General features: G+C 46.3%; 5 protein-coding genes and 1 long non-coding RNA gene across 8 annotated transcripts; 1 reads left to right on the forward strand and 5 right to left on the reverse strand.

Moving 5' to 3' along the window:
• Positions 1–3743: 3743 nt before the first annotated feature.
• On the reverse strand, positions 3744–8180 carry LOC138121101 (thyrotropin-releasing hormone receptor-like). The gene is made up of 2 exons (XM_069034314.1): positions 7398–8180; positions 3744–4311 (listed from the first exon to the last, which is right to left on the reverse strand). The coding sequence occupies exons 1-2, from the start codon at positions 8178–8180 to the stop codon at positions 3931–3933; spliced, it is 1164 nt and encodes a 387-aa protein (XP_068890415.1). The 3' UTR covers positions 3744–3930.
• Positions 8181–18262: 10082 nt separating this feature from the next.
• OCSTAMP (osteoclast stimulatory transmembrane protein) lies at positions 18263–21850 on the reverse strand. The gene is made up of 3 exons (XM_069034152.1): positions 21668–21850; positions 19753–20791; positions 18263–18777 (listed from the first exon to the last, which is right to left on the reverse strand). Exons 1-3 carry the CDS (start codon positions 21709–21711, stop codon positions 18409–18411), a joined length of 1452 nt encoding a protein of 483 aa, XP_068890253.1. The 5' UTR covers positions 21712–21850; the 3' UTR covers positions 18263–18408.
• A 4751-nt stretch (positions 21851–26601) lies between these two features.
• SLC13A3 (solute carrier family 13 member 3) lies at positions 26602–52944 on the reverse strand. Of its 2 annotated transcripts, none has more exons than XM_069034037.1 (13): positions 52828–52944; positions 43354–43619; positions 42857–43020; positions 38307–38373; positions 37400–37585; positions 36384–36509; positions 33964–34059; positions 32161–32265; positions 31078–31175; positions 29735–29847; positions 29275–29436; positions 28801–28938; positions 26602–28225 (listed from the first exon to the last, which is right to left on the reverse strand). In XM_069034037.1, exons 1-13 carry the CDS (start codon positions 52936–52938, stop codon positions 28040–28042), a joined length of 1818 nt encoding a protein of 605 aa, XP_068890138.1. In that variant the 5' UTR covers positions 52939–52944; the 3' UTR covers positions 26602–28039. The 2 variants fall into 2 exon arrangements, with proteins under 2 accessions (XP_068890138.1, XP_068890139.1); XM_069034038.1 differs by having other exon boundaries at positions 52892–52939.
• Positions 52945–58661: 5717 nt separating this feature from the next.
• On the reverse strand, positions 58662–60910 carry TP53RK (TP53 regulating kinase). The gene is given in 4 exon segments (XM_069034411.1): positions 58662–59768; positions 60287–60837; positions 60839–60855; positions 60857–60910. Coding segments are annotated over 4 exon segments (1101 nt in total). The 3' UTR covers positions 58662–59289.
• A 5488-nt stretch (positions 60911–66398) lies between these two features.
• SLC2A10 (solute carrier family 2 member 10) lies at positions 66399–72366 on the forward strand. The gene is made up of 5 exons (XM_069033958.1): positions 66399–66436; positions 68111–69487; positions 70520–70642; positions 71188–71323; positions 71964–72366. The coding sequence occupies exons 1-5, from the start codon at positions 66433–66435 to the stop codon at positions 72058–72060; spliced, it is 1737 nt and encodes a 578-aa protein (XP_068890059.1). The 5' UTR covers positions 66399–66432; the 3' UTR covers positions 72061–72366.
• A 9929-nt stretch (positions 72367–82295) lies between these two features.
• LOC138121167 (uncharacterized) lies at positions 82296–118124 on the reverse strand. 2 transcript variants are annotated; one of them, XR_011156119.1, is made up of 4 exons: positions 118020–118124; positions 84380–84465; positions 83540–83787; positions 82296–83016 (listed from the first exon to the last, which is right to left on the reverse strand). It is a non-coding gene; the product is annotated as an uncharacterized lncRNA (long non-coding RNA). The 2 variants fall into 2 exon arrangements; XR_011156120.1 differs by lacking the exon at positions 118020–118124 and adding an exon at positions 87051–87103.
• Between the last annotated feature and the right edge of the window lie 24497 nt (positions 118125–142621).

A 142621-nucleotide genomic window follows, 5' to 3' on the forward strand; every position in this document is an offset into this window, starting at 1 on the left:
AGTAAATGTGAGTGATTACATTGATATTGCTGTAGGACTATCCCCAGATTTTATTACCAGCTCTTTAATTGTGATCTGCTTGAACTAATTAGTTCAAAGAAGCAGCTGGGCCAGACCAGATTGAAAAAGGGCTGCATCCAATTCTTTCCTTAATGTGTGGTCCACCATTTTTTGTGGCTCTTAAAAATTTGAACAATTGCTCAGCATCCACTTTGGTGATCTGAATATTACTCATTTAAAGGTACCACTATTTTATCACAGTAACAAGGTCTGGTACCACAGAGCAGAAGCCTGTTCTGGTTGCAGGGAGGTGCTGGGTGCCCTCATGGTATTTTAATCCCTTTTTTTAGGGATTAAAATTAATACTTTAGCTGGTATTTTGTGGGTTACTCTGTAATGTGGCCCCAGGGGCAGGCTGGCTTTCAGAGTGCTGGCCAGTATCATAAGGGAGAGGCTCTCCCAAAAAACCACCTGCATGGCCACTCTCCTCTGACACAGGCATAGATGCCCTATTTCCCCAAATTTCCCACCACCCAAATCTAGAGACAAAGTAAGCAGACAATCTTATTGGGGCTTTAATTACAGATTTTGATAAATTACTTAAACTCATGTGTTTTGCCTGAGTAAATAACCCTTGCTGAGGTCCCATCCATGCCCTGCATAGAGGCAGTTACTGTGTGGCCTCTATCACTGGGACCAGCCAAATTCAGGTAAACGTGCTGGATGTGGTGTCTCCTAAACTGAAACTCCCCGAGGAATGCCAGAACTTCAGCCAGCCTGTGGTTCTTCAGGCCCAGAGACTTCACTCACCACTCTCCCATCAGCTCTTCCCCAAGCCTCTGCCTCCCCCATCCCCCCCTCTGCTCTACTCACAAATTCTTCCCGTCACTCCAGTGCTCTGCAGAACTGCCAGATCCCTCCTCTCCTGCCAGGGGACTTACTTGTTTGTAATTGAAGAAACCAGATGGTGTTTTACCAGGTTAACAACCCCTGAAAGGTCAGAGGTTAGAAATAATGAGCTTTAATTAGGAGAGTAACAGGTTAGATCATGTTGAGTTGCACTTCAATGCAATAAATTACTTAGGAGCAATAGATTCTTTATTTGTTGGCATGTTTATAAACTCACAGCCCACACTCATGCTGTTGAGACAAATAAATGCTGAGGGTAAAATACAGCTTGAGACTTTACAAGCAGGGTGGGATGTTGCAAGGTACAATGTAATGCAGGCTGAAGCTTCAAGAGAGCTCTCTGATTTCTTATAAGGAACTAAGGTTTTTATTCAGACCCTGAATATCCAAAGGAAGTGATGAGTTATTTCTTTAAATTCCTTTCTGCTAGTGATTTATTCCTAGCACATGAAGCTGCCTGTCCTCTCAACCAGCATCTCCTTAGCAAGCTGAGTGCTGACCTTCTGCCTCCACTTCCACCTAAAAGTCTCTCAGTTCCTCCTAAGTGTCAGAACACATGCAGGGGGAAGGAGCAGGAACTCATTCCTCATCTACAGAGTTTAACGCTCTGGTGCATTTGTTGGAGATCTCGTGGTTCCAGGAGAATTTATCTGCCCATTACTTCTCAAAAAATAGTGAAGGGTCATGCAGTACTTGGCAGCTGAGAGTAGAAATGGGAGAAGACATTCAATTTTAATTGAATCGCACGTATGTTGAACAAATATTTCAGAACTATCAGCTGTTGGCCTGAGGCTGAATTTGATTAAGAGAATAGTGCTTTTAGGGTGTCTGTGTCTGGGGGGAGAAGCACAGAGGGGAAGAGTGAAGATAGAAAATGTGATGATGAGGTGGAAAACATCCTGCTGGAGATGCTTCAGAATTAAGCTGCTCCTTGTGTTCGCAGACATCGAGGCCATCTGTCAAACTGCACATCCCATGCCTGAGAAATGCCTTGGGTCGGGCTGCAGGTGGGTTTCCAAGCTCCAGCAGTAAATCCTCTTCCCACATGCAGCTCTCTGTGCTCGTAGCTTCAGGGTGAAGGGCTGGAGGACACAGGGTAGCCCATCCCCAGAAAGGTGCTGCCTGTGCTCAAGGCCCCAGGGAGGCACCAGGAGTCACCCAGGGATCCCCTTCCCCCTCCTCCACCTTACACTGATCCTTACTGCTCTGTTTGTCTGATGTTTTTATCAATGGCTTGTTCTGAGCTGCTAAGCAAAATCCTGTTCTAAGGGGAAAAAGAAGTCTGTACTATAAAAAAAGATTGTTACAAGCAAATCTTCACGTTATCAAAAACACCTCCATTTTCTTCAAGGAGTAAATCCCAAATCTCTGTGCAGAACTTTTTTAACAACAATATATATGAACTCTGTTCCTAAATTAATGATCTACACAAAACAGTGCAAAAATAGCATGAATCCTTAAATTCCAAATGCATTATGTTTAAAATAATTGCAAAAAAGCCAATATTCTCTTCCCTCATCTTATAGCTATTTTTGGGACAACAGAGATGGTTTAATAACATGCAATATAATAATCATACATGCACAACCTCCCTAAACACAACAAAATAGGTCCTGGACAGTTCCAACACATTGAGGGGACTTGAGGTCTTGTCCTGACTCACCCAGCAAAGTGATTTCCTGTAGATGCAGAATGGTTAATTAACACCTTGTGCTCATAAAAATATCACACACATATTTTCCCAAGCTCTTTTTTCTGAGCTCTTTTAACATTATGGTTTGGTGAAAGCCAGTGTTGACTAGTGAGGCTGCACTGGCTGTTCAAGTAATACTTCACAGTCACTTGAGGTTTACGGGTGGCAGACACTTGTTTTATTTGGCAATAGCCCTAGGGTTTGGCTCATGTGTAATCCTCTTGATTTTACTCATAGTCCAGATAGTCTCTTGCAAGTCTGGGACAAGTGTCCTTGGACGGGTCTCCTGGGTGCTGCAGGGTATGAATATCTACTTTGCTCACAAGATGACAGCAGCAATAAATATTTGTGTCACTAATCACAAAACACTTAATGGACTTCACAAGTTATTCCCAGGAAATAAGAGAATTCCTTCACCTGCCGTTGAAATGCAACTGTAGCTGGGGCAGAGAGCAACACTGCTTTATGGTACATGACTACACCACCCTGGGGCTTACAGGACAAGAGTACAGTTTCCAGCTGAAGCAACCAGAGGGATTTGGACAGGAAAGGTAAAGTTATCCAAAAGAAACTCAGACCACAATGTTGGAAGTACTTCTGTTACATTAGGAAACATTCACTTACTAGTTTTTTCATTATTAGTTTGCTCCTTGTAGCAAATCCAACTAGTCTGGACCTTGGGTTTCTGTGCTACCAGCAATGTTTCCAGAGACATGACATGAGGTTCGTGACACCCAAATTTGGTTAATCCTGATGTAGGAGTCTCCCCCCAGAGTCCATTTACAGCCAATGGCCTCACATCTTGGAGGTATTCATCTCCTCTGTAGGGATGTGCATTCCTCGCAGGAATGTGTTGAGATGAGAGGAGACATGTGGAAGTGCCTAATTGTCCCCACTAATTTCAAAAGGACTCCAGAGGAGCAGCTTCCATGGGGTGTCTGTGTTACACGCATGTCAGTTTAGGTGGGAGAGACTCACTCTAAAAAGAGATATAATTTTTCCTTGAATGCCCTTCTGTTCCTGGGATTCCTTTCAATGCTTTGGCCCAGCTCAGCACTTGCATGTAACACAAAACAGGGTTGCACTGTTATATTTAACAAGAGATGCTTTAGAGATGCTAAATATTGACATGTGCCTAATGCTTCACCAAACAAGAATAAATTAGCGTTAAGGACAAGCAAATTAATTGGCCTATAACGGTATGTTTTGTTAAATGCCCTGAAGAAGTATTGAATGACACTTGTTGCAATGCCAAAGCAATTCCTCTTGGCACTCTCCCAGCACAGTGTGTACACTGCATAGCTCCCACTGCCTGCATTGTTTCAGGCTCACAGGATTTGTTTGTTCTTCTTTGCAGGTGCAGGGAGCCTGCTCAGATCCTCCTGTTTGGTGAGGTTGTGGTCAGAGCTGTCATGGGAACAGTCCTTCACAGCGCTGTAGTACACCGGGGTGGTGGATGGGGCAGGGTGCTCAGCACTCTTCTCCTGGCACTTGTATAACTTCCTAAAGGCAGCCCTGAACTTCTGTGACATGAGGTTGTAGATGATGGGGTTGATGGCACTGTTCAGGTAGATGCACAGGCGGCAGAAGAGGAGGAACCAGGTGTTCAGGTACGGAGGGTCCACGAAGGAGTTCACCACCACCAGCGTGCGGTAAGGCAGCCACAGCACGGCAAAGAGGGCCACCACGACAGCCAGCATCTTGGTCACCTTGATGGTGGGGAGATGCAAAAAGAGAAATAGCCAGATGGTGCTAAATGTCCAGCAGAATTTCCCACCTGGAGAAGTGGTACAGACAGCTAGCTTCTCTCTCTAAGCATTTAAAAGAAACACCCAAGCTATTTCAGCTATTTCTTGCTGAAACCATTTTAATCAGGAAATCATTTTGCATAAATAAAACCTGAAATTTTAGGTTTTCATCTATTACTGAAGATCCTTTAAAACTCTTTAGAAAAAGTATTCACCATCCTGGAAATGGGCTGGGATAACCATGGGAATTTCTGTACCAGAAAGCAAATTTGAAAATTGTACATAAAAGTAAATGAATAAGGAAAATACTTGTCTAAAGGTGGAGACCTCGGTCTTAGGGTTGTCATGGGATATACCTCATCTCCTTCCCTAGGGTTTCCTGGTTTCCTACACCACCTATATTGTTCCAGGGAATAGGCTCCTGGTACAGAGCAACCCTGGGAGCAGAGGAGACTGTCAGGAATCCTATACTACTTGTGCTGATATAGGGGTTACTTAGCTACTGGCCATGGGTTACTTTAATTTTTGGCACACTAGGGAGGTACTACATAAACATATTGGGAACAAAAAGAAGCTGAGAACTCAGTGCCCTCAACTCAACATAAGCTTGTTCAGGAAATTGGGGTTTTGCACTGAAACACCAGTCATCCTAATAATTTCAACAGCAATTTCTGGTAAGTGGCAATCCTCCTCCAACAAATACTAATAAAATACACATGTCCCCAAGGAGGAAAGTATGACTAAACACTGATGCCACATGCATATCTAGGCAGTGGTGTTTCAAAAGTCAGAAGGGGAGTTGTGCAATAATCCAGTTCTTAATATGGATATAAGCACTGAGATCACATTTAGTGTCTCTCAGCTTTTCTTGGAGTGCTTTTTTTACTTCATCAAAAGAAACGATGCCTTCCTGCAATGCCGTGAGTAGAAACCGGGGGTCATTGGTAGTGGCAACAAAAGTTTCCCTGGGACTATTACCAAGCTGAGGCCAAAATAGAAGGGGTTTGCTGTGTGTGGTTTAATGGAAACGTGAGGGCACTTCCAAAAATAAGATCTTGCAGTGATACAGTGAGTGCTGGGTGAAGCTTGTTTGCTGCCACAGTTTGTTGCCTTTTGGGAAAGATATGAGAGAATGTACAAGTGGTGTCTCACAAAGCTGTGTCCAGCCTCTGTCCCTGTCCGGGAAGCACAGATGCTTCATCCCAGCCAGTATCCTCCCTCCTTGTTCCTGCACCATCATCCTGAGTTGTACATCCTTTTTTGAGGAATCCCACTCCCTCTAGTGGTCCCTCTCTGGGAGATGAAATACGGACTTGGAGGTGTTTGTAGAAGCGGTAAGTGCAGCAAAGCTCACACCTTGTGATGTCCTGCTCTGGACTTCGGTGCTTTTAGAAGCACCGGTGAGAAAACAGCAGCATCTTCACACCCCAAAAGCAGTGCAGTTCTGGGGCTGTGTAGGAGCACAGCCACAGAAAAACTCCCCCATCCATCCAGGCAAGGGAGAAAAATGGGCACCTGTGAGATAGCCCCTTGAGGACCGTCCCAGGAAACTCTGGACATGGGGCCTGGAAGAGCCAGTTCCCCTATAAAGAGAGGAAAGGGGAGGAATGCTGATGTCAGTGCCTGTACTCTGGTCAGAGAGACCTCCAGAGCTACACACAGCCACCAACTGGAAGCCCTGGAAAACTGCTTTACAGTTTAAAAACTTAGTGCCATCTTTATTCCTTATGATGCCAGCACTGTGATGTCAGGCCGTTCACGGGAAGTCTTTGCATGCTAAGATATTTTGGGAGGTAGTGACAATCTCGAGTAAACTCCTGGTGTAACAGTAAAGAGTGCACAAGGTGTTTCCAGGAGCTGGAATGCCCATCATCCTGCCCCAACAGCCACTTGTCCTAATGATGCTGGAGCACCCTGTGCCACTCCACAGCACAGCACTGCAGGGGGAGAGGCACAGCCCCCCCAGCCCCTCCAGCAGCTGCCCTAGAAGGAGAGATCCATGGACCAGTAGAGAGCTCTCGCTGCCGAACACCCTGCCCAAGGCTCTGGCAGCAGCCAGTGGCCATGGGAGAGCAGGCAAATGGTTTGGAAGAAGCCAGCACTTGCTTTAAACCTTTCAGTGCTAGAGAAAAAGGGAGGAAAAGTTGAACTGGAAAGATTTAGAAGTTAATGAAGAAATACACGTTCTCTGCGCTGTTTGCTTCCCCTCTGTGACCCTGACTTGTCTCTCCTGGGGAACGGACGTTCCTGTGCAAGACAGGCAACAAGATACTGAACTGGAAACATGAGGACTTTAGGGCAGGCTGAAGTCTACTTTGGGCTATCTGGAAATCACAACAGTGATGTCAAGCACTCAAGCCAAACTCCCAGGTTCAGCCCTTTCCTTAAAATAGCATCTGCCTATTCAGAATGGGACTGTCCCATGTCTAGATACTGACCTGTCCAAAGAGATGGGACACGAGGCCGTGGTTGTCCATGTGAACAGAGGAGGACAAGCAATGAGGACGGAAGGAGGTGGGAGGAGGAGGTGGGAGATAGCAGGCAGCTGAGAGACACAGGAATCACTGAAATGCAGACACGCCACTGTGACACCGAGGTGACTGCCTCAGCTGCAGGGACTGGGGGGCTGCAGCCAGGGCTGTGCTCTGGGGGAAGACAGCTTTCCCTTCTCTCTGCTCCCTTAAATCTGAGTTCACCTGCACGGGACACTGTCTGAGAGGTGAGCATAACATGAGCCAGCCCTGTCCTCCTCGGGGAGGCAATCAGTAATTAATTAGCCAGCAAAGTACCTGCACTCCTGCCTCTCCCCGGCTGAAGCCCTGTCCTGCTCTACCAAGCCCAACCAAAGCAGGGAGAGCCCATCTGTGCTGCCGGACCCCAGCTGGGCTTGAGGGGTTTCTTTGCAGCAAACCAACACTCCCCACTTCCTCCACAAAGGGAAGGAAAGTAATGTGGCACCTCGCCCCCTGCCAGAATGCCCCTCAAAGCCCTGAGCCCCTGGCAGTGCTGCCTGCAGCCCGGCGTGCCCAGCACAGGGGAGCCCCTACCTGCTTGCGGGAGCTCAAGGTGCCCCTGCTGCCCCGGCAGGAGAGCTTGAGGGAGCTGCCCTGGTGCATGGAGCCCAGGAAGGAATGCTGCGGGGTGCCGGGCAGTGGGCTCACGAAGAGGATGTGGGCAATGAGGCCGTAGAGGACAGTTGCCAGCCCCAGTGGGATGACGTAAAAGACAGCAAAATCCAAGAAGTAAATGGGCATGTAAAGGCTTCTGGAGACCCGGTAGCCACAGATGACCTGCGCCCCATCCAAGAAGGTGACCTGGGTCGTGTCCACCAGGAAGAACCACATGAGGCAATAGAGGGAGGTGAAGAGCCACAGCGAGGCGATGATGCGCTTGGCGCGGGACACGGTGCACAGGAGCTGTGCCTTGATGGCGTGGCAGATGGCGATGTACCGCTCCACCGTGAAGGCGGCGATGGACCAGGCGGAGATGTTGATGCCCAGGTACTGCAAGTAGGTGATGCAGAGGCAGCCGGCGTAGCCGTACACCCAAGAAGCCACCACTTCGGAGATGTTGGGCAGCCCGGCCGCCAGCAGCACGATGAGGTCGGCCACGGCCAGGCTCACCAGGTAGCAGTTGGTGGGGGTCACCATGTGCTTGGTGCGTAGCACCACTAGCACCACCATGGCGTTGCCCGCGATGCCCACGCCGCAGATGAGCAGCACCAGCAGGATGGTGACCACCTGCAGCTCCAGGGGCTGCCGGGGCATCCTGCCCAGGCTCTGGTTGCCGCTGCCCAGCGCGGCTCCCGGGCTGGCCGAGCCGTTCTCCATCGTGCCCGCAGCCAGCGGCGGAGCCCCGCGCACCCTGCGGCAGCAGCGGGGAGCCGGGGCTGCCCCCGAGCCCCCTCCCCGCCTTCCCGCCCACCCCGGCTCCTCCCTCCCCTTTTTTTCCACGATTCGCCCCAAGTCTTGCAGCCGCCCGGCTCCTTGCACCCCTCTCCCCTGCAAACTCTCCTCCTGGAGGGGCAGGGAGCGGCCAGGATCCCCCCCCCGTCCCCGGGACCCTCCAGGAGCTCCTGTGAACCACCCGGGACTGCCTAGAACCCCCAGGCTCCCGGGGCCCTCCAGGACTTCCCTTAGCCGCCTCGGGAACCCCCAGGACTCCCCCAGGACAGCCCACAGGGCTACCTCGATCCCCGGGACCCCGCATCGCCCCTCGCCGGCATCCCCCGCCTGCGTCCGCCGGGTCCTAGCGCACCGCTGAGCCGGACGGGGAGGAGGAGGAGGAAGAGGAGGAGGAAGGAGACCAGGCAGGGGATGGGGGGTGCAGGTGAGAGACCCCGGGGTGGGAGGCGCAGAGGCTGAAAGTACCCCAGCAGTGAGTGGGTCCGCTCTGGCACCCCGGACTGTGGGTGCCCAGTGTCCCCAGCCGAGCCACAGGCTTCACTGCTCCCCCGGGGCAAGGAGAGATAGCTGAGGATGAGGAGTCCTTTATTCCTCGTGCTCAGGAGGATGGGAGCAGTGCGATGCCAGTGAGATCCACAGCCTTTCCTGTTTCCCTTGCGCTGGAGCAGAGGAATGCCTTCCCTGAACACGGGGTAGTGACCACCTCGTGCTGTCTCTCCTGTAGCCATCCCTGTCCCAAACAAGCACAGGGTCACTCCTTAGGGAGAAGTTTTACCCGGTCCTGGACTGGGAGAGCCCAAATCTTTCCAGCAATGAGGCTGGGATATCTGGTATCTCCCTGATGGTCAGGTTGGGAGATCCAGTGTCTCCCTGGTGGTCAGCAGTAGCCACAATTTGCTGCCAGCTCCATGCTTGCTCCTGATGTCTCTGCAATCTGTCAGAAAATGCATCTTCAAATTGAAAGAGCAATTGTGCTAAGGGCCCCCTAACCGTGGAGTGGAGAAAAGGACAAGGTGAGAGCTCTCTTTTTTATTAGATCAGATTTCAATTCAGGGTAGAGGTGTCCTGTTAATCCCAGACACTGAGGTTCATATCCAAAATGTGAAGGATCATTCTGATGCTGGGTAATTCAAGTCCAGCGTTTCACAGGCAAATTTCTAAGCCTGGGCTTCACAAACCTGGGTGGATAAAATGCATTTTTCCTCAGCTCAAGAAGCAGCACTCTGTCCCCAGGCTTTGACTTGCTGTGGCAAATAGTATTTTCCTCTTTGCTCTGGGAAACCTGAAGATGTCCTTTGGCAGATGACAATCCATGCAGCTTTTCACTACTTCCCATGACATTTCATTCACCTTTGGGTCAGTTTTAAAGGATAATTATTCTCTTCTTCTCTTTCCATTTGGTTTCCTCAGGGGTCCCCTGGCAGCCTTCATGAGGTTCTCTGTATTCTGCTCAGCCTCACACCCCTGCCCTCTATGGCCCCAGGTTTGGGAGGCATGGCAGGTCCTGTCCCTTACTGCACTTTTGGGAGAAGGACTGGGAGTGTGGGCATGGATGTTTGCTCACATAATCCAAGGGGTTGTGTATTTTGGTGCTCTGGAATGACTCTAACACAGACACAGTTCCAGCACTTCATCCCACTGCTGCTGTCTCACAGTGATAGTGGGAGTCCTCAGGACATGGACTGTGTCATGGAACCGTGTGTGGGAGAGGAGAAGGGACAAACCTGGCACAAATGTCCTGAGGGGGAAGCTGGGGTTCATTTCCTTCCTCAAACCCATTCCAGGAATTGGCTTTGTGGGATCAGGAAACAAAACCAAGACAAACTCCTGCAGACACTGGAAAAAGCTTTTGTTTTGGTTCAAACCTGGAACATTGTGCAGGATAATTGCAGGTAATTATTTCCTTGCCTGCTTTGCTCTGTGGTGCTGACGATCCAGCAGTTATTAGTGCAGATAACAACAGTGTTAAATCACCCTGCTGAAGCAGCTCCTCCTGCCAGTCCCTGAGCTGGTCTGTGTCCATCACCAGCCTGGGGCTGGCCTGGGGGGGAATGTGTGTCTGCCCAATGCACTCACTGGGGGATTTTGTTGTCAAAATTGTGAGGTTTGCTGTGATGACTAGTTAATATTCCCTTTACAGATTCCTTCAGTAACTGTGATGTTCAGGATGTGACTGAGGTGTGTATTTAAGAGGCTACACAGCTTGACACTTACATAAAATATTTTCTTCCAGCTTGACTTAAATCTAAATGTTTAGATGACCAAAGACATTGATTTTTTTTAAACTAACATTCCATGTTTTGTTCTTTTAACACACTTCAGCATTTCCTTCTCTGCTGGTGTCACCTGGCACTGCCATCCCCTGTGAATACCTGCCACCACCCACTGCCTGAAACATGAGGAACGAGAGGTCTTCATTTTCCTGAGGTCCCCAAATGGGAATGGCCACGTCCCTGGGTGCTGGCAGGGCTGTTTTTGGAAAGGGGTGTCTGTGCAGCCCCGTGGTCAGGTGAGCAGCACTGTGCCCGGGCTGGGTGCCCAGGCTGTTCAACACTGCCTTCAGATGTCCTTCCTGCAGCTCATCCCTCTCAGCCTCACTGGGCACCTCCCTTAGTCCTATGAACAGAGAAGAACTCTGAGGCTTCTCATATTTAATAAACAATGCTAAAAGAAAGTGATCGTCTTACCTAAACCTGTGAAAAACTCCTTTCCATTCCCTGGGGCTTCATAGCCTACATATGTTAAACCCATAAAACTTCTGCTGTTAGAGCTGGGGCACAGAGGCTGCCTCCATGTGGTGCCAGTGAATGTGGAGAAGTGGAAGTACAGAAACCACAAGTGGTTCTGAGAGACTGGTTGCAGGGTTTAGGGCCCTAGGCAATGGCCCAGTTATTGCAAGTGACGGTGGGGAAGTGATTCCCACTTCTGCACTCCTACAGCTCGGCAGGGACCAGGCAGGAAGGTGCTGGTGGCTCTGCTAAGCAGCCTGAGGGCTGACAAGTGCCAGTAGACACAAGGTATGAGTGAGTCTGACAGAAGCAGCAGTTACTGCTTGATCAGAAAGACAGAGAGAAGTTCTGTCAAAATCACCTTCACGTGTTTCAGAGTCACAGCCAAGAAGTAAATTGCTTTGGGGCTTTCTGGGTTAATGCCCTCAGAGATCAAGCAAAAAATGCAGCTATCAACTAATTAAACAGATGCAAAATCGACCTGGGTTTGTGCTTCATGAACACAAAAATGTAAAAAAAAACCCTGGTGGTTTTCTACTGATTTCTGTGAACATCCCTAGAGGGACCAGCTCATGGACCTGGGTTGCATCACATCTGTGGCAAAGATGTGGAAAGGAGCAGCATTAAGGAAAACCTTGAAGACTGAAGGAATGGAAAACAATTAAGAGGAAGGCAGTGATGTAGATTTCTGTGGGTGAAACCATTTCAGGGTTGAAGACAAGAATATCTCCAGGCTCTTCCCTCGGGGAACAGGACAGGCAGCATTTCCTGTGGGGCAGTGGGTGTCTGAGGGAGCTGGTGGTGCCAGGCTTAAGGAGCTCCATCCTCTTATTGTAACATCGAGCCCGGGGCAACGCTGTCACAGGGAAATGATGCTTCCCCATGCTCATATGAGGACAGGAATGGTTTGTTAATTCCAGGTTCAGGAGCACAGGCAGCTCTGTGGTTCCTCTCAGGATCCTCTCTTCCTTGTCTCGCTGGCAGGGTTTCCTCCTGGTTTTTGGATACCTTCCATTCTGGTTTGTATAATTTCTTTTAAAGATCTGTTGCTGTTAAATCTCTGATGCACAGTGTCTTGAAAAATGCCTTCACAAAGGCGCTGGTGATTTTTCTTCAGCTAATAACTGTAATTTGAGCTTTTAAAGGAAGTGAAGTGAGGCCACTTTCATAAACAGGAAAATTATTCCTTCTCCCTTGCTCAGCTTCCTTGCTGTGTTCACAACCTGAGACCTCAAGGAAAAAGCCTCTCACCACCCCAAAATTATCAAACAGGTGAAAACAGATATTGCAGATGAGCTGCTTGGCCAGGGCCAACCATTCACGAGCCTCTCATTTCTCAGTATAGTTTATTTGTGAACTGTTCCTACTAACATTTTAATGGGTACGTCCTTCAGACTCTGCTCCAGGTAGCTCCTGGAAGGGTTAAGCAGCCTGAACAATAAAAAAAATCATAATAATCTGAAGCAACATGCACTGGGCTGATTTGAAAAGTGAATGAACCAAACCACTGGGGATTTATCCAGCTCTGCAGAGAATACCAGCAGGGGAACGGATGCTCTGTGCAGGTCTTGGGCTGCTCTCACTCTTAGCTGCAGGCATTTGGTTTGAGTGAGGCCAGGAGTGCATGTGACACAGTGTATTTTACAGGGCCTGTGAAAACATTGTCATCCTGAGTGCCAGCGGATTCCCCCACCCAGCAGTGCTGCTCTGGGCTGGCTGTGGCAGCCTGGAAGTGCCATGGGAGAATGGGCCCAAAGTGTTCCTTCCCAAAGTCCCTTCCCCTCCCACTGAACCCAGCGTCCATGGATGGCATCACCTGTGCACCCCATGGCCCCTGCAGGGCTTGGGCATTGGCCACAGCATCAGGTCAGGGTTCACAGCTCTTGCTGTGAACTAATAAACACTGCCACCTGCTCCAGTGTGCCAAATCCTCCAGGAATTCTGCCTGGATGAGTAAAAGGACAGAGAAGCAGGTGGAAGCATTGGCTTTCAGGGCAGCACAAAGAAATGGAAGCACTGGGGGTGTCAGTCTTTCCTGACTCTTGTAGTCTGTAAGAGGAAGCTGTGGTTTGGGCAACCAAAGCTGAGCCTTTGCCAGAACCAGCAAGGCTTGGAGCTGTGCTGTGAAAAATGACACATCTTCTGATGTGCCTTTTGGGCACCATCTGTGACACATCCTACCTAAATCACCCATCCCAGTGCTCATCTCGAGGACAGCATGAAGGGTAGGATGTGCCTGGAGGTGGGACGAGATAGGCAGTTCCCAGAACAATAATCAGGGTGGGTGCAGTGCTGGAGGGGCATCCTGGGGGGATAATAGCCATGGTAATGCTAAGGGGAGATAAAAGCTCTTCATGCAATATTATGAAAGAATAAAACTCTGGCAGAACAATTAGACTGTAATTACGGGTTATTTCATATTCTTTGACATCTAAATGTCAACAGCACAACTCTGTAACAACAAGCACTTGGTAAAGCACACACTGCACACCTGATGAGCACAGCCCTGGGAGAGCACAGCAGCCTCCAGCTCTGCTCCTGTTCCCCTTCCATGAAGGCAGAGCCATGACATGCATCAGGGAGGAAACAATGAGCCCACCCTCACTTGCTATCCAGGTCTGGGGCTCATACCATGACTGGATGTCACACCAAGCAGGTGTGACAAAATGGGTGACAGAATGCTCCGAGTCCTTAGTCAGCACTGATGCAAACACCCAGGAAACACTGGGAATGGTGTCTGTAAAGTTCTTCATCACTGAACTCCATCACTGCACCCTACACAGCTGTCTAGGGCATAAAAGGACAGAAAAATGCCTGACTAAAGCTGACCTCTCTGGTCCTGCTGTCACAGATCTTCCCCCCAAATAAATATATGTCTCTGATCCCTCTGCCTTCATTTCTCAGAGCTGCTCTGGTTAGTCCGAAAGAACAGATGGTGAAATTGCAGCAGCTCTTGCTGCTCAGGAGCCTCCACCCAATTTGTGGTTTTAAATATTTTTGCAGTCTTTCCTGCGTGCACTGTTCATTGCAGTGTCCAGACAGAGGGCAAATCTCTCCCTGCTCTTAGAGGAATTTGTTCTAATGCCAGAAAAAGCTCCTTCCTCCCATCAGCCACCATACCTCTCACAGAGTCCAGGACCACACATGCATCACCAGCTGCTCCTGAGAGAACAAAACTCACATGGTTTTAGGCATCTATTTTTAGGAAAGGTCTAGATGGGACCAAAGTTCGTCCCTCCCTCCCTCACTGTGGTCGTGAACCTGGCATTGTTGATGCCCTGGCAGTGCAGAGCAGGAAGCATTGGGCACATGGAACAATTTCTTGCCTCTCCTGGTAAAAGGAAAAGGTGATTCATCCCATCCCAGCCACAGCCTCGGCTTGACTTGCTGCTTCCTATAATTCAGAGAGTTCCCACTTTATTGTCTGAACAGCACAATTCCTAATGCAAAAAAGGAAGTTTTCAGCCTTTCAACTTGGCTGTTTCAGTTTCTCTACCTATTTAAAGGGAAAACCTCCCATCCAAGCCATGGATCACCCCTGACTAGTCAGACTGCTGGCCTTTCTATTTTAAATGTCTTGGGAAATAAATCCCCAGAACTGAACTCTCTCCCTTCTCAGATATGAAAGCATCTCTCCAGCTGCTTCCAGGTAGGATGAGGAATTACAGAATGTTCTATTGGAATAGCATCTAGGTAAGAAATGTGTGAAATCCTGGTACTTTTTCATGTTAAGTTAGTGTGTTGAAAACATCTCTTCTGGCAATTTAATATTTTTCTCATCAGCAAAGAAATACAGAACTGCTTCTGCCTCAGTCCTTGGGAAGGGCTGTGAAGGGATGGAGATTAACTGACTCCATTTCCTCAGCATCTCCTCAACGTACCAATGTTATCCTGGGAAGCCCTGGAGTTGCTGAAGTCACACATCTCAGGGCTTCTCTGACTACCCAAAGAGTGAGAATCAGTGACGTGCTCAGAGTTCAGGAAATCAGGGGACCAAGAAATGTGCCGGGAGGATTGGCTTCTGTACCCACATTCCAGCTTTTAGTAGCCTTTTGGGATAACCAGTGTTGCTTCTACCTCATTTCCACTGTTTGTGTTGCAGGCTGAAGGCCTGTTACAACTAATCTGGAAATTATCTACTGCAAAATGTGAGGCATTGAGTTCAGAGTGAAACCCTGACACAACCTACATTTGAAAGAGCCAGGACTTGGGAAAATCTCACTATGAATTATATGCACAATGCTATGAAGTAGCTTTTTTGTTTTTATTTATGTCCATTAATATTTCCTTTTCTAAAATTTGGTGCATGAAAGTGTCTCTTCTACATTGCAATTACAGCACAAATACTATAGATAGGATAAATGCAATTAAAAATGAAATCTGCAAATACTATAGATAGGATAAAAGCAGTAAAAATGGAGGGTGCTTAAAAATCAGGAAATACTTCTGGAGAGAGGTTTTTGTTTGCTTTTCTGTCTGCTCTGGTAGATGCAGATTTGTGGCCATGAATGAGATCTTTCCTAGAGATGGTCTGAGCTGGATTATTTACACTTGCACCTCAGAATATTAAGGCCATTCATTCTTGCCTGTCAGCCAGCCATAAGCAGGAACTTAGCATATATTTTACCTAATATACCTGAGGCTGAGGAAATGGAGTCAGTTCACCTCCATCCCTTCACTAAAATACACCACAAAATTCCAAGGGAATCGGGGGCTTCAGGGCAGAACTTGTCCTGTGTGTGTCTTTCTGTCCCCTGGGTTTGTTGCACTGGTGGAGGAAAAAGCAACCCATGGGCCTTTCTCTCTTGTGATTAAATTTTTTCTCTAGATAAATAAGAAGCTTCAAACCTCAAGAAGTGCAAACGAGAAACCCGGCCGGCAGATCTGTCTGGCCCACCCTGTGTGTCCTGCCAGGCCAACAGCTCTGCATGTGGTGCCAGCTCCTGGGAAAAATGGCAGCTGTGGATACAGATCCAGGGCAGCATCTCCACTGGTGGCAGCTGAAGCAGATTTGAGCGAGTGACAGGCCCCTGGCAGCAGGGTCACGGCATCAGGGGCTGGCATTGGCCCCAAAGAGCAACAGCAAGGAAGTTTGGTGCCTATCACCAAATGCTCCCCAGCCCCCTTGGGGCACCTTGGCCCTGCCTCTGCCTCATTGCTCACAAACCTCTGACCCTGAACTTCCAATTTCACAAACAGCCAAAGCCAGAAGCCAGATGTGGTGAAACACTTCCCTGCAGTCAGGGACAGCAAATGAGTGAATAAGCAGGAGCAGCACTGCCCAGCAGGAATTTTCCCCATGGAGGAGGTGGATGCTCAGGACCTGGGTGACAGTGACGGGACAAAGCCTTGTGCCCCATTTCCTCCAGCCTATGGGATGGGAGGGATGTGCTGAGTGAAAACAAAGGCAACGAGAGCCCCAATGAGCAGGAGCGAGGGTGTGAGTATGGAGGGACTCTGAGGGATGAAAATCCCTCAGCAAATAACGAGACTTGTACATTGGTCCTACTTAATAAAAACTATGTGAATAAATTAACGTTTCTTGCTGGTTAATCTGTTCAGCATTTCTCTGTTGCACCATTAAGCAATCCCTGGGAAGGCAGCTCACCCCTCCAGTGGGCAATACAGCTCTATAATGGTAATATTTTCTGTTTTGTCACACCTTTATTTGACTGAAGAACAACGCCTCTCAGGAGAGCAGAGCAATTTCCAGCAGCTCTGCCTCCTGCCAGTTCCCCTGGCAGTCTGGGAAAAGCATGACAGCCCAATTTGGCACCAGGGACAACATGGCTGATGGCAAAAAAAGATAAGTCTTCCTGAGGAAAAACTCCTTTTCATGTTCTTGTTGGAAGACAACAGGCTCCTCAGATGGTTTGTGTCTGAAGGGCTTCTCTCTTCTCCTCCCAGCTATTTGAACTCACAGTTCCAGATAATTTTGGCTACTCAGTGGAAATCTTTTTGCTTTCACCCAAACAGTAGAGCACAGGGCATCTTCTACAGAAACACCATGACAAAGCCCCCAGTTGCTGTAGAGGCATAAAGGTGCTTGGATTAATCATCAGAACAGCAGGGCATTAAGAAATCTGGGGAGATGAATTCACCAGGGTTTTGTCAGATAGATGCTTAAAAAATATAATCCAAACATACTTGTTTCAAGTACCTCAGAAGATGAGAAAATTCGGTGCATCTGGCAGCAGCTACCACTTAATTTCTGTCATTTAATCTCATTGAGGTGCATTATGTCAAATAATTACCTTAGTGAAGGCTTTAATGGAAGAAGGGAGGAAAATAATAGAGATGCTTCAAAGAAATGAAGCTGTGAAGTTGCTTAGTTTTTAACCTGGCAGGGATTTATCTCCCCCTCCTCCGGCTCCTGCCCTTGCAGAGGTGCCCAATCTGCCTCTGTCAAAAATAACACATTTCAGATGCTGCCCAAGTGATGGATTTGTTCATTCGGATACAATAATATAGTTTCTGAGTTTGAAACAACCCAACATTTAAAACCATGAAGTCCAGGCATTAATCCAGCACTGCCAAGGCACCCTTGAACCATGTCCCCAGGCGCCACATCTATGTGTCTTTTAAATCCCTCCAGGGATGGTGACCCTCCCACTGCCCTGGGCAGCCTGTGCCAGTGCTTGATAGACCTTGAAGGAATTTTTCCTGATATCCAATCCAAACCTCTCCTGGCACAACTTGAGACTATTTCCTCTCATCCTATCACTTCTTACTTGGGAAAAGAGATCGACACCTAGTTTGACCTTTATTGACTGTTCTCATTCTCTTCTGAGGTCCTTCAGCTATTTTATTTATATTTTATTTTCAACAGCCTTTTTGAAGAGATTTTGTTAAGTCTTCGTGTGCTGATTTTCACTACCACCCATGCCCAGGATGTGCCTCTCATGGTCATACTGGTCTTGAATTCACTTCAGCAGGTTGAAGTGACCCTTCCTTTGGTGAATAAACTATCCTCTAAATTTATGTGGTCTACCCAGGTTTCTGTGCATGAAACCTGAAAGAAAAACTAATTGAAAATTAAATTAACCAAGTCAAATGAGTTTCCTTTTTTGTTGCCTGAAGGGATAACTTAAGAAAGAAAGAAGTGTATACTTCTTCCAGCACAGATGTGGTGAGCTGGAAATGAGCTCCTCCCTGACCCCGACTCCCATGCATTTCCCAGTTAACCTTGCTTAATGCTGCAGATATGTCCCAAGTCATATGAGCCATCTCCCACCATTCCTGCAACAGCTGACTCCAGACTTTCTAGATATTAAAAAAAAAAAAAAAAAGGAAATGTAGCCCATTTTTCTCAAATTTATGCAAAAATATGACATTTCAACTTTTCCCCCAGGCTCTGAACACTTAGAGACTCTAACTCTGGAAAATTAAATGTGTGATCCTGTGGCAGAGCCTGTGCTGTGGTGTCAGACATCCCCCTGATTTCCAAAAGCACCCTTCACACAGTTGTGCTCCTTCCTGTGCCTCCTGGAGAGTTTCCTGTAGAGGTAAAGCACTCGCTCCTCCTCCCAGCTCTGGAAGAAGGAGGCTGCGATTTTCCGGCACAGGCGGCGAGCGTAGGTTTCCAGGAACACGGTGGCGTAGAGGATGCAGAAGAGCAGCCCTATAACCAGCAGCACAGAGGGGTTGGGAGGCGTGGGGGGGCTGATCCTGCAGTGGGCAGAGCTGAAGATCAGATGATGGTGGTAGGTCCCGTTGAAGTCCCTGAGAAGGATGCCCTCAGAAGGATACCCCCCCAAAACTTGGAATAGAAAGGGCATGATGCCTATTTCAACCTGTTATAAGGAGAGTTAATAGGTAAGTGGGGTATGAAGAAACCAAAATCAACTGTTTACTACAGAAACATTAGCCTGGGGGTGTGGAATCACTGTTACAGCATTAAGAGAAGGACACTGAAGAGCGTGAACACTTCAGGCTGAGTAACAGTGTGATGTGCAGGCACTGAGTACTGGGCATGGTGAGACCCAGTCCCATCTGATATCTTCATCCACTGTTACAGAGATGGTAACAGGCATTCACTGTATGGGATTTATGGTGGAAGACATCATCTAGACCATGGTATTAGTGGCTGAATATCTGAATATTAGAGGCTTTTTTTAAGACCTGATTATTTTCCTATAAATCCATCATAAGCAGGTATCTGCTCTAAGGATCCTAGGGCTGGGGAGAGACGCAGGCTCTGTGGCAGAAGAGGGAAGCTAAAACACCAAGCCCAAGAATACTGAAATAGAACCTGGGGAGGTTTGTGAAGAGGATTGCAGAGAGTGACAACAAAGGCAGCAAGCAGGGATTTCTACTGAAGATGTGCAATAAGATGAGGAGACATCCTCGGTGTTCATCAGCTGCCCCCTTCCTTTTGGACTTGCCTTCACCCTACAGTGGGGGGACAGTGTCCAAGGGACTCCCATCCTCCACCTTGCTTAGGGAAGGGACCTGGAGACACGGGAACACCTGACTGCCTGGTGCTAGCAGCGTCTTTGCAGCATGAGGCACTATTTGCTCCCCTCCAAGCTCCCAAGGAGCTGTAATTTGGAGTGTGTCTGCTGCTATTTGATGCACTGGGAGGAGCAACTGAGGTTGTGCCACTGCCTCCTTCCCCAAAGCTTGTTGCTCATCCAGCTGGCTGCTGGGGAGGGAAGTCAGGATTGTGTAAATAAGGGTACAAAACCTGCAATCCCCACCACCAACTCCCTGAAGTGACACAGAGTGGGGTCCCCACACATGGCAGGACAGGACAGCCCAGCACTCACCTTGTATCTGATGTTGAGAGTGATGGGCACCGCAGAGAACTGAGCTGCCCTTCTCACCGCCGTGTCTGCCATGCTGAATGCAAAGTGGTCCATGGCCACAACCACCAACATCAGCATCAGGGCCACGGTGACCAGCATGGCCTGCATGAGGCACAGCACCACTTCTTCCCAGGACAGCTTCAAGCCTGTTGGTCGGATGAGTTTTTTGGATGAGCCCACCAGCAGATGAGCTGCTTTTCTGTCCACAGCTAAACGCTCCAGCTTCTTGGTGATGTAAAAATTGTCAAAGCGGAGGTTGGTGAGATAATTTTTCAAATACCAGGTAGACTCAAAACAGAGATAGAGCATGAAGAAACCAGCAGCCAGTCTGTTGGCTACTCGTATTGAATCTTTGACCAGTACCTCAACAGACAAGAACTCTCTGTTAATTTTCTCACCAGCAAGGTGCATTTTTTGGTAAATCAAGGAGCTGTTCTGAAGCAATGAAAAGCGAAAATGTCCATTCATAGGCTTATAAGTGGAATGAACGGTTTCTTGGACTGCATCCCCAAACTCCCAGGAAACTTTCTCTAGCAGGGCAGTTGAGTTCAGAAGACTGTCAGAGGAGTTCTTGCAGATGCACTTAATAAGCTGCAGTATGGTTTTAATGTTGTTTATGATGTTGGGTGTTATGTTCACCACTGCGATCATGATGCAGGTTGAGAAGAGAAGCTTCCGGCCCTGTTTGGTGCCTAACGTGGGCATGATCATGCTGAAGACACAACGGGCAGGATGCACCAAAAGGAGGGTCAGGAGAAGGAGCAGACTGAAGGAGATGGCCATGGCAACGGAGAGGTGCCAGGAGTATTCCAGGGAAGCAAACATCCAGTTGTAAAAGAGGCCTCCTATCACTGCTGTAATGCAGGAACACTGCAGAAACAAGGTCCACAGCTCTCTGCCATCTGCTGGGACAGGTTTGGAGTAAATCCACCACAGGTCTGCCATAGTTCTGTGCACCTTTGGGAACAGAAAGTCTTCACAGTAGACACGGGCTCTCATCCTGGAAAAAGAACAAGTACGTGGGTGTTAGGAGAGGAAGGTCATAAAGACTAATTAGGGGGCTTTCTGGAGATGGTCACTTACAGGGCTTTACAATATCCTCCTCTGAGTGCCTCTGGTCTCACCTCTACTTCCCTGCTAACTACCCTGAGCAGCTGGGGCTGAGATCTCCCCTAGAAGCAGCAGGACAGGGAAGTTCAAGGCATTTATTGAAAAATAAATACTAAGTATGATGCAACTGCTCCTCTATTAATGCAAGCACAGGAGAGCATTGTGTTATTTTATAAAAACCATAATAGAGTCATTCTGAGGGGTCAACTCATTGGCAGTGGCTGAGGCTTTGGTGCTTATTTAGAGGATGTTGGAGGGAGAAAGAGGAGGCTGGTGGCTTTTGTGGAATTGTTAGACCAGCTCTGTATTTAAAAGGTGTTACATGGACAAGAGGCAGTTGAGTGGTGCTCTCCCTGCCTCTTAAGAGGAGGCCAAACACAAACCTACATGTTTAAGGGTGACAAACAGAGAACACAGTTTCACTGAAGCTGCAGTGCCAGAGGAAATCTCCAAGGGCAAGAATTTGGCCACTACAGACAGGATGAATGTCCCATAAATCTATTTAAATGTCTAATGGAAACAAACATTTGGGAAAGAATATAATTTCTCAGGCCTCACATCTGGAGTGACTCTCCGGAAACCAGAAAACCTGGAGGGGAGAAGAGCCTGTCCCCAGGATTAAACTCAGCCAGGCAATCCCTTTCTCCCACCTGACAGCAGCCTCAGCTATCCTTTGGCACAGTTTTGACTAGCAAAGGAGGTTTTCTGTGGAAAAGCCATACAACAGCTATCAAGACAGAGAGGGATTAAAGCTTACTCTACGTACCCAGTGGCAGTGAGGTGCCCCAGACTTGCCCAAAAACTCTTCATGTTCCAGTGCCTTATTGCTCTGAGAGAGGATCCTGGATGTGGCTGTTAGGAGAAGCAGGCAAGGAAACCAAAGCAGCACCAGAGAGCCAGGGCTCAAAAACCAAGATGTTTTAAGGCAATTCAGATCAGCAACACTGGCAATCCCTGAAGTGTGCAAAACCTGGTGAGTGAAGCCCGGGGAATAACAGCACTACAGAACAGTGCCAGGATGCACAGCACTGCTCAGGCTTTGCACTTCTTCTGGTCTTACTGTTATTGCAGAGAAGGCTTAATTTAATGACACATAGCTGAAAAAAAAATGAGTCAATGACATGTGGGCTGATGAAGATGGAACAAGGATCATACAGAGACTGCAGTGTCATCATTCCTTGTGGGGAAATCAGATGACTCCTCACACTGCCCACCAGCAAGCAGCGGGCAGGGTTGCATCTCTCTCAGAGTGAAAGGGACCTTTTCTTCTTTCAGACATCAGTCATGGCACAAAGGACACAGCAGGATCCAGCAAACCAGTTGGTAACTACTCATCTGTTCTGGCAGGCTGCTGGTCCCTGCTGAAACTGTGTGCAGGGCTCACAAACGGCTTCAAGGCTCATCTCACAGTCTAGCAGAGGAAGAGGAAGTTTCAAACGTGAACCTTTCTGAATTCCCTGCCAATCCACTGCAGAGAAAACCCAGCCACAGTCAGGATTCCCAAACTGTTGAGAAGCTCCCAGATGTACAGGCCAGGATGTGCAGTCCCCAAAGGGATCAGCTTGCTTGGCCCCCAGGATGTGCCCAGCACAGAGCTCCAGCCACCAGACCTGCTCACCAGGAGATGAGGACCGACCACGATGTTTGCTCCTCAGTTATGAGCTCAGGGGTTACAGGAGCCTTCCCTGGCTCCCACCAAACCTGTGCCTTGGCCAGATGCTCTCATGCTAAGCCAACATTTGTGGGCAAGGGTGACACAACTCACCCAGCTGCCACTGAGCCCATCCCTTATGGGCTGTCCCAAGCCGAGCCCTCCCGCCAGCTGGGAACCGCCGGGCCCCCGGGATGTTCTCATGCTCCCCTGGGTGGGAAAGGGCAAAGGGCTGGAGGTCAGCCCTGTCCCGGCCACCCCTGGGGACAAAGCACGTGGGGCTCTGCCCTCCAGAGAGAGGTGGGAGAGCAGCACCTTCCCCAGGGGACACGGCTGGAGCCCACGGCAGTGGCAGGCATTGGAGGACAAGGAATGACGAGCACAACAGCAGAGCAAACGTCGGCCTGCTTCCTCTGCCCTTCCTGCAGACACCAGGTCCCTTGTGCCCTTGCTGCTCCACTCAACAACTCCGCTTTGTAGCTGGGGGTTTTGTTTTTCCTGTGTGGCTGGTGGAGCAAAGCTTTCCTCCTGGTGCCCCGGAGCTCAGAGGCCGGATGAGAAACTCTGACTGGCTCCAGCCGGGAAGAGGCACCAGCCAGGCGGGCAGGAAAGAAAGTGCTGTTTGTTTGGAGCATCCATAGCAATTGCTTGCACAGGCCATGAATTAGGTCTTGAATTCAATGTGCACACTATAAGGGACTAACCCAAAAGACCCATAGTGGGATCCTGCAAGGCTCATCAGCTTCTTCTACAACTAAACTCCTTTCTCGCTCTACTTCAGAGTGAACTGATCTTAGCATCAGCCCCTGGGACCCCTTCCAGGCTACACAGGCAGCTTTCTGGGGCAGAAAAAAAAAAAATAGCAATAGGCTATAAAGAAAAAAACCTCTCAAGTCCACAACATTGCGGTGTTTTCTGAGTCTGCTACATCATCTGGCAAAGGCACCTGAGCTCTGTGGGGACACTGAGCAGTAACTCTGGCAGCACCAAGAAGTGTTTGTTTGCAGTCAGATTTTTTCTTCTGGCTCAACTCAAAACTGTTCTCTGCTGGCTGGACCTAGAGCAAGGGCATAAATCTGGGGTAACTTCGATTTTATACCATGAACTACCTGTAAATGAGCTAGAAACATAAATGCCTAACCTTCGCCAGAACACAATGAACAAGTTTTCTTTGCCAAAAAAAAACCCCAACAAACAAAACACAGCAGCAAAAAACTCCAATACCAGTGTGTGTGTTCCTAGGGATACCTGGAGAACAGCAGGTGAAGGCTGGGAGCAGGAAAGGGGCAGGATTGCGACACGGGAAAGGCAGGACCACGCATCACAACGAAGCAACTGTGACATCTTGTGGTCACACTCTGCTCAAGGACCCTGAGGTCTGACTCATCTTGGTTCTGAAAAAGAAATACTCTGTGGTTGGGAGAATCTAAGAAAAACTGATGAAGATAAGGAGGAATACTATGTCCTCCCAGGATGCTCCAAGGTGCCTTTTACGAACCCTGTTTCATTTCCAGATGGTATAAAGGGCATTTGCTTTCTTGACAAGCTCCAGTCTCTGTAGAGCTCAAGCTCTATAAAATTTTCTAACATCACCAATTTTGACTTTTTAGCACTACAAGAGGAAACTGAGCCCCACATGTCTGTGAGCAGCTTGCTGGAACTATGAGGCAGCAGAGGATTCCATTGGCATCATTGCCAGGAAGCAGAGCCTGGCTTTACCTGGACTAGGGATGAGGACTGAGCTTGTACCCACCAGCACAGAGGTTTTAAACTCAGTTCTGATTGCAGACTGCAGTGTTTGGGGTGGGCCTGTGCCAAGACACCTGCAAGTTCAACCTGTGCTGACAGCGCAACCTTGTCATGGCGACACTGTGCCCCAGGTAGAGGGTGGGGTAAATTAACCATACAGTCTAAGAAAATGACTGGAGAAAGAAGATGAATGAAGGGCTAAAATAGAATGATGTAAGTCTGAAGATAATTCTCCATGGCAGTATCATCAGCACCTGTGGATCACGTTATTCTGCCCATTCGAGGAATTGAGGGTGTGGGAAAGATTAACCAATTAGGGGCGGCTGTTTGCTTGTTAAAATCACATTCAAATGAACAACTTGCAGTAACACAGAGCCAGATCATGTCTTCTTAGGTTACTACTATAGAAATATAGGGAAATCCCAGCAATATCCTTTCAGCGACTGATGAGGGATAAATGGGATAAGGGAACCAAGGCTATCTAACCTGTAATAGCTGAAGTCCCTATCATGCTGCACTTTCATTTGTTTCAGGAATCTTTCCCTGTCTCTCCTGAAATTCCAGCATTGCTGCTGAGTGCAAACTGACGAGCACAGCTCTGGAATCACTCTCTGCTGTAAGGACTCACAGAGCAGCTCCTCCGTGTGAACAGTTTGTAAAGCAACACGAATGCTTCTGGGATAAAAGACAAGGACAAAATGCTTTCCTACTGTAAATAAACCAAAATTATTTTCCTCCAAGTGTCTCAGGAGAACATATGGATGTTGGTCCAGGAGTGGATGGGGAACATCAAAGGAGTAAAGCAGAGATATTCTGGATGTTGAATTTCAATGCGTGAGTGGCATTTCCTGTTAATTAAAATTCACAAGGAGGCTGCTAATGTGAATGGCTTTTGTGATGGTTGTTGGATTTTTACATTCCTAGAGAAATGGTGCATAGGCAAGCAAAGTTCCTTTAAAATAACACAGTCAAAGTTATAGAAGGTCACTACAGAACTTGAAATACCCTTTCCTGGGAATTTTCATATCTCTACATGTATCACAGACCCTTCAAGACTAATGGGGTTGACTTGCTATTAAAAGCTGCTTTTGGCAAATCTTAGCACTAGCAGCAGCAAATTGAATCAGAAATTATTCATGCAGGCCTGTTCACCTTTGAACCCCAGAAATACTAAATCTTAAAATCTCTGTTTAAAAAAAATAATTAAAACTCAAGTATGCCAGACAATGCTTTCATAGATGCCTGGGTATAAAGAGCAGAATTAGGTAATGCTGCTGTCCTCATGCCTTAAATCAGATCCTCTGAGGATCCCTGGGAACCACAGGGGCTGCTGGCAGAGCTGGCAAACAGGTCTTGGACTAAAGAAGTTTAGGATCCACGTGCTTCTTACACCTTTCCCAGGTGTGCCAAGGCCTCCTTGTGGACCTTGGGTAAGTCACTGGTCCCCTCTCTGCCTCAGTTTCTCACATTAGCCCAGAGATCACAAACCTGCCCTAGCTGCATTTGTGGAACGCTTCCTGATCCCTGGATAGACAGTGCCAAGGCATGCCAGGACCCTCGAAGTGATTTTTGGAGACTTCTACACAAACTCTGTGGTCTCAGCTCTGCTTTCAAGCCCAAGGAAAACCATTCTGGATTCAGTCACTGAGGATGCACCAAGTCAGAGCTGAGACCATAAACAAACCTGTGACCCCAACATCTGTGTTGGAGCTGGACTGGATGTTACCCTTCGGAACTGGATGATCCCAAAGCCCTTGCTGCCTGTCCTCCAGGCTGCAGGGGCAGAGGCAGCTCTGTCCCAGTGGCTGACGAGGATCCCCTGCAGCAGCAGCAGCAGCAGCAGCAGCAGCAGCAGCGGCTCAGGGCAGTGGGACCGCGGGGCTCCTTCCTGCGGCGCCTGCGGGCATAGCCTGTTCCCTGTTCCCTGGCCCGGGACAGCAATCCCGTGCTGTTCACGGACAGCCGGCTGAAAAAGCAAACTGCAGGAAGCAATTTTCCCTCCCCATTCAGCCCATCTTTGCTAAAACATGATGAGGAGCATCCGAGCAGAACGACAGCACCCAAACCCAGCACAGCCAAGCAGAACAGGGATTTGGGGTATGCTCAAAGGCTCTTGAGCAGAGCAGCCTAGAGATGCTGGGCCAGCGGTTTTCCCGTTGCTCCGCTGCTTAACAGGACTGCACTGCCCTCCTGCTCCTCCTGGGGAGCCACGGCCAAATCAGGGATGAAGCTGGAGCAGGAGGAGGCTCGGGCTTTGCTTTTCTCCCCTCAGTCTACAGAGCAAACAGGACCATGTGACGTGCTAACCAACATGCTTTATTTTAAGTTTTCCACAATCATTAAGGATTTTGTTTGAACATTAAGGATTTTTTTTTTTTTAACTTAATTGATCAAAGTTCCACATTCAACTGGTTTTGGCGATTTTGGTTCAACCCCCTTGAGTCCCCACCTGCCACATGACCCCAGGGTAACCCCCATAGGGTAACCCCAGCAGCTGTGGCAGGTGAAAATCTCCCTGCCAGCCCTCCCACCTGGCCCTGGGGGTTATCAGCAGCACAGGAGCAGGGGGGATGCACTGGATCCCTACCCCAGGCCAGTTCATCTTGTCAGCTCCACCAGTTTACATTATCAGAGAAACCTGTCCCAGAACAGGGATTCAGTCACTCACCTTCCATAAAACAAGAATCAGATCCTTTATCATTCAATCAACTATTTCTGTGACTGATGATTTAAGTTTAATACCTTAGATCCTTACATAAAATAAAAATAATCGGATAAAATGGTGATTAAAATCACAGTCAATTTGCAATGCTTTCATTGAAAGTACCCAAGCGATCTGATTTTAAAAGGCGTTAAGAATCAAAGCCTATTTTTAAGAAATGTCAATAATATTCCAATGCAACTTGTCCACTGACCTGTGACTCAGCGGGTCATTTGTGAGTGAGTCAATCCCACAAACTTAAGACTGGCCACAGTTACCAACGGTGAGACACCACCGATGTCCAAAGTTATGTCAGAAATTAATTTGGTCCCAAACCCCATCCCTGTACTCAGTGCAAAGAACCAGGCAGCAATTGCTGTGCCAGGTTTTCAAAACACTGAACATGTTTGGAAACAAACTGTGGCCTTCCAGTTTCCAAAGCATGGAGCAATGCACCGAGTCCTACCAACACATCTCCTGAGTCATCCCTTCACGCACCAACCTGAAGAAAGTCTTCATCCTCCATGAGAGAATTACTCATGAGATGGCAATGAGACCCCATCCTCACACCCTGCCAGAAGCACCCGGCCACGCCGCCTCCTCCCCGGACAGATTCTGATACACTCACTCACATTGGGTTGCACATAAATAATCCAGTTGCCTCCACCCTGTTCCCAGGGCTGGTCTCCAAAACGAGGTAGGGTATCAGAAGCTAGAGCAGCAAGGCTCGCCAGCTCTCATGGGGGGACAGGCATCTACCCAAAGATGCTCCATGCTTACAGGTTGTCCAGTTAACAACCACCTATGACAGAAGGACTCTGGGAGAGTTGGATTTGTACCTGCAGAAGGTGGGGAAAGATCTCCAGAGAAAATAACAAATAGATGTTGTGACACTGACCAGGATTTCTAAAAATAAAATTAAACCAGAAGGTCCCACACAGTGTGAGTGGCCACGTGGCTTCTCCTCCTGTGCAAACTCTGACGATTCCAGTGCCCAAGTCCTAAGTGAGTGAGTCCTTCCCCAGGGGTGGCTTTGTTCATATTTTATTTAGTGCACTTAAAGTGACATTTTCTACAGCTGTCACAAATGAGGTGGCATTTTCTGCATGGATGTTGGCCCATGCAGGGAAGGTCCCCAGCTGGAAGATGCTCTTGGCCCATGTGTTCATAGCCAAGCTAAGAAGCAGAACTCCCATAAGATTCATGAGCAACCCAGTTCTTGCCTACAAAAGAAATACAAAGACAGCTGTTGAGTTTAGACTGGACATCTACAGCATGTGAAGCATGAAGCTATTTGAACGCAAACATTATAAAAATTGAAGGCTTAGTTGCTGTTAATATTAGCAACATCTTAAGCAGGCTTAAAGCCACAAAGGCCACTCTGCAGCTGCTTACCAAGCTTTGATCCATCAAAAACTTTAACATCTGTTTAGCCTCAGGAATGTGAGCAGGAACTGGGACTAAGCCTAATTTTACTCACAAGCTGTATTTTACTGAGCTGGGGAACATTTCCTGCATCCAGAAACCTATGAAAGTTGAGCTGCTGAGACTAGAGGAATAGGAATAGGAGCTGGGCGATGCTGAGCACATTCAAGACCACTTTTGTCACCATTTGCAGCCATGATGGCTCCAAATTTCAGCTTCATAAGAGCTCCTTCCATCCTGTGCTTTCAAACACTGTTGATACTTCTGTCTTCTCACTTTACTACATACTGAAGTACTAACAATGCAGAAAAATCCATTCTATAAACACTCAGGCTGACTGTTTTCATTATTTTATGTGTCTAAAGGAACTTACCATATCCTTGACCATCAAATGTCCAGAGGAAAACGCAATTGAGTTGGGAGGTGTTGAGACTGGCAACATGAATGCATAGGAGCATCCTATAGTTCCTGGTATCATTAAATAGAGGGGATTTACTTTCAGACGAATGGCCTGGAAAACCAGAAAGGAACAGGAATTGCACCTTGGGGATTCGAGCTGCCAACAGATGGATCAAAGGATGCAAATAGCCAGTGGAGTGTGCAGAGCCCTATCCCATACTCTGTGATAAACAATCACATATCTCACAACAAAGTCTGAAGGATTACTATCCTTCAGTGTCCACATTATGCTACAGGGCTTGTTGCTCCCAAGGGTTTTGAGGAGCCCAGGAGCAGGAGAACTGCCCAGGGCCTGTCCCAGCACAAACCCAAGACAAACCTGCCCACCCAAGCGGCAGAGCAAGAAAGGGGCAGAGGACAAGCTGGTCTTGCCATGGGATGACCTTACCAGCTCTGCCAAGACAGGCAGAAAGATGATAATAGTGGCTGTGTTGCTGGCAAACTCCGTGAACAAGGCGATGACAACCGTGATGAGGATGACGGCCACGGGTGGTGGCACACCCTCCAAGGGATGCAGACGGCCTCCTATCCACACAGACAAGCCAGACTCCTGCAGAAGGGGAGAGCAAAAACAGGAGTTGTCCTCCTGCATCCCTGCAGGGAAACTAATCCTCTCCTAGAACTTGTCCTCAGGATGTCTCACAGCAAGCAGCTTGCAAGGAGTTGTAACCTCCTCAGTTGTCTGCCGTGTATTGTTGTCACTTGGAGTTGAGAAATATGTCCTTTGAGTGTGATGACTCCATTGATACAAGTTTTCCAAAGCCAAATGAGAACACCAAGTGACACCCTGATAAAATCCAACCCTGCTGGGCAGGATGATGCCACATGGCATCTGCTGTGGGCCTCACCTCACAGCCCTTGGCCATGGCAAAGCCTCCTCCAAGCAGCAGGATGATGTTCCAGGGCACCGTCTCTTGGGCCTTCCTCCAAGTCAGCAAGGGCTGGGTCTCTGTGTTTGGTGCTAGAAACAGAGCAGAGGCCTGTGTCAAACACCCACCTAAAGAGGAGCATCGGTCATCACCTGACAGAATGATACCATGAGTCTGACAGCAGTGCTGAAGCCCACTGTCCATGAGTTGCTGATCAAACACACACATGGAGTGTCTTGAGTTAGCCAGTTAAAGGAACATTTAACTTAGTATCTGATGTCCAAAAAAAACCCCAATTCTAGCATAAAGTTTTCTTTGAGGCTTTCTTGATTTAAAATTTATTATCAGGTTAATTTTCTCTCTGTAACAGACATAAACATTGTCTTCAACAGATGGGGGTCCATGGAAGGAGGAAATTTTCTGCCACTTGTATTATAAAGATGTTATTAATTTTCCAGTTGTCATTCAACAGCCAGTAAGTTTTATAGCAGAGAGCTCATCTCCTCTAAAAGCCATTTCTTAATACAGGATAAAGTGAGCTCTGTTGTATGGAAAGATGCACTAATGGGACTGAAAGTTTCTGTTGAAAAAGGGCACATATTTTATCCACAGGAGGCCTGATTAAACATCTTCCTGTGTATGGACAACACAACAAATGTGCATGACTCAGAGCAGCTGGTATTTTGTTCCCACAGACCCCAGGCAATGCTCCATCATCCACAAAGGGCTTTCATCAGCTACTTGTCCACATTAAGATCATCTCTTATTCCAAGCAGCTTATGAATTAAAATTTGTATTTCATTTCTACTCAGGAGGGCCGGTCCACGACTTCAAAACCTGCTGGGGAGTTTGGGCTTTAGGAGTTCAAATTCTAAATTATTCTAGAATGTGAGGAAGAGCACCTATATCTGAGAATGGACAACTAGCCCAGCTCTGCCCTCTCAGAGGTCCATGCTCCCCTCGAAGGACAGAAGCTGTTGGGGAGTCAGACACCAAACCTCTGTTCCACATTCAGGTCTGCTGTGGTAAGTGAACACCCATTTCAGGTCACTTCACCCCACCATAGCATCAACCCTGACAGCTACATGAGCAACTGAGTCATTCCTGCCATCAGCAGCAGGGCAGTGACTGCTCAGCCTCTGCTGGTACTTCAGAAAAGAAGCCTCTCTAGGATCAAATGGCACCTTTAAGGCACACTGCTCCCCACAGCCAGCACTGCTGCTGCAGGTCCAAGGGGGGATAGCTGTGGCTCTTGCTCCATGCCTGCCCTGCCAGGACACAGGCAAGCACAGAGTCCCTGCCTGGAGGGGTCTGCCACTCACCTTTCAAGTCAAACCACCACCTGAAGGAAGGTTTTTGTGAAGGGAAGAAGAACAGTATAATCACAATGGTGATTCCTGTAACTGCGTCTGAGATAAACCTGTCCAAAAGCAGCAGAAACACTTGTAAGAAGCACAAGCCTGTAGAATTACAAACTTTATGAAAACAGGGATTTACCAAAGAAGATTACAAGTTTCCATCAGGTCTGAACAATGCTTGTTGTTCACAGTTCTTTTTTTTTAACTTCCTGTTGAGCTACATTTCTACGATGGCCTGTGAACCCCCCAGAAAAGCTGCCCTGCAAAAGTAAAAACCAAGATCTAATCCCCTCCACAGTGATGCTCTGGCTGTTTTGATTGCAGAGTCGTGAAGACAAGTTTCCTCAGCCTATTGCAAGGAGGAAGAGAGACAGAGCCCAAAACATCTTATTTATATGAGCTCTTTGCAAAATGCTCAAACTCTCTGGTGAAAGGCAGGCTCCATCCAGTAAAAAGCTTAAGCATGTGTTAGATTTAAGGAGTTATTAACTGATGAGGGAAAAGTCCATAAGTACTTCCCTATATTAAGGAATAATTTATTAAACTAGGGGTTTATTTGAAAAAAACCCACAAAACGATGAAGGTCTCTTCCTTTAAAAAATAACAACACCCTCTCTGAGTTTTAGCATTCCCTAGCTGCTGTATCTATTCATCTTCACAAGGTATGGCTGTCACAGGGGACATAAACTTGGCAAACAGGCAGGATAACATTTGGAAACAGCTCCTGCCATCTCTCTTCAGTCTTCAGACCTCCAGTGAAATCGGTGGATTGCCTAAAGAACTCAGTATTTCACTGTAAATATACTTATAAACAGCATTTCCAACATTAAATCCTAGGGGTGGCCTCAAACATCCCAACTTCCCATTAGCTTCATGCACCTCCTCTTGGAGACGGAAAAAAACAAAGTTGGTTCTGCTACTTGATGCTCAGTTTAATTTATTCCAGGAAACCTGAGTAACAGTGTTAAGCAACAAAATCAGAAACTCAGGAATCTCAGCTTGGAAATGTTATTGCAAAATGGCACAGTGGAATGGAAAGAATCTTACCCTGGTGCAAACAAGCTTGCCCAACCTGGAATGAATTTGGGATCCCTGGAGAACAGCATGATTGCAAACATGCAGAAGAAGAAGAAAATTGCCTGCTCTGCAAACCTGAAATGAAAAGAAATGAGATTAAAATGCTGATGGGCTAAAGGGGTGGATCCAAGCTAGGACAAGTATCCAGCTCCTGCTGCAGCATCTCGGCTGAGAAGTGAGGATGATTTTCTAAAAACAACTACAGTGAAACATTGGAACAGATTATTGCAAATACTGGTGTTTGCCAGCAATTCTCTCTTATTGGAAGACATTAAGGAGAGGCAAGATGGAGACCAGGAATGTCACAACATCTGCACACAAGGTTGACCCTCTGGGTGTGGCAGAGAGGAAGGGCCAAGCAGCTCCCCATGGTCTTTCCTCTTCCCATGTCCCTCCAGGATGCCAGCCAGGGATGGTGTCACTGCAGCTCAAGCAGTACAAAAGGATGACTGAGATTCAAATCATACATGAGACAGCAGGAACAAATTCCTCCAAGGTCAAAATCTAAACACTGTCCCTTAGACACATGACAAACAGCAGGGTAAAAGGCAATATTCACCAAGTATCTAGGGCAGTTAAGATTTAACCAAGATGATGCCTCAAAATGCTATTTAAAATCTCTCTGAGCACAAGCAGGGGCATATAAGCCCTTGGGAAGAGGCTGCTTGAGCTGATTTTTAGTTATGGGGTTGCTAATCAAATTGGTTGAGCTCAGCTTAATGGACTTTCCCACTCCTAGATCTCAAAGTGGGACTTTGATTCTTTCAGAGACATTTTGCAGGCTGCTTGATAATGTACTGAATGGAACAAATAAACCAATTTCTTTCATTTACAGCACAGGCACAGAGAGCTGTCTTTGAAGAACCACTCCATGTTCCACACAACAGAAATAATTACAATGTCAATAGCACGACACAAACATCGCTGGATATTCACAGCATTGCCCTGAGTATGAAAATATTATTTTACAGATGGGGAAACACAGACCATTTAAGGATAAAACCTACAGTTTCAACAGCCTTCAACAACCTTGGCTGCCCAGAATATCAGTGTATGTATCCAATCCAGGGTTGGATTTCTAGAGATACTCAGCTTTTCCTGTTTCCCCCCTTTTTTGGCATCTCTCAGAAGTCTAAAACTCATGTTTCTTTCTGCTGCTTACTCCAAAATATAATCCCCATCATTGCAGTTTTTACCAGATTTTACTTTCCTTGCTTGACTAACATAGTTGAAGGAATTATTCAGAAAAAAAGAATGTATTCCATGGCATGGATCTGACTTCTTTCTATATACTTTCTCTGAGCTTTAAGATTTCTTAAAGTATATCCACAATCCATATGATTCATATCCATAATATGATTTGCCAGCCTTCTCAGCAAATTCCTCCTGCCTTGCAGGACAGGTATGCACAAACCTCTGAAATCCAGCCTGTGTTGGTTAGCACCTAACACACACAGGACTGGGTTTGTTCCTGGAGTAGAAAAATCATAAAGAGTAATTAAACAACCCAGCATGAATTCCCTCTATAAGAGGAATGTTGTTCTTCAGAAGATTTGAGTGCAAGCTGCTATTTGCAATTATTCACACTAGCGACGGTGAGGAGGCTGGAGCAGGCAAAAAGCAAAGTTCAGCAGGTTACAAACAGACTGAGTGGAAATATAGGTATCATCTTCTTTTAAAAACTCCATTCCCCCCAGTCCTCCACTCCTAAAACAGGATATTTGCAAACACACTTAATTTCTTTCTCATTTCCATCCCAACTTTACAACTCACTTTGTTGGACCCAGTTTCTGATAGTCCTCCTTTATCACCTCCTTGGCTCGGGCTTCTGCATCCACTCTTATATTTGACTTTTTTGTTTTCCAGCCCCTGCCAAGAAACACAATTACATTCTTACATGCCTCTGACCCAAGTGACACATAGGAAATACTGCATTTTCTACTGCAGCACATGCAGGACTCAGTGTCCTTCTCCAGCACCTGCTCTGCAAGGTTCAAAGAGCTGAACATTTCTGGCAGCTCAGTTTGTGTTATCTTCAGATTATGAAGACTAACAACGAAAATCTCAGCTGATATAAAGGTAATAGGCCTTATTTATACTATATATATATTATATACCCTTTGTCTATGCATTCATACAAAGGAGACCCTGCAGAGGTGAGGAAGTTTCCTCTTATTTATATTCTGAACTGTTTCCTCCAGCATGGGCTGTGATTGCCAAATGAAAGTCCCAACATTGCAGGATCTCCTTGTCTTCCTTCCAAGCAAGTTACCTACTTGGGCAGAACGACTAGGAAATAGGGTGACACAGAAAATGAATATGTCCCTTCATTTTTCAAGTCACTTGTAATTTCCTGGGTGATCCCAGGATGCTGCTGAGGATCAACAAAAATGTGAGGAATTTCTAAGTGGCCGGGAATGTTAATGTGCTCCTGGCTAAGCCTCTTAGCCCGGCTGCACTGACTGCACACACAGTTTGCTCCTTTGTAGCATGTGCATACAAATGATATATTCATATCTAGCACTTCATCTCCCACCACATCCCGTGACACTGAACCTGGTTTCTAACACTGCCTGTGACCTTGTTTAAACCTACAACCCCAAATTTCTGTATCAGAGGCATCAGCCCATCCCCGTGGTGCCTGCCCTTCCTTAACACATTTATTGTTTCAAAGGGATGTGTTGGCTGAATGTTCTATATGGCTGAATGGTTGATCATTCAGAAGCTCCTGCACTTCAGGCTCCTGGCCCTTTAATTTCTTAATTTTTGGGAGGTGTTATTAACAGCAGCCTCAGCTCAGCCAGCCCATACCTCAGCCTTCTGCTGTGTTTTGGATTCAAGCAAAGCCGAAATGTCTGCCTGCCTGTGCCCAGCTACAGACACCAAGGACCTGCCCACAGAGAAAGTTCAGCCACTATCCCCAAGCAGTTACAGCCCAAGCATCCCAACAGGCTCCTGTGGAGCCTTGGCTGTACTTGCAGAGCTTTGCAGTGCCTCTTCCACGCACCTCCCCATGGGGAATTCTGGTATCCGCGCTGGCCCAGCTATCCCAATACAGCCGGGCTTTGTGCTGGCGGCGACGAGCCAAACCAAACACAGAGCATCACGTTCCCTGAGCACCAGAAGGACCCTGCCTTTCACCGGGGGCTTTGGCCTCTTCCCTCACCTGAGGGGCTGGGGCTGTGCCGGCCGGATGCCGGGGCCGTGCCCAGCCCTCACCATGGGACACGGGAATTCAGGTTGGGCTCCACACGAGCCCTGGCACACGGCACACGGCGGTGGGAGCCGGCCAAGCATCACACGGCAGCACGCAGAGCCTCCTGAGAAGCTCCACCAGCAAGTTAAGGACAAGCCTTTGGCATTTTCTGCATTAAAACTTTCCCATTGATTCCCCCCCCCCCCCCCCCCCTCCCATGTCTGAGACAGTGTAAATATTTGGACACCTGTTCCCTTTTCCCCCCTCTCTCCCCATTTGCATTTTAAAGTCAAAACAACAATTAAAGACTCTTCTAAATATTACAAATTCTGTAGGGTCCCTGGAGGAAGCAAGACTCTGTTACTATCACTTGTGAGAGTGTGGAGGGGGAAAAAAGGCTCCACATGAGCAGCAGAGCAATGCTGCAATCGCTTTAGGTTGTGCACACTAAGGGGTTGCAAGATTTACCGGAAAAACATGTTATTCTCAGTTACAGATTAACACGTTGTTGTAAAATTAAGCCCTGTTGTGAAGTAATCTGTTCCAAACCCAGGTTTTTGCCCCAAGAAGAAATCCTGTCTCTTTTATGGGGAACTAAGATTTTGTCATGATCTTCAAAGCTAGATCTTGCTTTTTCCTTCTGTCATTAAAAATCTCCCATTTTCCCTCCAGAGGCCAAGGTCAGGCAGTAAAACAACCTTTAAAAATGATACATTTAACTGAATGAATAGAATACATACTCTGTACACATATTTCAGTTGGATAAAGTATATGTAACTATGAGATATCTTTAAAACCTTCCTATTGTACATCAGCTTTTTAAAAACAGATGACTTGTTATGGGATGGGCATGCTATAGTTAGTTATAAATTCCCCCACCTTCCAGGAGATGATCCTGGGTGGTATCAGTAGATTTAGGATGAGAATCATGATGAATATGTATTTCACAATGCTAATATAACCAGAGTACATATATGTGTAGTGAATATCAACATACCTCAGGTTAATTCCTCCATACAGGATGGAGATCCATAGCCATCCCATGAGAAGAAAAATCAGCATTAAAGGAAATGCAAACATAAACCAAGAACCAAAGTTCACCACATCACATTCTGGAAAATAACTAAGCAAATGGGAAAAATCAAGTTAATGCAAGATGGGAAAGCAACCCTCCCATCCACGGGTAAACAAGCATCTGAAATCAGCAGTGAGATATCCCACAAACCTGCCCCTGCGCATTTAAAAACTATCACTGTGTGTGCCTTAGGAGTTATCTGGGACACAAGGAAATGTGAGGAGCGTTGTGTTGGGACAACCACCAGGACATCCTGCCACCCCCATCTCACCCAGCCCAGCTGTGCAAGCCTGCAAGGAAAGATCTGGAAATCCCTCTCCAGATGGGCAATGCCTTTGTACAAAGATATTCCCGAACACCCAGGATTAAATCCTGCTACAGAAACTGCTGGAGAGTCTGGACATGAACCTTGCAGGGATGCTGCAGTGCCCAGGACAGGCGGTATGTACTTCTTGTAGAGGTCAGCAAAGGTAAGAAACACCTGGGGGCACCTGGGCTGGCACAAATCTCTGCTCCTATGCACATAGGAGGAATCTTTTATGACTAAGAAAACAGGCCAGAAGTAGTGGGTTCATTATTTTTCTTTCTCCCATACAGCAGTAGCTGTAATTGCTCACAAAGCACTACACAGTCTGCTTCACCAGAACAGTTACCAGGTTAACTGTAGGCGTGGAGTCAAGTCCCATTAAATTCAGTGGGATTAAAAGCATCAGTGAGGTGAAGCACACATGCTCCAGTTTGGCTGACAGCCTGCCTGGCTATGCTGGAAACCTGCTTATTAAGTCTAAGGCTGGTGCACTCCCTGCTTTCATTTCCCAAAACGTTCTGGAAGGGCATGAATTTTCCAAACTCAGCACAGAAAGGGATTTCCTACAGGGATGAAGAACATGTCTCTGTCTTGCAGGATTTACAAGGCTCCCCAGGAGAGCCTCCCATACCTCTTCAGCTGTCCCAGAAGGATGAGGTTTGGTGCAGTTCCTGTCAGCGTTGCTGTACCTCCGATGCTGGCTGCGTATGGGATTGAGATAAGGAACCCTTTCCATATGTTTGTTTTGTATTCCTCCTCCTTCTTTAAGTCTGAGAGAGCATCACTGGAAATCTCCTTCTCCTCCGCCAGATCTTTGCTTTAAAATAGTCCAAAAGAGAATCCGGTGAAAGCCCTGGTTTAAATACAGCGCAACCACTTCAGAGCCTTGACAGAAGGAAAATTCCCAGTTTTTAGAAATCCAAGCTACCAGTGTGCTCAAGGACACCTTAGCAGCTCAGTGCTGCAGAGGGGTCTGCTTGGTGAAGTGCCACACAGGACTGTCAGCCTTGCAGAGGACAGAGCACCCTCAGACCCATCCATAGGATCTGAGTGCCTTGCCCAGCCCCTCAGCAGCTTGTAACCCTGAGCATAAAGTCCACAGGACTGCCAAAAGGAAAAAGAACTAAAATTTGATAGATTTGAGGAAAGAAACATCTGTTCCTATGTTCCTGAAAAGATGCTTCCTTCCCATCCTTATTATCAAAGCAGGACCATTGCCAGTGTGTAAATCCTGGGGGGTTTTACATCATTGGCTTCACACATTTGATGTTCCTGGGAAAACCAAGGCACAAATCCCCAGCAGGAGACACCTCTGGCTATGATTTTAGAGTGGCTGAAAAAAACTTCTGTAATGATTTGAACATGCAGAGGGATGCTGGGCACACAGAGGAGGGTTTTTATCATCAGGCTGCTAGTGACCGGGATGTTCGGTATAATCGAAACATTGCAATGATTGAATTTCAAATTCCTAACACTTGGTCTAGCTCAGGGGATAATTCTCTCTCAACTCTCTTATACAAACTTTATAGTTAACTTACTCCTCAGTACTTGCCAGAAACTGCATCTCAGTTGGTACAGTGTAAAGTTTATTCTGCTGAAAAGATGCTGAAAAAGAAAGATGAGGACTTTAAAACAGTTCAAAGCATCTAGAAAATTCTCCTTGAACCAAACAGAGGGACAGAAGAAACAGCTACCATTTTAGAAGAGGGGCTGTGCAAATGAAGGGTGAGCTCACACCAAGGGGATGGGGTGAGGAGCACCTGGCAGGGATGAACAAGCCCACCTCCTCCTGCCACAGCTCCAGCCCCACCACAGCACCCAGCTTCTCCTCCAACACCCAGGCACTTGGTCCCTTTACTGCTTTTGCCACAGGCTGGGCTTTGGGATCCTCTAACACAGCCAAGAGTTCCAGGGCATCCCTTACCAAGTAATGGGTTTGGGGTGGGGTTTTTCTAGGGGAGGATTGACCATAAGTCATTCTTCGGAAAAAACACTGTTGGGCCTGGTTGTATCTGTAAGGCAGGTTCCCCAAGGCACAGCAGGAGAACTTCCTGTCACTGAGCTACATTCCCATTTTACACCCTGCAGACATCTAGAGCAGTCACCATAAAGCTGTAATTCCTTCTTTAAAGGCAAGAGTGAGACACATTTGGGGATTAGGTTTTGTACCAGGTCCTCCAAAAGCCACCCTGACAGCACGAACCATTCCAAGCCCATCATCCTCTCCACAAATGACAGACCCTGCAGGCTGAGGAGCCAGTCCCAGTAAACTGGGAGCTGCACACCCCTTAACCACACCAACCCACAGGAGCACTCAGAAATCAAAAGATGGAAATGCAATACAACCACTCTGTTACCAGACCTGACATTAAGGCTCGTGGCATTTGTGGCCATGGCTTGACCTCCCGAGGTTGGGAGATGTGCTATCAAACCCCATTTCCCATGTTCCTGGCAGGACTCGAGCACTTGTGGGATTTTTTCCACCTTCGGCACAGGTAGTCCTTCCCCACCACCACTGGCTCTGCTGCCTTTCCTTGTGCTCTCTGTGTGCTTTTGGGTCCAGAGGTTTGTGTGCCTGCACTTCCCTGGGCTCTGGAGACAGCTATATACAGAACCCAATTCCTGCCACTCAAGCAGTCCCCAAATTTCCTTGTACCCCTTCTTAGCCCAAAACCTGATCCCCTTCCACCCACAATGACCTAGAGATCTAAAGCATGAAGAGAAGCCAGCAGTCAAAGTCTCTGGACTCACTCACGGTGCTTGTTCCAGCTCAGTGAACCAGGGATTTTTGCAATGTCATGTTTTACACATCGTTAATTTACTGAATTGGAGTTAATTGGCTTGGACACACACATGCTGAGCTTTCATCCCAACCTTGCCACAACGAAAGGGTGTAATTAGAAGGATGAACATCAACCCATGGTTGACTGTTGATCCCTCAATGGATTTAGCCCAAAGGCTCTTACAATGCTGTCCCACTCAAGCCCAGTCCTGGCTATGCAAAGACATTTCATTTTACCTCAACATTGTTCAATTTTTTTCCCTGCTAAGCTCAGACTACAATCCCATCTAGGCAGGACCATCTGTGATTTATCTTTCAAGGAAGGATTGCAAAGGTAACCATGCAAAGGAAAGTGAGGCATACTGCAGAGCTTTTCCTATGAAACTTGTAAAAAAGGAATTGAAAATTATTACATGTCCGTAAGTCAGAAAAGGCCAAAGATAACAGAGTTTGGACCCAGCTGTACACACCTCTCACAGGGCAGTATGAGGATCCATTTCACCAAAATACCTCACATACCTTAGAGGCAGAAATGCTTTTCATAGATAATTTTTGCTTTAATGACATTTTTACTGTTTCTGAAAGGTTGAGAAGACCTGAATAGGACTATTTCTACCTACTGAGGGATGCAGGCAGCAGTGCTGTGGCCACACCCTCCAGCACAGCCTGGGGTTAGGCAGTCAAACCAGGCAGCAGTGTCCAAAAATGCACATGTCCCACCTGCTCCTTTAGAGACATTATTTCCAGGTCTGTGACTCAGAGTTACACCTCAAGCACTGACTGCAGTTTATCTTGAATTTGCAGAATATTCTCTATGAAGGAAAAAAAAGAATGGAAACATTTTCTTGTGATTTTTACCTGGAGATATTTAAGGTGCTCAGAGAAATGAAATATTGCCAATGATGGGTTAGTGGGCAGAAGCAGGAGAGAGGTCAGGCTCACCAGCACAGCAGCTTCCAGCTTGTCACACACCTATTGCTGAAGATGTCAGACAGAATTGCAGGGAATCTATAATCCACCTCCAAAAGGAAAATTCTGGAAGCTGAAAACTGTCTGTTGGTGTTAAATTTATAACCCTGCTTTGATCCACCAGAACCAGCTGGAACTTCAGCTCCCCAACCTCACTACTGCTCTCTTGCACCAGAAGCCAAGAGTGTCAAAATGAACAAATGATTACACCCAGTTTTAGCTGTCAATGACACAAGAATGTAAATATTTGCTGATCTATAACATGCTGCCCACGTGGTTGGGCATGGACATAAATGATTGAGTGTCTGAGATTCTCTCATCAGGAAAAAAGTGTCACCAACCCATCAGAGATCACTTAAATTCTGGCACTGTGTGTGTAAGCAAAGCCCTACACAAAACTGGTTTCACACACTTGTTGAGATTTTTTTCTGTAAATCAAGTGCTTTGAAACATCACATATTCTTTATTATATTTTATATTATTATCTTTAACCACTCCGATATTTTTTAGCCTCATGGACTCTACTACATTGTTATGAAACCAAGTCAATTTGCAAACTGATCTTATCACATGCCACTGTACGAGTTTTCTTCCACATACAGCTCCCTTCACAAATAAATCTTTTTGGAGCACAGATCACAATTCAAATAGATTATAAACATTTAATAAACTATTAAATGAATATACCTTCTTCCCATCTGTACATCTCCACTCCTAAGTGTAACATCAGATTAATCACTTTTGACTGACTTCAGGTTTAGGGCTTCTTTCAAGGAACTCAGCTTAGCTCATCCATTCAGAAAGATTACAGAAAAGCATGAGTCCACCTTGGGACACTAAATTTCAAATAAAAAGTCTACATGAAAACACACATTTTGATGTACAGAATGTTGTACATTTTACAGGTGATTCCTCCTTCACTTGTATTTATGACTTCTAAAAGCCTCTATCTCAAAAAAAAACAAACCAACATCATCACGCCATCACATGATATTTGCAAAGCATCACTTTATTCATTCTTCTACCTGCATGCCCCTCCCTTCCCTTTTCTGGTTTCTCTCACCACTGCAAGTGTTGTGAGTCAAGGAGTTAATTCCGTGCTTAACAGTGTCTAGGACAAGGGGGGAATCTTCCTTTTATGTGTTCCCAAATTCTACTGTATTTACAGCCACAACTACACAGTCAGTTTCAGAGGCTGGGGTCAAGAAGGTTAAAAGCAGACTGACAAAACACAGAACAGGAAATTATAGCAAGGAAATCTGTGGGATTGATTTTAATAGATGTGAACAGTCAAAAATTCATAAAGCAAATGTGATAAAGCAACTTGGAGTGAAAATATCTCATGATTGTTAAACATTAATGATGAATGATTAATTATATCTTTATTAGAGTGTGCACATGTTTGAGTCTTCTTCTGGGGACTCCTTTATCTTAGGACTCAAGGGGAACCAAAAAGCCATTGCTTTTAAATCACAGGCAGATGAATTACTAATTAGTACAAGAAGAAGCAGCAGAAGAAGAAGCTGTGACTACTGCTCCAGCTATCAGCAATAGCTACGAAGGGGATGTCAGGACATCATTTCTGGTTTGCTGTTTCTCATCACTGTCTGCCAGAAGCCCAAAGTTCTGGTAAATGACTCGTGAAGAGAAGGCTGGAGGAAGGCCTTACCTGGCCACATACCCCTGACCTGTCCTCAACCTGCTCAAGAACAACACCAAACAGCAGCATCAAGATGGAAAAAAAAATCACAAAGCACTTCATAGATAGATATTTAACCTGCCAGCTTTCCCTTGAGTCCTTGCCTTCTCCCCCAGCTCAGGCTCCAGTTCCATGGGTGAACAAACAGGAAAACAAGAGGAGAACACACATGTCCCAAGAGCACAACAGCTCTGTGTGCCACAGGGAGGGACCCACCCTGCACCATCCCATAGCACTCATCATCTGCCCCTTCTACAGCCCTCCCTGGCTCCAGCTGTCCCCCAGCAATGCATCCCTACAATTCCCACCACCACTGTGCCACAGAGCTGGGCTTTAACCTGTGCCAGCAGCAGGTTTATGGAGCAGCTTGGCTGGGCATTGCCGCTTTTTGGTTTTCCAGGCCACTCATAAGCATTGCCTCCTGCATGACATGAGAAAGGGGCAGGATAAAAGGGAGTTTTCTGCCAATATTCTTCCACCATGGGAATAAAATGTGCAGTAAAGTGGGATCAGTCCTGAGATTGAGCTGCAAGCTCAGGAATGTGGTATTTGTGCCAGTGAAGTTGATAAAACGGGGAGATTTGAGAGCAGCAGGGCAGACCTCAGCTGGCTTGTACTACTTGCCCTGTCTCAATTACCTTGGTTTTCTTCATTTTCCCTGTTCATATCCTTAGATGTATCTTTTTCCCCAAAGAGGCTTTTTAAAATTGCATTTGCAATTGGAAGCATCATAGCAGTGGAGGCAGTATTACTTAACCACATGGACAGGAAAGACGTTGTCAACATCATCCCTAAGATTAGTCTGAAAGAGAGAAAAAATGAAAAGCTGAATTTCTTCAGTTTGGCAAGTTCTCTGACACATTAGGAGGCTCATGTGCAGAGATAACAAAACCAATACCCAAAAGGATTTCTATGACTCTCCTGAAACTGGATGGAGCACAAGTATGGGGCTGAACCAAACGATTCTCCCTGTGCTCCACTAGCCCAGGGGCAAAGGCAGACAGCTGAACAAACACAATAAGCTGGAGAAAAGGAGGTGTGGACACCCCCCACTGTAGGAGCAGCACAGCAGAGCCACTTCCCAAGCACCTGCAGCTCACAACCCCCATGGAGCACTCCCTGCTCCCATAGTCACCTGGCTGGCTGGACTCCCACCAACATGAGCACCCGGAGTGCAATCCTGCGGTGTAAATTCCACTCCTCAATGGCCGAGGCCATGATTAAACCACTGAGGAAGAGGAAATTGGTGTCTAAAAAGTATTGTGGGCAAACTTTGTTAGATGGGAGGATCCCCAGGAAGGGAAAGAGGACGATGGGCAGCAGAGCTGTCACAGCCAAGGGCAGTGCCTCCGTGCACCAGTACAGGGCCATCAGCAGGATCACATAGAGACATCTTCCTTCCTGCAAAAGGAGGAGAGGAAAAGTGAGACTTGGCATTACAGAGACGTCTTGTCACCTGGAGACACTTAGACAAGCAAAATGTTCCATTTACTCCCTTAAGGACACAGTATTTCTCCCAAATAGTTTCCATCAAGTACAACATCTTCCCCCTCTACATTGTGTAAGGGGTTCAGGACTGATATGAGACCACAGCAAAACCAAAACCCTCTGTGATTGCCTGAGCTTCCCACATACTGCAGGCTCACAGGCATCAACCAATGAACCTTTGGAGAGCAGGAACTGTCCCACAATGTTGAATTAGGGCTGGCATTGCTGCTAATATCCTCAGGTGTCCCAGTATCTGACCCATTTAATGTTTGTGCTTTCCCTTCAACTTCCACAGGCCATGCTCTGCATGGCTATGGAAAAACAGCCTTGGGAGATGGATGTTCCACACATTTGCAATAGCCAGCATGCAGAAAAGCTTCTTTTCTTGAATCAGAGTCTCCCAAGAGATTTGTGAGAACCCATTCCATGGCAACCCATCCCAGCCCCTACGGAAATCAGTAAATCAAGCACCCCGGTGTCACACCACTTCCTGCGGGCAGGAATCGCCCGGCATCACCCCAGCCTTGGCCAAGGCTGGCAGAAACCCAGTGCTCCCACACTGCAGTGTGAATTCATCCATCCACCCAGGAGGCACAAACTAGACCAAAGCCATTTGTCACGACAGGCATGGCCAAAATAAGGAGCAGTGGAAGGCAGTCAGGAGAGCGGCCCCAAGCCCAGGATGGGAGAGCCCTGGGGGAGCCCAGCACAGAGCTGGGCTCGGTCACGGCAGGGCTGAACAGGGATACTGTCAGCGAGCACAGGGCAGAGTGCCCACAGCACTATAAATAACTGCTGAGAATCACTTGGAAGCCACAGAACTATTTATTTTATCACTTTTCCAGCTTGTTGAGCGCGTTGAATTGCTACTCAAAGGCACCTCTGTCCTTCTGCTGGGACCTTCCTCCCCTGTACCAAGTCTGAGCTTCTGAGAGGGAGATGATGGCTCTGCTCCCTGCCAAGGTTAGGAACAGTGTGAGCTAGGGACTGTGGGGAGCTCCATTTTGGGGATAATGTGGTCTCAGCCACAGCATTTGAGGGTTCAGCCAGGTACCAGAGCAGGTACAGTACAACCACCACCTGCCTGTTAACCTATGAACAATTTGCTGCAGGCCTGGGCTGAATGAGGTCAAAACAAATATGGATTTATTGTTCACTACATCTGCAAGTGAGGGTTTGAAAGGTGGAAAAAATGACAGAATTTCTGATTTGCTTTTAGCACCCAGGCTTTGCATTCACAAGTGGTTCTGCTAGCAAGGTCCCAGCACCTCAGTGTACACAGAAACATGAACACACCAGAACTGAGTATAACTGGATTTTTTTTTCATACATTAATTGTAGCGGTGTCAATGCTTCATATGAAGTGCCCAAGATCTGGATTTAAAGATCACTTTCAGACCTGATTTTAGATGCCAATAAGATGACATGAGAGTGTGTGAAGTAAAACCCTCAGGCTCAGCTCAGCCCTGGCACCTGGCAGCTCTCATGGGCTCCCTGTGCTTCACTTCCCCCAAACCAGCGGGACCAGAGCAGCAAACCTGGCAGTGCTAAACTTTACAAAAATAAAGAATCACGTTTTAAAGTGTTTGCCACTAGATTATTGATTTAATTCCTGTGCCAACTGACAATTCCTCTTTGCTATGGTTCTTTTTATATGCCAGAGAAATAGCTTTGCTCTCATTAAGATCTTTTTCATTTGATTTCCAAAGGCCATATGGATAATTCTTTTCTCCCACTGGAAAAATATTCTTCAGTTTCCTTCAAAGAAAGTTGCACCAAAGTCAACTTCAAAATAACGACATTTTGGCTCTTACAGGAGTAGAGCAACTGAAAATATTTAAAAATGAGTGAAGGCTTTAATTGACTTTATGAAATAGAAGATGTACAATTTAGAAAACTAATTATAAGTAATGGGTATTTATTCTCCAGTGTATGGCAAATGTTCTGGAAAACATTGAAATGAGACACAGCATCAATCTAATAACTCCTCTTCACTGCCAGATCAAAAGCCAAGGGGTAAAACTGAAACAGGGTAGAAAGAACTGCTGTGTGAAAGGCTCCCCTGAATTTTAAAACCTATATGGATCAACAAAAAACCACTTGAAGAAAGCTGTAGTGCTGTTTATCCAATTTATTCTATCCTAAAAGAGGACAAATTGCAGCTATATTGAAAAGATTTTTGAGATAGGACCATCATTGAACAAAAAAGGAACAAGACCACTCCAGAATAACTTTGATTTCAACCAAGCATTCCCCAGAATGAAAAAAAAAAGTCATCAATAAAATGGAACCAAACTCTGCATGAAATTGAAAGTTTCTTGATTTTAAGCTATTTTGTGAATGTTAATTAATTAATGTCCCCAGTGTCTAGTATGTTTGGCTAGTACACAAACAACAAATGCTAACAAATGTCAGTAGAATGGTCCTTGAGGGATTTGGCCACAGGTGCCACTGGACAGGCTGAGCTCAGTGTGGCACCATCACCTCCACATGATCTTTATCCGTCCATGCCTTGGCTGCATCCTTGTCAAGACTCCTACTTCTCGTACCTCCCTGCAGCTTTGTATTTATATTTTTCAACAGAATTCTATCAAAGTTAATGGGGGAAAATGGTGGCACATATGAACTTTAAAATGGATCTTGTGATCAGGTTAATTTTATAACCATTTAATGATTTCCAAGGAAGCAGCTTGCAGGTCTGGACTGCAGCAGCTCTTCTTCCTGTTGCTCAAGAGCCTTGGGTTCGACCTCTGCCCCTCCAGACACAGATCTTGTCTTTGCTACACTGAAAGCACCGGGGATTTTCCACACTGGGGGACCTGCTGAGCTATGGCAGAGGAAGCCAAGCCACGAGGTAGTCGTCCATGGGCAGGAGACCTGGTGGTCTCCAGGAAGGGCAGATGAGGTGCCCCGGGGGAAGGAGGCTCTGGCAGGGAATGTGGGTCAGGTAAGGCGAGCTGGCTCACCCAGGCGTAGCACTGAGACACAAGCCACCAGTCCTCACTGCCAGCCTGAAAGGGACACCAGGACCTTCAGCTGGAGCCAGTGTCCCCAGCTTCCACCAGGCAGATTCAGCACTCAAAGCAGCCCTACCTTGGCACTGCCAAACTTTGGGTTTTCTCCATCAGCCTCTGAATGCTGCATGGTCATCACAGCCCCATCAGCCCCACACAGGCTCCACCACCCTATAACCAGGTAAAAGAGTGGCAGACAGGGCTCCTCCAGGACCTTGATCCCAATACCCCGAGAGATTTTGGCTGAATTGGAGTTTTTCAAGCCCTTTTATCCCTCTGCTATCACAAAGAAACATCCTACCTGTGATTTACAGAACTACTTGGAGAAAAAAAACAAACACTGAGTGTTCTCATGTCACAGCTGTAACTGTGCTACCAGCCACACTGCACTCACTGCCTGTTCTCCAGCAGGATGGAGATGTGAATCTGATTTCTACTAACCCAGCTCCTGAAAGCATTATGTAATCTGGACATAACCCAAGCCCTGTTTACCAGCCTTCCTGCCAGTGGAGTCGTTTTGCTCCCGCTGGCTATTTGCGGAGTGGCTAGAAAGGGGCCAGTAACACAGGGCCACAAAGCTGCAAGAGCTTCAGGGAATCTGTTTTCCTCTGCTAAAATGACATAAAGCTTATTAAACACTTTTATTTAACTTCTTGAAGTATTTTGTAGTTGGTGAAAAAACAACAACAACAAAAGTCTCTGTTTTAAAATGAGACAGCTGAAGCTCAGATAAAGTGGCAAATTGAATGTGTGGCAAAAAGTCACCAACTCCACAAAGAGCAGCCTGGTAGACTCTTCACTGCTCTTGTCAACTTTCACATGTCCCATACACACAAATATAACATTAACCACCTTGGCTGTGGGTAGCCAGTCCAGCAGCTGTATTGAGCTAATTACATATTATGATCTCCCCCCTTTTGGGTTTTTTTTAAATACTTCCCAAGGGGGCCCACAGAGCAGCCTGACCTGTGGTCAGCACCCCGGTGATCTCCATCTTTACTAGGGCTTGTAGAAATACACTCAGTTTACTGGTACACAATAAACTCCTCAGGCAGCTCTTGCAAAATTATCATATGGAAGTTGCTTAAATGTATAGATTTTAAAGTAGCCAGGGTTGGATGTATGAAATTTTAAATTTCCTTTTAGTTACTGTCACAGTAAAAATATTTATTATCAGTCAACTTCTTATGCTGTAGGATTGCACTATCAGAATTTTGCTCAGTATAGAACAAAAATGGTTCACTGAATGTGGCTTTTTCTGCATTGTCCATCCGGCAACAGATTACCACAGGCTGGGTTTCTTTGATGAACATTTGTGTTCATCACCCTCAACACCCTGACCAGGGATTTCTTCCTCAATTCTTGAGCATCTCTTTTCATGGAACCACAGAAATGTAGTCGCTTGGAAAAGACCTTTACAATCATTGAATCAACCATTGCAAACAGAGGCAGGAATCAGGCAGACATGTTTTACATGCAGTCATATTTTCCAATTAAGATTGACTCGTGTCCACTTCCCTTTCCCCCAGCCCAATTACTGGATGCTTTCACATCCTCCCTGTGCCAGCCTGCTCTTTGCCAGGCTTGCCCTCTCTCTGGACTGAAGCTCACAGAGGATGTGGTAAAATGTAGTCACTGCACTTTCAGTTATCACTGTCTTTCCCCACTGAATTTATTCCTCTTATCTTCTAACTGACCATTGCTTCCAGTTTTGTGAAACTGGCCTTCCCAAAGCACCACTGGCAAACATGGCAGAGATGGACTTTGTGTATGAAATGTATAGTCAGGCTACAATCGCTCACTTCTCCTGCCAGGCTGCTCTCTAGACTGCTCCCTACCTGTCCATGCTCCTGCTATGCTCTCCAGCCAGGATCCAGCTCCCCTCCAGCTTGCAGGACACCCCACTCCCATCCCCACTTGCATCACCCCTCTGCCCACACAGACGCCCTTCATGCTCTTTGCTTTCCAGTGCAAGCAATGTAATTTTTCTTCTGGAAGATCTTAACGTCTCCTTGTTCTAACCAGGAGGACCCATTACATCCAAGTTAATTTTAAATTGCTCTATGGCCACTGAGGAAGTCAAGTCTGTTTTCTGAAGGCACTGGGCCCTATTTGCCTGCTCAGAGCTCCTTTTAGCAGATTTGGCTGCCTCAGCTGTTACCAAGCCAAGAGGCTGTAGACATTGAGTTCATTAGAAGCTGTTGGAACGAGCTCTTTGCACAGCTCATTAAAAGTGCCCCCGTGCCCCTTCCAGCAGAACAGTTCCTCCAGCCCCTCCTGCCCTGCCCCAGCTCTTTGCAATCATTCACAGCCCTCTGAGCAGGGGGGTCGCAGGCATTTCCACTCATGAGACAAATATTCAGCCATTTCAGCAGCGACCAGAGCGTGAGGTGACACACAGACCTTTGTGCAGGGAACTGGCTCCTGGGAAGTGGCTCCACACAGAGCGTTTCCTTCTGCTGCCTGATGTGATGGACACAAACCACTGTTCCAGTCACAGCTTGGGGAGCTCACCCTGAGGTCTCAGCAAACGCACCCACAAAGCAGAAATTTCATTTCTCTATGTAAGAGAAAGGAGGTTGTAGACAAAGCCACTTACACAAGCCTCCCTCTCCACACCCTACAGAGGCCATCAATTAAAAACAAGGGAAATTAACGTAACAGCAGCAGCGCCAGCCCTGTCACCACCCCTCTGTGAAGGGACTCCCATAGGGATCTGGAGAAAAACCACTGCAGGGTGACAGCTGGCAGGAGCTTTAATCACAGCTTGAAGATGTGGATGCTGGAGTCCATCACCAGTAAGCAAGAGCAGACCTGATGGATGATTTTTCTCAAAGGATTTTGTTTCCAGGGGGATATCACTTGGGCGCAGGTTTCACTGGAAAAACCCCCTGCACCCACATCACAGGGTACCACTCAGAAAGGACGTACTAATCGAAGAAGCCATCTCCTGTTGTGTTCTATCAGCTTTAAGTCAAGATTTCTTGGTCTCCAGATCCAAGCGAAATGCTGCCCTTGAAGCCAAACCTGAGGTGGCTTTTTATGGTGGCAATCCCTTGGGAGATAAAAATTGCTGAGCATCCCAGTAGGGAGAAGGTAAATGGTGACACGATTTGGGAACAGATTTTAGCATCGGCAGAGCAGGAAAGTACTGCAGAAGTGTCTGTAAGACACATTCTTGCAAGGGAAGGTTCATCCTGACACCAGCAGAGGCTGAGCCTCACTGCTTTTCATCTCCTACCAGTTTCTGTTACACCCTGCCAGGCAGCATTCCGACCATCCCAGCAGGAGTACAGGCTTCTCCAACTTGTCCAACACCCCCATGTTTCAGATGCTCAAGTACTCAGCAGCATCACGGTTGTTACAGTGACTGCACATCACACAGGAGCTCCTCCTGCCCCAGCCTGCTTGTCCTGGATGCCCTGTCTGGGACAGACTCCCAGTAACGCCAGCAGCAGCCCAGTCAGTTGAGTTCTTGCTGAACACCTGCAGCAGCTTTCACAACCTGGCTGCCCAGGGGAGCACAAGGCTGGACCTGAGCCCCAAGTCAGGACAGACCGCCTGACTCGGGCGGTGCAGCTGAGGCCATGCCTTTGCCATCACGCGCCAGGACAACTTCCACACTCTGCCACCCCGATCCCCTGCCTGCTGACCCCCCGCCTGTTCCTCCTCCTTGCTGTTTCCACACTGTGGTTAAAAGCGTAACCTGCTCCTTCCTCTCCCACAGCCCCTCGCGGCTCAGGCAGCGGACAGGGGGTCAGGCAAGCTCCAGACGTCAGAACTTAATCCCCTGTTGATGCAACAGCAAGTTTCTTTTCTTGTTGAACAAGTGAGAGAGTTTAGTGTTGAAACCTCAGATGAATCATTGACCCCTGAACATGAACAGATACAACTGCGTACAGGAGTTAACAGCTACAGGTTCCCCCCCCATGCCAAACCCTGGGAGAACTTGGGGAAGCTGCAGTTGGACTTGCCTGAAAGGTTGCACTGATTAACACCCCTGTGAGCACCCAGGTTTTGACAGGCACCAGCACAGGTACCAGCCAGTGTCACTGTTACCACCTGTGATGCTTTAGAGCCCATGGAGAATGAACAGAGCCCCAAGGCGAGCAGCAGAGCAGCCAGCTCTGCTAGGGTCTCCTTCCTTTACCACAGCTGTATCCCTGCTTTGCCACTCGCTCAGCTGCAAACATTTCCACTTTCCCAACACCATTTTTCTTTAATAAAACAGCGTTGATCAGACCAGCCTGTTCATGAGGTCCTCCATGGACTGCACCCTGGAGCGGGCTACCAGCTCACTGGAGGAGCTCAGTGGGTGTGAGCAGCACCATTACACCACAGACACATTTTTTTATTTCTGTACACATACAGAAATCCCTTTCCTGAACATCCAAATCCTTGTACAGCCTGTGTGACACTATATACTTCTACCAGTACAGAGAGCATCTAGATCAAAGCCCTTCCCACAGCGCTGGGTTCATCTGTGATTTATTCTCACAATTAACTCCTGCACGGTCCAGACACGAGCTTGCACTTAGCGTACAGTGCATCTCCTCACTCTCTAATCCTAGCTCACAATTTTACCAAGTGCCAAAGACAAACAAGATGCCATTAAATACACTTGAAGTCATTTGTTCAGCTATTGAAAATGAATGTAGGGATGTAACTATTCACTTACAAATCCGTGAGGGAATTTAGTACCTGTTGTGCAATGTGTTTTCTGCTCCTTGAGGCAGACATTTAACACAGTCCTATTCATAACTCAGCCAATAACATAAAACAGAGAAAAAAAGTGATATTAAATCCAGAGAAATTTCTCTTTTAATGTATGGTGTCACTAAATAAAGCAATGGTTAATCGATATTATTTTTTAATTTCACTGGTGTATTTTGTATCTCAAACGAGAAGGTTTCACCTGACAAGCACTGTACAGGCAGAACTAAGTGCCAACTTTGTGTCCTTACAGCACCTAAACTATTCTATATTCACTACATATTGATCATTACTTCTTTTCCGATGTAAACAAAGTCATTCTCAAGTGGATCTGAGTCAGAACATGAGGGTGAAATCCTGCTAGCACTGAAGTCAATCATGCAAAATTCCACAGTGACTTCACTACCCCATGGACTTCCACCCAAGGCTCAGAGGTTCCTGGTGCACAAGAGCTGTGTACAAACAAAATCCTCCAGCCTCCAAAGCCTTGCCACAGATTGCTTTATGTGCAGATCACACATGCTAAAGCACAAACCCTAAGAGGAGACCAGTTCTTCCACATTTACAAAACACCACTTATCTTACTCACAGAGCCTTTTCAGGTAGGGCACCAAAGGTTCCCCTGAGAGTCACCCAGAGCGGTGTGGGTGGCACTCAGGTCTCCCTGACACCCCCAGCCCTGCAGCACGAACAGCGGGACAGCTCTGCAGGTCCCTGTCCCACTGCCGGCACCACTACCCGCTGCCACTCCCATCGCTAAGGGGATGGGCCAGCGGTGCCAAGCAGACTCTCAGCACCAGGCACTAACCTTCTACCCCAGCTCTGCAAGCCCCCCGCTGGGTGATGCTGGTCTTGCCTCAGTTTCCCCAGATGCCATTTGGGCACTACCGATAAAAACTACAGGGCACTTGGGTACCAGCAAGAGGCACTAATTATTGCCACTGAGCTTGAGATGATGCTGAACCATACGACCCTCCCACCTCCCAAAGTCCATATAAGAAACATTAAACACAGTTCACGTTATCTATCCTTTCTTCCCCCTATAAACCTGACTTGGACGCAGGATGCCCCCTCCACTCGCACTTTAAGTTGCTGCGAAAGGGTGAGGAGCTGTGGCATCCCACACTCTTCGCTATCCCCTCCCTCCACGGTCAAACCCTGGCAGGCAGCAGGGTGACCCTCCCGAGAGCCAAATACTGCGGGTGCTGAGGCGAGCGGTGGCACGGAGCACCCGGTCCGTGTCCCCAGGGCTGAGCCCCACTTCCCAGGGTGTAACGCCGCTCCATACACCTGGTCCGCGTCCCGAGTCAGCGTCCCCAGTTTGTGCTCCCGGTCCGTGCCCCGCAGCGGGTGTTGCCAGCCCGCAGTGCCCACCCGGGGTTCGTGCGCGGTACCTTGGGGGGGAGGCTGAGCAGGACGGGCACCAGCGCCAGCGGCGCGCACAGCAGCACCACGAACCTCCGCACGCTCCACGCCTTCTTCACCAGCGCCCCCAGCGCCGCCATCCCGCGCCCATCGCCGCATCCACCGCCGCGCACCCGCTTTATCCCCCGGGAACGGCCCTCCCGGTGGGCGGGACCCCCCCGGGATCCCCCGCCCTTCTCCGCCCCGCCTCGCCCACCGGGAGGGGCCGCGCACCGCCCCACGGCACTGCGCCCCGCTATACCGCCTCCCATCCCCTATACCCGCCCTTTATACGGCCCCTATATCCCCCTCCTTTTCCCCAACTCACCACTTCCCAGCCTTTTTTCTTTTTCTTTTCTTTTTTTTTTTCCTTATTAAAAATAAGCAAACACAACCAAACAAAAGGTCAGTGGTGTGGAGCGGGATAGAGCCATGGGAAATAGCGGAAAAGCAAGAGGCAAAGTCTTGGCTCACACAAGTGCGAGCCCCTGCAAGCAAGCGACGAACATATGACTATACCCTGGGTGTCCTATCAGGCTGGACCTTAAGGATGCTTCAAGAGTCAAAAAGAAAACACAAAAGCTGCCCAATTTGAACTCCGAGGGTGGATTTTCTTGCCAGCTCTGCCCTATGGCAGATTCATCAGAAAGAAAATGGGGAGTATGTGGGGCAGGACAGGATCCCCTCTCCTGACCGCAGTGAACCTCAACGAGTGTTGCCGGTTTCATCTGACCGCAGTGAGAGACAAAGGAGACCGAGCTGCTCCACTATCAAGATGAGCAAGAGATCAAAGCCAAGGGAGCTGCTTTTTGCACTGCCTGTGTTCTTGCAACTGAAGGCTAAACAAAGCTGAGTGGTGGAGAGAAAAATGGGAAAGCAAAGAAACACCCTTAGTACTTCAGCAGCATCCTTTGAGTGCTTTCAAACATATTCAAAACGTGGGCAAACTGACCCATATATGACAGATGTATAAAACTCACGTTCAGCAGAGAAAACTTCTCCATTCACAGTTAGTCAGCTTTCTGGAGAGTTACTCCTCCTTGATACTACTTCCTAGCTCATCAAGGAAGTTGGAGTCAAATGCATTGGATTAAAAAGCAGCTGTGAGAAAGCCTCGTCCCCCTCACACAAACCATGAATCACTGGCACAGAGGGAACAAGAAATTAGTGGGGTGGTACAATCAGCAATAGGGACAAGACTGTGCGCCCGTCTGAAGGAACTCTGCTCCGGGTCTGGATCCACCTCCTCCATTCCCCTCCCTCTCCTTAACAGCACTGTATGTAATTTTGCACAAATAGTAACAAATCAGTTAATGCCCACAGCCATCCCGGGCAGGGGCTAAAGGGTGGCGGCATCACCACTGCGGCTCTTTTCAAACAGCAGAACGGACACAAAAGCTTTTGCCGGGCACTGCCGGGGGCCGCTGGCAACGCGAGGATCCGGCATCCGCCTGGCGCCCGGCCCCGCGGCTGCCCAGCCCCGCTGGCAAACGCACCTTCTCTCGGGGCCCAGAACAGAGCACAGAGCTGACCGAGAGAAATCTATGAGGATTTTTATCTTGCTTTTCCTAAACTGCTCAACAACATGAATACAAAGCTATCATGACCAAAGTAAATGAGTAGGAGATTGCTGTGCTGCCTCAATGCCACTACAGCAAGCTGAGGTAGCCGGAGCTGCTTCATGACTCGGGTAGTAGTGCGTGATGGAGAGGTTGGGCAGAGGGATGACTGAAGACCTGAAAGCAAAATTCAAGCCATTAAAACAATGCAACTGCTTAAAACAGGTTCAGCTTACCCAAAATATCTATCTGCCAGAGACTGGGAGCCCATGTATGCGTGCGTGTCGTCTGTGTGTGTGTCACATGCTGGACCAAAGGAGTTCTACAAAACTTTTTCTCTCACAATCAACCTTGTAAGTTAAAAAAAAGCCTCAAGACAATAACAATGGGCACAGTCTGTTCGTTCTCTTATGAGGATACACATTTCTGGCAGCGTGGAGGGCAAGGGGATGGGCAGCACGTTCCTCCCCAAGACGTGACTCACACCTGAACAGCCCCTTCCCCAACCCCACCCGGCCCCTCTCAGCTCAGCAGGGCGGATGCTGGCTCAGCCTTCAGAGCTTCCCAGCCGAGCCCATTGTGCAGGGGCTACACGCTGGTTCTCTTGGCCTTCCTGGACTTCAGCTGGGAATTAACATTTAATTAGTTTGTTTTCTTGTAAACTCCATCTCCATCACCCCCATTTCCAGTGCCAGCAGCAGCTGCAGCTGCCCTGCCTGTGCCTTCCCTGTGCTCCACAGCCATCACTGGGGTCAGACCACTCCTGGGCCATTACTTAAAGTTTAGTTTATTGGCAAAAGAAAGGTGCTGTGTAGTGCCCAAAGGGACCACTGTGGGACACAGCTTGTGCTTGGGCCAGGGAGAGGCTTTATTTACGTCTAGTGACCCTTCACGGAGTGAACCCTGGGTTACAAACGACCTTTTATGCTTTTATTGCACTGACTTGGTTTCCTACCAGCAATGATGGGAGAAGAGGGTTGCAAAAGGTTATCAGTGTTCTGCATCTTGCAAAAGTGGAAAATATCAGTTTCCTGCAGACATCAAGGCCTAGACTATAAAAAAGTTCACTGAAAAAAGCTACACCATATATCTTGTATGCACAGTTTTTACATATAGACACAGTAACTGCCATCACAGAGCAGCCACTGTTCAAAAGTCATGGCAACAGCATTCCCAGCCTATTCAACAGTGTCTTCATCCCCGTTCCTTGCTTGTAAGTAGGTTTTTTCCATGTTTCTTTTTCCTCTTAGTTCTCCTCTAGGTCTTCAACTCACATTTATCTCAAAAAAATCCCCCTAACTTAGTTCTGCCCTCATGGCATCAGTGGGCAAAACAGAACTTGGTCTTACTGCCAAGCTAAAGTCAGGCTGGTAGCCCAGAGCATGCAATCCAGTTCCCCACTCCCACCACAGAAATCACTGATGATGTCAGATACCAAAATAAACAGAAAAGGCAACTCCATCAATAATCAGCAGTTCCCTCAGAAATACTACATTGCACTTTCTGCTCATAAAATGCCTCTATTTACACTTCATTTGTGTTTCCCTCTTTCCTTTCATTCCTCTTTCCACAGCTTTTCTGCACCTCCTTGTATTCATGGCATTTTTGAGTGATACCAAGGTGTGGAGCAAGATCAAGCAGGTGCTGGGAAGCCTCTGGAAATGAAGCTGTTCCCAGCAGGCCTGGAGCTGATGCCCTGAGACAACAATTCATTCTTAAAAGCAGTAAGATTAAAGCAGTAGAAAGACCCAGAGAGATCTGCTGTACATCCAGCACACAGCTGTAAATATATTCTGCTCAAAGATTTTCCCTGAACATACAGATTTTCCTGGTGTTAATGATGGTGGCAGAGAGACCTCCAGTGGCTCCATGCACCACCAGCCATCACCTGTCACATCCCACAATCTCAGGGTCCCCCCACCAGGCAAGCAAGAAGGTTCTGGAGGGGCTGGAGGACAACAAAGACTTTGGGAGAACAGCCCCTCTAGGTAAGACAGGGCAGGACATCACCACTTCTGCCAGTGTGGGTTGCAAGGACTTTGTTGAAACTCAGGCCAAACTCTGGAAGAATATTGGTGGCTCAAAAGTGGATTTGTAGCAGATAAACTATTCATTAAAAAAAAACCAAACAAACCAGGAGTCCTATTTACCTTATGAGAATGCACATGCACTGGACATAAAGCCTGGGTGTTAATAATGCAATGGTGAATAATTTTAATAACAATAATAATAGTAATTCAGTGTTGCTTATGACCACACAGATGCACGGAAAGCTAACACAGCAGCATGTCAAGCTATTCCCAGTCAACAAAAACTGGAACCTCCCCCTGCCCTGTGAACCAGCCAGGGAACCAGTGGTTTTCATCCAAGGAGCTTGTCCCAGAATCATAGAGTAGCCTGAGTTGGAAGGGATGCCCAAGGATCACTGAGTCCAGCTCCTGCTGGACTGATACAGCTGAGGCTGCAGGAAGATGCGGGGTGGACACTTTGCAGGTCCAGAGTGTCTTTTTTGCTGGACGTGCACCTGCTGAGATTTTTCCACCTTCAAACAGCAACAGTTCAGCATTCTCTACAGCAATCCACATGACACAACAGGCTGATCAAGAGGAAATATCAACAAGTCCTAACACAGATGTGGAGAAAGTAACACTTATATAACACGGAGGGGTTTGTCACGCAGTGAAAAAGCAAAACATTTTCCTTTTTGTGACCAGTAATGTTCTGCTTTGTTTTGAAGCTCCATCCCAGAGCTGATTTCAGCAGAGGCCAATTCAGGAGTCCCTGCTCGAAGGCCAGTCCCACGCACCAGCTCCCCAGGAGGACTGGCCTCACCGCAGGCTGCCGACCCCGGCTCAGGGCACCGCGCCGGCCGTGAAAACCTCCCGTGGATCAGCTTTGTTTCTGCTCCGCTGCCCCGCAGGGAGAGCTGCATTTTAACAAACACGATGATAGTTGGAAACAGACTTCTTCAAAGGGCTTTGCAAACAGAACTCAATCCTGGCATCACCGGGAGACGGTGCGAGCGGTGTTTGTACAGATGGGGGACGGCGGGCAAGGGGGGTCAGGCTGCTGCCTCCCCTCAGCGGGGCCGGCATTCGGGGCTCAGATCCCTCGTTAGGGGACTCGTTAGCTGACATCCACCTGCTCCCACCATGCCATGAGGCCCCGCTCCAGCAGCCCGCAGGACACCCGGGGAACACCGACTCAAGCGACCGTGTGTGCCGGGCCGTCGCTCTCCAGGCAGGGAGGAGAAGGTGGCGCAGCAGCAGCTCCTCCAGCCCCGCTGCTCTCTGCAGGGACACTCGGCCGCTTCTCGCCCAAGTGCCACGAATGAAAACAAAACCCAGCAGCGACAACGGGCGCTGATACTGCGGAGAGCGGAGGGTGCGCGGCCCGGCAGCCAAAGCTGTGGCTGGGCGGTGGAACCCGGGCCCCACGCCGGGGTCGGGCACTCGCCCAGGCGGCTCCTCTGGCAAGAGGTGAATGCGCGCCGGGCACGGGCAGCCCGCCGCGCTAGGACACTTGCGGGACACGAACCGGCCACCTGCGGCACCAGGGGCGGCAGCGCTGCGCCGGCGCCACCGCGCGGAGTGAGGCTGCACCGGCGGAGGCGCCTTGTGGTTCTCGGCGCCGCCTGCCCGGACCCCTCTGCTCGGGCTGCGCGGCTCCAAGCGGGGGAGAAAAAGCGCTCATCCCTTCTGCCCCGCCTGGCAGAGCAGCTTCTCACAGCTGCCTTCTCCCCCTCGGCTGCAGGATCCGTACGGGACACATCCATGGCTGTGCAGAGGTGAGAGACTTCACTCCCTTTTCCACGAGCAGTCTCAGAGCACCAGTGACTGCACAGAGAAGAGAGGATCTCTCCGATGGATAAAGGCTGCCCAGCACAGCAAATTGCTCAAGCTCAGAGCCAGAAGTTCAGTTTCTTTTCTATCATTACCTGAAGTAAATGATGCTCCTACATGCACCCAACTCACATCCCAACCTGCTCACAAAGCAGGGAGCTGATAATCTTCTAAGCCACCCACTGTGGGTGTGTAAGATTTTCCTCTGGCACATCTTACATCCACACCATTAGATACAGTAATCCAGAAAAATGAAGTGATATAGAGAAAACATTACAAGAAAAAGAGCATTACTGCCTACCTCTGCCAACCGCCTACCTGGGCAAGCAATGGCAATACCAGCAGTCTCCCTTGTAACACTCCAAAAAAAGGAAATTTACAGCAGACTTCTTGCTTAAAGTTTCTCAGTAGAAAACTGTAGGGTATGCCCAGCCACTGTTCTGGATTAACAAATGTTGAATTTCCTTAAGACAGTACTATTGACTGAGAGTGAAAAAAGCCAACACTTACTACTGGAAGAAAATAAACCTGGTTTATGTTTAGTGTTGTATTTCAACATTGCCCATGTTCCAGAATTCAGTTCTCCTGAAAATGTTCAGGATGTGTTGAGTTGTTTATAACAGATTTAAACCCTTTGCTGTAAAGTCTTCTGAGAAAAATAACACCCTTGTTTTTCTAAGTTACCTCTTGCAGATGCTCTTTTGTAGTCTCTGAGGTAAGAACCTCCCACTAATTTATGGTCTGCCGGCTGAAAAAGATTGCTCTGAATGATTCTAACCACACAAAGAAGATGGGCAGAATGACACTGTAAACTACTTTGTATTAGAAATATTTAACATGTAGGAAAGAAGTGACCTCTCGTTGTTTCTCTCTTGGCTGTGCCCCAATCTCACAATTACTTTGGTTACTTTATGACACTTACACTCTTTCAAGTTTATTTATTTGAAGACACACTTATCAAAATAGTCATCTCTGAAATAAAACCAGCTAGAAATATAAATAACCCTATTTGCAAAACCTACTATTTCTCCATCCCTAACCCTGCTCTCTTCTACCCAATCATGGATCTCTTCCTTCCCCTTAGTCGAACCTCATCCAGCTTTTTGATCACAGGACCGGATTTTTTAGACGTGGCTGCGTAGGTCTTCAGCAGAGCTTTGAACATCATTTCAGTATCTGGATGAGTGCTAATGAAAGCTTTTTCCAGCACATATAAATCAACTCCTTTATCCTCTGGAAGACCTGAAATAAAACTGAGACCAAAGTCTATCAACACCAAGTCCAGCTTCTCCGTGGGTGGCCGCAGGAGGAGATTGGCCGTTGTAAGATCCCCATGGATAATATCTTCATCATGCATCCTTGCTAACAGCTCACCCATCTTCTCTGCTAACTTATGGAGGCCACTGGTGTCATTCCCACTCTTTTGTACGGAATAAATATGATCCTGAACAGTAATTGAGTCTACAATATCTTCAAGATAGATCGAGTTGGTGACATAATCCACAAAGTAGACCACTGGAGCAGGAATCCCTATTTAAAAGAACAAATGAAATGCTAGCAGTTAATTTACATGATTTCCAGCTGTATTTTAGCAACAAAACACAACCGATAAAAGTCCTAAGCAGAAATGCCAGTTGAGATCACTCCCAGCCACTGATAATCCACCCCGGGGAACGGCCTGGCCAACACTCGCTTCCAAGCCATCTGCACTGCCCCGGAGTCTTACAACGACCTGGCAGCTCAAACGTGGTGACAGCCCAGCCCCTCCTGGGGCGAGCCGCCCCGATAGAACACGCTATGGGACACACCGAGGACAAGATGAGTTTTAGGGACACCCTGAAAGAGCAGAGCGGGTCGTCCCGGGCTCAGAAGAAGGCTCTGCATCCTTCAGGATGGCGCAGGACGGCGCCAAGTGCCTGAGATCTGCTCTGAGCGACGCGAAGAGCCGGGGTGCCGGGGCAGCCCCGCTCACTCCGCCCCGGGGTGTGTCTGTCTGTCTGTCTGTCCGTCCCGCCAGGCAGCCCCGGCCCGGCCGCCCCCGTGCCCACCTGTCCGCCGGCACCGCAGCAGCGACCGCGCCTCCTGGGCCATGCGCCGCCGGCTCAGCCGCTCCTCCAGCGCCGGGTGCCGGTACCGCTTCGGGACGCGGAGCTTCGCCACCGCCGCCCGCCCGAGGAAGAGCCCGCGGTACACGTGCGCCTCGGCGCCCTGCTGCACCAGCCGCAGCCCCGGCAGCGGCGGCGGCGGCGGCGGCTCCTCCGGCACCGTGGCAGCGCCCGCCCCGCCCTCGGGACCGTCCACGGCGGGGGCCGCCGCCCCCAGTTCGCCCACGACGGGGCCCGCGGGCTCCATGTCGCCCATCGCAGGGCCCGCGGCCCCGGCCACGACCGAGTGCGCAGCGCCCGCCTCCGCCTGGGCCGCCGCCATCACTGAGACCCGCACGGCGCATGAGCGGGCAATGCTCGGTAATCTCCGGCCATCCTCGGCAATGCTCGGCTGCCCGTGACGGAAACCTACGAACGCCCGAAGCTCCGCCCCCGGCCCGCCTGTGCCGCTCGCTGCCCTCGCTCTAACGCGGCCTGCGCCGCTCTGCTCCTGGGCCCTGCCTCTTCCAAACCCCTCTCTGTGCTTCCCCCACGTAAATCCTGCTGCCCTCCGCTTGCCTCTGCCATGGCGGGGGATACTGGCTAACTGCCGGATGGTGGGACTGGTTCCCGAGCATTCCCAAGCCGGGGCGTGCTCCTGTGGTTTTGCCGGTGCAAGAGCGAGACCTGCAGCTTCCCCGGGGCTTGCAAGGGAGGTGTTGGATACGCGTCTTCCCAAGGTGGCAGGCGGGATCTCGTGGTTCCCTGGAGGTTTTCCCAGCATCACCTTGGAACCCCCCTCCAGGGCATCATCCCTGGGACACCACTGCCACGGCGTCACCCCAGGGTGCTCCACCACTGCAGCATCACCATGGGGGCTCCATCTCTGGGACATGACCACCAGGCTGATCCATCACTGGCTCTTGTTCTTTCATGTGCCAAAAGCCTCTCTGCTGGAGCCTGTGCAGATCCACTGCAGCTGCCCAGTTCATGGCTGGGAAGGAGAAGGGATTTGCCCATAAGCTGCAGGGGATCAGCAGCCTGCAGCAGGGCATCGTGTGACCTCGGGTCCCAACGCTGGGCACCACCAAAGCTTCTGCCCCAGGTCTGTCACAGGCCACTCATGCCATCAGTCAGGTGACTCCCCCTTCCTCAAGCAGCCAAGTCCCACACTGCCATCTTATTAAAAGATGGATAAACCTCATTATCCTCATAAACCTCACTGGAGCAGTATTTGGGTTTTTATGGCACCCTGAAAACCCAGTGCCCTACTGGGTGATGTGCACATGCTGCAAATATGTTCCTCAGAAGATACAAGAGAGTTCAGCCCTGTCCATGTAAATATGTTTTCAATTGTTGCTTTTGGAGGTGCCACAAGTCCATTTTGTCTTTGTTTTCTCACCCACAACATTTGTTTCCTTTTCAGAACATTTATATTTTATTAACACATTCCATACAGCTTACTTGTCATTGCACAGTGGGATCATGCCTGGCAAATATTTATCTTGCTTCAGTGACAACTTTTAAACAACCTTCCAAGTTTTCAATGATACAGATAATCCATCCCGCAATTCTGCCCACCCGTGGCACCCTCCTTCAGCTGCCCTCGCTGTGGCAGGGCTGCAGGATCCCAACAGCTTGCCTAGGGAAAGAGGTGCATTCCTGGTCTCTGTGGCTGGAATTTGCAAATGCCTCAAACACTCAAAGAAAGAAAAAGGTTTTCCCCATGTTGTTAACGGATTTTATCAGAGCATCTGTGCACAGATACCCCCACAGACACATGTATAACCTATAAGCAAGTGCACACAGATACCCTTTGCTTCATTATTCTGGCAAACATGATGGTTTTCTCTCATGCTGGCCAAAAACCTCCTCCAGAGCTTTCAAAATATGAAAGAAAATATTTTTGCTTTATTTTCCCCTTTATTTTATTTATTTAAATTTTATCTTCCTTGTGATTGCACTTATTCTTTTCCCTTTTAATGCAATAAACAGTTGACATAGCCCTTGGAAACTATCTAGAGCCATTCACAATATTTATGGTATCACCCAGTGTTTTTGTTGGAATTTTAAATCACCCCAGAGAACTGCTCTGAATCCACAGACTGGTAAATGGTTTGGTTATGTAACTTTGTCCTCCTGGTGACAAGCATTTACAAACTCCTCTTTCACAAACAATGTAATTAAGTCTAAAATTGCAGCACAGCAAACCGAGGTAATCGGAACCAAGGCAGGTCCCATGGGCTGCTCCCTGCTGTACCACAGATCCCTTGGTACCAGGCAGGACACAGCCCTGGGAGCAGCTCTCCCGTCACCCCCCAGTGATTTAAGGATGGAGGCTGCAATCTTCAGAGCTGGACAGATGGGAAAAGGGATGAGTTTGAGTTGTTGCAGGGTGCCATGCTGGAGGCATCCCTAAAACGTGCAAGGAAACAAGATTCCTGGTGGGACCAACACTACTGACCAGAATTGCTAGGGAACCCCCGTGGGTTAGGATATCATAAGAGAAAACACATGCAGCCTCACGTCAGGAGGAGAAATCTCTCTGGGATGTAAACGAACATGCAATTAATGGAGGTTCCTGGTGAGCTGGCTCCATCCCAGCTGTGACACTTCTGCCTGCTCAGGGACCATCACTTCCATCAATAACTGAATTGAGTTTGGCCCCCCAAGCCCCTTCCTAAGGGTCAGTCACAATAGAAGAAAATACGTTTGAGGGTGTGATGAGGATTCCTGAATACCATGTCTTCCTTTTTCGAGGATGGACCTCTTTCTCCTCTTGTATTTGTATTTCACTTTGTGATTTTAAAGCCTCTTTTAGCTGCTGCGGCTAAAAGAGGTAGAGGGTAACATTTCCAGTAATCACAAGCGGATTGTGTCACCAAACACAGGCTGCCGTTCCCAACGCAGAGCTCTCCAGGAGCACATTCCTGCCGCTCAGCCCTGGGGATGCGCTGTTTGGCTGCCAGGCAGGAACGCGCCCCGCAAGCCCGGCAGCCAGGAGCGAGATAAGGATCAGATGGGGAAATGGCACTGCCAAGACACACGGACTGGAGAGGAGGAGGAGGAGGAAGGCATCACAGGATGGAGCAAGGATAGAAACGTGCCTGCAGGCATGAAGTATTGGTGGATCCGACTCCCCCAGACCTTCTCATGTGGAGCTTAGGGACAAAGGTCCTGCCTTCAGCAGGCCCAGAATACCCACTGACTACGGAAGGTGTGATAAGAAAGCTGTACTTTAAGAACCCCAAAGAAAGATTTTTTTTCCTCAAATTATCCCTGCTGTACATTATAGCAGGTTTTCACCCTTTTTTCCAGAGGAGCATGACCCACAGCCTTCACAGTGTCGATGTGACAGCCGCATTTCTGTACATACTGACATCATGTTTTTGGCCGCCTTTGGTAGACACACCATAAAGCTCTGCCTGTGCTCCCCAAGACCTCACCTCCTTGTTGTCTGTGCTAGTATTTATTGCCCTGCCAGAGACCAAGAAGCCTCTAGAAAATGTTTGGGTGGCAGATAAATGAATGCTGAGTGACCACAGAGAAAAATATAATTTCTTCCTTCTCGCACTGAAATAATTTCAGAAGGAAGGAATTGTTCAGGCAAATTGGGGATCATGTAGCCAAGAGTGAATTTGCCCTGAGGCTGATGAAGACTCTAGGTTCTCTCTGGCTCTCTGCCTGGCACGGTGGGGATCCAAGCATGGGAGACATCTCCTCCAGTTCATAACACAACTCACCCAAAATGCCTAGGCTTGAGCTCTGGGGGCCAGAGATCATGGGCAAGATCACACTGCATCCCCTGCATCCCCCTGTGCTCCCAAAATGTGGGAGACATTAGCCTAGACACAGAGTTGTAGTGTTTGCTGTCTGCCATGAACTGGTCTCATGTGGGTCTTGGGGATGAGAGAAAATTGGAGTAATTTCTCCCTCTGCATATCATGAGAGCTGGTTGTGATTTCAGAGCTATTTAAACTGCTCTAATATGAAATGCAAATGCTGTTGAAAAGCTCTTCCCATGAACACCATTGGTTTCTCTTGGCTGGTGTTTGAAGCCATTCTGCACCAAGTGTGTGATCCCTGTTGCAGCTGTCAGGCTGTATCAGATACAAGGTTTTGGAAAAGGTATTTTCATATCCTGTATTCCCACTGAAATTAGATCATATGAATGGGAAGCATTTATTTAATCTATAAACCAGGTAGATGATTTGACACACTTTCCACATTCTCTATGATTTTGAGAAGAAACAAAACCAAAACCTTTTGAAAACTGCTGCTCATGTTGCAGCCAGATATCCGACAAACTAAAGCTGAAAGGATACACATGATCCAGTATGGCACATCTCAAGCATCCCAAACTATGAGTTGGAATAAAATGAGTTGGTACCACTGTTCTACAGAGCAGAGACATGAGATGTATCCCCATACTTGGAAAAATAACAAATTTTAAATACTTCTCTTAAATTCCCTATCAAGTTAACATGGGGGATGAGCGAAAAGGTTCTTTTTAAAAAAAAATCACATGTTCATGTGTTCTTTATTCTTCACCCAAACTGGTAAGTTTTGCCTGTGTCAGAGGGGTGTGCCTGCACCACAGGCACAATGGTCACTGATTCAGACCTTCCACAATTCAATTCTGTGCTGGGGCAAAAAGCTTTACCAACACAGGCTCCACAGGGTGCTGTTCTGGAGCTTGCGTGGCTATAACATACTAAATATTAAAATTTAATATGGGTTTTTAATGAAATATTACATGCAGTCACATGCCAGCTCACAAAGCAGGTTCGTGCTCATTTGCACTCACCCTCCAGTGGCAGTCCCTGCTGCAAGGCTCTGGGGAGGCTGTGCTTGTCTTCCCACCTGTGACACCACATCTTCCTCGCTGTTCCCCGTGGCAGCTGGGTCACAGCAAACTCCTGAACATCTCAACCCGCCCAGCAGCTGTCGTTTACATGAACAGCACCAAGGGGCAATGTTTCCATACTGTGTTAAAGCGTTTTGAAAGCATTTCGAGGTGTATCACATTTTGTAAAATCCTTGTTTAACAAACTGGACTTTGGGATTCATTAAATTAGCCTCAGAAAAAAAAAATCTTTCATCCAAGTGCAAGTCCCAGTGTCTTTTATGCAGGACAGCAGGAAGGTTCCTGTTCCACTCAGCAGAAGAAGAATGTTAATTGCAAAGGAAGTTGAATACTGAATGTTTTGTCTGAAGGAGCGATGTGTCAGGGGAAGGAGATAAGCTTGAGAGACTGATTCTTTCTGTCCCACAGCCATGAAAGTTAAGAGGGCAAACTCAGACATAGAATCACAGAATCATAGACTCAAACAATATGTTGAGATAGAAAGGACCCACCAGGATCATTGAGCCCAACTCCTGGCCCTGCACAGGACACCCCAACAATCCTATCAGATGTCTGAGAGCATCGTTCAAACGATTTTCGAGCTCTGGCAGGCTTGGTGCTGTGATTGCCCTGGGGAGCCTGTTCAGTGCCCGACCACTCCGTGTGAAAAACTTTTTTCTGATATCCAACTTAAACCTCCCCTGCTGCTCTTTTTGTTTTTAGCTTTCAAGTGGGCACCCCTTACTTAGCAGGTTTCTTTGGCTTTCCAGCCGAGCTACCTAAAAACATTAATAAACTGACAATCTCTCGTGGACTTTGTGGAGGCTTTCTCGTCTAGAGGGGTGAAGCTCTGCACAAGGGCAGCTCTGCAGGCAGTGAGGAGATTTCTGTTCCTCAAGTGACACAGACTGGAGACAGAGCTGTCATTCCAGCCACCAAGCCGCATCCTCGTTTCTGGACCAACCCGCCACGTACCTCGGTTATGCGTCCCCGGCCAGCCCGCGGCCGCCCGGCCCCGGTTCCGAAGCCGGGCTCACCCACGGGCTCACCCATCCCCCGGGCTCCGGCTCCGCTCCCCGGCCCTCGGCATCGCTCCCGGGGCGGTGCAGCGCCCCCCGCCCGGGACCCCCGCCCCCGAGAGGGGCGGGCAGGGTGACTACAAGCCCCAGGCTGCCCGGCCGGGGGCAGGACGGCAGCGACGTGGCGCGGCCCCGCTCCGCCCCGCTGCGCTCCGCTCCGCGCCCGCCGCGGGCTCAGCCCCGCCATGGGTGAGTGCGGGACGGGCCGGGGTGGCGGGCGCGGGGGCTGCGAGCCCCTCTGGCCACGGGGCAGCCGGGGTGGAACGGGCGCGTCCTGCCCCGGGGAGAAGTTTCCAAAGAAAAAGAGACAGTTTGCAACTTTTCCTAAGGGCTGGGGGTGCATCCCCCGCCGCTTCCTTTCTTTCTGTTCTTTTTTTAGCGGTCCCAGCAGCCCGCTCCGCGAACATAAGAGCCAAGGAATTTCCTGTGGCTCGGTCCCGGGGCTGTCCCGGCAGCGCGCCGGGGAGGGGAGCGGGGGTTCGGGGAATGTGGAAGGAGCTGGATTTGCCGGGCAGTGGGGATTGCTGCAGGCAGCGGCGCGGCGCCCATTGGCCTTGGCGCTGGTGTGAGCAGAGTCCGGGGTCAGCCCCGTCCCAGCTCGGCTGCACAGCGGGTCTGCCCCGCTGCTGTCCCGGAGCACGGTCCCCCGACCGGTTTGCTCTAGGCAAGGAATCGCCTGGCACAGCTGCTTGCGAGACCCACCAAACTTTCTGACCTCGTGTGGAGATCTCAAGAGTCCTCAAATTCCCCAGCTACGTCAGAATAGGCGATACACAAACTGGGTTTCAGTCAAAGTTCATAAGCCATGACATCTTACTAAGTTAACAAGAAATGCAGCAAAACCTGATTAAATCAGCCATGGTATTTATAATGGGACTCTCTGTGTGTAATAGAATTTGTGGCTTGAAGTTAATGGGAAGGCCACCTATGCCTTATGTTCTCAGCAGATATTTTTTCTAATTATCTGCATAATATGTACAAGGAGTGCTAAAAGCAGTGCAGGTGTTCACACAGAGCATGGTGGGAGGGACTGGGATAGCTGGGATGGCATAAGTAACACAAATGAAACACAGAGGGTTGCAGAATAAATAAAAATAATTGTATTTTTATACAGCCATCACTGATAAATAGCCTTTATTGCTAGCTGTAATTAAAGGCCAAGCAGAGACACTTCCCATTAAACACAGCTTGTGACAGGACAAAAGTCCTTTGGCTGGGTGAGAAGAGTTTCCACGGTCTGGTGGTTGTGCCCACATTTTTTCGACATACAGTCTACCAAAATTTTGAGTATTTCTAATTAAATGGAAGAAGAGAGTACAAGATTAGTTAAAGGAGAAAATAAAGGAAAAATAAACTTTTGTGGGCAGTGCTTTTAACAACAAGATAGGAAGTAAGAATGCAAAACCTGCAGGGAGAGCTGGTGGTGCCACATACTCTGAAATGTGAAAATGATAATGCAGAAGAGTTCAGAACCAGAAAGCAGAAGCTGCATTTCCTGCCCAGAACAAATTTTGTAATTACAATCAAGAGATACCACAGAGGATCCTGCCATACAACTCCAGACACTACAAATCACTGCCCTGCACTTAAAAACAAGTCTTAACTCTGTTAAAAAGTCCTGATTTCAAAGTTCTGCACCCCGAATGAGAACCCCTGCAGTTAGCAGAAGTCTGGTGAGTTGTGTGACTGTCTGCAAGTGCCTCTATACATGTGACCTAGTGACCTATGGGGAAATTCCACATCATGACTTTGTAGATGGAAAACTGTGGGTGTCCTGGGAGAGCTTTTTCCAGCCTGTGCATGCTGAGAGCTTGTCTTATAGCATCAGAAAACTGAACCTAGTGCTGCTTGCTCGTTTTCCAGGTCGTGCACTGCTGGTCCTCCTCTTGTCTGCGACGGTGTCTCTCCTGGGCGGGCTGATATTTGGATACGAGCTGGGGATAATCTCTGGAGCACTGCTGCAGCTGCAGACAGATTTTCACCTCAGCTGCTTCAAGCAAGAAGTTCTGGTGAGCGCCATCCTTATCGGAGCGCTCTTCGCCTCCCTGGCTGGGGGGATCCTCATCGACCGCCATGGCCGGAGGAGAGCAATCCTGGTCAGCAATTTGGTCCTCTTGGTGGGCAGCCTCATCCTCACACTGGCGAGGTCACTCCCTGTGCTGGTCATTGGGCGCATGACCGTGGGCTTTGCCACCTCTGTCTCGTCCATGGCCTGCTGCATCTACGTCTCAGAAATGGTGGCTGCTCACCAGCGAGGGCTGCTGGTGTCTCTCTATGAAGTGGGAATCACTGTGGGCATCCTGCTGTCCTATGCACTGAATTACATCTTTGCAGACGTGGACGAGGGGTGGAGGTACATGTTTGGACTGGCCATTGCCCCGACGGTCATGCAGTTCCTCAGCATCCTCTTTCTCCCAGTGAACCCTGTTAAACTGAGCTCGTGGGACTCTGACTGCCAGAAGGGCCTCATCCCATTGCAGGACACAGAGGACAGAGCAGCAGCAAAGCGGGAGCCATATCAGGAGAAGAATTACTCATTTCTCGACCTTTTTAGGACCAGAGACAACATGAGAAGGCGGACTCTGGTGGGCCTGGGACTGGTGCTCTTCCAGCAGTTCACTGGGCAGCCCAATGTGCTGGGCTATGCCTCCAAAATCTTCCACTCTGTGGGATTCCAGAGCAACTCCTCAGCAATCCTGGCCTCAGTTGGGCTGGGAGCGATAAAGGTGGTGGCCACACTGGTGGCCATGGCCTTGGCAGACAAGGCAGGCAGGAGAGTGCTGCTCATGGCTGGCTGCGTGGTGATGGCCATCTCGGTCACCACCATCGGCCTCACCAGCCTCATGGCTCCGCTGGCCATGGCCAGGGACTGCAAAGCAGCCACAGGCCCCAATGCATCCCACAGCCTCACCCAGCACCCCCCAACGCATGTGGTCCCCCAGTCTGCTGTGTCACCTGTCCCACCAGCATCAGGTGCTGTCAAAAGTCAGGCAGGCCCTGGTTTTGCTGCCACAAGGGGCCTTATGAAAGTTTTCGCCAGCATTCAAAGCAAAGAGGTTGTTCCCAATTCTTCCTTCAGTCAGAAAAGGGACTTGGTAGGTCAGTCCAAGAAAGGAACACTGGAAAGCACGAGCCCTCCCCTCGGTGCTGCTCCCTGGGCACAACATACGGTCTTAAATTGGATTACACTGCTGAGCATGATGGCTTTCGTGAGTGCCTTCTCAATTGGATTTGGGCCAAGTAAGTGTGGTGTTTATCCTTGCACTTACCCAGAGAATAAAACTGGGGCTGATCTGCAAGCTGCCTGCTTGAACCATTCCTTATGTATCTGCTGTGCTGAGCAGCTCAGTGTATGGGAACTGGACATTTGTCCCCTCCTGCCCACTGAATCATCTTCTAGCACTGCAGCTCTGTCAGCTACAGCACTAGAGTAACTCTCTTCCATGCTATTCACTTCCCTTGTAAAGTTTTTTTTTTTCTCTGAAGTTCAATGGAAAATCAGAGCATCCTACAAGCACTACATAATCTTCCTGTAACCCTGGTGAGGAGGAAAATACAGGGCTGAGGACAGAGGGACTGAGGGGCTTCTGCTGTGTGATTATGAAAGTCACTGCAGAACTGGAAGCTGAACCTCTTTTGAAGGTTTCTTAGTATCAGTTGGTTTTTTAAATTCTATTTATTATTATTTCTTTTTCATCAGATGAGATTAAAGATTAGTTCTTGCTTCCATGTGAGTTCTACTGTTTTCTGGCATTTTAATGCCTTGATGGGAGAAAGCAGCATTTGATTCAAGAAAAGTACGTTAAGTGAATATGTCTCATGGGTTTGACAGCCACCCTGCAAATCATTTCAAGCAAAATAACCCCAGGATAGGAGAGACTTCTTAAGGATATATATTGCTTTAACTCTGATTTTAGCCCAAATGCAATGTTGTCTCCCTAATTCTACCCTTTTCTCGTTTCTTTACAAAGAGCATGACCTGACAGCAGGCCTGTCAGATTTTCTCCATCTCCTGTGAATGGAATGACCAGCTAGCCTGCTTTCTTCTTTACTCCCTGGGCCTGTTTATTGCTATTTTATTCCTCCATGAAGCATTGAACACAGGAGGTGTGAAGTGTTCTGTGTCTCTGAGATCGATGAATGTTTGATACCACCAGCAGCGGGTGCTGGGTGAAGCCAGAGTTTAAACCCCCTGCTGAAATCTCCCTTGCCCATTTCCCAAACAAATTGCTTAACTCCACACTGTCTTTGTGATCTCTCTAATCTGTGCAGTGACCTGGCTGGTCCTGAGTGAGATTTACCCTACTGGGATAAGAGGAAGAGCCTTTGCCTTCTGTAACAGCTTTAACTGGGCTGGTAATTTACTGATCAGCCTCTCCTTCCTGGACCTTATTGGTAAGTAGTCACTTCCCCTCCCTCCACCTCCCACAGCTGGTTAGGGAAGGTGGCCACCACGAGCCATTTGGAGATTAAGTGGCATTTTGAACCCTGAGGACTTGAGGCTGGAATAGGTGTGACCCTGTTGCCCCTGAGAGCAGGAAAGCCAGGCACCAGCAGCACTGGTCAGAGCCTCTCTGTCACTCGTTTATAAAAATCACCCATTGCCCACTGGGCTGCACTGTAGCACCACAGTATCAGGAAACACAGAGTTTGCAGCTTCCATACCGGCAGCTTTACATTTCTCAGCAGGCACTGCTGGCCCTGGACCTCGGCTGCCTTCTTCCCCCTGGTGCTGGCAAAGCCTGGCATGCACCAGCCTTTCCCTTTGCCAATTCCCAGTCCGGGCCTTGCAGATAAGGAGTTTCCCGGCCCTCTTGAAGGCTTCACAATATAAGGTGCCCCTGTCAGGCATCAATGACCACCTCACAGTAAGCAACCAGTTTCTTTTGTACCCCATGGTGTGACCCACCTCCTACCTTCACACACTGGAATCTTTGCAGATGCCATTGGATTCTCTTGGATGTTTCTTCTCTATGGACTGGTGGGAGTGATGGCTGTTATATTCATTTACCTTTTTGTGCCAGAAACAAAAGGACAGTCCCTAGAGGAGATAGACCAGCAGTTCTCCAGGAAACGGTACGTGTGCTGTTGTCCCAGCAGGAGTGCTGGCTTTGGGTGCTTCCCACTGACACCCCCTGAGGTCTGTGGCACTGGCCTGAAGCAAAGTCTGGCCAGTGCTGCTCAGAAAATAGAAAATCTCAAGTTTGTGGCAGGGATGTGGGACAGGGTGGGAGAGCTGCAGCGCCTTCATCAGCAGGTCACTGCCCTGAGCCTTGCAGCTGTGCTGCTGGAGGGCAGTAGTGACACTCAAGAAAAATGGTATAAAAACCAGGGCTCATGGTCGAGGAGAGGAGACCAGGACCACAACATGGGACAGGAAGGTCAGGACTGGGAGGAGGCAGGAGGGGATGATAGTCCTGTCTTTTCACCTTAGAATAATCCCAGGCTGATCCTTCTCCTCTGAGGCAGAGACGTCTGGAGCATGGGCTCCCACCTGGTAATTTTCACACAAAGCTTGTAATGGGCTAGGGAAGATCAAAATGTGTTTGTGCCATCCTGGTTGGGATGGAGGTGGCAGGGCAGGCACTGCTGGAGCAGGAGAGGCTGTGCTGCCTCATGGCTGAGGAAGCACTCATCGGGGGGCAGGAGGGGTGACTGCTGTGAGCCCCTGGCTGGCTCCCTGGTGCTGCTCCTGACCTTCATCACTGCCTGGCAGGGTGTGGGAAGGAAATGTTTTCAAGCAGAGACGTGGAAGAGGAGCAAGCTGCACACACGCACAGTACCAGAGAGTGGAGCATGCCAGCAGCACATGAAACCAGTGACCTGCCCACAGCATCCTGTCTGAGGAGTTCCACCAGCACAGGCTGGGCCGTCAGGACACTTCTTTTCTGAGGCCTTTAACTGGTGACCTCTGGTCAGAGACAGTTCTCCCTGCAGTGCCTTAGATCTGGGGACACGCCAACAGCATGTCCTTTGGGTCCTCGGAGAATCGTTGTTCCCAGGAAGGGAATACATCCTTCCTTTGATATCTTTTAATTTTTCATCATTTGTATCTCCTATCATTTAAGAGATTAATGGTTTTATGCGCAGGAATTAAAGCACGGGTTTTGCTGACAGTGATCCCATCCGTGAAGCTCTTTTGTGATCAAGGTGTGTTATTTTCCAGGTCTCGGGAACACCGGGATCGGGGCCGCGCAGGGTGCCCTGCCCCGGACCTGCCGCCAGTGGGCGCCCGGCACCGCCCGCTCGGGGATGCGGACAGACCCCCGCAATTCCCAAAATCCGAGCCCCCCGCACCCCTCGGACCCCCTTTCCTGCACCCCCCCCCTCCCCGCATTGTGTCCCGGGGCTGATGGGGCCAGACAGGAGGGATATGCGATTGGGAATTCGGGGTAACCCTGCGCGGGGGTGAGCAGGGTGCCGGGGCTGTGCTGGGGACAAGACAAGGGCAGAGGATGGGGGACCCCCGTGAGGGGCAGCGAGCGGGGCTGGTTGTGGCGGGAGGACACCCGAGTTAGCTCTGGGGCCAGCAGACAGGGCTAGGGACAGTGCCAGGTGCTGGGGTGGCGGTACAGAAAGCTGTGAGACAGCTCATGGTGAGTGGGATCAAAGAGTGCAGGGTCAAGGACTGTCGTTCCCACTTAATAGAAAAAACCCCAGTGCACTTTCCAAACCCAGCAGCTTCAGCACGCCAGGAGGAGGAATCTGCGAGAGGTGCCCAGTTTGTCACACACTGCACAGGGTCTGGGTGTCTGTGCTTGCACCGCCTGCGGGGCCACGGGAGAGAGAGGAGGTGTGGGAGAGCCCCGGGGCTGCAGGGCAAGGTCCCAGCTCTGCTCTCGTAGCCCTTGCCATGACGGGTGAATGCTCCCGGCAAGGGAGGCAGCTCTGGAGCTGCCAGCTGGTGTCACAGGGCCTGGCCCCTCCATCGCAGCAGAGCTGGGCGGGTGGCACTGCAAGATGGAAAAGTCGTAAAGGAGTGTTCAAATGGAAAGCTGAACGAAAGTCAGTGGGTGTAGAAATTCAGACTAGCACCCTTGTGAGGAGGAGGTGGCCCATATCCAGTGGGAGAGCAGCAGGGAAACAAAGGAAGCAGCTGCAGTAAATAAGATGAATCTATGTACATGTATGGTACCAGCAGACTCACAGGAACATTATTAAGCAACCAAAGACAAAACCTAGATGTGCTTCTCTCACGATACCAGAAGCTTAAAATATAAGATATTGCCAAACTTTCCAATCACCCTGAATAACAATCCCAGAATCAGTACAGATTTCTTAGGATGGGAAATCACAGATTCCAGTAAAAAAAAAAAAGTAGAGCCAGTACTGTGTTATTGAGCCCCGATAAGGATAAAGGTAATGAACAGCAAATATAAAATGAGATTAGAGAAGTTAGTCAGCTCAGTGATCCATCAGGAAGGAATAAAAAGTGGGTTTGGGTACAATAAAGGGTCTCCAGGACCAAGCAGTGCTGGAAGTGTGAGGAGGGCTGCTGCTCTGGGTTTAGTGGGGAGCGGTGCACAGGACCTGCTTCACAAGGTGTTTGTGGGAGAACTGGTCTCTGCTAGTGACCACAAAACAACCTTTAATGCTGTAGTGGGAGAGTGCACACCAAATAAATCCAGCCTGGGGCTCTACAATTTCAAGAAAGGGAACTATGAAAAAATAAGGTGATTAGTCAATAACAACAAACCAAAAAGGAGCAGGCAGAAAGCAAGGAGCCTGCAAGCAGTCTGGAGGTGATTAAAAAATGCTCTATTAAAGCCTAAGCAAAACATGTGCCACAACTCAAAAAGAACTAAGAGGTCCTAAAAAACACCCTGCCTGACTCACTGCTAAGGTTAAGGAGGTATCACAGGGAGAAGGTCAGTGTTTTAAAAGTGAAAAGGTTTCCCACATGAGGAGAAAAGGAAAAGCCATAAAACATGGCAAGTAAAGAGTAGACAGAAAAGAGAGCTAAAAATGAGCATGAAGATCTTGCAAAGATCTTGCAAGTATCTTCTAAAAATCTTTATTTAACTATATCAGAAGGAAGAAACTGGCTAGGGAGCCATTGCTCAATACAAGGTGCAACAGGGTGCCAGGGAGGACAAGACATGACGAGACAGCTTGGGCACAACTGAGTGTTGGTCTCCACTGCTGCAGGTATTTGGAAGAACCTCACACCCAGTAAATTAGAGGAACTGGGTCAATGTGACTTTCCGAATGTCTGCTGTACCAGAGGCAGTTTGCTAGTGCAGCTCCCAGCCACAAACCAAGCTCTGGAAGGGAACCCTGGGAGCTGCAGGGGTGAGTGTCACCTCTGTCCCTGCTGGGGTGGCACATGGGCAGCTGGGAAAGAGCCAGCAGACATGGATGCCAAAGAGGGAAAGCTTCCCTTGCCAGCATACTGGGACTCTAGGAATATATCAAGTATTCACATGGATAGGGAGGACCCAACAGACAGAACAGATGAAAGATTTTGTCAAAATTATTTTAAAAAACATTTACATTGCCATGGGATTGAAGCAATGGTTCTTTCATGTATTGAAACCTCTTTAAGGATATTTTTGTCTTGTAGGTAGCAAAGTGCAGGGTTTAACAGGCAGTTTTTGAAGATAAATGAGATTCAGCAACCAGATTGCCCAAGAATCTCTTTTGGGCCTGGTTTTATTCAGCACCTTCCGTGTTGGCAAGCAAAATCTCCATGTTTGTGGATGATACTAAACTCTTTTAGGAATGAACACATTTTGCCATTGATGAGGGGCTCCATAAAACCCTTACCAAAGGGAGTGAGTGAGCAAAAAGGGCAGCTGGGATGGGTGTCCTGGGGAATGCTGCAGGCTGGTGCCAGAGGTCCCTGAAGGCTGGCTGGGGTCAGCATGGATGGGAGGAGTGCTCGGCTGGGTAAGTTGGCTTCCTCCATCCTCATCTAACTGGACAAATGTGTCCCCGCTCCAAATTTTGACCCATTAACATAGCAACAGGCTGTTTCTCTTCTTCTCTCCCCTGAGGCTGAGACCTCATAAGACTAGAGGATACAGAAATGCTTGAGGCAGTGATAAATCTTCTTTAGTGGGCTTTTATTTCCTTTTCTTTCACAATATTTTCTTTAGTTTCCTAGCCAAATTTTTTCTAAGGAAAGATTTCTGACTTCCTTTGAGCCACAGCTCAACATCTGTCCACATTGGGGGCTGAAGTAATACACTGTTAAGGGGTTTTGATGTCAAGCCCAAAACCCCACCAGGGATTTATGCAGCTCTCCCCTTTCCTCCCTCCTCCTCTTCAAACAGCCTTTCATTTGCTCTCACTAATTGTGCTGTCATGCCTTTCTTTTTCCCCCAGTTGTGCAGACAGCCTTTCATGCAGCCAGGTTTCGGTGACAGATGCCTGTGCCATGAGCTTTGCGAGGGGGCGGGTTGTGCTGCGGAGCGTGCGCACCGTCGGGGCGCACGGAGCCGCGCTGAAATGATCCAGGCACACATCCAGCCCGGGACGGATTAGCCAGTGGCTTCCCTGCCTCCCGCCGCACCCCCCCGAGGTGCTGCTGGATAATCACTGCCGGTTGGGAGAGTCCCGCCAGGCCCAGCCCACCCACAGGCACCGCTTGCTCCTCAAAGTGCGCAGGAAAAGATTAGCAGAGCATCTCTTGGAAAACGGGAGAGTGTTCAGGAGGATTCGGGCTGGGCACAAGGACACTGTCAAGCCTGGTCTCCCAGGGATGGTGGCTGTCAGGGCAGATCTTTAGAAAGCACCAACAAGCCACCCCCCACTCTTACATGTGCTGCTCTTGTGTGCCATGCTAAAAATCTGAATGATGTGAAAAATAAGTACAAACCTCGGCTGGTCCAGACTGACTTCAAGAACCAGCTTGTAGAGAGGTGATGTAAAGTTTCACTGGCAGCATGTACCATCCCTGAGCCCACAATGTCCAGCTGTGGTAACATGATCTAGGTGATAGACTGAAAGCAGAGCAAGGTGTGAGTCCCTGCTGCAAATATTCCCACAACTCAGCGGAGAAATGTGGGATCTGAGTCCATATCCCTTTTGTGTATGTGAAGGCAGCAAGCTCAAGGACTGGATCCTGCTTAGTCTCTGCTCGGGGGGATACAGATCTGGCTGAAAGGAGCCAGAATACATGAAACACGATAACTGGAAAAAATACAAACCAGAAGATGGGCTCTTTAATGCACTGCAGATCCAGCAAAACAACCAGAGCTGAACAAAAAACATTCCTTGTATAGCAACAAAGATACCAGCTCAACGCAGGGAAAACCTGGAAGGAGGTGGGTGTGTTGTGTTCTGTTAGCTTGTGTGTCTCCAGGCACTGCATGGATCAGACCAAAGCCTAAAATGTGGCGGGTGCTTCCTCCTTTCATTGCATCTCTCCTCTCTGAAGTGCTGCTGCCAGCATGAGCACTTCCAAGCTCTCCAGGTTAGGTACCTCTGGCCTCTGTCCTTGTTCCTCCTGCTCCATCTGGCCTTCTTCCTGCCCCTCCTATCTCTGGTCCCAGCTCCCCCAGCCCTGAGGTCCACTAATTCAACAGGCAGAGGGAAGAAAGGGAGTTGCTGTCACTTTTAATCACAGCAGTAAAGCAAAGACAGAAAGATAAGGTCTCCACCCGGCTGCTGATAGTTCGCAGAATGAGTTGCTCTAACAGGTCACTCAGCCAGAAGAGCCTGTTGTCTGTAGGGAGGGAGACAAGGTATCTTCGGCTGGGCTGGAGCGAGACCTCAGGTGCAGCAGGAGCAACACCAAGACCATTGCTCTTTCCCTGGGCCTACCAGGACCAATTCAGTTTCTGGACGAGCAGGAATCACATAATTGTCTTTACTGGGAAGTTTTCCAGTTTTCTTCAGGTGCTTTTCAGCCACTCTCACCACTGGGAGTCTTTCTCTCCTTGCCACAATGACAAGAATTGCAAGGAGCCATTTGCCTTTGTAAAGGTCCTCTGCAAGGGTCTGGGGGAAATCGTCAGGTTCAGGTGCCACAGTCCCAGAGTGACAACCCTGGCATCACACCCATGGCAGTGTCCCTGCTCACTCACAGCTCCTGGGGGTCACAACCATCCTCTTGTTCTCACTCAAACTCACAGCTGAGTGCTGGTGCACGATGTGACCTCCTGCAGCAACACAAATAAAATGTCAGCACTACAACTATTAATAGTGTTTCTATTCCTGCTGCCATTACGATGGCTTTTGCTACTATTAGTAATAATATTTACATATGCAAAACCACAGATGCAAAACAGATGTTTTGGTTGGGATGTCTGAAAAGACTTGTCTCTGCCACATATATTTATGACAAAGATGGAGGGTTAACCACACAGAGTGCCATATAGAGAACAAATAGATGGGGAAAAAGAATGAAATAATTCCTTCCATATTCCTAACAGAGGCCAAAACTTATCCGTTCCCTCTCTCTGCTTCTCTCCTTTCCAGCATTTGAGACTTTTCCAATACCAGGCCAGGGATGGTTTCCATATTTGTTCAGACTTGTCTAGTTTTATTTTCCAGTTCAGCTATTTTTTCAGATGCAGCTTTTCCTGATGGATGGAAAATACAAAAGGAATTGCTCATCTGCTCCCTGCAAGCTTTTTCCTGACCACTGGGAAGCTCAGGCACTATTCCAGGCCCGGACTAAACCTTGGCTTGTGGAGAAAACTTGATCCTTGTTTGCTGAGTTCACACGTCTGGGAATAATTTAAGCTAAGGGGAAAAGTAAAAGTGAGAAAGACTACCACTGTCCCTGAGCCCACCTCATTCCCTCCAGCACGCAGCCCTGCCTGGGAGGATGGCTGTGGCCATGGAAGAGGAATGATCACATCTCCACAGCTGGCCAACACTGGAAAGCAAGAGAGTGACAGCTCAGGGCAGGGTAAGAGTTTTGGCACTTCACCCAGGCTTGTTTCACAGAAACAGAAAATAACAAAGTCTGCCAGCACCACGGCATCCCCCTCTGCTTTTAGCAGTGGCTGGTGTCAGGCTCAGGGACACAGCCAGGAGGATGAGGAAAAGCAGAAGGACAAGGCTGAAACAAGTACCTCTCTTGAATGCATTGATGAGTAGCTTTGCACTGGGATTATGCAGAGCCCCACCAGCACAAACAGCTTCCCTGTGAGCATGCTTTGGTCTCTTACCCTTTTATTTACAGTTGTGTGAACATCAGACATTCCCCTGCATCCACGGGTGTGATGGTTGTGGCCAACTGGACTTCCCAGTCCTTTTCTACTGACAGATGCCCTCGGGGACACCTTAACATCCCTGAGCAGCCCCAGGTCCAGCTGCTCCTTCCATGAGCAGAAGGAGGAAGAGGAGGACAAGGAAGGCTCTATCTCTGCAACAGCACAGCAATGCTTAAACAGAGAAAGCCACCAGACAGCAAAGGAGTGCAGCGTCCCTGAGCACTCATGAGTAATAAAGTGCCCCACAAACTAAAGAGCCCCCAAGTGCTACTGAGGACTAAGTAGTCCCCGAATACTCACATCTCTCTCAGGTCAAATTCCACTCTTTAAACCAATCCCCATTACGTTTTACACATCGGGCTGTAGAAGGCCTCAGAGGGGCTGTTAGAGTCTATTGTAGGGGAATAAAGAAAGTGTCAAAAAGACTTTTAATGCCCAGTTAAAAGTGGCCAAAATACAGTCTGCAGTTACCTGATAAGCTGCAGGGTCTCTACTGGGAGAAGTATTTTGGTTTTTAAATTGTCTCAACCCATGCACACTTGCAAGAGGCCAGTCTCAGCTCTGAACCAAAGCTTTGTCAAGTACATTAAAACATTATTAAAAGCCTGGCTTTTGTTCCATAAAGACTTTTAATGCTTGCTCATTTGGTTTTGTTTTTTTCCTTTATAATGCTTAAGACCAGTAATTATTGAAGCTACCAGAGCCCTGCGGATTGCTGCAGCCTCTGTGTGGTTTGCAGCATCAATACTTTTCCCAGCACGGTGGCTGTCCTGCTGCTGCCATCCCCACTGTGCAGGTGTGGGAATCAAAGCGCTCGGGGGGATTAACATCTCCAGAGATGAATAACAGGGCAGTGCCAGAGCCAGAGGACAATGCCTGAGTCCTGTGTTCATGGACTCTACTCATTGCAAGAGAAAATATTCAGAGTCCTCTCTTGGTGCAAGTTACGCTCTTTACAGGGGAACTTGGGAGATTTCACCTACTTACTCCTTCAGTTACCCATTTTCATCAACAACTACCTAATGGCTATGGACTATGCCTGGTGGTATTCTTTATGTAGATATTTGGACATCAAAAAGTTAGGTATTTGAACAGCTAGAGTTGGGTTTTTTTTCAAAACAGATCTGTAATTCATTCAAAGATTCAGTCTCAGACTGTCAACAGACAAGAGCTGCCAAGCTACAAGAGGGTGTTTCTTAACCATCCCATGTTGTTCCTCTGCACTGTGAGGGTTCTCTGGGGTGGATGAGCCCCATGGTGCTGTTTTGCTGCTATTGCTGTGCTTTGGGAAGGGTGTTTGCATAGTAGCCAGCAAGGCCAGCACACAAAATTAATGACATTTGAAGTTCAATGCAAGTCTTGACTGTGAGGAATGCAGCACTGAAAACAAAACTTAAAGCTTCCATATTGCAAAACCTATTAACTGCTTTACCGTTCTTGCAGTCATGCCAGCTCACTCATACTGGAGCTTTTACCAAGGCATGACAGCTCATTTGTTTAGCTTGGGCCAGGCTTAAAGTTCTGATGAAGCCTAATCTTGTGACCTGTATTTATTTTGGCCGGGGATGCTTTTTGCACAGACAACTTCCTATCCTCCCTAATCTTTCCCGCAGGAAAGGAGCTGGGAGTTTCGAGTCAGGGGAGGAAGGCAAAGCCAACCAGACACACAGTGAGAGAGAAACAAGCACTGCACGTGTTGGTGAAGTGGTGCAGGTTCAGGGACCCTGTCTGTCAGGGAAAGGAATTAAAGGGGGAGTCAGCCCCTCCCCTGTCACCGTTTGAGATGTGTCAAATCCATCACAGTTTCTCTGGAATTTTACCCATCTGGAAACATGGCTGCCTGTAACTTGGACAGCTTCACGACTTAAGGATGGAAATGTCTCTTCTTGGCTTGAACTTGTCAAACATCCCACTGACACAGAGAAGAACTTTGTGGGTATAAACCCCGAGCAACCCCATGGGATGTGTCACAGGCTCCCCACAGCTGTCAGTTCCCCATGGAGCGAGCTTGCCCTCAGCAAAGTGCCTGTGGGAGGAGCTGCTCTCTCCTGTGTGACAACAGAGGGAGGACAGACCCTGTGTCAGGCAGCCCAGCTGGATGCCAACAGTTCCATAATGTGAACTCCCTCACTCCTCACTTCCATTTCTTCTAAACCGAACTCAGAGAAACACATTTAAGTACCCGCCTTGGGCATCACTCTTTCACCACCCCTCTAAAATCTGTCTCTTCCCATGCCTTGCAAGCACAGGCCACTTGAACATTGTGTGCCCATTTACTGCAAATTCTCTGAAAGAAATCAGGGAATCTGGAGTCACATCACCCTCTGCTTTAACACACAGGACAACACCAAAGTCTGTGGAGAAGCCACACCGGGACCCTTCTGGTACCATTACAGCTTGATCTACACCAGAGAACACCCAGCCATCCCCTTGGCCTCACCTCCAGTTACCTTAAGCAGTAGCTGTAAGATTAAAGACAGGGAAAAAAAAGAGAGAAAACCCCAGCACACCCTCCTGGTTGTTTTCCAAGAAAAAGCCAGAACCCCGTGGTGGCATTTACCCAGCTCTGAAGGCACAAGTCACCTGGGACATGACACCATTTTTCCACTGGAAGCCAGAGGCTTGAAGTAACAAACTGCTTTCTAAAAATGTCTTTTCTATCAAGTTGTGAAGCAATGTGGTAAGCACAAAACTGCCTTTCTAATGCAGCTGTGAGACTGCACTGTGCTGGCACTAGAAATGCTGGTGACCTTCACAAAACCCCTGCTTTATAATTCAGAAATAGGGCTCTGAATGCAGAGCCATAACAATGGGGCAGAGGGGTTTTTTGAAAGACAAAAGGCCAGTCAGGTTTAGTTTCTGTTTGATATCTCGAGTTTGACCAATTCCCATGAGTTGAAATAAAAAATTTCTGAGTAGCTGGAAATATTCCCCAGTTCCATTCCCATGGAAGAAAGTGCTTAAAAGCATTCTGAGGCTAATGGGAACATGATGAAAGAGCCATTTCTCTAGAGCAGCATATTGAGTATATGCGTCCTTAAATACATTTTCCAAGCATTATAGCAGAAAAATTTGGGATAGAGTTCAAATCCCTCTCAAACCTCTGGAAACTGGGTGGCAAGGAACCAATCTATTGCACTGCTGCAGGTTTGCTCCAGTTCAGGGCTTAAAGGCTCTGCAGTGGCCGTGCTGGGAGTCAGCAGCCACATGAGCAAATCCCCCACTGACTGGGGAACAGCACCCACGTGTGCTCTGATAAAAGCCCTGAAACCCAGCACAGCCACCCCAAAGGTGTGTGCACTCTGCCTGCAGGGATTTGTCCAGGAATGACATCTTTCCAAGGCTGCCTGACACTTTTGGCCTCAGAGGAGAAAGTGGCACCCTAAAGCTTTCCTAATTAAGCAACTGGGGAGCATGTGAGCATTCTGCACACCTAATTCCCATCTAACCACTGGCCCAAGAATTTGGACATTTGGGATTTGGGAAGACAGTGAAGTTGATCAGTAGCAGGGTGACTCTTGCCTCCCGGTGCCAAGCAACCTGTCCCAGAAGTGCTTTACAAACCCACAGGTGCACACGAGCAGTGCAGGGTGCCCCACAGCATCCCAGAAGACATTAATTACTAAATCAGGGATGCTTCTCCCTCCCATCTGCTCCAAAGGGGCTGGGATTTGCAGAGGAGGGTCACAGCAACTGCATGTGCTCACTGTGTGCTTTCCCTGCCTGCCTATGCAGTAGCTGTGACTGCGTACAAAGGTTGGTAATGCAATTACACATATATCATGTTAATTAATTACTGCCACCATTTAAACAAAAGAGAAACACTAGCATAATAAATAGTTTAATAATTAATATTTTATTATCATAGTTTTTTTGTGGTTTACAAATATACTGACACTGGACTAAATTGGTTGCAAAAGTTTTGATAAGAATGTCAAACCCACAAGCAATGCTAGGAGAGAGCCTGAATAGGCCACTGGCTTTTAAACTACTTGAGAGCAGCTTAATGTGCACTGTGCATTGAGTTTAGGTCTATAACAACTGCCTTGCAAGGTTACCCCTCAGCAGAACTGTGATCGGTAACAGTAAGCCTTAAAAAGGCTTCACCATCGATGCACATTTCAAACCTGAGGGATGTGTTTTATGCATAACACACACACGCACAAATCTCACAGGTGATTTGCTGAATCAGGACATGAACGTGGGAGCTATTTTCTGCCACTGCCTTGTGCTTTTATAAGACACTGAATTTTAAATGCCCTGCCAAAGAGGAACACTGATCTCGCCACTGATGTGCTCGTGTCCCCTCTGCTCCAGTGCCACCCTGCCTGGATGTGTCCCAGCCCAGAGGTGAAGGCCCAGCAGATCAAATCGATTGCACACTCCCACATTATAGATGTTAGCAGACAAGCTCCTCGTGACCCCTCACCTTTCTGCCACGGGAAAATGTCGGGAGACTCGTTTCCTCCAGGAACAAACAGCAGCAGTTTCACGTGGCAGGACAACATTCTATTCAGGAGCGCGCCCCAGCGCAGGAGCTCGGTCTGCGGTGCAGTTAAGCAGTTGTGCAAACCACGAGCAAAGTTCTCAAGAATTGTCAGGCTGAGGACAGAAGAGAGAAGTTTTGCGTTTCTATTGACTTAGTTTAAGTGCCACAGAAGGCTCTGGGAAGAAGGATGAAAAGAAAGCCTGCGGTGATAGACTGCTCAGCCGAGTTAGTGAGGAGCAATCGGAGCGCAGCAAAGCAAACAGGGCGGCTGCCTGCGGGCAGCGGGGCCGGGAGGCTGTGCCGCCTTTCCTGTTTGTGTTTACGGGACACAGCCCCTGCCAGCAGCTGCATTGTGCTGCGGGGAGCGGCACTGCCAGTGATGGATGGCTTCTGCAGAGACCCTTTGTACCTGCTGAGCCAGAAACAGCCCGAGGCAGCACCCACTTCATCTCCGTCGCTCTCGGGTGTGCTGTGCCCAGCGTTCGGACCCTGCACAAGAGCCAGCTTGTGCCTGCACAGGGCGTGTGTCCGGACAATTGCACGCCACAGCTTCCTGCAGCTCCCTCCTTGCGAGAGAAGTGAGCTACGGAGAGATGAAAGCCGCCAGGAGAAGGCAATGGGTGCTTTATCAATTACCTGTGGCTCACTGACTCTTTGCCTGTGCAGAGCACATGTGTAGAAAGACAAGCCTCATCTTGTAGTTTAGCAGCATTCCCAGGATTTGTTTGCATTTGGTTAGGAAGCCATGATGATGTTCAGGCATTGGATCACCCCTAAAAGCCACCAGCCATCACCATGGGCCAGGATGTCAGCCCTGAGCACCGCTGGTGCTGGGAGAGTCTCCAGAAGACGAGCAGCACCTTGCAGCTCCCCGTGCCATGTATCTGAGAAAGGGCAGGAAAAGGATTTCGAGTAGCTGCGTTCAAACATTCATTACGAAACCATCTTAACGCAGGGAAGTGAAGAGGCAACCTACCTCGATCCCAGCACCCACAGCCACCTCCCCTCTGAGACCCTCCAGAGCCCCGGTTTGCCCACTCTGACGAGCAGGCTCCGACGGCCGGTCTCCAGCTGTAGCCAGCATGGTTGGCTCTGTGCATGATCTTTAATTTAGCATCACCCTTGACCTGCATCCCATCCTGCGGAGAGCAGCAAGGCGTGTGACCCCAGCCTGTCCTAGTCCCTCAGCCACACCAGCCCCAGGGCTCCTGCCGAGGGTGGTGGGAGCTCCCTGCACCGAGCAGCTCCAGCCTCAGCCCTCAGCACTCCAGCTTGCCAGCGTGTTTGCAGAGCAGAGCGTGTCATACTTCTAAAGAGTGACAAATTACCAGGAAGGGCCCCCCCGCACCCCGGCTCTGCTATGCACAGCCCAATTCCCCCGTGCCGCATTAACAGCTAATAAAACAATAGAGCTTTTAGTGGGGAACTTCAAAGGGTTCTCAGGCAGATGAATGAATTTCGCATTTCTTCACTTACTGTCAGCACTGAGGGAGAGAAGGGCAGGCTGAGGTCGAAGGCTTCAGCAGGCAGCGGCAAACAAATACAGCCTGGTATTTGGGCTACTGCAAAAAATGGAGTGGGAAATCAGCTAAGCACTTAGCAAGTACCAGGTTTTTTTTCCACTCAGTTCATCCACTTCAGATGCCCTATTTTCTTTTTTGGTTTTCAAAAAAAATACGATACAATTTAAATAAAGCTCCATAGTTACACCTAAACTGTAGGCTGAGCCAGCAACAGCTCATTACAGTGTGGAGAATCTTTAGGCAGCCTGGCCCAAACTCAAGCAAACATAATTATTTTCAGCAACACAATTGTATTTGGTAAATGTGCCTTGAGGTCTCCCAGCTAATTCTGAACTATGTGTCCATCTACAAAACACATTCTGCAAACCATTAGCTCATTGTAATGTGCAGCCACAATGAGCACCTATATGAATTAAGCTAGGAATTGTGTGACTAAGAGTGGGTTAATACTGCTTAAAAGGTATCTCTGTTTTAAGAGATGGAGAAGGAAGTACAAGAAAGCAGGAAAAATGGAGACAATAATATTGCATAGCTCAAACCGTAGAATCACAGAATTGTTTGGGGTGGAATGGGCCTTAAAGCTCATCTCATTCCAACCCCCTGCTATGGGCAGGGACACCTTCCACTATCCCAGGTTTCTCAGACCCCCATCCAACCTGGCCTTGGACACTTCCAGGGATGGGGCAGCCCCAGCTTCTCTGGGCAACCTGTGCCAGGGCCTCACCACCCTCACAGGGAAGAATTTCTTCCTTACATCTAATCTAAATCTTCCATCTTTCGGATTAAAGCTGTTCCCCCCTTATCCTAGCACTATCTCTGTGTAAGAAACATGCCTCATTGGCCATGTAGATAAAGATTCTCCTGCAGGTTGCTCTCACATGGAGTGAGGGAAACCCAGAGCTCAGGACCATAAATTGCACCTACAACAGAGGTACTCGCTGGTGGAGGAGACAGTCAAAGCCACCAGAGAGACTCTGCCAGCCAAACCTGCGCTAGGGATGGGGCCTAGATGGCAGTTTGGAAGGAAATAGGGATGTAAAAGATTTTAAACAGATGAAGCATCATTTCATAAAACTGCCACAAGCAACACAGCTCAGTTTCTTATATTTCTCCTCTTTTCTTTGACCAACTTTTGTTAAGTCACAGCCTTGACCCCCACACAGTATCTGAGGAAGAAAAAAAATCTGATTGTTTTGTGCATGGCCTTTTTTTTTAATCATTATGTAGTACATGATACCCAAAACAACAGGAATAAATTATTCTAGTTTTCAGAGCTGGCATGTTTTAGCCTCTTGAATACCATCGTCTATATTCTACATCACTTCCAAGTACAGCCCAAATAGCTTGTTCTGCAAAACAACTTTAAAGGTTGCAATCATTTATGTCGCATTCAAGTCCACTGCCAAATTTTCAAAGCATTCTGCGTTTGGCTGTCCTACCAGACACGCCTGCAGAGGACACTTTCCAAGTGCTCCCCGTGGCCGGGCAGGGACAGCATTTGCAGGCAGGGAGTTCCTGGGGAGCCGCGGCAACGCTCAAAAGCAGCCGGCTCGCAAGAGGGGAGGGAGACTGCCTCCTGATAACTGAGCTGACAATTTCTAGGTTCTCTAAAACCAGACCCTTCCAAGAATGCCCTTTGTTCAGCAGTTGCTCCATTCAGTCTCTCTCCCTGTTTGCTTGTAATTTATTCCTTCTAAAAGCCTTGCCCTAGGCTAGCAGAAAATGAAAACAAGGAGCCCGATTTTCTTTTTTTTTTCCTCACTTTTGCTCTTTCATCAAGAACAGTGAAAAATTGGCACAGTCAAATATTTTGTTCAGCTCTTTCTTTCAGTCTTTGAAGTCTCCTAAAGCCTTGGTAGGAGTCTAGGCTTCCACTCACATCTGCTTTCCATGAAGCCATTTACCGCACTTTATTTGTACCATATTAGATTTTTCAGGACAGGGACAGAACTAACGAAGCATTTACATTCTTGGGAAAGTGGCATATATACAACTACTACATTACTCTGATAGAAACAAACTATAACTGACATATTTCAAGTTCTCAAGCAAGGAGCCGTGTCATGCCACAGGCAGCAAAGACTCCTGAGCTGTTGGTTCCCTCATTTCTTCCTGATGCTCATTTAATATCAAACACCCTCATTGCAACTTTCGTTTACACAGTTATTGAGGGATGCTCTGGTACCTGTAGGAAAATGAAGGCAAATGTCCTGCAAAAGGGAGAGCTTAGATGAAAGCGTAATGAAAACAAACTGTGTCTGAACAGAAGCTGCATCCGAGACAGTATCAATGACACAGAGCACTGTCAACAAGATAATGGCATCACGCTGCTAACAAACTGCTAAAGCATTTCTTTTACAAGCAGAAGACTAATCCCTTGACAATGCTTCATTCCAAGGACTTTTCTGCTATTAGAGCAGGGAAAGGGCGTTGACTGAATCTCTATCAGAAGGATCCTGGCAAAGCCTAATGGAATATTGATTATCCTGCTGTTTTCTATTTTTCACTTCTCTCTTCAATAACCAAACCCCTCCCCTAAGAAATATTTGTCTATTTCTCATAGAGAGTATTATTAAGAGAGTTCTAAGTCAGAAGTGATAAAATAGCAACTGAGAAAAATACACCTTGGAAGAGGCAAGATCAAAAGCCCAGCAAGCTCATCCTTTAAGCACCATCTCCAATGGCCTTCTGAGCTTAACGAGGGGGAGTTTGTTAAAAAGCCAACTGGAACTTGGAAAGTTCATCACAGGATTGCCTATCCAAGCTCAGCAGAGCTCCAATCACTGAAGATCATGGAAGAAACATTTTTTTGGAATCCAGCCCTTTGCCATCCAGGCAAAGGACCAAATCACAGTCAAATGGCAAAGTATGAAATGTGTTTGGATTCATTCAGCCTTGGAAGGAAAAAGTCACTTACTGATCAAGTTGAGCTTGATCACAGGGGCTGTGCATCAGTGGGTGAGTCTCTATAATATTGCTTAACATTACTTAGGGCAGGAATGGCCAGATCAGGCTCTTACATGTGGCTTTGAGCAGGCAAATACCAATTTTGTTGTCTAAACAGACATGGAAATCACACCCCACATGCAGCTGTGAACAGCTGCAAGGAGAGTGATAGCACAGCTTCCTGCCTCAGTTTTCCTCTGTGTTTGAAAGTGAGAGAATAAGGTCTCCAGAATCAAAGTTATTCACTTCAACCTGACACTGAGAGGTAGGACCATGGATACAGGAGGATTATCCTGGGTTTGATGGAAAGCACGGAGAGGGTGCCTATCCCCCATCTTTGAAAAGCTCCATTCAGTTTCCCCCACCTCACGCTGAGCAGTGGCAGTCCCCTCCCTTCTGCTACATCTTTCTTCCTAACACTTTCTGCTTCTTCATCTCTTTCATGGAGAATATTTTCAAGGATAGAAGGTATTGAAATTACCCACAAGACAAACATTGCAGCTCCCAGAAGATGACAGCTCTGCACGTCCTCCTTTGCAAGAGGTGTCACATTCCTGTAGGACACCCTCACTGCTGCCACGTGTTTTGCTGCTGAATTGCACATCCCTTACAGAAATACTGAGACATGATTCAGGTGTTTAAAAGTAGCTTGAACCCCAAAGCCTTCCCCAACCTGGGAAGGGGGTCAGGTGCCCCAACAGTGTTCAGGTCTCCCCTGTCCAGAGAGACCCAGCTCTTGCTGGGAGGTTGCAATCACTAGAGCAGGGGCTGAGGTGGATGGCAGGAGGTAGGGGCCCGAGAAAGGGATGCTTTCCCCTGCTGCCCTAGCGATTTGAATTATTTCATGATGGCAGAAAATTAGGAGAGAAAAAAACCACAGCACTACGTTAAAAAAACAAAAACAACAAAAAAAACCCAAACCACCATGATTTTAAAAAATGCTGTGCCAGGTAAAACTCCTCTGCTTTGTTATTATGAGAGTTCCCAGTACTGATAATTTCTCCTAGTTGCTGGTTTGTAAGTTACTTCTGAGTAGAAAATTCAATTACATGGGCCAAGTCAACAATAATGTTTTTCCTGGCAATGGTTCATTTTTGCCAGTGGAAACATTTTCCCCCCTCCTTTTTCTGGATTCAGCTCTGCAAAGTTGCTAAATTCTTCCAGATCTCTGGTCTGATGTGATCATAAATATCCTGATTGTATTCGACTGATTGACAGACTGGGGATGGATTAAGTGGGGATTACAGCCTGGAATGATCAAAATGTGCTTTCATGGTCAGTAACTCTGCAATAAGTCATAGTTCCAATGTACATTAACTATATAATCTAATTAACATGGCTGTTTATGTATTTAATATTATTCTTAAAACTTTTTAATAAAAGAGGTTTTAAGGAGAATTAAATGTTGTTTAAAATATAGAACCTGTTCCTTGAATGAACAGTAGTTTGGGGTTTGCACTGTCATTAAGACGACTAATAAAACTCTCTCTTACTATTAAAATGAGATTTGAGCAGTATGATGGGCCTAATTCTGCCCTAACTAATAGGTGTGTAAACTCAGGTTTTCTCTGTTTTATTTAAAGTTACTTCAGGTGTAGTAATTCAGGGCAGAATTTAGCCCATTAGGATTAAAAACCTACTTTTTAACCAACTGAGAATAATTAATCCATATAGGTACATAACAAAACATATTCGCAGGTGCTCAGCGCTCACAGCTCTCACAGCTGTCATTATTTACTGAGCAGGAGCAGCAGGAATTAGCTTTAATTATACAAATACAAATCTTAAATGTTTTACTGCACAGGTTAACACCCCCCCATACACACCTAATGGTATCAAACTGAATGAAACAGTTCATCAAGGCAAAACTCCCAACCACAGCAACGTGTTCAGCAGCTGCCCTTGTGAGTATAAAAAGAGCTGGCTACTTGATGGCAAGGGCAAGGAATTATAGTGGAGATGTTATGCAGTTGTCCATAAAAAAATGAAATCTGAAACGAGTAAATATTTTGCAGGACTTTGGGTTCTCTGCTGTCTCCAATGCATCAGGCTCAAAGTCAGCTTCTCAGAGCTGTGAATCATATTGCTCTGCAGCTATAGTGCTCCTCCAACACCCTTTTTAAGTTTTCAGATTTTGCATTTTCACTTGAGAGGTTCCCAAGCAAATTCAACACAGTGTGTAAGTAGTGCTGGGCCGTGTCCATGAACGTCAGGGTGAGAGGGAGTCCTTCTGCCCTGCTCTCTCTCACAGTTGCATTGATCTCCTCCCTCCACTGCATAGCCAACTTCTCATCTGTGCTCTTACAGCTTTTTCCTGACCTGAGACCCTCTAAAAAGGAGATGAAAAATTTCAGCATGTCCAGCTGTTAGCCTCTGATGTCTCTCCCTGCTGCCCTCCTGGTCCGAGGACATGCCCAAGGGACCACTTGTTCTGGCGTGTGGCCATCGCTAAACCAGGATCAGGACAGACACCACTGACCCAGACTTAGGACCTGACCTGGAGATCACCGAAGGGTTCAGCCCTTTGCACACCCCAGACCTGGGTCCTGCACTGATCACAACTCCACGGGCTGTCACCAGAGATCGGTGATGGCTTGCCTTGAGACTGACCTCGTGCACGAGTCAATCCATCAACACCAGCATGAAACCCACTTCATTGCACTGCTGATCCTCCAAGCCACACAGAAAGCTCTACCCAAAGTCCCTTAAATGAAGCAGGAATGTTTCAATTTAAAGGAATTAAAAGCATTTTTAAAATGTGATGGTTCCCATCATACCAAGTCTCTGCACAGTGCACTACCCGACAAGCCCGATTATTCTCCAGCCAGCCAGGGGCTTAGAAAGTATGTCGAGCACTCAAACCATTTTAGATCCCACTGCACTGTACATACCCAGAATTCGAGCAGGGTTCACATTCAAGGGCTTATAAAAACTTGAATACACTCCAATAACTTAAATCACTCAGTGAGGTTTATAGTGATTTAAAGCCATTGGAACTCTCCATGTTTGGTGCACAAGGGCTCCAGCTTGGAAAAGAATCAAGGCATGTTCCAGCATGGCAGCTCCAGGCATATTGAATCAATTTTAGCATGTAAAAATAATTAACAATGATAAAAATACATTAATAATACCTTAATTATAAGGCCAGACCAAAGTTTCAACCTGAAGAAAAAAAAAAGAAGAAATTCAGCAAGGTTCGTGAAAGGCTTGGACTGGGAGTAATGAGGGATTTCAGTGACAGGAAAATAAATGGAGGCAAATCAAGGGTAAGGAGCAAAGGAAGATCACATTTGTCAGTAGTTTAAAAAGTTATACTGGCCGGAGCTGCAGGACTTGCTAAATTCTGCCCTGGAGGTGGGCCAGCACAGCACTGCTAGGCCAAGGGATCAGAAACAATCCAAGGGCCGAGTTCTTGCAAGCCATCAGGACGAGGATCAAGTGCTATATATCATGGAGCTGGCTGATAAATCTCCACTCTCTAGTAGCTTAGTGGAGGGAGGTCAAAAGTAGCACCTGTCTGGAAAGGATGCCATGCTGTCTGAAGGATGCTTTTCCAGAACCAGCTCAGTCCCTGTAGGGTGATGTCAATCCCCCAGGGGACAACAGGGCTTTGGCTATTTCTACATGAACTTTCCAGCAGCTGGTACAGCGGCTTCAGCTTGGACCAGCACCAGGAAATGCCTGAGGCTACAGGAATAAATACTGCCAGGGACATTAACCACCAAGTGGTTTAGTCACATCAAACAACTGATTTGTTTTGGTCAGCAGTCCAGGATGATCCTTATTTCATCGAGGCTGATTCACCCATCCCACTTGTTCTGTACTCAGCCATCATGCAGGTGCTTCCTTGAGCTTTCCAATAACAACCCCACAGAAAATTTTGTGAAATAAACTAACAGCACAAGGTCTGTCCAAAGGCTGTGAGGGAAAAAAAAGTAAAATTTTAAAAATTGTAGTGCACATTTTTGAGAGAAAAGGGTGGGACATAGACAGGGTGATGTCCCCTTTTTGTAGGGGAAAAAACACGTTAATTGCAGTTCCCCTGGCAGAAGTATTTTCTCATGCTCATGTTAAGGTGAATTTCTGCACACAGAAGACAGTGACTCTGTTTCCAGAGCCACCAGAAAAAAAATAAAGCCTTATCATATGCCATTATATCCCCAATTCTGCTGTGGTTTTGAAATTAAGCTTTTTCTTTGGCACGAATTCCCATCTCATTTTCTGTGAACTACAACAGAACTCAGGACAAATGCAACCAGGCGAGATTTCTATTGGGGGCGGGGGGAAGCCTGTAAATCCTTTACTATCTTTAATCATGAAAATAATTCAGTTGCTGCAAACCTGATATTCATGGCCAGGGCCCAAGGACCTTGCAATTCACAAAAGCACTGAAGGGATCCATAAAAAGTGGCTGGCCATGAGGAATTTACACTTGTTTTTTAAAGGGAGTAAAAATGTGGCTATAGCAATTTAGGAGAGTTTATATATTCTGGCCTTAGAGAGGTTTAAATCACTCAGTTAAGAAAGATGCCTTGGTGCATTAGTGAGCCTTCTGATGCTATGATGATTTTTTGCCTTTTCTTTTATACCCCTGTTATACCTTTTTATAATTTCTGTATTCCTAGTGCTGTTTCCCTACATTCTTGGACTTGTTTGCCAAGCTGAGAGACTCAACATTTTAGAAGCTTCGTAGCTAGGGATCATTGTGCCCAAGACCCCAAGGTCCTCTCTAGAACACATTCTGTAAACCAAGATAGAACCATCCAGGGGAAGGCTCCTTGGGGAGGGGGGCTCACTTGAGCCTCTCATTGGGGAATCTTTGATAGATCTGCTAATTAGTAAGACCTATAATGTTATACCAGATCTTTTGGGGGTGCATTGTGGTGTGCATGGAGGTGCATTCGACCTGGACGTGGTGCACCTAAGGATCCTTAAAATAAATACCAAGGTAAAATCCCTTTTTCCCTTCTAACCGTGTTTGACTCTTGATTTTAAGACCAGGAAAAGGCATCATTCAGGCAATGCAAAAAGCCAGAAGAAATTATATGACAGAAGCATTTTTGGGCAGAGAGTGCTCTGAAATCTTGCTCTGCCCATAAGTGGAGTCCCTGACTCACACTCCACATTCAGAGCATCCTCCCAACTCCCCCCCTGCCCCTTCCACCCCTCCACATCACCAGTCAGGGCCCCTCACAGCCAGCTCAGATCCCCCAGCTCCCCTGGAGCAGCCCCTCACATCATCCACCCTCTCTCAGTGCCTGGGAGGTCCCTCGGTCCCCTGGGATGGTCAGGAGCCTTTGGCCAACAGAAACATCCAGGACAGGGAGGCCCAGGAAGAAAAGTGCTTTCAAAGGGCTCAAGATAAGATGTGGTCTTTGGGAGATAATGACAATCCCCAGCCTCATAGCATGCAAGACTAATTGCAAAGCCCATCTCCCTGACCCAGGTTTCCCACTCTAAGCCCTTCTCTGTTACTCATATTCACTTGCTAATTCCGGTCAAGCATTTTAATCCCACCTACTGCCAGGACAGAAAAATAAGAACTTACTGTTTGGAAATGAAGCTGGTAAAAAGACAAGAATGCAGTGAAGGAAGAGCTGCTGGTGTGCAAGGGCCGTGATCTCTGGTTTTGCAGGAGCTCAGGGCCCTGACCTGGGTGCCCCATGTTTCCCTCGGGTACCTGGGGGAGCTGCTGCCCATTTGCAGTGTGGGTTCAACACCACAACTGTTCAAGCTGCCTTCCAGTGTCACACAGCTCTGACAATAAATGCCATCAGATGCTGCTCCCTCTGACAAAGATTTTCTGTCAGACTGCAAGGATTTGAGGCGTGACACGTCTGCTGCTTGCAGGGGAGGTGGCACAGCAGCAGCGCTCTGTGATCCTGCAGCTACGCCGTACCTGGAGGAAGAGAAACTGAGGAGAAAACACCTGATGCCAAGGCATTTAACCAAGGATAACACAACTCTGACAAAAGCACCTGGGGTTCAAGTGGCACAAGTTTGCAGGTCAAAGGGCCACAATTTCACCTCTGCATCTCCCAAAGCTGCCATTGCAGGAAGAGCCCAGTTGCCTTTTCCCAGTCTGGGGAGCAAGTATGGGAAAGGCACTTTCCTTGTTCAGCTTTGGGTGTGTGTTTTATTTGCCTTGCCTCGGTGCCCTCAGGGTGGTTGTTGGCTGTAGTAGATGGTGGGTTTTATTTTCCTGGCTGGTTGTACCCCTCTTGAGAGAAGTTGTTACAGTTGTAGTTGTATTTTTCCAGCTTTTCCAAGCTTACCAGCTCCCCAGAGTGCTGTTTGCCTGAGTGGTTTGGTACAGTTTTATTTTCACAATAACTGTTACACTTTTAAATTTTATTTTTGTATGTTAATTAAATACTTTTTAATCACAATGCAGACGCAGTTGCAGGGGCCAAGAAAAATACATAAACAAGAAGAGAATCCAAACATATATCTGCCCAGCATGGTACAGAAAAACTTTCCAAACCCAAGATCAGCCTAGCCCAGTCCTGGATCTCTGCATTAAAAGTTTAAGAGCAGAACTCAGCCACCAGTAGTCTGCTCTTCAGGTCACTGCAAAGATTTTCCTTGCATTGTGGAGCAGGAGGGTAAAATGCCCAGAGAGCAGCCATTGGCATATGAAAAAAATGCTGACCTGTGGCACCAAATCTGCCCACCCCAGTCTCAAATCAGAGAAAAATATCCTAAAGTTCTCTTAAATAGTGTTTGTCAGATCATGCTGAAATTGTACAACAAATGGGACTTGTTTGTCACCCCTGGAGCTGGGCACCTGTCAGGTTAGCCAGCTCAATCAACTGTCCCGTACATTTTCTCCTATTCCAGTGTTTGCCCCTGTAAATTCCACAGGGAATCAGCTTGCCCACCTATGCAAATGCAGCAGAAAGGAAGCAAAGAGCCCGTGGACATCTGGAGAGATGTGTCTTTGCCTATAGCATGGTCAAAGCCGCCTCTTTAAAGTGCAAGTGCTGTAAAATTCTTGCCATGCCTGAGAAATAAAATGTGAGATTTAATTTAAAATGAGAGATATTAGAATGGTGAGCTGCAGGTGATGAGGTGATGGCATTTCCTTGGCTCAGGGCCAGGAGGGTAGGAAAAGAAAACAAGCGAGATGCATTATATCCTACATACCTTGGCAGCTCAACAAAGTGACACTCATGTAGGGCTCATGAGCGAGGCAATTAATGACAGGGAAGTGGCATAAAGAGCACTGTAAGAAGTTAGAGCTGAAGTTCAAAATCACAGGAGAGACAAGGCCCAAAAAAAAAAATCCAGCAGCAGTGTGTATGTGAAAAGTCAATGCAGTAGGTATGCAGTGAAAGTGGGAAAGGTATTTCTTCTGAGAACCTGTGTGTGATCCTTGCATACCTGTCACCTTCTTTTCATTAAAATGTTTGATTAAGGGGTGATTTCTTTAATATGTCCATGTGTCTTAATCATGTAAGTGCTGAACACAGTGGTGCTGGGTTAACAGCTGGGCTCAATGACCTTAGGGGGTCTTTCCCTACCTGAATGATTCTGTGAAAGGCTGGGAATGGTACAGGTTGGAACAGCTGAGCATGAGGACCCCTTGTCCTCAAAAACAGGTTTTCTACAACACTCTCATATTTACCTGATGAAAACCACAGCAATGGAGTTATCTGGATATGTACAAAAGGCAAATAATAACATTTCAGGTGGATATACATGCATTTCTATTGCCAGCACAGTGGGTGAACCAGCAGGACACCTCAGCAGGGAGTGAATCCTGCTGGGCACAAGCATTGGATGATTGTTCTCCCATTTTAGCTTTCCCATTACTGCCATGAGCAGTGGCTCTCGTAGCTCCTAGGCTGAGCAGGATATTTTACTGCTCTCTGTCTCTATTGTGGGCCCAGTGACCCTTCCAATCACTTGGAGAATTTTTGAGGCTGAGCCATGTTAGAAGGATGTTTTCCTCCTATTAATTATTATTACCACCAAAACGACTTCTGCTCTTTAGCTTGAAAAATCAATTCTAAAATAATATCCAATCTCTCAGTTTAAAGCTGGGCAGAAAAATCAAAGCAGTTTAACTTCCTAAAACAGGTTTTGACTAAAATAGATTGTTTCATTATATTATAAAGAATATCTGAAAGACAAGATTTTCTTGGAAATGTCTATTTTTAGTTATTTCCCACAATTAAGTTTATTCTAAGTTTGTGCTCATTTTCATGGTAGTGGGTTGTGCTTCCCCTTCAGCAGAAACCCTGCAGTGTGCCTGGCATGTGATGAACTTATCAAATCTGCTGTAAATAATTTTTTTTAGTAATTTATAGCAAATTGATTAGAGCTTTTCTGAACAGGCAGTGGCTTTTCCACTCATAATTTGTCCAAAAAGACAACAACAAGGCTCAGCTGCTTGGCTGCCAAGCAGAAAGGTCAAATTACTGACCTCCATTTTGGGGTATCAGTTACAGCCACCTCAGCACTTCCCATTGCCTGCTGCAGTTGTCTTCTAAATATAGCTGCTCTTACTTGCAGGATATTCTCTCCTTGTACACAATGGCAATATGGTTCATCACTCCCCCAAAAAGGCCCATCACAGGATACTGGCAGTATTTATCATTAAAAGTTACAGGGTCTCTGCTATCTTATTTACTGAGTGTTGAAGAGACTTTGATGCTGGTACACCCAAGTAAAGACAGAACTCTTTGAACAGTTTAAGCATAAACCAGCAAAGCTGGGCCATGTAAGTTGGCTCAAATATAGCCAGGTGAGTGGCTCAACAAAATATCAAGTCATTTTGCACTGAAAAATTAGGTCCATAGATATATTCTACACTGAAGATTATTTTACATTTCTTTCAATCACAAGCTGACCTGCAACTCATGATTCAAATAGCTCAGTCAAAGAAATGCAGGACTGGGAAATAAGACATGGACAAGTCCCCATGGAAGCAACTCAGCTGCCCACGAGCCTTCTTTCATGCCCATGAGCCTCCTCCAGCACAACAGATAGTGGGGACAAAGCCAACCATCGAGCTGCATTCTGGCTTGGCCTAATTTTAGACACAAATGTGTTATTCATAGGAAAGTCTTGGGGTGTTTGTTGGTTTGGGAAGTCACAACACAACAGTGGGAGACTGATCCATCTTTCTTCAGGGAAAACCCAGTGGTATTTGCCAGCACGCCACAGCCTGGGGCAACCAGGGACTGAGCAACACATTCCTTCACAGTGGCTTGCCTTTCTCTCCTGCTACAGCAACATAAATGTATGAAACTGTTCCTAGAGGGTCTTTTTCTTTGACTAATATCTGGAGGGATCCCTTATTACCAGCAGTTACCTACAGAACTCACCCTGCAAGGATAAACACCAAGTGATTTCACTGCCTGTCATCTGGGACCAAGGTTGGACTTGAGGGACAAAGAAAAAAGTCTCTCAAAACATGCAAGGGATAAGTGAGTAAGTTTGGCTTGCACAAGGCATTTTTGACATTCTCACATCTCAAATGTCCACAGCTTAAACACAAACAAAATCAGTGGAGATTTGAAGAACTTTGACCCTATATTATTCTTGCCTTTCATTTCAAAAAGAGAAGCCAAAAGCCCCTTGTGCACGCTCGCAGGCACAGGCTGAGCACCCTGGCTCAGGCCATCTTTCCATCTCTTCCAGGGGGATGAAACTCCCCACTGGAGCCTGGCCAGGCTGTCCAGGGCACGTTGTTCTTGTTTTCATATCTGCAGTCTCAGCAGAGCAGTGAATAAGCGCTGTCAGGAGCGTTGAACAAACACTGTTCTTGAATTTTCACTGGACTCTTATGGGCTCAGAACAAAAGCCTGGATCTGAACCCACAGAAACTTTGGGGCATGTCAAATCTGAATCCAGATCTGAAACTTGTGGTTGGATTTCCACCTCTAGGGTTTCAGTTAGAGCTCAGTTCATAAACACTTCTGCCGTGACCTTTTTCTGCTTTACTCCACCATGAATCAAGAGTTACTGCCATGAAATTAAGTTAGACCTAATCGCAAGTGGGAATACAGCAAAGTTTACTCATATCACCAGCCATACCTTTTTGCTTTTCATTTCTATAATCTATCTATCTTATGTATAATATATAATACAGTCAGGGACAGTGGCTCATATGTACACAGATTGTGAGCACAGCCCTGGGCTAAAGCATGGTGAGGCAATGGCAGGAGGAGGTGAGTTTAAACAGATCAGATGCTCAGTGGAAGCACAGAAAGTATTCAAAAGTGATTATAAAAATTCATCTGCCTCTTTTGCCAAGTGCTCTTCACACACTGCAGACCCCACTGACTGTTCAAGCCTTGCACACATCCCCCAACAAAGTGTTCTCACTGATGAGCTCCTCACCAAAAATTCAGTTCCTGAGCTTTGCTTGCCATTCAGAGCAGGCAGGAGTCACATGTTTGAGACTTCACCAGGCAAAGTGATTCAATGAAATAATGAACATTTCAACATAAATTAAGAAAAGCTGCCTATGGGCTTGTAACAGTAGAACTCCAAACCTGCACACCCTGTCTCCAAGTATATTGCTGGAAGAACCACTGTAAAGTTTCTCTTTAAAAAAAACTCCCCGTGGAGGGGAGAATCTGAACTGAAAGATGCTCCCCAGTCTGCCCCTAAAGCTCTGTGAAATGGGGAGCTCAGAGTACCAACACACTGTCTCATCACACATGATGATATTACCCTTCCTTCCCCCCTGATTTTTGGATGCTGGTGGTTCCATTCCTGCATTACAAATTTCCCACTCACTGAAGACTCTGTGGCAGGAGGTCTAACAAGGAGTTTTATTCTTTGCTGACCATTTTCATGGCCTGATATCTTTTTAAGGCTAATATCTGTTAGGCAAATACTTCCCACAGTTGATATAACCTGCTTGTGTCTTTCCTCCAGGACTCAATAGCTCCTCTGCCCGCTTTGGTGCGACTGTTAATTACCAGCAGTGCACAGTATGATTTTCTATTTGCAGAAGGAAAACAGAAAATGAGCTGGTGGTGGGGAAGCAACCAGATATAAACCATCATCCAGTTCACCAGAAAACTTTTCACTAACCCTTTGCATATTCAGTGCTTCAGGGGTTAATAAAGTCTCTTAGAAAGCAAAAGGTTTCCATCTGTAATTGGATCCTTTGTATGTGCTTTCCGCTATAGGAATCAACTTAGCATTGACATCCTCGTAAAAATTTCCATTAGATTGAGGACTGAATGCCCACTAAGGCTCTGTGTGGTTTTGCAATTGATTCACTGAATGAAATCTTATCTAAAATCTTTTTATTTTATGCTATTATGGGCACAAGGGAAAATAGGGATGTAAAAATTTTCACTGCTTAGTTAATGCACAGTGCCTCTTGGAAATGGCCTTCAGGTTAGCTAAAAAGATTGCCATTTCTATTTCCCACTATTTTGTTTCATATTACCAGTAATTGAAAAATGTTTCATTTCTTACTGAGTTACATATTGACACTTTGAATTGAATTCAGAACCTTTACCTTTAATCTTCTCATTAGACCTCTTCAGACAGCAGCTCATGCTGCTGAGGGCAGGAAGACACAGTTCATCAGTTCATTTTTTTTCAGCAAGAGATAATTTTCACAAGACATATGTAAAACTGGTTTTGTGCTTTAAAGGTGTATGGAGCAGTCTGGCCATGTAGAAGCTACAAACTAGACCTTGTATTGCCTGTGTCCCTTCAGTGGTGGTGCTCTCCAGAGAAAGATAGGTCAAAATATTGTTTACAAAAAATGTCAGATCTTTTATTCTTTAAAATTATATCAAATTAAGAACAGGGAGAATCGAAGGGAAAGAACATTTTGTCTTTAAGATCTGCAGGTATATATGAATAGTCCACTACGTCTTTTCCTTCTTTATATGTTATGAAGAATAATCACCCAAACCGAATTCAGAAGTTGAAGCCAGGATGAGGGCTGAACTGAGCAATTATCAGAATTCTTTGCAATGACTTCTTATGTCCTCCCAGCCAAGCAGATTGGACATTCCCATCCATCCAACACAGCCACAAAGAAAACCATATATTCACAGCCTGTACTCAGAGTGCACCCAGCCATAACCTTGTGAACAACCACTCAGAGCCGGGGCAGAAGCACTTGTACAACACCTGCACACTCCCACCCTGTGCACAGCTGCTCAGATATGACCAATGCAAGCATATGGGTCGTGCTCAAATACCTGCACTCAGACAGAGCACATGGACATATGGTCTGCATGTGGCTCCTGTGCACAGAGTCTGTATCTGAAACAAACAGGTTTATTTTCCTTTTCTCTTCACTGATTCTGGCCTGGGGACATCTCATGTCCCAGCAGCTGTTGCAGCATCCCTTAGTCCAAGCTGGAAGACATTTGTGCCACTGAGTAACAGCATCCCAATTTAAACAGAAGATCCTCATAGTCTGCTCTTGTGCACCTCACAAAGCGGACAGGAATAATAGCAACAACAATAATAAGTTTGCCTCTGCCTTCCTGCCTCTCATTTCAGTTGCTGGAGGTCTTTGCAGTGCTTAGAAATGCAAATAAAACAATCCCTTGCCCTCCTGCTGGAGGGAAGGCAATGGAGCACTAGAGCAACCAGGAACAGTGAAAGGCTGTGCCAGCCTGGAAGAAACTTCACATCCCAGGGTGCAGAACGTGCCCTGTCCCTTGGACTGGAGGCAGTTGAGGGAAAAGGAGCAGCCTCAAGCCATGCTCATGATGTCTGAATGATCCCTGCCTGCCCAAGTTTCTCCACAGGAGGAATCTCCACTTTCTATGCTATATGGTTCTCTACACAGCATTTAATGATAATTGGAAAATATCCTAGCAATGCTGTGTTGTCAAGTTTCCAAGCATCTATTTCAAGCTGAGCTGGCTGGCAATTTTCTAAACTTTTTTTGAGAAAGCTACCTTCCAAATATTTTTCATATAACCTTAAATTTTTCTTTTAAATCAATCTCAGATTTCAAATTTGGATTGTAGAGTTTTTACTCCAAGTGTGATGAGTGCTCTACCCTTTCCTCTGCCTTCCCTCACCTCCTGAGTGCAAAAACATGAGAAAGTAGAACAAGATAGTAGGAAAGAAATTATTTCAAACCAAACAAAGGTAGAACCAAACCCAAAATTTCAAAATAATTTTTCTTGTTTTCATGAGTTTCCTGAAGAAAATCCCAGACCCAGTTCTTTTTCACAAAACAATTTTTAAAGTAATATTAATGAAAATAGTTAGTTTTCCTAACAACTCACATCTGGCCTGAGTAATCCTGAAGGCACCTGACATTAGACGAGCCATGGGACCGTTGGCTCAGCGGTGATATTTGTCATTAGTCCAGCAAGAAACCTCAAACTGGCAGAATTTTCATTCTCTGCATACACGAACACACACAGTGTGACCACAGCCTGGAAACTCCCCAAGACGACAAATGAGCTGAATCCCAGATTTCATTTCAAAGCCAACCTCAGAATTTCCATGGTGCGTTGAGCCCTCCAGCCTTCCATCCAGAAATCAATGAGGTGACATTGGCATGGAACAAAAATAATGTAGTGACAAAACAGGGCCCTAAAGTACTTCTCAGTGACATTTTAAAAACTAAATGCCATGTGAAAAAAATGAAGTCAAATGCCCTTTAATCTCCATAACTCTGCAGTGTCACAGTCTAATTAAACCCTCAGCCTTCTGCTGACTTAGAGCTACACCCACTGAAAAAGGATGCCCTGTGATAGACATTATTAGGTGACCTCTTCCACCCCAACATCTGTATAAGTGCCCTTAGCTCTAATGAATGCACGTGCTGGAAGAATGACGGGATTTCCTACAAGCTCAAATTCACCCCATAAACTGCAGAGCATTGCTAATGTTTCTGTCTGTCCCACTAAAATCCTGTCCCTGGATCAGACAGGCAGAAGGAATGAGCTGGACCCCTCGGCTGAAGCTCTGTGCAGTTTCCCTTAATATAAATCTAATGCAGGAATAACGGCAATTTATAACCCAGGCAGCCAGAAAGCAGTGAAATGGAGCAAGCAGCCAGTTAATAGCCCCAACAGTGCTTCTGAGACTGAAATGCAATTTCTGGCCCCAGGGGGTGGTTTTGGGAGAGCGATTCCACCTTGCTCACATTCCTGCTGGACACCATTCCCACCCCCAGCACACAGACCTGCATTTCAAGCAGGAAAGTCTTTCCTTTGGCTGTGGCCTCTTCCTCATCCACCTGAGCAAACCAGGTGCAAGGAGAGAAGCCACGGAGTGGGGTACCATGCTGCTAAAATTCCTGTCCCAGGCAGCAGCTTCATTTGGCCCCCTCTCCCCCATCACTGAGCTCAGCACTTCTGGGGACACAGCTGTCACAAGGCTTGACAGCATTTCCTCCTCTATCTCCATCCATGCCTCTGTGCAGTTTAAGAGCTCTGCAATATAACTTTTTGGAGACTAGTAATATTAGTGAGATTATGACTAAAGTAGCCATCTCACTCCCAAAGAACCCCTTGCCAGTAGGGATTAAATGCCTACTGGTCTTAATGGGCACAATACCAGTAGGAAACAGCCCCGCTTGTTTCAGGCAGAAAAGGACAGATTTGTCCTTCTTCACTCATGTATTTACCAGTGAACCTTCCTACTCTGCATTCTCACTTCCCTTCCAGACCACAAATGTCCCATGTTGTGCTAGACACCATTCAAATGCCTCGCATAGAAGCCTTAGGAAGAAAAAACAATAATAAAAATGTGTTAAAACACACCCCTGCTTGCAGTAGAGATCCATAATCATAGACAACCCCAACAGAAAGTTTTCACAACCCAGTTTGAGACATTCCCCAGGTTACCCAGCAAATCCAGGAAGGACTAGAGAAGATTCATCTCCTTCAAGCCAAGCCTGCTACAACTCCCTGCCCTTCCTGAGGCCACGCTGCCTTTCCCAGGAGATGAGTACACCCAGGCAGACTGTGTTGCTGTCAAAAGTCAGTCTCCCTGCACCTTTCGGAGGAAGGTCTAGTCTGCAGCAAGAAAAGGCAGGGGCTACAAGGCAGCAAAGAGGAAGTAGGGGGGAAAGCTGGCTGGAGATACAGATGGGATCATTCACTGATGAGCACACCAAATGCATTCTCATCCTATGAATATTTCAGGGTACAGATGGATTTTCAAAGGTGTTTAGGAGGCTTGAGCCCCAAGTTTGCTCTTTAAAGTGAAGCTCCAGCCCTGGTTTGGCAAAATGAATGCTTCACAGGTAGGTGCTCCCAGCCTCCTTCTCTGTGCACTTCCTGGGAAAAGCGGGCACTGAGGAGCTGCAGAAGGAAGGAGCAGCCCACAACACCCAGCCAAGCCATTTCTAGGAGAAGGGCCCTGTGACCGTGCGCTGGGGCTGGCAAAGAAGGAACCTGTAGCAAGAAAGCAGCAAAGAGCCAATTTCTGTGCTGGCACCACTTAAGCAAGAAGAGAACATGTATCCACAGGCCACACTGCTCATGATTTACACCAACATGAATAAGATCAGAGCCAGGCCCTGGTGCTTTGTTACAACAGTAAACGCGACAGGGAGCTTTGCCTCCCCTCCTCAGGGTATATCCCTACGCCTTTGTGGTACCAGCACAATAAATAATGTATTCCTGGAAAAGGAGATCCAAGGAGCTTTCCATAAACAATTCAGGGTTTCTCCTTTAAAAACCTCTGAAATATATTCTTAATGCCTGAGCCATGTAAGTCATTAGGTTTCTGTCAGTGTGCTCAATACATATGTATGTGCCAGAGACCAGAATCCTGGTGGAGTCTGTACTGCAGGACATCTATAAAAGAAAATTGCAGTTAAAGTGTCCAAAACAATGATCTGTGGGTGGTCCTCTGGTTAGCAGATGGGTTTCTACAGAGCACATATAGCTACTAGCAACAAACACCTCCTTGTTTTTGTCTCGGTAGCCACTGCATCTAAAGAAGAGTTAGTGCACAGAGGATTCTCTGCCTACAGATTAGCAGCTCATGCATCTTTGTTGGACAGTGTGCAACCCTATCTAGGCAAGTCTGAGAGCTCTAATGGCATTCTCACTCAAAACTGAGTTACTTGTAGACATTTATCATCATAAAATAACAAAATCTGACACATGTGCTCTCACATGGCATAATGCCTTCCAGGGGAAGCCAAACCAGAACAGGTAGGGTGAAAAAGGAAATTAGAACCTCATTTCCTTAGATTCATGGAGACACTCATACAGCCAGTGGGATGTTGCCTGTTTGATCTACCAGCTTTGAGCACAGACCCAGCACGGAGCCTCCTCAGTCTAAGGTTTCTTTCAAACAGGCCATGAAGCATCACCTTGAACATCCCAGTTTAACCCAAACAGTGTTGCTCTTCTGATTTGCAAAGAACAGTTGCGTAAAGTAAATTGAGGTGGCCAGAAGCATGAGGGATGGGGACAGGGAAAGGGTTGTCACGAAGGTCAGAAACCTTTCAAATGGAGCCCACAAAAGCTCACACCTGCCAGGGAGTGCCAGGAGGGAGGGAGAAGAGTTTGACCCACATGTGCTCTCATCTCCACAGCTGACAAGGGGCCATAGCATCCCCCAAATCCTCTGCACACCTGGGAACAGCCCAGACTTTTCTGTAAGTGATGAGAAGATAGGGCAGGTTCACCAAGTACTGTTGTTCTGCATTTCCACATTGAAATGTTGCCTTTTACAGGGCTGTAGAAAATTCAGGTGAAATGACCAATTGGCCTCTTGAAACTTTCTTTCCTGCCTCTGTAGTCTTTGAAGAGTAAAACTACCTGTGTCAAAACGAACCGATTCTAGTTTATAATTCACTGTATAGACAGAGATTACTTTAACCCTCTTGGCTTTAGCTGTTATTTAGTCCACAAGGATCATTGTTGGAATGGGACCATTTGGCCAAAAAAGCACTGAAATTATGAATATTCTAGAACATCCATTCCAAAGTGAATTAGTTCAAAAGCACTTCCAGAGCACATGATGTTTCATACTGCAGAGCATGTCTTAAATTTTCTATCTGTGTGTAAATCCTGGAAGAAGATGTCACCAGTCAATTCTGAGAAGTGAGAGTGTCATTAGCATGTTGCTTTAATTGTGTTTTAAATATTATATTAAACAATTTTTTGTACATTTCCTAAGAAGAGTCTTCTTTCATGAGGTGTCACAAGTCTCATGTCAACTTACTGTGGCTCAGATGTGTACATCAAATCAAATTAGCACATTCCAAACTTCATTTCCACTGAAACACAATCAATTGTAACTTATTTTTGAATCACGCTGCTTTCTCTAATTGTTAGCTCCAGCCTCTGCTGAATGGGTGGTTAAGCAAATTATTCCATCTCACATATGAAAATTGTGCTATTTATGCTGGCAGCTTTCTCAGTTACTGATGAGGTTTCTTGAGCTAATGAAATAATGAAAACACAAAACAGATTTAGCTTTCTTAATAAGGAAAAAGATAATGAACTAAAATTAAAATTGAAACTCTCACTATACACAGAGTTACTGTAATATCATTTCTTTTTCAAATTAATGCCCGTGATTTTTATTTTATTTTTTACATGCCAGTGACAAAGCTAGTTACAAATCCACTTCAACCATGCTGATGTAAAGATGCTATTACTTTATTGCATTTTTTGTAATAGGATTATGGGACACACTGTTTTGGTGACTTTTCTGTGTGATTAGTCATACGTGAAAGGGCAACACTTTTATTAGACTCTGTTCTTGGCTTCATTGAAGGGGAAAGGTGAAGATGGAAGAAAATTACTTTTGGTCACCTTTGCATCCTTCTATCTGTGCCTTGATGCTGGGCTGGCACCTTCCTGGTGCAAATCTGCTGGAATTTGCCTTGCTGGAGCCTTGCAATGCAAGCCAGTTTCCTCACTCACCACTGAGCCAGAGATCTGGCTCATGAGGAAGCCTTGCCAAGGAGAAAGTACAGCCACACTGCGCTTAAAAACTCCATCTTCTCACCCCAGGGCCAAAGCAGGGAGGAAAACTCAATGTGCTTATGTCACCTGTGTGACAAAGCCTTCTTGCTTCCTCTGGCTTACACATTTTGAGTTTGAAAGGGCCTTGCAATACTGTTTTGCTCTCTCCCTCATGGTCTCCTCAGGGAGGCCAAGGACTGGGTCTGTGGGGCTCCAGCTAAGGCCGAGCTGGTGCTCCATGGGTCGAGCTGGGAAGGAGCCCGGCCGCAGCTGCCTGGGCTGTAACAAGAGATACCCCCTGGCACCACTTCAGAGCTGGAAGCCTACAAATATGTGGTCCCTCTGGTTTTGAAATATGTATTTCTAGAGCTTAGCACCATTGGTTTTCATTGCAGAGAGATTTTGGCTGGGAATACAAAATCTGAGAAATTTGATACGGGGCAATTTTCAGGATATACCGGTGTTTCTGCCAAATAACCTGCATAGCAGTTCCAGGAGGTGCTCCATGGGTCTCTGACATGTCTTTGCAGTTTTGCAGGGTTACCTACCAGCTGGATCCTGAATTCATTCCTCAAACCCTGTGTGTGAAGTTTTCTTGAGGAAGAACAAGGAAGGGGAGCCACAGCAGAGCCCAATGCCGAGGGTTCTGGCTGCCTGAGGATCCCAGTGCTGGCACATCACACAGTGCCCCTGCTTTGCTGTATCAGGAAATTGCTGCTAAAGCCCCTCACTGAACTCTCAGCTCACTCATCCTTTCTCTATGCTGCAGCACCCAGTTTTGTCCTTAACCTAAAACAATTACACAGTTCTGTCAATAAATACCATGCCATGAATTAGCGGGCTTGCTGGCTCTGTGCCTGCCAGTGCAGGAGGAAATGGCCTCATAAATATTTGTGCAAGACATCAATAAATTTGAAGTGTTGACTTGAGTACTCAGCTTCCCTATCTGAGACCTGGAGCAGAGCTTCCGGAGTTCACGTGTTTCTGCTGCGAGAGGCCAGTGCTGGAGGCCAGTGATATCCCCAAGATGCTGAAACTGGAGATGCAGAGAGAAACCCCATATAAACTCCTCAGCAAAGTCCCTTCATGCTACTGATCCAAGTGGAAAAGGTCCTTGCAATTCAGACAGGGAAGGTTTTGAGAAGGAAGGTGTTCCCTTGCCCACTGCTGCCTCCTCATTTTTTTCTGATTTCCCAATTTTTACTGTTTATTACTACAGAAAAGCCATTGTTGTAGAGCTTCACATGGCCAGCGAGCTGGGAAGCCAGCAAAGCTGCTTTAGGCTGTATACATGAACCAGAGGAGGATGGGTTACTATGAGCCTGCTTCATGCTATACAGCTTCAGAACACAGGGACATCAGTGCCAGGAGCCCCTCATGCGCTTCTGAGATCAGAATAATTTAATCTGGGTTAAAAATACTATTTTTAGCTGCTCTACTTTCATAATGTTTAAATGGCCTCACTGCAGACTGCAGGCTGTTTTGCTGCCATTGGGGTACTACTCCCTGGCCTGGCATATTTAGAAGCCTTTTGACTTCAGTACTGACTAGTCCAGGTTTGCAAGCTTTCTTTTGGGAAGAATTACTCTTTTTGCAGCACCCCCACACTTGCATTAGTGCCGGATGCTCTTCTCCAGATACACACAGTTTTCACCAAGAGCAGAAAATGGGACCAAAGCATTACATAAATTTATTTTCCTCTCTGCTCTGTGTCCATGGTGTATGCACACACACCGACTTCGAGGAGCATGCCCTCTGGAACAGCTTCCTTCCATCCTCAAGAGATGGTCCAAGTGGTTTACTGAGCCTTTCACTTCTTGTAAATCAAATATTTGGGAGTCTTGTCTAGAAGTGCTCCCTTGCTACTTATGAAAATGTGTTAGAGGAAAAAAAGGCTCTGAGGATGTCAGGAGAAAAGGTGAGGGTCAGGAGGTTTCCCCGGCTCTGTGTGGAACTCCTCCCTCCTATCCCAGGAGAGGAGCAGCAGCCAACAGCTCCATTCTAATCAAACAGTGTTGATTGGAAAGACAAGTGCGATATTTTGTTCCTATACAGGCAACAGACTTTCCTGTATCCTCAGTCTATGAGGTCTCAGATTGTGACAACTAATTAGAAATAGCTGTGAAAAAAGTGCAAAACTTGGATTAGAGGATGGAGCAGATGTACCAGGAAGGTGCTCTTTGCCTCACTTTCTCTGGTGTTCCCACCTCACTGTCTAGACTCAGCTCTCCTGGGGAGAAAGAAGGCAAGAAGGCTCAAGGAAGAAAAAGAAAAAATGAAACTCAAGCTAGCAATTGTCAGATTTGCGATAATGCTAAATTCCGTCGTTATTATCCAGGCTACTCAGGAAACCATTTTACAAGGCTTAGAAGACATCTGGGGCTGAAGTCAGAGATATTTTTTAAGCCACTCACATCCAGGTTTGCTAAAGCAGTTGCTTTATGTCTTAATTTCTCATGTGTTAAGATGGTTACTGGAAAACAGACCTGCTGCCCTCGAGCACCACACCCCATCATGGATCAGCAGTGGCACAGCCAGACATCATCCAAGGCACCATTTCCTGGGGACCAGGGTGGCCCAGGGCCCAGCCTGCTCCCCACAGTGCCCCTTGGCTGCTCCAGCAGCTCGCACTGGTGCTGCTCCCACCAGCACAACATTCCTGGGTGATGGGGTTCCCAATCACACACTGGCTCTGTGGTCACAGATCGTTCACAGTTTGGTATTTTCCCCAGTCCAGCCTGGCATCCCCAGCTCCTGTGCTGGAATTTGCCATTTGGCTGCAGCCAGGAACTCGGCATCATGATCCTTCTTCCCCGTCAGGGCCTGGCTGCAGATTATTCTTTCCATGTTCTTTTCAACACAAGAAAAAGCACTTTTTTTCCCACCCTGCTAGCAGGAAACCAAGAAGCAGGACAAGAATTCTTCTAAGTTTTGGGGGTCTTTTTGCTTTTTTTGCAAGAGGACAAGGGCTGGCACGCAGAACTGGGCTTTTTCCCCAAGTTCTTCTTCATGAAATGGATGTTTTAGAGAAAAGACAAAGCACTGCTGGTGAACTAGCCACTGACGAGGCTGTAGAGCTGCTGTTGGGGTAAGTGTGTGCACATCAGTTGGGTTCACCTCAGCAAGTTCATTCTCAGCATTTCCCCATCTTCATCAGCCAGAGATTCAAGATCAACCCCACCAGTCAGTCCTCCTGCCTTTAAAATATGAATCTTTATGTCCCTCGTCCAGATAAACATTACAACAAATTGGAAAGCTACACTGAAATGACAACTGTAATAAAATCAACTTAATACAACTACTGAAACACTGGCTACAGAGAAAGAAGGCAAGGGAGTACTCCCCAAAATAATTTGCCTTAAATCTGCAAAGAGCCATCAAGCATCATCAAACTATTCAGAGAAGATGGCAAGAAGATAGCATTTGTTTTGTTTGCTGTCACATCTGCTTGTCCTGGTTATCATCTTCCACTTACTTACTTTTCTTTCTCTTGCTAAACACTTTTATGTTGTTTTCTTAAGAAAAGCAAAGTTGCAGAACAGTAACATTCATGTACAGAGGAAGGATTGCTGACTAAGGGGATTTATGCTGGCAACATTACACACAAAAGTTATTTTTCAAAGGGGAAAATGTATGCCACACTTTCTTGGCCATCAGAGATCACTCTCCTGACAGAGAATCTGTTCAGCCGAGCTGATGGGAAAGACTCTCATTACCAGCTTGGAGTTACTGGCACCGCACCTGCAGCAGCTTTCTGGAGTTCACCACTTGGAGCCCAGCGCCAGACCACAGAAAAAGGCAGAAAAGGGGAAGAACAGCCAGATATTATGTCTAACTATGGTGACTCACTAGGGCTCCTATTCTCAATTCGCTGTGACCTTTAGAGAAGTGGAGCTGATACTGAGCAAACAATGCAGCTCCCTGCTCTCTGGGAAGCCCCAGCTCCGGCCCTGTGCCTCTCTCCGGGCAGTTTGCCTGGCACTGCCAGCCACACACGCCACCCAGCCCGGCTGGAAGGGCCGGGATGACGCACCAAGTCATTTTGATTTGTGGCATCTCCCTGAGTAAGATGTGCAAAATAAAGACAGATGGAAGTGGATAAACTCCAGCGACTGTGAGGCTGCTATTAGCAATAGCTCCCACACTGTGTGGAGCGCCCTCAAATGAACTTCCCTGCGGCCCCAGGCCCCTGGTAACACACAAAGATACTGCAGCCCATCTTTTAGTAAGGACTTCTGTGCCTTTTACCATTTTACCATCTTGTTTTGCTTTACACTTCTTCTCCAACCTCCTGACTTTCCTTTGAAAAGCCACCACCTTCCCACAGCTGTTGCTGCAGCCATTAACTGTCCCAGTGGTGGCACCTTGGCCGAGCAGGGAGGTCTCTCAGTCTCTCACCTTCAGGGTCTGTGTGGGAAAGCTCCTTCCAAATCCAGGCTTCAAAAAGCCATGAGAGCTGCAATGTTTTCCATGTGTTCCCATCACAAAGCACTAAAACGCTGATTCCTCAAAGTCATTTTCTCCCAGGATTTTTGCAGCATCACCAAATAATGTTGAACCTCAGCAGAAGGATCCAGGTGATAACCCAGGCACCTTTGTGCCCTGGGGGCAGTTTGCCTTCTCCCTTTATTCATCACGTTTCTTCCTAGTTCAGATGCCTGAGGTCTGCAGCTGACATGAATGTTACTTCCTCCAAGATAAATTCAGGCACATTAGTGTTTTCTGATGCCTTTTTCCATAGATATAGCAATAGAAATCGACCACTGATGGTCTTTTCCAGAAATGAAATTAAGAGGAAAAAATAACCAAAAAAGAAAAACCATTTTTAAAAGGAATCTTGGTGGTTTTGGAGCCTACCTGTTATTTTCAATAGTAATTTTTTCCACCATGCATTCAGGTCAGTTTTGCTTACATGCTTTTGCAATCACTCCTTTCAGCCTTCAAAGGTCATCTCACCACTAGGTATATGGCAAGGAGAAAACTGGGGTGGTTTCATGTAAATTATAAAATCTGAGCCTTTTATGAAAAAAAAAATATGTAAATGAATTATACAATGAGAACAATAACCTTCATGGGGTTTAGTCTGACTGTTATTAGTGTGGAAGACTTGATAAAGGAAATTCCACACATCTTTTTCAAAGCCCAGTGGAGAATAACCTGAGTCTGCCTAAGTCAGCTCCCCAGCCCAGCACAGGCACAGTTAGAGCCTCTGGTAGCCTCACCAGCAGGCTTCCAAGTCACTCTGGTGAAAGCAAAGAATTTCCTCATATGTGCAAACATACCTGACGATTGGCATAATCCCAACGAACACACATTAGGTCAGTTAAAATATTCCAGTGTATTGATATTAATTCCACAGCTCAGACCCAAGATCAAGTTCTCATTTGTCTGAATAGCACAGCATTTAAATATTTAGTTCAAATAGAAAGACTTTCAGCTTATATACAGGAGGGGGGAGGGGAAATCCAAGGAACAAAAGTTTTCCTTGTAGCATGCACAGTGCTGATTTCCAAACCTTGGCAGCCACAGCACGACACAGCCATGGCAAACGTCTGGCCAAGACAAATCTATAAAATTTGCACTGTACATGCACCCCCTCCATGCATGAAGGTCTAATAAGCCCAGATACTTTCTGCCTCTCCAAACAGTTGAGCTACAGAGGTTTCCCCATGGATTCTAGCAGGGCCAGGAGCATGGAGACTTTATTATGTAACAACCCACATTATTTAGTGAAAATCTGGAATGCGCTTTATTGGTTGGGCCTTTGTTTGGTCAGGAAATACCTCCGGACAAATGTGATGACACAGGCATTTTTAATTTGCCACTTCACATTCACAGCAAATTAGGTGATTTTATGTGTTACTCCCTCCATTAAATGCGACAGGCTGCAAGGTTAGCAGTTTCCCTCAGAAGCTCTCGATGACATTACAGACACACATAGAAAGCACGAGCACATCAGAACGAATTAAGATCACCTCTCCTTGCCTATAATCTGAAACACTCGATGTGGTCTCTCTTAGCACCAGTCCCAAATGCCAACCTTGTGCAGCATGTGCAAGTGGTTGGAGGTGAGGGGAGGAGAGGTCAAATTCTGTGCGCTCCATACGATCAAATTTGTGGTACTAAACCAACAATTACCAGTGAAGTGGTGAGTGAAAAACAAACGTCCTATCTATTACCCAATTTCAAATGCCAGTGCCATGCCTGCAGGACTCTCAGTCCTCAGTTATTTTTTTGACGTATTTGGTAACGTGTCAAGTCTTAATACCTGCTTTCAAATGGAGTTGGGTTTTTCCATTTGTGAGCTCGAAGTCATTTTCATTTCAGAGCAGACTTTTAAAAAGGCCAGTTAGACTGCTGCTGAAGTATAGTTTGAGGATATATTCCTCAGTGGATTACAGTTCTGCTTAGGATAAATAGGAAAAAATGTAGGAGAAATGATGTTAAATGCAAAATATTTAATCTTGACTGAATATCACTAAAGCAGCTCAATGAAGACGCAGAGGAAACCCTGGTAAAGAAAAAGAAGAGGGGGAGGAAAGCAGTCCTAGTTTTCTTACAGTGAGGATTAGGAACTGAAGTGTGGCCAGCGTAGGAACATACACTTTTGCTGGACTTCAGTCCAGGTAATAAAAGACAAAATAGAGATTATGTAGAGCTGGGTAATAAAAGAGGTAGCAGTGGTGAGTCTGCAGCAGCAGGTTTTCTGGCTGGCGGTTTAATGACTGGGGCTGAAGATCTGCCAAGCGGTGCTGAGCGGGACTGACACAGCTCCTGGGCTTTGCCTAAGGAGGGAAGCAGCAGTGGAGGTCTGCAGGCTGCAAGGGCGAGAGGGTGGGAGCCCTGTGCTGGAGCTGCTGCTCGATCCATTAGTGGTGTGGGACTCTCTGACACCTTCCCGAGTTCCGGGTGTTTGTGCAGGCTGCAGGACACCCTGCGAGCCCTCCTCGGCTGCACAGGGCTCTTTTATGGCCAGGCAATGAGGTACGGCTGGGATTTTGAGGAATACCAGGTGTGTGCTGGAGAAGCCGATTTCCATGTCAGGAAAGCCTCCGGCCCCGTGCCTGGCTGGCCAGGTGGGTGGCCCTTCACCTGCTACTGGCATCCCCAGGAGAGAGTCCTCCCCTGAGCAGTCACCTGAGCCAAATGCCACCAACAGCCTTTGGTGTGATGGTGCAAGGAACGAGCAAGGAGGAGGAGGGCTGGGCTCCACGTAGAAGTTGTCTCCCAAAACCAGGAGCTGCAGACTTCAATCTCTTCCCACCTCTTAATGAGGCTCAGAATGTAGGTATGATATTTTTTCCCCAAACTTCTCTGAAGCTGGGTGCCTAAAGCTGTTAGTGAAACTCAGGTTTCAGCACACGAGGAATAATCTGACTGCTCTCTACACACACATTTGAGAAGTACTCCCACAGTCAGGTACGTCCCTGCACAGTGGCTTTGTGTGCTGCTATTGCAAACACCTCAACGGGGACTGGGTAGAGGGAGACTTTCTTCCTTCAGGTCAAGTGAATTCAGGCTGTGTTTGTAATGCAGTTTCCAGGTGTTGGATGGTCACTGGCTTTAGCAGGCAAAATGTCCTTTCAGAATTCCTTCCAATCCCAAAGAGATAATCCCATGATGTAAACATCCCCTCACTAGCAAGGTACACTTCCTTGGAAGCCAACTCAGCAGGTGAGATGGGGGGGTTTGAAGATCCTTGTCTTCAGCCTCAGAGGTGCAGGGTCTGCAGGTCAGCCAGGTGTGAGTGTGGCAGTGAGCATCTGCTCCTCTGCCTTCTGCTACTCAAGGCTAAAATGCAGGAAATCCCATTCTTGCGACTTTTTTTTTCCCAGCATCAGATGAATAATCTTTATTTTTAAAGCCAGAAGAAGCACCAGGTGTATGTCCACACCTGCCCTGCTGAGGTGCCTCACCTTTTTGCCACCACCAACATGCAGACAGAACTCTCTGTTGACTTTGTCTGCCCTGATGTGTTTTAAGCCCATGTTTAATTGCTGAGAAACCCTCTCTACTGAAGAGCCAGAGGAGAGTCTTTCTTTGTGTTTCGTTTTGCTCAGAAGGGGCTGAAGCAGCAATCTTGACTTAAAGGCTGACTCTGATTGGAAAATAAACAACTATAAAGTACAATAAATCCCATTGAAGAGCCCAGTCAAAACATCCCAATGAACAGCTAATGCTCCACTAACCAACTCCAGATGTCACAGCCTTGTCTGGCACTAATTGGTTTACTGGAGAGTCAGTAACTGTGTAACCTGGAGGAAATCTCTACTTCTTGCACTTGAGATGAGTTGCTAAGACAGAAAATGGTTTGGTTTTGTTGTGTTTCCTAATTTCCAAAGTACAGAGGAGCCACAGGCACCTGCTGGTATCTGCCCAGTGGCAGGACACTGTTCAATTTTAGGGTCCCTAAGGCACCTCACAAAAATATTCTCAAGAGCATGAAGCTGCTTTTGACATCTGATGTTACTCCATTCCCAAGCTTTTCTGGGTTTATTTGTTTAACTAGAGGACATGCCCTAGCAGATTGGAGCTAAATTCTTAGATAAAGGTAGTTGCAAGTTCCATCTGGAAGTGTCTGAAGCACCAAAAAAACAACAACAACAACAAAAGCCTCAACCAAAACCAAACTAAAACCAAACAAACAAAATCCCAAAGAAAGCAATTGCTTCCAATCATAATTAAAACACATAAAATCAGAAAACTGGAGATGAGTTTGGAAATCAAAAATAATTTTTTTAAAATAAGATGAGCCTGGCGCACTCCAGTTCCTACAGGCTGGAAATTCCATGTCTGCCTGCATGACTGCACTGGCAAGGGACATACAAAGTGGTGAACCAGGATTTCCCAATGGGCTTTTTTAGGTATATTTGACAAGATCATGTTATCTGTTCTGTGTAACACTACAAAGCAGTGTGTGCCTGGAGGCATCTTCTCTGTTTTACCAGAATACTTCCCAGTGCCACGACTCTGCACACATTTACTTATGGTGTTTACCTTCAGGCAAAGATGCCCCACTGGCTTCTGAGACTTCCATGACATTAAGAATTGCTATTCATAATTAATTCTTGGGGTTCTAGTCATATCCTGTACACATAGGAGGAGGTCCTGTGAAAGACCTTCCCACAAAGTTACTTAATAAGTTTCTGTTAAAAAACTACTGTTCATATTCCTTATTATTTTAGATTAATCTGTAATAATAATTTTATCTTTAATTAAAATTTTTTATCAAATGGCTTACATGAATTTTAATAAACATTTCCCTTAGTGTCACTGACATGTTGTTCATACTTTGTAAGAGCACTTTAGAACTACATAAATTTGCACACCAAAATCTGATGTTGAGCTTCTGTTCATTTACATATAACTGATTTTTTTAGTGCTTGTAAAAATATCCAAAAAAACAGTCTATAACCTGTTTCTCAAGTGTCAAAACCATTTTTTCTGTAGAGTACTGTGCAATGGAGCATCTGTTTGGACACGTCCAGCCATATCTTTCACTCCTGATCTGCAAGGGAATAACACAGGATTTGAAATACAGTAGACACTTGTGCAAAGCATGAACAATGAAAATTACATCCAGCCCTTAATCCAGGGGATTCTGGGCTGAGCTCAGCCTCCGTGGGTATACATATCCATTCTGCATTTAGTTCCACATATTCCAAGACTGGATGTTTCCCTATAAGAGTCACATGGGAGCAAAAGTGGGATTAAGTGGCTTTCTCTCCATGTTTTGCTATTAGCATTACACATGTAATATGCAGGCACATGAGCAACTGTGCTGCACAATGGTCAGCGTTGAAATTCATTTCATCCAAGATGCCAGAAGGTTTCACATTTCAGATATCATCTTTGTTTTGTTCATAGCCTTGGGAGAGAATGGATGGAAAAGAAGCAGGAGGTTAGTCATACCCCCTACACTGAGATTCAGAAAAACTTTTATATCTTCCTCCTTCAAGCCTGAGTGAAGGACTGGTTCCTGCCAACAGGGAGTGCAAAGCTGGGTCCTTCACCAGACTTCTCCTTTTGTGCTTTTAAATCTGCTGGAGGCTGACCTAACTTTGGCAATGGTGACACAACAGAGGATTCCTCTGGGTGCTCTCTCTGGCTGCTGAATTTGTATCAACATAAATAAATCCACCTCCTTGCTGGTACAAAGGTTAGGTGCGAGGATTACCTCATCTACCTGGTCTATAATTTGGCTCCAGGCTGGTACCTCTCACCAGCAGGAATCAGATCTGTAGCCTCAATACCAAAAGAAATTCTTTTAAAAATGTAATGCATAAAAGTACCAATTTTAAGTAGATGGATATTGAACTGTTCATCATAAGGGGAGGGGATTGAATTTCCTGTTCAGTTCTGTTCTGTTCAAAAGTTCCTACAAAGAAATTGTGGGACATTAGGCAGGAAATGCCTATGGAAGTTAAATTTCTGTTTCCATTGAGCTAAGTAGATAAAAATTCCGAAATAGGTTTTTTATACCATTGCAGAGCATCAATGCTTTTTGACAATCAACATTAAATGTCTCTGTTTATCACTAACCACTTTAGAACACTAAAGCACATCTTTAAAAAACAGCCTTTGACTTTGGCAGCAAAGTTTTCTCTTAAAAGAAACTGTTAACATTCAGTTGAGTGGCATTTGGAAGAGAAATGGCAAAGTAAACTCAAGGGTTAATGAAAGTAAATGAGATAATCCTCATTGATCCCCCATAATCCCCATGGTCTGAGTGCAACTGTCAATCACCGGGAGAGACTTTTTCCTAATCTATCCCTCTGTGAATAAGTCATTCCAAACTGAATAGACTTCATACACAGACATGTATTCAAACATACAAACACACACTCTGAACATATAACAAAAAACTTAGCACAGTAAATTCCAGAAAGAAGGGGAAAATAAAGGGTAGCTAAAAATTTGATGCATAAATGTAAAAAATAGAAAATTTCTTTTACTAGCTAAAACATATTCCAGCTGTCTGTTCTTACTAACTCGCTGTTTCCCACGTAAGCTGGTAGCAGCTAATGAATCTGTTAAATCCCTCCTCTGTAAAGGAGGAAAGACTGTTCCCATAAAATTAAAACTTACTGTTTAACAGATTGACCTAAGCCAAATATGGTCTGGAACATAAAAGAAATTATTTCAGTACTTTTCAGAGAGCTGATGACATGAGTAATGTATTAAACCAAATTATGCCTTATCTGAGGCTCAGAGGATGTTGCAGGAGGATCAGGGTGTGTGAGGGAAGGGCACGGAGAGCTGTGCCTGTGACTTGTCCTGGCTGCCTTCAGGCGCTGCTGTGGCCCTTTCTTAGCACTGCCAACGCCACCAAAGTTGTCTCTTCTTTTGGGAACCACATCACTGCAGGGCTACCCCACATTCCCATGGTGTCTGGACACCAGTGGTGCCTGCAGAGCTTGAGCTCATCAACTCACTATGCCAAGGACTGTTTAAAGGCAGTCTGAGGTACCAGTCTCTTTCCTTAACTCTTCTTTCACTTTGGTCAAACTCTTGAGCAGTTCTGTGCTCCTCCTGCAAGGGCACAACCAGGGAGGGATGCATATGGACAGGCACCAGCTGTGCACTCCCAGAGCTGGAGAAGGAACTGTCTCAGGAGGCACTGTGATCTGGGGAGGGGAACACATCCAGACTATAAGGGATCAGCCCTGTAGTCCAGAATTGCCTCAAAAGCTCAGTTGTAAATTCACACTTGATTTTGTGAGAAATTCATCCAAGATGCCCAGTGCGCAGACATTGTTAATTGCAGCATTTATAAGTACCTCCTTATTCTGGGAAGTTTCCATCTAATACTTTGCATCTGGAATTCTTGATAATGTAGACATGGCACTTAGGGACATGGTTTAGTGGTGGACTTGGCAGTGTTACATTTACAGTTGGACTCAATATTAAGGGTCTTTTCCAACCTAAATGATTCTATGTTTCTATACTATAGTCACTTACACAGAAACTCTTTGGCATTTAGAAGAAAGACAATATCTTTCTACAGAGCATTCAGACCCACCTGTAATAACGTTACTGTGTTCTGCAGAGGAAAAGGAAATTGTCTGTCAAGGGTTTGGGATAGAAATGCTTCACACCGCCCAAAGGTACCTCTTGATAACACAGTGCAACAGCCATTTTCCTCCTGTAAACACTCAGAGCCACCACCTCTAACCTGAGGCTGAGTTGGAAATAAATGCCCCACTCTCAGGTTTAAAGAAAAAACAGCTTGGTAGCCATTTGGCCTGCAGCCAGGATTAAAGTGTTAACTCAATGTCTGTCAACCTGTCACTTAAACATTTACAAAACTACTGACCACTTCTATTAAAAGACCATTAAACCAGGATTAAGCTTTTCCAGGGTTAAGCTGATGTAAAAATGCAAGGAATGTCACACCAAGGGCAGCTCATTTTATTTGTGTTGTATATAGGCAGAAGTTGGAGGGTAAAATGTTACATGTGTATTAAAAATGAGGATATACCCCTGGTTTGCATTTTCCCTTCTTTGAGCTTCCTAAACACAGATCTCATTACTCAGTGCTCTGATTCCTGCAGAGCACAGTGAACGTGGAAACACCCAACTGCCTTAAAACCTGCCCTGGATGCTTCAGAACAGGTTGGGGTAGCTTTGCCTGGAGGGGGGATGTGACACAGAGTCTGGCCACAGTGCTAGGAATAGCCATGGATATGAACACAGCATTTAGTTAATGTGTCATGTTGTAATCAGAGACAAATGGTTAAAAAAGGAGAGTCTTACCAAAAGCAGGATCCCATTTTGAGCAGTCTGTGGATTTATTTTGTAAAAGCAATAAAGTCCACCAAGGGGTATCAAGAAGCTCAGTGGAACTCCCTGCAAGCTGAGCTGGCCAGGTGCTGTGATGGGACACTGAGATTGCTGTGGTTTTTTATCATTTCTTACCCTTTGCCAGCCCTTGGCAGAGACAGGGTGCAAGGCTGCATGGGTTGATGGCCTGATCTGCTCTGTCTGTTGGCACCTGCTGCATCATTAGCCCTGAATAAAAGCATGCTGGCCTGTCTGAGCATCAGTGCAGAGACTTGACTCACAGAACTATTGGTCTTTATTTATTAACTACTATCCGGCAAAATTTCAAAATATATAAACCATTGAGCAAGTCTGCCTACATAAATATAACAGAATTGGCTGCCCCAAAGAGGGAGGTGCACACATTAAATGAGATTTCTCCCCTTTCCCAAAGCCCTCCCTCCATCTAGCCTGTTATCTTTATGAAATATAATTTTGCTTTCAGGAAGTATCTATGACACTTCCATCTGAAGCAGTGCTTACAGTATTTACAGATATCAAAGAACTGGTCTTAATTTCATCTGATACTTTAAAAAGCCTTTTATTCTAAAATAAATTATTGAAATGTGGCATTGGTAAAATGGGTTGCTCCAGTAATGGATTTACTGTGATGGTGCAATCAATTTCAGAGATTGGATTTCAGGATAGAAACTATTCATCACTCTCCATGTCAAGGCAAGGTTTACCTTCACACTGCGGTCACCCACTGCAGCTTATGGATACCAAGGGCAAAGGAGGATCCATTGGAGGAAAACACTTTCTGTTGCTTTTTTTCCATTGTTGCTGAGGTCAGTTTGAAGTTTTGACAGTTGCAGCAGCTCCTGAGCATCCTGGTGCCACTCAGGGGTGCAGAGGGACTCACCTCTGCAACAGCAGATGTGCTTAAATATCCTATTTATCTATTCTGCCATGACTCAGTGCAGGCTTTGCTATATGAGTTTCCCACATTCTCTGCTTTATTGCAGGGTCATCAGAGCCTTTTATCAGGCAAAGGCCTTCAGGGGTAGGGAATCAAGTGCTTTTAATAGGAATGATTTAATGGATTTAATAGGAATGAGAGAGACCTACATTGGCACAAATTCTTCCCATCCTGTTACACTGAGCACTCAGCACGAGTGATGCTAATGAGGGGAAAGAGGAGAGGAGCTGTGCCGTGAACCATCCCCCCTTATGCCTGTACTGACCTTCTCTTTCACATCTGAGGTTTTCCACAAGCTGTAGACCCCAACAACTGTGGGTACACCTGCCCTGCCATAGCTGGAAATGGATCTCCTGGACCTCTGCAGCAAAGGAAGAGGTTGAGAACAGAAGTAGTTTCGTCCTGGAGGTCAATAAAGACAGGATTTTTCTCCATTTATTTTTGCTCCTCAGAGGCCCATGTGCCTCTATTAGCATAAATACATATTCACAGTCTCATTAGTACCTCCTCTTGCTCTCTGCCTGGTAGAGCCACTTCAGTCCTGATGTGGCCACAACCCAGAGAGGCTCTGCAAAGTACCACAGAACACAGCTTGTCTGGGGTGTCCTGACCTATCAGTGGCAGGAACAACTGGCATATCTAAGCCTTGTGACACAAAAAATGAAAGTTTTTTTTCCATCCTCGTCTCTAACGAATCTTGCTCTTCATTTCTAGAAAGCAAAATCAGCTCCATAAATCAAGAAATCTGTGGATTTGGGGTTTTACATTAACACCTTCAATTCATGCTTTGCTGTGACCTCTTGGATGGGGGTGAACTATTCTACCGTGCTGGGAAATGGCAGCTCCAGAGCCAAATTTAGCACCTAGAAAATTTCCCTTGGCTCCCAGATGCCTTAATTTTAAACCTGACTCCCTCCTTAAAGACAAAGTCATGTTGACGTTTGATTTCAGGTGTTACATACAATAAATTTAAGAAGTTAAGTGGGGACCCAGCAAGTCTCTGACTATGGAGGGGGTTGGAAAATATTTGGAGCCAGAATTTCAGCTTTCTTGGCTATGGTCTATCTACCAACCTCAGCTCTGCATTTAGTCTTTCACCGACTTTTTTAAGTACTACAAATGATGGAGTTTTGCTCAGCTGGAGAATCACCATCAATAAATACAGCTGGATTGGAATAACTAATGAAGGGTGAAAAACTAGGCTTGTTATAGTTATTTATAATGCCTGTTCAGACAGTTAAAAGTGACTGAAAATTCTCTGGAGTTTTAAATCTTTCTTCTCACTCCACTTCACTACTCTCACTCCTTCTTTTCCTGTTTTTTCATATGAAATATGGTCTATCCTGGAAGTTTATTTTAAAAATCAAAACTCTGAAGAAAATTACAAAAGGCACTTTGCAATGGCTGAGACTGAGTGAGCCTTGGCAAGAAAACTACTGCTGATATCCCTGTGAAGTCTGCAGAGGAAGGGCTCCTGGAAGGCACAGGTGCCAGGGAGAGCCAGCTCTAACTTTGGTCACAGCAAGTGGGTGCTTAAAGTTCCTCTTAATGCTGCATTTAAATGCACCAATCCTGCATTTAAATGCACAAATCCTTGCATCCCTCCGTGGCTGAGCCTCTGCCTCACTTACTGTGGGGCCTGCCCGCAGCCTCAGCAAGTCTGCCAGAAAGGTAACTCGGTTGTCACCTTCTTAGTCCTCCTGTCTCTGTTCAGAGGTTTTGATTTTGCTCAGGGATGAGATGAGGCTGCTCTACCTGTGCCAGAGACTCAGTATTTTCCTCCTGTGGCAACCACACGTGGAACACTGTAATAAACAGGGGTGCTGCACCTTCTGCAATCCAGCACTGACCAGAGCAGATCTACACAACCCAGTGGTCACTAATGCTAGTGTATCTTCTTTGGGAGTGCTTTAGGGAATGGAGGTAATGGAAGGGTTCAGGAAGAAGAAGCAACACTGAAGGGAGATGAAACTGTATTGTAAATTAGACTTTTACTCAGAATTTCCAAATTTTTAATTTTGAATTTTCAAACCAGCAGTAACAGCAGTTTTCAATGAAGAATTGTTTTATTAATGATCCAGCACTCCTCACTGCTCAAATAAGATGTAAGAAATCCAAATATGCTAAACAAAAAAAATAATCTATTCCCAAGTCTAACCATCATGTTATAAAAACCTGTTCCTGCAATTATTTTGTGTTTCTTGTCTTAGGAATATCAATGGACTGGAAATAAATTAAACCCAGAACACTCTTGCAGCCTTCTTAATCCACTGTGAAAAGGGAAAAAAAGGATGGAAGCAGATTCAGCAATAACCTCTAGAAAGCCTAGTTAATGACAGCTAGAGTGCAGGACACTGAAGCTGTCAGTGCTGTATTAGATATACCATAGCAAAGCAGAATCAATCACTCTCCAAGGAAGCTCTAAGAGCCATGGATGTGAAATTATGATCTGACTCCGGTATTCCTTGGGATCTCACAGCCCTTATACCTGGTTCATCTATAAAGAGATGAGATCTCAGATCTTCCCTCGATGAGCCAGCAGTGCCTCCTGCTGTACTCCAGCCTGCATTTATTCCCAGACTCCCATCTCTGTCAGGTTTTAGCTACCAATGAAGCTACTGTTGGCATTTTGAGAGCTGTGATGAGTAATGGGAGATGTGTCTAACTGGCATCAACACCTCTGGAAACATCAGTCTGTGCCACAGGAATACACCCTGCCCAGTCCAGCACGGGACAACAGGGAGCTGCACAGTCTGTGAGGCAGCCTGGAATACCCAAGAGATGTTTTGCTCATAAACCAGCTTTTAAAACATTTCTGAGTGTGTTTGAGTATCACAGCACAGCAGGGCTAATCTGTGGAACCCAGAGGGTTTCAGCCTGCTCAGCCATGCTCCCTCCTCTTGCTTTTACAAGTTTCAGCACTAATCTGCAGGAAGCCCTGCTGCAGTACCACGACCTTCTGCTGAACAGGCTTTCGCTTGTGCTGACCCATGACAAACCATCACAGTTGGGGAATGCTGACTCTATCCCAGCCCACGTGAATGCCAAGTCTGCCTTAATCCAAAAACATCAGAAAAAGGAACTTGGGGTCAATCTCACTTAAGGAATGTGCCAAACTTCCTGGAGGTCACAGCAAGAGAACAAGCCCAATGTTTCACCTCCGAAGCTGAGAGATGGAGAGGTTTTAAATCCTTTTGAGTCATCGGCCTGCAAAGCAGGTAACTGGCAAAATAAAAGAAGGGCTTGTCTCTGCTCTGGGCTGTAACTGGAAGTCTTTCACTGGAGAGGGTCCTCCCTCCCCCTCGGGGTGGGTTTCTGCATATCAGGTAGAAAATCTCTTTGAAAAACAGCAAGTCAAATCTTTCAAAACAATCATTATGACAACAAAGAAGAATAAGACTTCTCTGCTGCCACAGTTTCTACCCAAAAAGTTTCTGAAGGCTTTGCATAAGCTATGTATTGAAACTCTGGCTCTGGGGAGGAGCATCAACATGAAGCTCCTCCACATCTTGCTGTAGTGACAGCTCCCACTAATTGAAATTAGTTCAGATGATGGCACTGCTGAAACAGATTTCTGTCTGTCTGTCCCACTCTCACACCATTTGAATCAGTCCTGTTTGCTGACTTCCAGACACTGGTGCCAGGTAACATCTGCAAAGCAGTCCGAGATTTTGGATTCAAGGATGCCATGGGTGCAAAGCAATCTCTTTTTATTGCCAGGCAAGTTTCAGACTACCATTAATTTTCACAGCACATCTGCACACTTCTACATTTTATATTCAGAGAAACCGAGGCAGAAGGTCACATGGTTTCTAAAGATGACCAAATGAGACTGTGGGAGTGCCAGATAACCCTTCAATGACCTCTTCCATCACAAAAATGCCTTTTATATTAATTTCCCATTAGGGATTGAGAAATATCCTAATACTCTAATACATGAAAGTAGAGAAGGACAGTTATACCTGAAACAAGTTTAATCAAGGAACAGGGTTACTAAACAGCCTTCCTCATGCAAGTCCCTGTTCAGTGAAAGGGTAGGAGGGGACAGTGGACCTGGGAGCTGTGACACCTCCCCTGCCAGGACCACAGTGCTCCTGCCAGCCTGGCTCTGGAGGCTTGTGCCAAGTGCAGCTTTGCTGCAGTAATCCCATATCAACAGCATGGCCAGGAAAAATGTGGTCTGCAAGCTGTGGTGCCAACAACACTGAAATGCTGAGCCCTAGGAGGGAGTGCCAGGGCAGCTAAAGACCCAACTGAGCTGTGGGGCAACGCCATGCAAGGATGGCCTCAGCTGAGGAGAAGTTTGAAAAAACAAGGAGGGGATGATTTGGAGGCAAGAAGGGGCCTGTGGGCACTCATAGAGTTACTCTGGGCTTATTCTGGGATAAATGAAGGAAAAATCTTGATCTTGTGCATGCACAGCCAAAAGTGAATGTATGCAAAACCTAAGTAACACAAGGGAGGTGTTTCTACTGATTTCTTTCACCCCATAACCATTTCCTCCATAACCATTTCATAGCTCTTTTCTTCTTCCTCATTCCAGAGGAAAAGCCTGATCCGTTGACAGGCAGGCAATCTACTTATGATGCCAACTTTTCTTGAAACTCTCCAAAGAAACACTTTTCCTTAGAAAATTATCTGCTCCCTCTGCAGACCAAAGAGAGCATTATCTTCTGAGCATCTGTGCAAGCCAAACTTCTAAATTGTTGGCAATTCAAAACTCACAGTTCAAGACACAGCATAAAACTGAATTTTTACTTTTTCACAGCTGCTATTGAATTCTTAGAACAGAACAAGCACTGCATTTGGGCACTCATGCAAAAATATTAATTTGCATTATTAAGACTGTTTTCTTTAGCTTCATTGACTGCTTTCCAAAATTGTCCTTGAGAGTGAGGTTAATCAGAATAGTAAACCTTCTGACATTAATAGGAATGTGAGCAAGAGCCATGTTTTCTGGAATGAAATAGTTGATCCTCACTGTCAGCCAGAGGAAGGAAGATGTGACCACAGCATCTCTCTGCATCCTTATCACAGACATTTTGTGCACAGCAGCAAGAAATGCTCAGAGAGAAAGTTTTTATAAAGGAAAGGGAAGAGCCTTCTTGACTTCACACACTCAGATCTGGCAAAGAATATTTGCAGAAAGGAAATTTAGGGAGAACTTAAGAAGAAAATATAATGTTAAAGACTGAGTTCTTCAGAGACTGAGGAGATTGGCCCTGCATCAATCACCCAGTACCAAATTGCAACTTCACAAATGAATTACACCCACAGCTAATGGAAGGAACGAGCTTGCATCAGGCTGCAGGACAGTTCAAGAGTATAACCTGGAATATGTTAATTGCTGCTAATTCTGGGATCTGCTTTAGCTGTTCCACCCTCTTTTTGCTTAATTGCTTTTCACCTGATTATCTGTTGGATTTAAGCATCCCAGCCCCATTTCCCAGGTCACCAGTTAAAGGGACTTACAGGAGTAGGTCCCTTAATTTTGACAAGCGGGACAGGACCAGGTACAATTGCAGAGCTCCATTTATACTGCCCAGCCAGCAATTAAACCTGACAGACTTTCTACCATATTTGCAATTTGCTGGGTTTTTTTTAATGAACTAGCCGAATTTTGTCTTTCTATGTGGAAACAAGACCTTTTCTAAGTCTTTTTCTTTCATGCATATTCACAGCTTTATGCCAGTGAGACTCTGAACCAAAGCTGTCAGTCAGTTTCAGACAGAATAATCTCTTCTCAGAGTGCACATAAATACTTTTTGGACTGGTTTCCTTTCTCTCAGGCATTTATAGGTGACTATCAAGAGGAAAATGTCATATTTATCCTTTGCCTGACAGGCTTTTTTTTTTTTTTGTCTCTCTATTTTCTGAATAATAATTAAAAAGTTGGCATTTCTGGGAGACTCCCCAAATTTCTGACCACATTTGCCATGGGGTTGCATTCCAGCATAAAATCCCAGCCATTTCCTGTTTTTCTGTTGCAACTAGTAAACAAGGACCACAAAAGATCAGCACATATAGGGAGGAGCCGTGGGTAGTCTGCTGGTAAATGACTGCAGTTAAGTACAATTTTATATTTATGAAGAACTCTCTTCTCATGAAAAAAGACAGAGATACTTTTCCTACTTACTATACACTTGAGAATGATGTCTAGCCAAGCATTTTATTACAGTTTGATAACCAGAAATATCCTTGGAGGGATACAATTACCTGGTAAAATCCCTATGAAGAGCCTGGCAATTAGAAGCAATTAAGGTCCCCGTTAGCTTTCTGTAGCTTCCACCCAGCTGCTTCCTTCAACCTCCCGACCATCTTCCTGCCCGTTCACTGGCCTCCCTACCATTTATTTTTGTCTTGAACAAGGGACAGAACCAGCCTTTCACTCCAAGAGGGATCACAATGCTGTGAGGCAGAGAGGAATCACCATTTTCTCCAAACTACTGGCTGTGCTTTTATTAAAACATCCCCATGTGCCTTCATCACCTCTCTATTCCTCATTCCTTCCCTCTTCTTACTTTCCCTGTGAGGAGATGAACAGATTCTTTCAATCAAAGGTAATTTTAATGTGTTCTTTACCTTTGCATTGTGCAAAATTAAAAGGAGGTGTTACTGATTTTGCAATAATCTCACAGTTTTTGGAAAACTTCTGTCTTAATTTCGCCTACCTTGCAGATACACTGGGTGTAGGAAAGCCTGAAGGAATTGAAATGGGGCCCAAAACTGAGGGCTTGAGCAAATGTTAGACAGCTGCATGCATCTTTCTGAAGTAAAACAGATACTGAATGTAACTGCTTGGAAATGAAGATTTTCTGCTTCTGCTATGCTTGTCATCCTGCAAGTTCTTCTTGTTTTATTTATCAGTTTGGATGCACCTGACCTTGTCTGTTCCATCTTGAAAACCTCCTTGTGCAGAAACAGCAGCTGGGCACTCGTCCCACTCACAGCCCTGAGCAAGGCAGCCAAATGACCCAAAAAGCCTGTCCATCTGTTTGTTTTGCATATTGTTTAAGCAAAAAAGGAGGGGGGAACTCAGTGAGGTTCACCAACCCTCACCAGGAGAGATGCAGAAGGAAATCCCTCTGGGTTCTCAGCTCACTGCCATTGCTGTCCTGTGGCTCCCTCTGACCTGACCATCCTGTCTCCTTCCTCCCAGCTGCCCTTTAAATGTCCTCACCCTGATGGAGAATAAACTCATCTTGGGAGAAAAAACACCCTGGAGAAGGAGGGAAAAAGTCACCCTTTGTACCAATTTCTGTCCTGTTGATGAAAATGTAGAATGAAAACTTATCTCCTCTTCAATCATGGGATGATGTCAAGTACTCTTCTCCCTGCCCCGCTCCGCACAGTGCCTGTGGGGTGATTTGGGGAGCTCTCCCCCAACCCAGGCCAGACAATGTGGGAACCTGAGGGAGCTGTGCCTGCACACCCCAGCCCTACCCTGGAGAGCCCTCTCACTGCTGCCAAATGTTCACCAGAGGACTTGATGTCCCCTCAGTCTCCCTTGAGGGATTGATATGGCATCTTCATTATTGATATGGCATCTTCATTCTCTTCAGCTGAGATCAAGAGAGCTCCTTGTATCCGAACACCCCGAAGCTGCTGAGGAGTGCTGGCCTGGCTCTTGCCTCTGCTCTTGTTCTCCAGGCTGGTGACACCATCCACCTGTGAGCTGTACCATGAGAGGTCCTGGTCTTGTGTACTGCATTCTACATGTATTTGGATTGTGATATTAAAGGATTTTAGTTCATCTGAAAGAAAAAGGGTTGATGTCCTGGGCAAATGCAGATGTCAGTCAAAGGCAGAGGCTCCTGGCCCTCAGCCCTCTCAGGATGGAGATCTGGCTCCACTCAGGGCCTCTGGCCTCGTAAAGATGGAAAACTGAGGTTGGACACCCTCCCTTGATGTCCTATCCCCTGAAGCACCGTGGCTGGTGAGTGATGGACCAGGGTCATCCCAGCCCTGGCCCAGCCAGAGGTGCTGGGAGTGGACCCTGGCCTCAGCCACAGCTCCAGCCCTGTGCTCTGCAGGAACCACAGCTGATAATCTCCTGTGTGTCACCACAGGACAGCATCCCTAGGGCCATTTCTCACCTGCCCTGCCATGTGGGCAGGATTTTACACCAGGGAAAGTGCCTGCAAAATGCATTTAAAGCAGAATAACAGCAGCCCACATTTACCATACAACAGGGAAATGAAAACGTGAGCATTGAAGAAGCCAAGGATCAGTCCTCTTGTGCACAGTAAACAACTTTCCCATCTTCAGGATCATTTCTTGGCTCCTCTCTCTTTAAATCATCAGTGTCACAGTGGAAAAACCAGAAGGATGCAGTCCCTTAAAGCTCTTTCCTCTTTTTGCCTGTTGTTTAATTAAATTATCCTATAATGAAATCTTTCCCTAATGAGTCAGTGTTTAATAATTTATTAGCCACTGAAGCCCTGCTTGGAGTCTCATCAATTATGTATCACAGCACCAGGCACTTTCAATCTCTCTTTTTTCATTTCTCATCCACTTCATTAAAAGCCCCAGCCTTGCTGCTTCTGGGTTTCAATTCACTCGCTCGGACGTAGAGGTCAGTTCACTGATACCAATTTTGCCCAGTGCCCACCAACAGATGTGTGTGCATGTGCTGCTGCTCTAAAATTACACCTGGCATCTGGGTACATGTCTGTGCACACGTGAGACAGAGGTGGGTACCTGCCTTTCTGCCTGGGAGCAGCAATATGCATTTATCTCAGATTTACAGAGATTGTCACCTAGGTGCACTTGTAAATATATTTGGAGAAGTATAAAATCCGTTAGCACTTGTGCAGCTACATCTATAAGGTCGTATTTGCTCACATCTGTGAGAAATGGATCAACACTGGCACTCCTACCTAGGTCAGTGTGTTGGCACACTCTCCTAATTGCAGAGGATTAGTTTGTCTTATTCCACTATCTTTTTTTTATTTTCGGCCTCCTTAAAACAAATGCACAGATAACCCATAGGAATCAGTCAGGAAATACACATGAAAGACAAGGAGTTTGTATCTACTGAGGAGATTGGGAAGGGCCTACCAAGCAAACATTGCTGCAGTACTGACTGTCACCCATGGGGCAGTTTGGGGAAGAGGAGCTGGCTTTTAATGAGGTTTCCCATCCCATTCACTATCAGCCTTCTGCACTAATCTTTTATATGGACCAAGCTCCTCCAGTGACACACAGGTAACTCTAGAGTCAGTAACCCCACTGACTGTTTATGCTGGATGCACGTTTCTGTGAAAAATTGTTTAAAATACACTGCCATAAAAAACTAGTCCGGGGAAGTTTTCCTAAAGTATTGTTAGCCTTGGAAGAGGAGTTATAAAACATTCCCCTTTTGCTCCAGCTTGTTCCTGTGTCAGGTTTTTTCATTTAGCAGAAAAACATAATTGGTTTAATCTCCATTTTGGGAGTGGGGAGTTGAGCTCAGTTGTGTTAACTCATGCAGCATCCTCTGTAACCCTGGTGTGCTGGAGAGCTGGGGCAGGAGAAGCACCTGGCTCCACACACCTGTGCTGGGAGCACATCTCAGTGGCACTGGCAGTAGGAGAGTGGATCTGATGTTCAACTTACACTGTCCTGCAGAGCCAAAGACTTCTTTGGTTTCTTTTCCTGAGCAAAGCCTTGCTTAGCCCTACCCGGATCTGAGCACATGGAAGCACCACTGATTTATCCTGATGTTTTACAGCCCCCTGCAACTCTGGGTTGGGACTCTCCATCTGCAGCAGGTCTGAGTTTTTGGATTCAGAATTACACTTTTTACCATAGCCAGTTTGAAAAGAAGAGCAGAGAAGCCATGGTGCTGGCTGCCTTTCACTGGAGTCAGGTTCTGACTTTGTCCTACTTCCCAGCTATTCAAGAGAGAAACAGACCCACACCACATGCACTGGGTCACCACATGTTCCCAGTGACCAGGCTCCAGCTGACGGGGAGGAGCCAAGGGCAGAGGTGATCCCTTCTCCTCTGGACAACCAGCACAGCCTGGCTCTGCTTCACCTGAGCACTGCCCCTGGTAGATCAGGGGTAGACCTGCTCCTGTCCCTGGTGACATGAGGTGGGGTGTAAGTGCTGCTCCCACAGTGTTCCCATCCTTGGATGGGAAAATCACAATCACTCACACATACGTGCATTTGCATTTTGAATACTTAACTAGACAGCTGTTCATGGGAAAGACTTTTTGATCAATTTATACCCTGAAGCACAAAATTTGATTTTCCTCTTAATTATCTTATCAAGCATCTCTAGAAGAGCTGTTAGCTGTAACGATCTCATTGGGCTGTTCAAAAAATCTACTGTGATTTTAGAGGGTCATTCTTTACCCCAAATTATTTCTTTCCAAGTGAACACTTCCCCCCAAACCATTGCAAGAGAAACTGTAACAAACATCAATAAAATTCATTTTACTAATTAAATTTTTTTGTTTGTTTTTTTTTAAAAAGGGGATGAAACCTTCCAAAACAACCCTGTATTGGTGTCACTGGAACCCTGTGTTGCTCATCAGTAAATATTCTGTGTCAATAGGCCATTAACTATTAATCCCAGTGCTGGCCATTTGAGAACTTTACATCAACACTCTTGTTATTTTACACATTGCTTCTCATCTCATTAAATGGCTTGTGCACATGGACAAGGGCACAGGCTCTCAAATGAGCCCACATCAATAACGCACGGGACACCACCTCCGATAAGGAACAGAGAGAATCCCAAGAAAATGAATATGGCTGGGGCTATCATGAGTATTTATTTACATTGAGAAGAAAGAGAACCCGTTATTGAAGAGCTTATTGTATTACCTAAGCTGAACTTCCAACATGTGTTCACTCTCAACCACATCCTGGCTTCTTTTTTTTTATCCTTAAAGCAAATTTGGTGTTAGTGAAAGATGCCAGACTGACAGGCAGCGTTCCCTGCTCACTGTGCAGGCTGCTGCCCAAATGTGCTCCTCTCCTGCTCAGCTCCCTGCTGCTACCTGATGCAGAGAGATGATTTCCAGGGTGAGAATTGAGCTTGCTGATCCAGTCCTACACTACTACCAAGGACTATCACCTCCGGGAATGTGTTCTCCAGAATAAGAGAGACAACAAGGGGAGAGCTGAATAGCTTTGGTTCTCACCCTTTTCTTCAACAACAGTATCCTGCAGGTTAAATGCATTAAATGCAAAAGGCAGGAGCAACACTTTAATGGTGAAAAAGGGTACATCAATAAACAGTGGTTTTTCAAATTATTTCAGTATGCTGGACATTGTTCCTCCCAACAAATTCTCTCCAGGCACCTGATTTACAATCTCAAATCAAACCCTGACCTGCTGATTTTAACCTGACTCTTCTGTAAGTCACCCTAGAAATATTTTGATTCCCCAACTGGCTTTTCACTTCCTTCCAAGTAAGTTCACAAAGCTACTCCAAGCAATTATTCAACTGGACAAACTAAGAAATACAATATCCTGTATCCAGCTACTAGAGGTGTCCCTACAGTATTCCTCAGGCTGTTACAGAAGGTGACTGACAAAAGTTTTAAAAAGTCCTATTAGTGACATATGTGGTGAGACTGAAGGGGAAAAAATACTCGGTTCTGGTTTCCACTCTAGCAGAGAAATGGAAGTGAGGGATAAGCAAGGAACAGAGATTTGCAGTAGGTGTCAAGAGCATGTGGCAATGTGGCAGCCAGACAAACATGTGCACACATGCACAGAATTGAATAATATTGACATGGCAATTGATGCTTTGTGGCTGCATGGCTCTAATTCCTGCCATTTAGTTGGTCAGAATTCAGCAGGAATTGGTGTGTCTTCGACAGAGAGAGATGATGACATTGCAACAGCTGTGCTCTCCAGTAAAATCTGTAATGATACTCAGGTTTTATGGCTCTCTGGTTTGATTCCCAATAGCGACTCTCCTATTATCCGTGGTTGAGACAGGTTAGCACCTGCTAAAAGCAATTTCTCATAAATTAGTCCGTGTCAGCTCTTGAATGGCTGACGCTGAAGCTGAGGTCTGCCTGTCCATGGATGCAGATGGCTGTCCCCACACAGCTGTGCTGGAACAATCAGGGCCCTGTGAGAGCCCTGCCAGGTTGTGCTGGTGCTTGTGGGGACTCACACCTGTGCTGTGCAGATGGTGCTTGTGCCCCTTCCCTTTGGGGGCTGCAGAGGACGTGCACACAGGGTGTCTCTGAGCATCTAATTCTGGGTATCCCAGCAGTCACAGTTAGGAGAAGGGCCAGAGGGCCTGGCTCACCACAGGAGGCAGAGCCCACGCTGTGCATGGGCTCCAGGAGCAGCCTAAGGGAGTTGTTTGTGTCTGGCACGCAGAAATGGGTCATCTGTCAGGAGTCAGCAGGTCCATGGCTCAGACTTAAAAGATGCATAAAGTGAGTCCCACCCATCCATGCTAGATTCTTGCTGAACATTGGTCATTATCGTTACATATTTCCAACCCAAGACTTGAAGGCAGATCCTTTACCAAGTATCTGAGGCCAAACGCAGCCCTAAGTCCATTGTGCTTTGAAGGGTTAAGAGCAAAATTTGAATCACCCAGCTGTAGAAATGCAGGTCTGCCCCCAGTCCCCCCTGTCCTGTGGCTGCTAGACATCAACACGTGCTTCATGCTCTCTGCACAGACCCAGATGTGTCCATTTGTGCCCACTTCGTGTGCAGCTCCAGAGGTGGCATCATGGAACTTGACCCATAAGCAGCAGCTTTGTGGGCTGAGCTGCCGATGTTGACCTTGGTGGGGATGAGGCGTTTGCAGGACAGCACAGATGGAACATTTCCTTGACACGGACAGACCTTCTATTACACAGAGTCCAACAGGTCACTGTAAGTGCTTTGGATCAATGAGGCATCTCACAAGAGCCCATGCAGGCCCCCAGACCGGGATGAAACCCGATCTCATGGCTCAATGTGTTAGAACAATTTTTCAACTGCATTGAAAACAAGAGGCTACAGGGCAAGCAGTTGTCTCTCTTGAGGAAATAGCAAGGAAAGGATGAGGTTTACATGAGGCATGTTCAGGATCACCAAACAAAAAGTAACAGTTGTGAACAGGGGGAAGCAACAAAACCTGACGCCAGGCAGTTTATCTGACAGTGGTCAGAGCATGAATGGTCAGCACAACCTGCCAGTTATGGCCATTTCATTGGCCTGACATTATGGAGCAGCATTTCCTGCAGATGCCACAATTATCACCTTGCAGACCATGGAGCCTTGTTTTGTCCTGTCCTGCTGGGCTCCAGCACTTCCCTGCCCTTGGCCAAAGTCTCTCCCAGGCAGTGACCACTGCAGGAAGCTGGCAGAGCCTGCCCAAAGGAGGCACAGGGCTACTGGGGTGCACCAGCCTTCCCCACTTCCACTACCACACTTGTATTTACTCATTTCATAACTCTAGACTTCCTTTTATATCTCTGTCAGTTTTGTTACCATTTTTCTTTTAATTTCCAGGTGATAATTCTATTTTTTCTTTTTTTTCCCCTGTGCCTGTTCCTCCTACACAGTGTTTTCTGATTTTCTTTTCCATTCAGTCCTACCACCTCCTCTGCTCTTTAAACTACATTTCCACAGTTCCTTCTTCCTCTTTATTTGTGGACAGCTTTTATTCTTAGCTCAGCAATTTCTTTAGCTGTTGGACAATGTACTAAACCCTACCAGAGATTTAGGTTTCCATCCAGAGGGAGGCTGAGCACACCTTTCACCCTTCTTTGGGGGCAGTGATAGCATGACACACTTTTCAGGCAGAACATGTATGTAAGCAGTTTCAAATTCACAGTAGCTAACAGCTAAACTGGGCTGGAACACCTTCATCCACAGTAATGACTCTTGAGAAAAACATTAAATGTCATTTTACCTACTAAACAGTGACCATGGAGCAGACCTGAGTCCTGTTTAGGTGGTGTGGATATGCACAGGTGCAGAGCCCCAGGCAAACATCCCTCCCACAAAACCATAGTTCCACCACATCCAATATCTCAACTGTTGAAACACAACAACAGCAAAAACTAGGAAGCAGACAGGACAAATGCTGCAGAGTTAAATAGTCACAGGGACAAGTGCACCCATCACCCAGGACAGCACTTGCCATGTCTCTGAACAGCAAAAGGTTACATGGAAAGCTCAAAAAAGCCAGGAAAGTCAACACAGGAAAGTCACGGTCAGCAGGAGCATAAAAACCTCAGTTTACAGCACCAGACAGGAGGGGAAAAAAAAGAAAAAAAACCCATCAGAGTCAACTTCATCTGTCATAGGCAAGCTGATTGCAATCAATAGACACTTAATGGTCTCTCAGAGTCCCATCTGGGCAATTAGCAATAGCATTAAGCAAGCAAAGACGTATTGTAAGTCTGTTTCTTCAGTGGAAGTGACAGAAAAGAGAAATAAGAAACCAAATTACATCTTTAGATCCAAATTTTTCTCTCATTAATACTGCATGAAACCTACTGTCACGGTCAAAAATCGAACAAAACTCAGAGTTTTGTTTTCTTCCTGCAATTTTCTGGTGCTTTTTTTTTTTTTTTTTTTTGGTGGTGGTGGGGTTTGTTTTAAATTCAAAAGATTCAATCTCAGTTTCAAACTGTAATAAAATCTACCAAAGTTTGGAGATAATTATGAATGCCAGTGAAAGAAAGAGTGGCCTTTGGAGTATTTATTTTATCAACAAATAAATAAAACAAAATTATTTTGAATGCCCCAAATTTCAGTGAAATCAAGGAGAAGCATTTATATTTTTACTTTTTCAACCCTGAAATGCAGCAGGCATCCTTCCAGGCCTTCTGAGAATAGAAAACAGCACTAGCAGTAACTGGAAAAAGTAAAGTTTTCCGTACATCTTTTATTTTGTTCATGGCAAACACTGAAAAATAACTTATTAATCAGGCAGAATTATTTAGTGTGCTTTCAATTTTATTAAATATGACACTGATGCACTGTAGATAACAAAATTATACACTACAAGTCATGTAACTAAATTACTGTCTCCACTGTGATCTCAGGACACTTTTCCTGAGCAATGGAGCAGATCCAGTATCCTGCACAAATTCAGTTGATTATCCTAAATTTTTCTCCAGCAATTCAGCTGACCTGCTATTGTGCAAATTTTGACCTGTGATTTCATAGAAAATAGAGACTAAGGTTGCTGTTGGATTGGGATAAAACTTACTATTGTAAGTTGTATTCTTTTATTGTCTATCTATCCAGATCTTCCAAAAATAACAGAGAAAGTCAGTTATGAGTACGCAAAGTTCCTGTGTGAGATGTGCTTAATATTGCACAAGCAAAATGGGAATCTGTGCATGCAGCCAACAAATTGGGTGCACCCTTGCATTACAAGTAATTATCTGGTTTATGTGCCATCAGTGAATTTATACAGATGACACAAATTACCATACAGAAGTCAGGTCTATACTGGAAAAAAGTAATTTTGAAAGCTTTTTCTCAGCTCAAGACTTCAGAGAGTTTGTCGGAGTTAGACTGGAGTGTTAGACTCCATAAATTTTGGCAAGTTATTAGCACCTTTCTCTATCCAAGAGGGGCTACTAGGATCAAATTTGCAGCAGATGCTTTTAACTTCTCCTGTGGAATTTTGCAGACAAAACAGACAAATTACAGAAACGTATGTCAGTTTGCCAATGGAAAGTCACATCCTGTCTACATGTAAGTTCTGTGGAGCAATTAAAAAGAACTGGTGGAATATGCATTCCTTATGCATTTGCTTTGTGGCACAGCTATGAACTGAAAATGGTAATCTCAAAATGATTGAGCAGGAAAACTCCACAGCTCTGAGCATGCTGACCCTGTACTGTGATAACTTTCTGCATCGCTTACCAGTGTAACAGAGACTCCTTTGAGCTCAGTGTTGCCCCTCTAAGAATCAAATTACAATTTAAACCTGCAGTGCTACTATTTTTCTTATCTTTGACCTCCTGTAGGAAGCAACTTTAAATCTGCCCTGAGTGGAGCTGTTTTCAACACACTTCTTAACTTCTGTTCTGGTGGTGAGCTCTGAAGTCCAGAAGCAGCAACTCGCTTGTAAATACTTAGTAAATCACTTTATCTGAAATAGTTGCCAGTGAGATAGAGCCTGTGTTTCTTTGCAAAGTCTTATCTAAAAAAGGGTTCTTTATAAATGCTTTATTAAATACTGCAGGAGTGACAGACATAACAACTGAGCCACAACCAGATGCCAAGAGTCTGGCCACAGTAGCAATTCTATTTGGCAAGATAGGTTGCTGAAATGCTTCTGGTCATTGAATTTCTTCTTTCAAACCCTTTCCTTTCCTCTGCCATAATGAGTTTTGCAAACATATGTAAAAGATGGCACCAAGACAGCTTGTAACATATTGACTGGGTGAATCAGGTCTGCCTAGAAGGGTTTTCAGTAGGAAAGTGATACTGAAAGCAATCCTGAATCCTGGCTGCTTGCTCCTAATTGATTTACATAAATGTTTATGTGACTCTGATTTCATAAACATTACATGCAACGTTAAGGGATTTGTAGGACAGATTTTTACAGCTTTCCATTTGGTCTCCATTTATCAGCAGAGACAAAGATCAGACTGAGAAGGACCAGAAGGAGAGGCAGAGGAGGACCAGGACATCTTAGTGTCAGAGGTACTATACATCAGATTCAGCTCATAATTTCTAATGGGCTGTTATTAAATGCTTCTGGGCTCTCCAGTACAACAGAGACCTGGTCATACTGGAGTGAGTCCAGCAAAGAGCAAGAAAGGTGTTTAAGGGACTGGAGCATCTGACATCTGAAGAGGAGCTTAGAGCCAGGACTGCTCAGCCTGGAGAAGAGGAGCCTCTTGGGGAGCCTTATTAATCTGTACAAGTATCTGATGGGAACTGGATGAGCAGATGGCTCAGTGATACCCAGCAGAAGGACAAGAGGCAATGGGCACAGAAATAAACACCAAAAAAACCATCTAAACAAATGAAAAACTTCTTTTATTGTGAGAGTGGTCTCCAAGTTGCCTGGAGAGGTTGTGTCCAAAACCTGGCTGGACATGGCCATGAGAAATCTGCTCTGGCTGACCCTGTCTTGAGCTGGGGGCTGGATGACCAGGGATCCCTCCCACCTTCAGCACCTTTGGGTTCTGCTCTGTGGATGGGTCTGAGTAGCAACAGACACATTACCCTGATTTACACCATTTGAAAGGTTGGATCTGTAGCAAGACATTGAAGGATAAACTGATTTTTATTACATTCTTGGTCCTGTAGATTAATTTGGTGGTACACAAAATATGTTATAGTTTATCATTTATTACTGTCAACCACTGTAGATAATTATTTTTTCTCTGAACATGCTGCTGTTCTGTATGTTAATGGCAATATCCTGCACCTGGGTATAATTGTCATTATTAATACTGATGTAAATGAAATGTTAATTCTTGCTAATACATCAAACAATGAAATACTTTAAGAGCAGAATTGCTATAATAAAAGCAATTGGGCTGTTTCTTTGTAATTTGATGGCCCACAGAAGTGCAGAAACATGTCTTATGGCTTTACAAATCTGTGATAATTTCCTTCAACTTTTCCTTTTATTGCCTTGTCATTAAATTCTCATTGAGTTCTTAAAACAAAAATGTTTAAAACAGATGTGGCTGTTAAAGTTACAATATGAATTTTACAACCTTAAATTTTATGACACTGAAAGAAATTTCAGCCACCAAAGTGACAAGAATGGAAGCAGAAGGCAGCTCTAAGGGTGACAAATTTCCATAATTGCCAAAAACTTAACATAATGCATACATTATATTCTAATCATGTAAATGAGTATTCAGAATGAAAATTATCCAAAACCACATGAATTATCAGAACTGAATAACAAAGAAACAAGGAAATAAAATTAAAAAAAAAATAAAGAAAGAAAAGAAAAGAAAAGGGAAGAAAAAGAAAGTAAGGGGGAAAAAATGCAAGAAAAAATTTCTTAGTTCCACTTCTCTCCTTTATCAGTTTACTCTATGAATCTAATTTATGGGACCTAAATAGTTCACTTCACAGTGATCCACCCAGAATTCTTCAAGCAATCCTAGGGCAAAGATTCATTTTAAAAACTTAGTAATTCTCATGATATTTTGGAAAGGAAATTCAACTCCCATTTAATCTATCTATAAAAACCCTGATATCTGATTTCACCAGAAGGTTCGCTACGGATAGACAGACAGACAGAAATGTAGACATGGTCTCTTTATGTCTTAAAATAATTCACAACAAGTGTAGGAATGACCCTTCGCAGTATATTATCCCACACAATATGTTTTGTGAACTTTCATGTGAATTGCTCCATGCTAATTCCTCATTTCCTGGATTTAAGTCTGCATGCCACAACCCTTCATCAGTGTGTGCATGTTTCCTTTGCTTCCTTTCAGCAAGAAACATCTTCCCATGTTGAAGAGTCTTTCATGTTGAATATTCTCAGTCAGTTCAGCAGGATTACATCATGACTATCCCAAGTGAGAAAGGTAAAATCTGATTTCAGCCGTCTTACTTTTTCTTTCTGTCAGGTTTTTTTTTGCCTTTCCAGTTCTATTGATCTCTAAAGCTTTGATCCTCCGAGCAACTGCATTTTTATTCTTTTCCAAGGCAATTCATATTAATGGTCATTTGCTAAAATTAAAGTCTACATATTTCAGATATGGACTGGCTGACTCTCTTTAAAACATCCATAATTTGGTTTAAAACCTGTCTTCCATTGCTGTTTATTAAGTTCTACACACCTCAGCTTTGTAATCAAGTAAATAGTTTTAGTGAGGGTTTTAATCTTATGCTCAGGGAAAGTGAAAACTCAGCCCCAAATAATCTTTAGTGAGACTTCATTGTCTCCCTTTGTGCTGAGAGAACAACTGTGAAGTTTTCCTGTTGGGTTTCAGTAGGATGTGTATTTAAATAAAGACTGGTATAATCAAATTAACCCATGTAATCAAGTTGCTACAAAGACCGGTATTTATTTATATACTCCCCAAGTTTAATGGCTCCGTTTTTTCCTTTAACTCCTGTCAGCAGCAGTGTCCCTGCACCACACTGCTCCGTATTTCTTCTCTCCAACTCTCCTGCAACGAGCCCTGCAGACCTTTTCCTGCTCCCTGACTCCTTGTTCTTGCTTTTATTTTGCTCAGGACTGGGCAGGGGCTTTCCAGCTTTGTTCTGGTCCTTGATTTACTGCTTTTCCTCCCTGCACTTCACAGTAACTTCCCTGTGCTCGTTATTCCCATAGTATCAAGCACGTTCTAGAAAAGGCAGCTCTGTCAGTCAGCCACATGATGACGTACACTTTTGGCTTCAGCAGAGAAAAAACCTTCACCTCTTCTCTTCCAGTCAGTCCCAGCTCCAGCCCCTCTTCCCCAGCAGCCACATTACCTCACGGTTTCGGCAGCCCTCCCTCTGATCTCCCCCTTCTCCCGTGACTGATCTCAACGCTGGCCAGGTAACTTTCCATATTAGCAGCTAATCTCTCTGCTCCCATATGGCTGGGGTCAGTCATCATTTCCATGACTTATTTGTTTCAATATCCGTAAAAAGTGAGGAAGTCCTTGGCATCAAGTAGCTTTAAATGATGTCAGGGGCCAACTGTGTCTTTGTTCCAGCACCGTGAATGTTCCCCCGTGCCTGTGCTCACCTCTGAGCACTGCCCTGCAGCGAGCAAGGGGGTAGCACAGGTGTCCTCCCATCTCATTTAATTTACTGCAGACATTATTATATTATATCCGTAGTAGTTCAGTTATTAATAATATGGTCCCTTTTCTATCAGCCAAGCATGAGAAACGTCTGTTCGGAAGGTAAGTCTGGGGCTTACAGGGAAATCTGATAAAATACTGTCTCACTTCCAGAATCACCATGTCAGCAAGACTCAGATCTCTCTCAAAATCATCCATGCAAGGTCACAAAGGCAAAAGAGGGGAAAATAGATATACAAAATTATCTTTAAAAAAGACAGGGATTTGAGTTGCCAGAAAGCAGAGGCTCCATTGCTAAGGGAAGGTGAACTCAGTTTGACAGCTATCAGTCCACTTTGCTCAGGCCTGTTAAACTTCACCTGTTTTAAAATCATTTTCTTGTTATTCCTTACCCATTGCTGTGTAAGATCTGCAAGACCTATATATGCCTTTACAAATAAAGCATACATATCTGCCAGCATTTTGGCTCCTCAGTCCTCTAGACATGTTCAGAGAGAGATTGAATATCTCTGATTGATGCTAATACTTGATTAGTGAACTAATGCAAGCCACCACCTAGAGGAAGTGCTACATGAGGATGGCATGAGAAGATGATCTAAGAGGCTTCTTAACATTTTATTTTATTATTTATTGTAGCTAATTCATGTGCAACTTGCATGCTATAGAGTTTACATTATTTGAAAAGCCAGAAATCTCTCTGATATTAGGAGACTCATGCACATATATACAGAGATTTTTAACTACTCTCCAGACATTTACAATCTAGCTTTTGCACGTAGCTTCAGAAAAGGCTTTTTTTTTTTTTTTTTTCTGAAAGTATCACCATCAGTTCCCATGCACAAATAGCTTGGACATGATATAATGACAACTTCAGACCAGGCAGCCCCCAGATTTCACAGATGTGGTGTGTAACTGGCTGCCACCCAAGTTGTGATATACTCCTGTCAGACCAGTGCAAAGAGATTTCACCCAGAAAGTCAGCTTTTCCCTCAGACTGCAGAGTATGAGCTGTGTTTGTCAGCACTGACCTGCACGTTTTCAGCAGCAGCAAAAACAGATGGGGCATCATCCACAAGTAGCACCAGCTGGTGGATCCTCTGAGACAGAATTGTTTCCTTTTGTCCTTAGGGAAAAAGAAATACACAAAGAAACTATGGGAATAAATCCCACCTGCTGTTTAAGGACAAGTTCAAGAGCTAATTAAGGCTCTTCCAGTCACAAGCCAGAAGGAATCAAACAGGAGGAGGAGCTGAGGATCTGTGTAAGGTTTTCATCACATTAGGAAGCTCAAGTGCTGCTATTCAGATCCTGACATCCTGACCCACCTGGATGATGTCTCTGAAACTTAGAAACACTGTAAAAATAACAACCTCACACACATTTCACTGAGAAGTTTTTGCCCGCTCCCTGCTTTTCAGCCAGAGCTTGACATTTGGTGGTGGGGGAATGCATGCGGTGCCTGGATGTTTTGCAGTCCCCAGTGGGACTACAGCTCTGCCTGTGTCTCACTCATGCAGTTCAGAATTGCTGGTCTGCAAACACTCATCAGAGGTTTGTGGAAGCTGAGTAGCTGTCTTCTCTGCTTAGCTGTAAAAGGGGGCTAATAATAGGATTGACTATTGCAGCACTGATGCAAAGGGGAAGTAATTGATTTTGAGAAGCATTCAGATATAATGGTGATACCACCATGGAAATGTACACAACTAAATTAACTTTCATTTTCCAGCAGCATTGGAATAATGTGCAGTACAAAACATCTGGGACCACGTATTAAAAGGAGATAAAGAGTCCTGAATAGCCAATAAGCATGCAGTGGATGAAGCAGGACAGGATGATGCAGTTATGATTTAACTGAATCAAGCACAGGGAAAAAAAATAGTCTGCGTTAAAGTTGCAACATTAATTCTTAACTATTCTAATTTTTGAGTGCTTGAATGAACAATTTCAACATATTTTGTGTTAAGTAATATAACCAAGTTTTGTGCATACCTAATGATTTCAGTGGAAGTGCATGTAGGTTTGACTAGGCAGTGTGTAATAGTCCTGACACTTTTCTCTTAGTTACACTATAGCTGAAAGTAGAGATACATGTGAAATAGATACAAACAGGCATCCATTTCACTTTCCAGCTCTGGCATTTAGAAGTACCTTGGATCTCAGCTCTGCTTCAAAGTTCCTGTGGAGCAGTTTTCCAGCTTTTTGCAGCTTCCCTGATAAATGCACTCACAGAAAATGCCAGTAAGAAAACTTGATATTACATGAAACTAATCTGGTTTCACATTGTGTCAAAGCCTCCAAACCAAGTACCTTCCAGCTGAAAGATTTGTGTACCTGTGGCCCATTCTTGTGTTGCCATGAAAACTGAGCAAAACAGGAACAGATGCTTTAGACACACAAATGAGATTATTACAACAGCTAAAGCTAAGTTTAACCTCTGGACTTGGGCCTCATAGTCTGCAGCTGAGTGATAACCAGAACAGACACTCTCTCACACATATAAACTGGGAAACATTTCTGCAGAGTCCTGGGAAATGAAATACAGAGCTGTAACTGGAGTCTTCTCAGCTCTTCCTCTATATGCAGATAACATCCCCAATGCACAAACAGTCAAAGCTGTCTGCATAAAGACTGTCAGACCAGGCTTTGGGATGTGTCCCCCCAAACAGAGCTGATAAGCTGCTGAAATAGCCTGGACTTTTGTTATGATCATGCAAAAATGGAGCCACAATTGCAGAAATTTTATTCTCACACATTCCTGCCTCACTCATCCATGAAGATGGTCACTGACCCCTGGACAGCCCCTTTCACACGAGCAGCTCAGCAGGTGATGAAGATGGTGACCAAAGTGATCAGTCACTGATGTGTACATGGCAGCACTGGCAAACAGTGTTCTTGTAATTCAGTCTTGGCTATGGCAGAAAAAGCATCTCCCTGGTGTATGTTCCTGATTGCCCCTTCTCCTGCCATCCCACGTCAGATGTGGGGGCAAGCACACCATGCTCCTTCACACATGGAGCAGGCCAGCCAGGGCCAGGGCTGAAACACTTTGATGGGGAAGATGAATTTTCTAGTTAATTTTCACTTCCTGTGGGATGTGCACATGAGAACCCATCAGTGTGGCAGTGGAGGCAGAACTAGTTTGGTTCTGTTTGGCTCTAAAAACACCATCATGGAGTATTTACTCCTTCTCACTTCGATTTCCATATAAAAATATATGTAATATACAAGTAAATACTGTAATAAAAATTATAATACCAAAATCAAAAGCTGGTTGGTGTATGTGAGTTCCTTCACCTCTATACCTTCATCACGCATTGTTTTGTAGGTTAAATTAGAATCTCAGCAATATTTATGGTAGCCCACTTCCTTCATGAGTTTAAACAGGCAAATTCAGTGAACTTGGGTTTGTATCATTCAATCTCAGTTTGCTGATTCTCCATTGGTTTTGGTTCTTTCAGGCTAACAGAAGTAAAAATCAGTAAAAACTTATTCTTGGCACTAGAGGCAGTGGATCTGACTGAATACAGAAAAACAGGAGATTGACTGAATTGGTTCCATTATTACATGGTCATTTTGAATGTTGAACTTCACTTCAAGCCAAAGAACATGCTAAAGAAAATAAAGCTTGAATATATTGTTCCCACATTTGCAAACCACTAATATAGGAATATTTTTGAGCATCCTAAATATTCACCATTTTTGGCTACAACTTTATCTCAGTCACCATCTCCAATGCCAAGTTTATTTTTAAAGAGCAGTCTAGTTCCTGCTCCTTCAGGTTTCTGCAGACAGCTGTTTTGTTTTGCTCTTCCCATGCTATGAAAAATCTGTCATTCAGTATTTAATTCTAGCACCTAACTGCCTCTCTTGAGACAACGGAGGAGCCTCCAACAACTATGAACCCATCAAGATCCCCAAGTA

Source organism: Aphelocoma coerulescens, chromosome 20 (assembly GCF_041296385.1).
Source record: "Aphelocoma coerulescens isolate FSJ_1873_10779 chromosome 20, UR_Acoe_1.0, whole genome shotgun sequence".
Taxonomy (NCBI): Eukaryota; Metazoa; Chordata; class Aves; order Passeriformes; family Corvidae; genus Aphelocoma; species Aphelocoma coerulescens.

Excerpts from the sequence above, each read along its gene's own strand:
- SLC13A3 (XM_069034037.1), bottom strand. The coding sequence starts at position 52,938 with ATGGCGGCGCTGGGGGCGCTGGTGAAGAAGGCGTGGAGCGTGCGGAGG. Across the intron at positions 43,021-43,353 it reads GTGGGAGTCCAGCCAGCCAG|ACTAATCTTAGGGATGATGT; the intron begins GTGACTATGGGA and ends TCTCTCTTTCAG. Across the intron at positions 38,374-42,856 it reads GGAAAATGAAGAAAACCAAG|CATCTTTTCAGCAGAATAAA; the intron begins GTAATTGAGACA and ends TTTCTTTTTCAG.
- LOC138121101 (XM_069034314.1), bottom strand. The coding sequence starts at position 8,180 with ATGGAGAACGGCTCGGCCAGCCCGGGAGCCGCGCTGGGCAGCGGCAAC. Across the intron at positions 4,312-7,397 it reads CCTTGAGCTCCCGCAAGCAG|GTGACCAAGATGCTGGCTGT; the intron begins GTAGGGGCTCCC and ends CCCACCATCAAG.
- SLC2A10 (XM_069033958.1), top strand. Across the intron at positions 69,488-70,519 it reads CTCAATTGGATTTGGGCCAA|TGACCTGGCTGGTCCTGAGT; the intron begins GTAAGTGTGGTG and ends TAATCTGTGCAG. Across the intron at positions 71,324-71,963 it reads CAGCAGTTCTCCAGGAAACG|GGTGTGGGAAGGAAATGTTT; the intron begins GTACGTGTGCTG and ends ACTGCCTGGCAG.
- OCSTAMP (XM_069034152.1), bottom strand. The coding sequence starts at position 21,711 with ATGAAGAGTTTTTGGGCAAGTCTGGGGCACCTCACTGCCACTGG. Across the intron at positions 20,792-21,667 it reads GGGCACCTCACTGCCACTGG|GATGAGAGCCCGTGTCTACT; the intron begins GTACGTAGAGTA and ends TTCTTTTTCCAG. Across the intron at positions 18,778-19,752 it reads CTCTCAACATCAGATACAAG|GTTGAAATAGGCATCATGCC; the intron begins GTGAGTGCTGGG and ends TCCTTATAACAG.